The 144,179-nt window shown below is 43.4% G+C and overlaps 1 protein-coding gene across 2 annotated transcripts; it reads right to left on the bottom strand.

Annotated features, from left to right (window-relative positions):
* Positions 1 to 52,866: 52,866 nt before the first annotated feature.
* CMYA5 (cardiomyopathy associated 5) lies at positions 52,867 to 142,632 on the bottom strand. Of its 2 annotated transcripts, none has more exons than XM_044276123.1 (14): positions 142,385 to 142,632; positions 140,322 to 140,911; positions 136,423 to 138,278; positions 132,174 to 132,269; positions 115,935 to 116,168; positions 112,703 to 112,725; positions 109,450 to 109,568; positions 99,100 to 99,249; positions 93,035 to 93,181; positions 73,600 to 73,747; positions 65,182 to 65,315; positions 64,152 to 64,251; positions 61,358 to 61,534; positions 52,867 to 54,251 (listed from the first exon to the last, which is right to left on the bottom strand). In XM_044276123.1, the coding sequence occupies exons 1-14, from the start codon at positions 142,501 to 142,503 to the stop codon at positions 53,999 to 54,001; spliced, it is 4,146 nt and encodes a 1,381-aa protein (XP_044132058.1). In that variant the 5' UTR covers positions 142,504 to 142,632; the 3' UTR covers positions 52,867 to 53,998. The 2 variants fall into 2 exon arrangements, with proteins under 2 accessions (XP_044132058.1, XP_044132059.1); XM_044276124.1 differs by lacking the exon at positions 142,385 to 142,632 and adding an exon at positions 141,253 to 141,595.
* Positions 142,633 to 144,179: the final 1,547 nt, after the last annotated feature.

Here is a 144,179-nt window from a genome sequence, read left to right as displayed (position 1 = left end):
TCCCTCCTGAGAGCAGGAGCGCACGGCGTCACAGGTTGCTATGACGCCATGCGCTCCCTGCTGCCGCCGCAATACAGTAATACACTGGTATGATCTATACCAGTGTATTACTGTATTGCGGCGGCAGCAGGGAGCGCACGGCGTCATAGCAACCAGTGACGCCGTGCGCTCCTGCTCTCAGGAGGGATCCAGGCCGCGGTTCCACGGCCCGCACACGGCTGTGAAACACGGCCGTGTGCATGGGGCCTTACTGCTGACACCCTCCCCAATGTCATGGGTCCACTACTTGAATCTTGGGCCGCACACTTAACCTGACACGCTGATAAATTAGACCTGACACTAGCATTAACCTATAAGGCTGAGTTCACACTTCAGTTATTTGGTCAGTTATTTCAATCATTTATTGTAAGCCAAATTCAGGAGCTAAGTCTACTCTCAGATTAGGCATCAGGAATAGATCTACACCTGTTTTGTGTTCACAATAACTGATGAGAATAACTGACCAACTAAGTGAAGTGTGAACTAAGCCTAATACAGCCAACAGACGCATGTGTTGCACTGCCACAATATGGATTAAAAGAACTTTAAGAAAGAACTTTTCTCATCTCTACCAGGCACCATGAATCAGTTTGAATATATAAAAATACTGGAAGAGGCCATGTTGCCTTATGCTGAAGAAGAAATGCCCTTGAAATGGGTGTTTCAGCAGGACAACAACTCCAAACACACCAGCAAGCGGGCAAACATCCTGGTTTCAGACCAACAAGATTGATGTTATGAAGCGGGCAGCACAATCCCCAGACCTCAGTCCAATTGAGAATTTGTGGATTGACATAAAAAATGCTGTTCTTGATGCCAAACCCAAGAATGCAGAAGAAGTGTGGAATGTAGTCCGGTCAGCTTGGGCTGGAACATCTCCATGCCACTCAGATGTAAAGCAGCTATCAGAAATAAAGGTTATATAGCTTAATAGTAGTTCAGTGAATAACAGAAAAGCTAAATCTGTAAATAAATTTGAGTTTATAGTGGAAATATTCTGCTATTGAACAGTCTATTATTCCTTTTTCTTCGATTTCAGTTGAAGAAAATTGATATTTTGTTCATATTTTCATTAGGAATTGCATGTGCAGTGCTCGAAGTGCCTTTGTGTATATGGAAATAAATGCTTTTATGGGGAATTTGCATAACTTGTATGTTCTTTTTATACCTACAACATAGTCCATTGCACAAATGGATTTTTCTGGGACTTTAACCTAATCTGGAGGGGTCTGATCTTTTGGAACCATACCTGTTAGAATATGGGGCAATGAATAACAGTGGTGATGTAAAGGTCCTCTGCGTGTTTCCGGCACCAGAACTACTGCAAAACATCTTATTAGTGGAGGTGCCGATCCGGAAGTCTGACCGCCACCAAACTGAAATGAATCACCTATCTTGAGGATACCTCAGTTTTGGAACACCCCTTTAAAGGGCATGTTTAGATGAAGACCAAGACTATCTAATGCAGAGATGGTCAACCTGCTGCTTTCCAGCTGTTGCAAAACTACAACTGCCAGCATGCTCAGTCTGCCTACAGCTCTCAGCCCACAGCAGGACAGGGTGGGAGTTGTAGTTTGACAACAGCTGGAGAGCCGCAGGTTGGCCAGCCCTGATCTAATGTATAATAGTGACATACTGATAGGTGGACATTATACTTCTCCTCCATTTAGAAATGACAAGAGGAATATATGTTATGGCGGTTGCACTTATGATGCATACTGTAGCTTCTGTGGTGTCCGGTAACATATGGCGCATATGCCACTGCAATCCTATTAAGATCAGATTCGCTGGTTGGAATGTGCACTGTAAAATACATTCCTTCTGTAAACTTGCAAATCATTGAAATTTTACATTCTGGGATTTGCTGTTCTATCTTCAAAGGCAAAAACTCTGTCAGCTGTGGTGATCAAATAACATGAAAAACAGGAAATGAAAAAGATCTTGAATTAACCAAGACAGAGCCGTTATTTTATACAAATTTAGGATTTTTAGGACTACATTGATGCATTTCATAGAAATAGATTAAGAGGTACAAGTCAAATATATGCACTTTAGATTATATTAAGACTATTTACTATTTTACAAGGAAAAAATATCGTTGTACTGTGTTACCCGGCAGATAGAAAGATAACTATTGGGAGCCCTTGAGGGTGGCTGGTGCCTTATATTGGCTAAGTGAAAAAATGAGGACAAATAGGAAGCTTTGCAGACTATTAGGTCTCTTCATCAAACATGGTATAACACAATCGTTTGACATACAGTATTATTCTTCAGAAGCCTCCTTAGGCTACTTTCACATCTGCGGCATGGATTCCGGCAGAGAACAGCCTGGTAGAATTCTCCAGATCTGGCACTGCCGGATGCAAACGGAAAGCCTGCTGGCCCCATTAAGTGTAATGGGGTTCGGTGGAGATCAGCCCACATTCCGGCAAAAATGCCGAGAGGTGGCCAGACACAACTGCAGCACACACCGGTTTGTGTCCGGCCGATTCCTGGCATTCTCTGCTGGATTAGTTGGCCGGATCTCCATGCTGCGATGTGAAAGTAGCCTTAGTTCTATAAATGTGCAGTCTATTCTGGTATCCTTGGTTTCAGGACTATACAATGTCCTTTTGTGTAGAAATATGTGACTTTTCAGATATTTGATATTTGATTAAAGTAATATCATGGAAAAATATCCTCTCGTTGCCATGGCTGAAGTAAATATGTGTCCCTCTGTTTTGTGCATGGAAGGCACCAGGCCAGTACCCAGGTATTGAATCAGCTGGAGAAATAGAAGGACCACTCTTAAAATCCAAGATTTATAAAAAGGGAATCTGTCAGCCACTTAACATGTCTCTAACTGCTGACACCGCACTGCGGACACACATGGTGATGTGATACTGGGCTGGGTAACAGTTATACAGGGGAAGGAGTTGTCAATCAGTAATGCCAGGGGCCTGGGCACTTGCAGTCATAACCACTGCCCCTGAGCACTTGCAACCCTTGTATATACCATCAGAGTCCTTTCTTGGAGCTTTAGGCACGGGCAAGTATTCTGCGCGGATGCGATGCGTGAGTTGAACGCATTGCCCCCGCACTGAATCCCGACCCATTCATTTCTATGGGGCTGTTCACATGAGCGTTGATTTTCACGCATCACTTGTGCGTTGCATGAAAATCGCAGTAAGCTCTATTTTGTGCGTTTTTCACGCAAAGCAGGCCCCATAGAAATTAATGGGGTTGCGTGAAAATCGCAAGCATCTGCAAGCAAGTGCGGATGAGATACGATTTTCACGCACGGTTGCTAGGAGACGATCGGGATGGAGACCCGATCATTATTATTTTCCCTTAAAACATGGTTATAAGGGAAAATAATAGCATTCTGAATACAGAATGCATAGTACAATAGCGCTGGAGGGGTTAAAATAATTTTTTATTTTTATTTTTTAACTCACCTTAATTCACTTGATTGCGCAGCCCGGCATCTCTTCTGTCTGTCTGTGTGCAGGAGCAGGACCTGTGGTGACGTCACTCCGGTCATCACATGATCCATCACATGATCTTTTACCATGGTGATGGATCATGTGATGACCGGAGTGACGTAACCACAGGTCCTTTTCCTGCACACAGCAAAGAAGAAGACAGAAGAGAAGCCGGGCTGTGCGAACAAGTGGATTAAAGTGAGTTAAATTATTTTATTTATTTTTTTACCCCTCCAGCCCTATTGTACTAAGCATTCTGTATTAAGAATGCTATTATTTTCCCTTCTAACCATGTTATAAGGGAAAATAATACAATCTACAGAACACCGATCCCAAGCCCGAACTTCTGTGAAGAAGTTCGGGTTTGGGTACCAAACATCCCGATTTTTCTCATGCGAGTGCAAAATGCATTACAATGTTTTGCACTCGGGCAGAAAAATCACGCATGTTCCCGCAACGCACCCGCACCTTTTCCCACCCGCACCTTTTCCTGTCTGAAAGAGGCCTTACAGATGAAGAATAGCCTAAGAAAGGTACCATTTGTTTTATATATGTCTGTCCCACAGTGCGCTGTCAACAGTTTGAGACATGAAAAGTTGCTAACAGATTCCCTTTCATTAAGAATAAAGAATTTACATCTACATAGGAGAACACACCACTTACGCGTTTCAAATCCTGGCAGAATTCTTAAGAAATGAAATATGTAAGAGGTTTGTTCTCCTCAGTGGATGCGCATCAGTTGTTCTTGATGCATCTTTAACCCCTTCATCCACTGTGACTTACAGATGTAGCAGAGTTAACACTCAAACTCTTAACTCATCGTGTTATCTTGAAACAAAAGCCATTAAAAAGCAATTGAAAGTGTTTGCTTAACGCATTTAGTTTAGATACCACGTCTCATAAAGCATGAGTGCTAACCCTACTACATCTTGTACCTGTACATCACAGTGGCTGTGAGAATGTATGGAGCTGGCTGCTGTGCTGAGCCCGCTCCATACACGGCAAGTGCCGCAATGACTGGGATTTGGCAATGGCGCAGAAACTGGTCCTTTAACTCTGGCATCTGTGAGGTAAGACAGAGGGATGCGGCTCCCTATGCATTCCAATCGGAGCCCCCGCAGTAAAAATCGCAGGGCACCAGTCAGTTACCATGACAGCCTGGGGCCTGCTGAAAGTTCCCAGGCCTGTCATGATAATCTGCCTGCTATGTTGTGCATGGGGCACAGCCCAGCAGGCAGCGTCTCAGAATGCCATTCACCACAGTAGATCTCTAAAAAATATAAAAAGTTTAAATCAACCTCCTTTCCCAATTTTACATATAAAAATATATAAACAATAAAAAAAATAACCATAACAGGTAATGACGGGTCTGAAAATGTCTGAACTATTAAAATATTTTTCCTGCGCAGTGTACGCAGGAAGAAAAAAATAAAAACATGCGATTCAAAGTTTTTTGGACACCTTGAGTGATCAAAAAGTTGTATGTACCCCAAAAATGATACTAATAAAAAATACTGTTCGTCCCGGAAAAAAACAAGCCCTCACACAGCTCTGTGGACGGGGGAAAAAAAAGTCATGGCTGTCAGAAAATGGCGATGGAAAGAAAAAGAGTTTAAAGGGACACTGACAGGCCGAATAAGCATAATTAGCTGTACATATCCATGCACAGGTCTTCTATTGTGTATTAAAAACATATAAGTCTAACCCCTGTCCACCTTATGAAGACTGTAAAATGATGTTTTATAACCTGATGGAATTGCTTGTCTTTCTGCCCAAGGGGCGGCGTTTCAGCTTTACTTCTGCCCAGGCAGCCTCCCCCCAACCGCCGTTCTGAAGCGCCGCCCAGCTCATCAATATTCACTTCGCTGGGCGGCTTCTGCTGTCCCCGACGTTCCGAGATCCTGCGCATGTGCCCGGCACCCTCACTGGCCGGGATCACATCGTGCCTGCGTCCCCTCTGCTTCTTTGAGGCCGTTTCAGCCTCTGCGTACTGTGCCTGCGCCGGGCACTTTTCTCAGCAGCGCAGAAGCCGCCCAGCGAAGTGAATATTGATGAGCTGGGCGGCGCTTCAGAACGGTGGTTGGGGGGAGGCTGCCTGGGCAGAAGTAAAGCTGAAACGCCGCCCCTTGGGCAGAAAGACGAGCAATTCTATCAGGTTATAAAACATCATTTTACAGTCTTCATAAGGTGGACAGGGGTTAGACTTATATGTTTTTATTACACAATAGAAGACCTGTGCATGCACATATAAAGCCAATTATGCTTATTCGGCCTGTCAGTGTCCCTTTAAAAAAAAAAAGTAAAAAAACACAAATTGGTACACAAATTTGGTATCGCCATAATTATATTGAGCCGCAGAATAATGATATCATTTCATTTTTAGCACACAGTGAATGCTGTAATATCAAAACCAAAAATATCTTGTTGGAATTGTGTTTTTTAAAATTAATTTAACCCCCCAAATATTTTTTTTACCGTTTTCTAATAAAAGACAGGTAAATTAAATGGTGCCATTAAAAAATACAACTTAGGCCTCATGCACACGATCGTTTTTTTTTTGCGGTCCGCAAAAAACGGTTCTGTAGTTCCGTGATCCGTGTCCGTTTTTTCTTCCGTGGGTCTTCCTTAATTTTTGGAGGATCCACGGACATGAAGGAAAAAGTTGTTTTGGTGTCCGCCTGGCCGTGCAGAGCCAAACGGATCTATCCTGACTTACAATGCAAGTCAATGGGGACGGATCCATTTGACGTTGACACAATATGGTGCAATTGCAAACGGATCCGTCCCCCATTGACTTTCAATGTAAAGTCAGGGTATATTTTAACTTGAAGCGTCCCCATCACCATGGGAACGCCTCTATGTTAGAATATACCATCGGATTTGAGTTAGATCGTGATAACTCAGATCCGACAGTATATTCTAACACAGAGGCGTTCCCATGGTGATGGAGACGCTTCAAGTTAGAATATACTACGAACTGTGTACATGACTGCCCCCTGCTGCCTGGCAGCACCCGATCTCTTACAGGGGGCTCTGATCCGCACAATTAACCCCTCAGGTGCGGCACCATAGCCCCCTGTAAGAGATCAGGGGCTGCCAGGCAGCAGGGGAAGACTGTATTAATTTCATTGGTGGCCAGTGCGGCCCCCCTCCCTCCCTCTACTGTATTAATTTCATTGGTGGCCAGTGCGGACCCCCCCTGCCCCCCCTCCCCTGTATTAATTTCATTTGTGGCCAGTGCGGCCCCCCCGGACCCCCCTCCCCTGTATTAATTTCATTGGTGGCCAGTGCGGCCTCCCCTCTCCCCCCCATCATTGGTGGCAGCGGAGAGTTCCGATCGGAGTACCAGTTTAATCGCTGGGGCTCCGATCGGTAACCATGGCAACCAGGACGCTACTGCAGTCCTGGTTGCCATGGTTATTTAGCAATATTAGAAGCATTATACTTACCTGCTGCGCTGTCTGTGACTGGCCGGGAGCTCCTCCTACTGGTAAGTGACAGGTCTGTGCGGCGCATTGCTTAAAGCACAGACCTGTCACTTACCAGTAGGAGAAGCGCCCGGCCGGTCAGAGACATTGCAGCAGGTAAGTATAATGCTTCTAATATTGCTAAGTAACCATGGCAACTAGGACTGCAGTAGCGATCGGAGCCCCAGCGATTAAACTTGGACTCCGATCGGAACTCTCCAATGCCACCAATGATGGGGGGGAGAGGGGAGGCCGCACTGGCCACCAATGAAATTAATACAGGGGAGGGGGGCCGAGGGGGGGGGGCCGCACTGGCCACCAATGAAATTAATACAAGGGAGGGGGGTCCGCACTGGCCACCAATGAAATTAATACAGTAGAGGGAGGGAGGGGGGGCCGCACTGGCCACCAATGAAATTAAAACTGGGGAGGGAAGGGGGTCTGCCCCCTGCTGCCTGCCAGCATCTGATCTCTTACAGGGGGCTATGATACGCACAATTAACCCCTCAGGTGGCACCTGAGGGGTTTATTGTGCTGATCACAGCCCCCTGTAAGAGATCGGGTGCTGCCAGGCAGCAGGGGGCAGTCATGTACACAGTTCGTAGTATATTCTAACTTGAAGCATCAACATCACTATGGGAACGCCTCTGTGTTAGAATATACTGTCGGATCTGAGTTTTCATGAAGTGAAAACTTAGATCTGAAAAAGCTTTTATGCAGACGGATCTTCAGATCCGTCTGTATGAAAGTAGCCTACGGACATGGATCACTGACGCAGATGACAATCTTGTGTGCATCCGTGTTTTTTCACGGACCCATTGACTTGAATGGGTCCGTGAACCGTTGTCCGTCAAAAAAATAGGACAGGTCCTATTTTTTTGACGGACAGGTCATATTTTTTTGACGGACAGGAAACACGGATCACAGCCGTGGATGAACAACGGTGCATTTTCAGAGTTTTCAACTGACCCATTGAAAGTCAATGGGTCCGCAGAAAATCACAGAAAAACTGAACAACGGCCATGGATGTACACAACGGTCGTGTGCATGAGGCCTTATCCTTCAAAAAATAAGCTCTCGTATGGCTATATGAACGGAGGTTTAAAAAAGTTATGGCTATTAGAACGTGGGGAGGAAAAAATGAAAATGCAAAAATGAAAATACTTAATGAGTTAACAAATCTTGAATTTTAACAAATTTTATTTTTGCTGGATATGTCACACACTGCACCGATGGGTTAAAAAATTTCAGAATAAATACTAAATTCCAAACTGAGGGAGACTGTCCCCACTGAAGTCTTTCTTCTCTTCAAAAATGAGAAGTGGCTAGCCTCCTCTCGGCGTCACTTATCACCAACTAAAAATAAATGACCTCAGCTCCTGACAATACAGTACATGAATTAAAACAAATTTACCCATAAAACCTAGTAATATACACAATACAGTGGTCCCTCAAGTTACAATATGAATTGGTTCTGGGACGACCATTGTAACTTGAGACCATAACTCTATGGAAAACTGGTAATTGGTGCCAAAGTCTAAAAATGTCATCCCAAAATAAGATAAAATTAAGCAGTTAACTACTGCAGATAAAGCAAGTCATTACGTTCAACAGTCATAAATAGCTGCTGGAAGCTGTGAATCACTTTCTATGATGAGGACAGGAGCTTCTTCAGGTTCCAGTACAGTACACAGTGCACCAGAAAAATAACATGGAGCCGCCATCACCTGTTGTGCAAAGTAGCCTCTCCTGGTAAAGAGCAGTACAGGACATGTAGTACCAATCTGTATTGTGGAGAGGCGCTACTGGACAGCCAGTACAGGTGTTGATGATGGAAATGCCCATGTTGATTGGTTGGATCTTCCAGTCAATCACATTAATCACAGATCAGTGTCTGAAGCATTGTATGTTGAGTCTAGTTTCAAGTTAAGATATCTCAAGAAAGACCATTGTACAGGGTGGGCCATTTATATGATTACACCATAATAAAATGGGAATGGTTGGTGATATTAGCTTCCTGTTTGTGGCACATTAGTATATGTGAGGGGGGAATCTTCAAGATGGGCGGTGACCATGGCGGCCATTTTGAAATTGGCCATTTTGAATCTAACTTTTGTTTTTTCAATAGGAAGAGGGTCATGTTGAAAATATTGTATGCGATTCCTGAGGCCATTTGGAACTTGGGGGATCACTGTATTTAAAAGGCAATCCGTTTTATTTCCCCATTCAGCACTTAGATGCTAAGGAGTTCTTGTTGAATATCCACCTGCTCTTAAAGGGGTTGTCCGGGTTCAGAGCCGAATCCAAACATATCTCCTTCTTCACCCATGAGATGAGCATCAGAGCATTTCATGCTCCAATGCTCTCCCTTCCGCCTAGCAGTGTTCCCGGTGACATCACCGGCATTAGTGGGCGAGCTTTAGCGCTGCCCATTAGTGCCGGGTATGTCACTGGGAACACTGCTAAGTGGAAGCCTTCGCCTAGCAATGTAAGTTTGTAAACCAAAAAGTCTTTGCCTTGCGCGATACAGCGCAGGGCAAGAGACAGCATCAGGGCATGAGAGGCTCCAATGCTCATCTCAGAGGGGCTGCCTGGGTGAAGAAGGGGATAGGTCCCGGTTCAGCTCTGAACCCGGACAACCCCTTTAAGGTCCCTTTACACTGCCCGAACATTGGACAGATCACAGCTAAGAATTGCTCATAGGAACACTTGTTATCGATAATCTGCCAGTGTTAAGGTGCCGCTTACCCAAAACGCTCGTTCAGCAGGCAATAGGATTGATCGTGCAGACAATGATTCTGTATGGGGACGAGTGATGGCATTTGATTCTTCTTATACTGTGGAGGAGATCACTGCATGTAAATAGGTTTTCTTCACTGACAAACAGGCCATTGTCGGGAAGGAACGCTTCCCGAAAGCATCCACCTTTTGACAGTCCCGCCATTCCAGCGCCATGGCTCCCTTTACCTCTATTTCAGGTCCTTCTGGACTGGAAGTGATCACGTTCCGTATATCATCATGTGATTTCCGACAACCAATCAATAGCCTCAGTGGTGATGTAAGCAGGAACGGCAGAGCGATCACGCCCTGTCCACATTTTAGAGTGCTGAGTGCAGTGTAAACAAGCAAAAAGCCACACATTTTTGCACTAAAGGGGCTTGCCATTTTTCTACACCAGAAAACTGTACCACATGTATCAATTCGTCATACATCTAGCGAGTATGCATTGGGAAGTAGTGTTTATAACTGAACCTTTTATATTTTCAACTAAGGTGGCACTATTTTCCATTCTGCCTCAGGGAGCTGGAGGGCTAGAATTGGCCCAGGGTGAAACAAATATTGACGAAGGCAAGTTTCGTATTTGTGGCAGGGAATTTTGTCAGCCTGTTACGGCAAAGAACAGCCTACCGGATTTTTCCAGATCTGGCATCGCCAGATACTACCACCTTCCCGCTGAACCCCGTTGACTATAATGGGGTCTGCATACCTCTCAACCGCCCCAGATCTGGCAGGACAGTCACGGATTTCAGTGGCTGTCCCGCTTTCCCGGTACGGGGGAGGTACGTCTCGCTTTCTGGCAGCTGTCCCTGCGTCTATAGGAAGCAGAGACAGTTGCCATAATGAAGCAGAGAGCAGTGCCAGGCATCGGCTCCCCACTTAATTATTCCTGCTGGCTCCCAACACATCTGGTCTGTGCAGGGGCGGGGCCGGCTAGTAGTCAGCCTTGACTCTGCCTCCTTCACAGACTAGAGCAGCCGATGCCCTGCTGCTGCTGCTGCTGCTGCTGCTGCTGCTAGGAACAAGGTAAGTATGTGGTGTTTATTTTTTTTACATTCTGTGAGCGGCACAATGTGGGCATATTACTGGAGGGCACAATGTGGGCATATTACTGGAGGGCACAATGTGGGCATATTACTGGAGGTCACAATGTGGGCATATTACTGGGGGCACAATGTGGGCATATAACTGGGGGGCACAATGTGGACATATTACCAGGGGGCACAATGTGGGCATATTACTGGGGGGGCAAAGCTGGGCATATTACTGGGGGGCAAAGCTGGGCATATTACTGGGGGCACAATGTGGGAATATTACTGGGGGCACAATTCTGTGAAGGAGGCACAATGTGGGCATAAATACTGTGTGGTGGCATGAAGGGGAAATAATTACTATGTGGGGCATTAAAGGGACTGGGTGGGATTAGGTGTTAAGTTATGTTTTGGGCGGCATTAGAGGCGTGGCCTAGTGCGGAAATAATTTGCTGTGTCCCTCTTTGTTCGTTTGCAAAGTTGGGAGATATGGGGTCCGGCAGAGATCCGGCCGCTACCCGGCAAATATGCACGCGGTAGAATTTGTCCAGCCAATTCCTGGCATTGTCTGGCAGAACTGCCAGCTGCAGGTGTGAAGGAAGCCTTGGGGTCCATAGATGGGGCAATGGACAGAAGCTATGGAAATTACTTTTGGCTTGGGATGTGTTCCTAATCATTTCAAATATCAGCTGGAATGTCCTGATACTGGAAAATATGAGAATCCTTATTAGACTAGGGGTCCATCTTACACCAACAGTAGGTTTTAGTGGAAATGAAACATCAGAATAGAGTACATCATCATGCAATATCATAACTAGACTATATGTCATATACCTGCATGTTGTCTGAGATCTGTAGAAAAATTGTGGGATATGTGCCACAGACTAAATAATAAAATTACTATATTTGGTGAAAATCATGCAGAAAACCAGTTTTCTTAAATGCACTGAATAAAGCTGCTCTAGGACCCATGTCCTGCAGGCCCTGTAAAGCCTCATTCACACGTCAGTGTTTCACGGATGTGTGCTGTACATGTTCTCACGGACAGCACACGTCCCCATTCCTTCTAATGTGTGTATTCAGACATCAGTGTTTTAGCACGGTCCGTAAGTCAGTGTTTTTAGCATGGAAGCATGCTCTATAGTGTCCGTGTTCACGGATCCATCACGTCCATTAAAGTCTATGGGTCCGTGAAAACCACGGATGCAACACGGATGCTATTCGTGTTTCATGGGTCATTAAGAAGAGATGCTTTGAAAACTATTTTTCAGCTGTTCAATGTCAGTGAAACACGGATGCAACACGGACAGCAAAAAATGGACACACGGACCCAACACGGATCCTTCACGGACAGGTTCAAGATGCATCACTGACCACCTGCTCACGGATCTGAGCACGGACATGGACGTCTAAATGAGGCTTAGTAGGAGAAGATCACTACAGCACCTTTCACACATAGATTTCACAGTTTACCATTTCAAAGGCTCTGGTGGAAAGAGGGGAGATGATGAAGCGGTAACACAATCCAGCCCAAGAAACTGAGGGACCACATAGCCCCGTCAAGATATATAACATGGCAAAAATGTAATGTAGGTACAGGTTCAGGAGCACTAGGAAGTGTATATTTTTGGCTATAGGGTTGGCCCTACATGTAAGGCTATTTTTACACACACGTCAAAGAAATACAGCAGGGTGTTCTGAGACAGAACAGCCTGCTGGGGAGTTTGGTGGATCTGGCATAGTGGCATAGTGCTGTGTGTCTGCCGGACCCCATTGACTATGATGGGATGTGGTGGGGATTCGGACGCTCCCCCGGCATATATGCCGGGATTCAGCCAGATAAAATCTGTTACGTGCAGCAATTTTTGTCCGGATAATTCCTGGCTAATATGCCTGCAAGCGTCTGGATCCCTGCTGCATCCAGTTATAGTCAGTGGGGTCCGGCAGGCACACAGCACTATCCCACTATGCCAGATCCACCAAACTCCGGCAGGCTCTTCTCTGTCGGAACAGCCTGCCGTATTTCTTTGACGCGGCTGTTCCAGATCCCGGGAGGCTGTTCTCTGCCGGATTTCTTTGACACGTGTGAAAATAGGTTTACATATTACAGGGGATAATAAATCTGAGCCTGGCACCAGTGGTGCGTGGCAACTGGGTGTAATGTTTTTGAGGGGGTCTGTTTGTCCATCTCCTATTATTGCATTTCAAATTTTTTCTTGGCTGCTGCTACTTCACATATGCCCTAGTTATCTCTGATTTACTCACTTGTCTGTCATCGGCTAGTTACGGATAATAAAATATCCAAGTTTCAGAGAATTTTAGTCACATTCCAAGGTGGACACTGGACCTCTATCATATGACCATTATTTATGCAGACAAGGAGATGTGTTTTGTGTCTTGACAGTTCAGTGCTGGTGATGTGTCCTCCAAGGCTGAGGATTATTTAGTTTCATTACCGGTAATTGAATGTAACTATTTAGATGAGAAAATATTCCTCTGTATGTAGGCTGCAGCAAGACCGTGTATGAGCTGTGGAAGATGCCATGAAGGAGAGTTAAAGGCTAGAGAGGTTGTCTCACTTCAGCAAATGGCATTGTGCATGGCATGTATTGTGGTTGTCCATATTGCCCCCTTTGCTGGCTAGAGTAATTTTTCCATCTCAACATACACTGCTCATGATGGAAGTGCTAGACTGTCCGCGCTCCCACGGTCCTGGCCACCAGAGAGGCTAGAGCTTTTATTGTGCAAGCACAACCACCTCTGCTGGATTGCTAGAAGTGTATAATACAACTGAAAAATGAATCCGGCCAGAAAAGGAAGCAATAGGGACAATCACAATACATTAGTAAGGGCCTTGTATTAACTTTCTCTACATGATAAATGCCACTTGCTGAAGTGAGACAACCCCTTTAATGGACACAAATGTAGAAGGTCTACATGAAGACATAGAGGTGAACCTCTCTCCCTAGAGACCAGGGGATGACAGGGAAGATGCATACAGAGCCTTCTGGGACGACTATGGTTTTAACCCTTTCCCGACCAGGCAATGTTCTGTTTTTTGCATCTTGGTTTTACGCCCCCTGTCTTCCTGGAGCCATAACTTTTTTTTCCACTCACATCGGGGTTGCCAACGGTCCATAAAAACAGGTGACTTTTTTCCTGTGTTCATGGAAAAAAAATAGATGTGTCCGTGATTTTTTTTGAAGCTGGTTGTACTTGTCTAGATTATTTTTGTGGTAATTATCACTATTTTACAGCTCACAGTAAATGCTGGTAATGAGTTCTTATCAGTATATTGAGCTATAGACACGGATTACTTATATTCTTACTTATATTCTTTATAATTCATTATGTTTTTCCAATTTGTCCGTGAAAAGTGTTGGCTGTCCTTGATTTTAGGACAATTTGTCCAGAAAAAAGAAAATTTTAGTTGGCAACCCTGATTAGAGTGTCTATGACTTTTTCATAATTTTTTATGACATTTTGGGGGGGAGGTGAACGGTGGTGAATTGGCCATTTTGTTTTTTGTTTTTTTCATTATTATTATCATGGCTTAAATATGTTCATGTTTAAATAGTTTGTTTGTTTTGCGCCACTGCAATGCTTATGATGCTTATTTTCATTTTTATTATGGAGAAAGGATTTGAATTTTTATATATTTTTTTTGTTCCTAGGGGACTTGAACATGTGATCTTCAGATCGCTTCTCCCACAGACTGCTATGAATTGCCATTGTAGTCTATAGGAGATTCAATACATTGTTCATTCACAGGCAGGGTTCCATAAGAATGTATTTCTGTGGTAGCCTCAAACCTTCCTAAAGCTCAAAGCTACAACTGAGAATGAACAGGTGCCCTGATATTTGCACGGGGGAACCGTTCAGGCCCTGAGAGTGCAGCGCTCCTGGGAAAAGCCACCTCCGAGGCCATCGTAACAATTGACCACGGCGTTATCACTTATCGCAGACATTAGCCTCGGGGTTAACAAATATGCTTATGTTCTTGCTTAACTCATGGCTTTTTTTTTCTCTCACTTTGGATTCTCCTGACTCATTTTTACCATGTATACAAATCCCTTTGGTTTGTTTCCATCCTGTGGTTAGCACTTGCCAATCTGAGGAAAAAAGACACGGATTTCACATCTACATGCCATGCATTGATCTATTGCTTCTCAACTTAATTTACAAACATGCCAATTTAGGGTTTTAATTTATGTACCCCCAAGACAAAGGTATGCTGAAACGTGAGTTGGGACGGGCGCCATCCACGCTGCATCAAAGACTATGGATAATATACCTTGAATACTGTTGATGTATGGTCATGGTGACTTTGGCTGCAATAGTCCTTTATTTCATCTACTATTGCCCTCCGCTGAGTACAAGCACTTGAACTTTATCCACTTTCTATTACTATGTTACTGGGTGTAAAGGCTCATGTGATTATATATTAAGGGGTCATATTTACTATATGAATCCTGCTGTCCAGTGATGTCGCCCTATTCTAAAGAACCTATCATGTTTTCAAATGTTCTTGTGATTTGCGTAGTTGTTTAATAAAATATTTTGTGATAATAAATGGCTCCGGTTTTTGTAGGTATACAGATTCCAAACGCAACTGTGAACGGAGCCATAGGGAAACAATGAAGATGTGTTACAGTCATAGTAATACTGTGGAGCCCTGACCTTATTGGTAATATTTTATACCGCTGGAATATTAAGAGAATGCTGGTTGTAAATTTTGTTTTATAAAAACCCAGTGGGAAAAAAATATACACAAGGATTTGTAGCAGATTTTGACGCTTATTTCCACTGTGGATTTCACCATATGCATCACAAATCTGCAGTGGAAATCAACACCTCTGGTTAACTTTCATGTACAGGTCCTTCTAAAAAAATTAGCATATTGTGATAAAGTTCATTATTTTCTGTAATGTACTGATAAACATTAGACTTTCATATATTTTAGATTCATTACACACCAACTGAAGTAGTTCAAGCCTTTTATTGTTTTAATATTGATGATTTTGGCATACAGCTCATGAAAACCCAAATTTCCTATCTCAGAAAATTAGCATATTTCATCCGACCAATAAAAGAAAAGTGTTTTTAATACAAAAAAAGTCAACCTTCAAATAATTATGTTCAGTTATGCACTCAATACTTGGTCGGGAATCCTTTTGCAGAAATGACGGCTTCAATGTGGCGTGGCATGGAGGCAATCAGCCTGTGGCACTGCTGAGGTGTTATGGAGGCCCAGGATGCTTCGATAGCGGCCTTAAGCTCATCCAGAGTGTTGGGTCTTGCGTCTCTCAACTTTCTCTTCCCAATATCCCACAGATTCTCTATGGGGTTCAGGTCAGGAGAGTTGGCAGGCCAATTGAGCACAGTAATACCATGGTCAGTAAACCAGTTACCAGTGGTTTTGGCACTGTGAGCAGGTGCCAGGTCGTGCTGAAAAATGAAATCTTCATCTCCATAAAGCTTTTCAGCAGATGGAAGCATGAAGTGCTCCAAAATCTCCTGATAGCTAGCTGCATTGACCCTGCCCTTGATAAAACACAGTGGACCAACACCAGCAGCTGACATGGCACCCCAGACCATCACTGACTGTGGGTACTTGACACTGGACTTCAGGCATTTTGGAATTTCCCTCTCCCCAGTCTTCCTTCAGACTACTGACACCTTGATTTCCGAATGACATGCTGAGGTGCCTTGATACAGCACTCTGGGAACAGCCTATTCGTTCAGAAATTTCTTTCTGTGTCTTACCCTCTTGCTTGAGGGTGTCAATGATGGCCTTCTGGACAGCAGTCAGGTCGGCAGTCTTACCCATGATTGCGGTTTTGAGTAATGAACCAGGCTGGGAGTTTTTAAAAGCCTCAGGAATCTTTTGCAGGTGTTTAGAGTTAATTAGTTGATTCAGATGATTAGGTTAATAGCTCGTTTAGAGAACCTTTTCATGATATGCTAATTTTTTGAGATAGGAATTTTGGGTTTTCATGAGCTGTATGCCAAAATCATCAATATTAAAACAATAAAAGGCTTGAACTACTTCAGTTGGTGTATAATGAATCTAAAATATATGAAAGTCTAATGTTTATCAGTACATTACAGAAAATAATGAACTTTATCACAATATGCTAATTTTTTTAGAAGGACCTGTATATTCAGAGGGGATTTTTCTGCCGCATGTGGATGAGATTTCGGAAAATCTCATCTACTGTACTGCTAATGTAAATGCTGGTGGGGAAGGGGCCTGCTGGTGTCCGGCTCCATTTTCAACTGAATCTGTATCCTCAGGATGTGAATCCAGTTGAAAGCTATGGTGTAGCAGAGGCCCACTGCCCCATCATTTACTGTAGGAAGTCTCAGGCTGCTTTAGGCCTGTGGGCTACTAGAGCCTGGGAGCACCCTAATGATGTCACAGTCTGGGCTCGGGAGGCGCAATGCAGTGAAGTCACTGTGTCACCTGTGCAAAGACATAGATAGTCAGCTAGAAGTTCCAGCTGCAGATATAGACTTATGACTTAGATTTTGGCCTCATGCACACAACCGTTTTTTTTTAAGGTCCGCAAAAACGGGGTCCGTAGGTCCGTGATCCGTGACCGTTTTTTCTTCCGTGGGTCTTCCTTGTTTTTTGGAGGATCCACGGACATGAAAAATAAAAAAAAAATCTAAGTCAAGTTTGCCATTGAAATGAAAGGAAAAAAACGGACACGGATCACGGACATGGATCACGGACGCGGATGACAATATTATGTGCATCATTGACTTGAATGGGTCCGTGAACCGTTGGCCGTTGAAAAAAATAGGACAGGTCCTATTCTTTTCACGGCCAGGAAACACAGATAACAGATGCGGCTGCCAAACGGTGCATTTTCCGATTTTTCCACAGACCCATTGAAAGTCAATGGGTCCGCGAAAAAAAACTGAAAACGGCACAACGGCCACGGATGCACACAACGGTCGTGTGCATGAGGCCTTTCATTGGCACAAAGGTAGAAATTATAATAACATGGGGTCACAATAGGAGGGATAAAACAATGGGAGTGCACAAAGGGGGGACATTATAACAAAATGGGGCATTATAACAAAATGGGGGCACAAAAGGGGACATTATGATAATGAGGAATAACATGGGGTCACAATAGGAGAGCTATAACAATGGGAGTGCACAAAGGGGGCATTATAAAAATGTGAGGCACAAAAGGGGGGCATTATAACAGTGTGGGGGGCATAAAACAGGGCATTCTAACAATGTGGGGGCACAAAAGGGAGACATTATAACAATGTGGAAGCACCAAAGGTGTACATTATTACAAATAGTAGTGGATGCATGAGGAATAACATGGGGTCACAATAGGATATCATAACAATGTGGGTGCGCAAAACAGGGCATTCTAACAATGTGGGGGCACAAAATAGGGACATTATAACAATGTGGGAGCACCAAAGGTGTACATTATTACAAATGGGGGCAATACGGTAAGGGATACAGTATTACAACATGGGGGCACAAAAGGCGGCATTATAACAATAGGAAGGCACAAAGAGGGCAATTCTAGCAATATGGGGGCACAAAAGAGGACATTATAACAATGTAGGGGCACAAAAGGGGGGCATAATAACAAGGTGGGGCACAACAGTGGAACATTATAACAACATGGGGGTACAAAAGGGGATATTACAATGTGGGGACACAAGGCAGAATATTTTATTGTTGGAGAACATAGAGAGGCATTGCTGTTTAGTGGGCAGGTTGGGCACTATTACTGTCTGGGGAGTACTATGACTGTGTTGGGGTATGTTTATTCTGTGGGCACCACAGTGGGTTTTATTACTGGCTGGGGCACTTTAGTTAGGTTCATAATTTGCCCGTGGACCCATAGGACCATAATTACACTCCTGCTAATAAGAGCAAGTATTTGCTTTCACACAGCATGGAACTTAAGTTCAAGAATCATGATTAAAGGCAATGTCACCACCACCTCATGTACAATTTCTAGTTACGTGGAAGTTATTTTGGAGACAGACTACAACTGTTTTCCATAGAATAAATCTATTCTGCCTCATGGCGAGTCTGAGACGATAACCCTCTTACTGTTTTGCATTTACATTCATCGGAACGGAAGCTCAGGACACATCTGGGGAGCACATCCATCTGGATATAGAAGTATAGTAAATGATTGTCTCTCTCTGGAAACATGACCATTGTGGAAAAACCAAAATCACTAGCAGATAGATCCCGGCTAATGTGTCTACAGGTCCAAAAATCTACATGTGGATTTCTCTCTACAGTATCTTGGCTCCGCTTGGCTCAGGTATCCATGGATTGTATGTTTTTGTGTAACTTTAGAATCCTCCATAGTTAATTGACATCAAACGCTCACAGAAAATACTGTAAACCCCCCTGAACATTGAGGCCTGTCTCAGCTTTCATTGCCAGCATACAGTTGTTGCTGTGAACTAGTGTAAAGGTCCTATAAACATTTACTCGTCTTTCATCTGGATGATAACCTATGGCCAGTAGGGGCACAATGTGAACAGCTGAAGAAAGAAGGAGCAGACTGACACTGAGATTCCCAGATGTTTTCAAGATAAACAGGACCACATGTCCGTCATATGTGTTCAACTTTACATTCAAGAGAATTCAGCTTTGCTGCTATGTATTTTCCAGAATACCCCTTTAATTCTCCATGTCCATGGTAATCACAGCCACTGATAAGACTGTTATGAAGGCCAATGGAGAACACCTTTAAGACCAAAAATGGACACAGTCGTGTGCGTGAGGCCTTAGACTTTAAAGAGTAACTAAACCTTTATATGAAGTTTTAATATGATGTCCCTAATGCCCCAATAGAACTATTTCTAATATACTTTATTAATACATTTTTTTTATTTTTATGACACTTTTACTTCCCTAAAGCGAACTTAAAACTCATATCTCCGTACACTGCTGACAGCTCAGCGGAGTGCGGAGTACGGAGTACGGAGTACACATTTCATGAACAGGCAGCAGCAGCGCTGTGAGTACAGGCAGGAGCTCATATTGCTGCTCCTGCCCATGCTCCCTGGAGGATTACTAACTCTTGGCAAAGCACATGGGAACCCTGTACCCATGTACTATGCCAGGAATAGCTGAGCGGAGCGGGCTCTTGCCTGTGCCTGCTTCGCTAAGCTAAAAGTTCTGCATGTCAGCTCTTAGCTCAGCGGAGCAGGCAGAAGCAGGAGCCCCCTCCGCTCATCTAATCAGGGTACAGGGTACCCATGTGCTTTGCCAGGAGTTAGCAATCCTCCAGGGAGTATGGGCAGTAGCAGCAATATGAGCTCCTGCCTGTACTCACAGCGCTGCTGCTGCCCGTTCATGAAATGTGTACTCCGTACTCCGCTGAGCTCTCAGTAAGGAGATCTGAGTTTTAAGTGCTCAGGGAATGGTGAGCTTCAGGCCTCCTGCACACAAACTGTGTGCTGCCCGTTGCCATATTGCGGACTGCATTTGCGGATCCGCAATACACGGAAGCACGGAACGGAACTATACAGAAGCACTAAGGAGCCCTATTTTTTTGCGGAACGGCTGGATTGCGGACCTATTAAAATTAATGGGTCCGTGATCCGCTGCGGCTGCTCCACGGTCGGTGTTCATGCATTGAGGCCCGCAATTTGTGCGCAGCAGCACAGCCACGGGGCGCAGGAGGCCTTAGGGAAGTAAAAGTGTCCTAAAAATATAAAATTAATTAATAAAGTATATTAGAAATAGTTTTATTAGGCATTAGGGGCATCATATTAAAATGTCATATAAAGGTTTAGTTACTCTTTAACTGTAGGCTATCTTCATATTTGTGTTGGAGTATCCGTCCACATGCAGGGATATATTTAAGGAACCCCAATGGACCCCAATGTAAAGTGCTGGTGGTATCTGTTGTATGACTGATTCCACTGCCTTTCACCATGATGTGGAAATAAATGGAGTCTTTATAGGCTTTAATAATGTACATCATTCAACTAATTGTGATTGTATTAACGCGTAACTATTCATGCTTGATGACCTATATGTGTTAGTTAATGCAATCGTTGATGAAACCACAACTCTAGACATAGTTGGTGCTCCTCTGTACCATATGACTGTCCTTATAATTTCATTGCAATATCCAGAAACTCAGGGGTGCACTGCCAATGAGGCGAGGCGATTGCCATGAGTACTTCCATTGTGAAAACACTCATTTCTGCATATTCAACTGCATCGCTGTATGTCAGGACAGCAATACGGTTGAATGCTGCTGCGAGGCATGGGAACGATGCTTCCCTACCCCAACATTGCCTATAATAGGCTTTAGTCCTAGTTCCTGTACCTATCAGAGGCCGGTGTCATCATCATGGCATCATCACCGCACATGCACAGATCGGAAAAGGTCTGTGTCTTGCACCGCATTGCTGAAAGCAGAATGGAGGTAAGCATTTCAGTTTAATACTTTTATTTGGCAGCATACTGTTGGGCCACAATGGGGGAAGCACTATGGAGACATTGGGGGCTCTAAAAAGGAGCATTTTTGTACTGACACACGTTATAAGGGAGCATTTTTTTTCTATTGGCACACATGAGGTATTTTTGTACACATTATAAGGGTACATTTTTGTACTGGCACACATTGTAAGGGTGAATTATTTTACTGGCAAGCATTATAAGGGGCAATTTTTTTTGTACTGGCACACATTATATGAGGAATTATTAGTACTGAAGGCATTATTGTGGGCTTTATTATTACTGGGGGACTACAGGGAACATGATTACTAGTATTGGCACTAAGGGGGCATTATTACTTCTGGGGGCAACATGAGGGACATTATTACTATTGGGAGCACTTTTATCACTCTGGCAGATAAATATTACTATTGGTGGGACTATTGGGAGGACTGTTGCAGTGGGGGAACCCTGGCACAGTATCAGCTTAGCACAATTATTTTTGGAGGACACTATTTATGGCAATACGTGTCAGTGGCAGTATTTGCTGGGCACAGTTATTTTTTGTGTGCCAATAGAAACATAGAATGTGTTGGCAGATAAGAACCATTTGGCCCATCTAGTCTGCCCAATATACTGAATACTATGAATAGCCCTTGGCCCTATCTTATATGAAGGATGGCCTTATGCCTATCCCATGCATGCTTAAACTCCTTCACTGTATTTGCCGCTACCACTTCTGCAGGAAGGCTATTCCATGCATCCACTACTCTCTCAGTAAAGTAATACTTCCTGATATTAGTTTTAAACCTTTGCCCCTCTAATTTAGAACTATGTCCTCTTGTGGTAGTTTTTCTTCTTTTAAATATTCTCTCCTCTTTTATCTTGTTGATTCCCTTTATGTATTTAAAAGTTTCTATCATATCCCCTCTGTCTCGTCTTTCTTCCAAGCTATACATGTTAAGGTCCTTTAATCTTTCCTGGTAAGTTTTATCCTGCAATCCATGTACCAGTTTAGTAGCTCTTCTCTGAACTCTCTCCAAAGTATCAATATCCTTCTGGAGATATGGTCTCCAGTACTGAGCACAATACTCCAAATGAGGTCTCACTAGTGCTCTGTAGAGCGGCATGAGCACCTCCCTCTTTCTACTGGTAATGCCTCTCCCTATACACCCAAGCATTCTGCCAGCATTTCCTGCTGCTCTATGACATTGTCTGCCTACCTTTAAGTCTTCTGAAATAATGACCCCTAAATCCCTTTCCTCAGATACGGAGGTTAGGACTGTATCACTGATTGTATATTCTGCTCTTGGGTTTTTACGCCCCAGGTGCATTATCTTGCACTTTTCAACATTACATTTTAGTTGCCAGATTTTTGACCATTACTCTAGTTTTCCTAAATCCTTTTCCATTTGGTGTATCCCTCCAGGAACATCAACCCTGTTACAAATCTTTGTGTCATCAGCAAAAAGACACACCTTACCATCAAGGCCTTCTGCAATTTCGCTGATAAAGATATTAAACAATATGGGTCCCAGAACAGATCCCTGAGGTACCCCACTGGTAACAAGACCTTGGTCTGTATATACTCCATTGACTACAACCCTCTGTTGTCTGTCCCTCAGCCACTGCCTAATCCATTCAACAATATGGGTGTCCAAGCCCAAAGACTGCAATTTATTGATAAGCCTTCTACCCCCTAATTATTGAAGGGGCACTATCTATGAGGTACTAGCATTTTCAGGTGGACTTCTGGTGTTTCTGCAGTATAGTATTGGGGACTGGAGCACAGTGGGCGTAGTATTAGAGGTGGCAGGATGGGGTGTTTAGAAGGTGGGGAGGAAGATGGAAAAGTAGGAAACTAAGATATCTGTTTGTCAAACTCTGCAGAGACAAGAGAGGGCTGAAAAGAAATCATCATGGCGGTCTGGTCTGAATGGAGATGATGAGGAAAGAGAACATCTACATCAGACGAGACATCACTGGATGTAAGAGGTATGCGGTGCTGTATTAGTTTTGTAGCTCTGTATGTAAGGTTTTCAAGTACATCTTTAACAGTAGGGCTTAGGTAGGGAAGGGGTTAGGTTGAGATTTTGGCATTGGGAAGGGGGGGGTGCCTTTTTAGTTTTCGTCTCAGGCAGCAGAAAGGCTAGGGGCACCCCTGCAGAAACCACTACATGTGTGCTCAAGCAATAAATTGCCAAATCATACGCATTATTGCAACGTGTAAAATTGTAAATGTTCACATTACTTCTATTTCAAGCTGGGCTAACAGGGAGTATGCCTTGTTTAATAGGGTTGATCATGCTGACAAATGCTCTTAAAAAACTATTTCCCATATGTCATGTTATCATATTGGATTATTTGCCGTTATATAGTTATGTTATGTCAATACTTTTGACTCATTACTTTCCCTTGTAACGAAAATTATATTTATACCGCCACCTCCATTAAGTGTGGTGGTATCGGTTTACACCCACAATATATTGATACATTTTTGTAAACTGGATTATTTAAAACATAACCTTTACTAGGTCGCTTAAAATATATTACATACAGGGTGAGAGACAGAAATAACAACTATCATAACAACCTCCACTGTATCTCATACACCAATGAATATATGAAAAAATGGTTGGATCTCACCTCATCCGAGTCGGATCCACAATCGCAGAGGGTGGTCCTAGCAGTTGGTGGTGCCTCAGACCGGTGTGACCTGGGTGCTGCGTAAGTAATGGCAGTGTTGACCTCCTATTACACCCTATTCTGGCTTTCCTGCCTGCCTAGGGGTGGGGGGCTATTATTCACACCTGCCTAACACAATGGAGCACCCGCCCCGACAGGGGCGACCCCACACCGAACCTTACCCTCGGTATGGGTCTGGTATTCTATGTAACCCTATTACATTGCCCTACATGCCATGTTTCCATCTTCTATCACAGACATCATCAGGGGACTTCACATGTATTCAAGGGTATTCAAAGATCAGGGTGGTTTTAACCTCCAATCAACTACAAATAAAATTACAAACATACACTCAGTATGGGTCACTAATATTATTGAGCAATGCAGTCAATTCCATTCAGTGCACTTACTCAGAGATCAGGGTGGTTTTTCTCCTCCAATCAATAGGACAGTTGGTGACTCTTATCCTCACTGGAACATGGGAAGTGTCCCATGTCAGTAGCTGTCTCACCCAAACTAACGATGGTCCGGGTGAGCATTAGGTAGTGTTACCTGCCTCCTCTTATCCCCCCTCTTCCGTTCGGTATCCGCCCTCCCTGATTAATTAACTCACCTGTCCGAGTCGCATGTTGCTCCAAGTGGAACGCACGCCGCTCGCGTGCGTTCCACCGGACCGGAAGTTCAGGTCACATGGTACGGACCGGGCGGAAGTGAGGTAAGGGTCTGCGCCTGAGCGTCGCTCGTTACATAGCAACACCTATGCCCAGAGCGCACGGCCCACATACAAAGCAATTGATGACTTGCTTCTAGTTTACAAACATGCACAGTCGCATCATACGGATTTAAATTAGCAGGACCGCCCAGCTCACGCCACTATACTCTCAATATCTGACGTCTGTTGGGTCAAGGGCATTAATATATGTTAATTTTTAGTACATTTAACGATTTATGGATTCCTTATATTTTAACCTCAATGCTTCTTATAGTGAGGTTCTATATTGGATCCCGCGCACTTGTTTGTAAGGGCACCCAGGATCCGAAAGCAAACCCGCCTCATATTTTTAGATGACGGGTTTACCGTTAGTTCCTGCCTGTCCTTATATAGAGGGCATGCTGGATGCATGAGGGTGGAAGGGGATCATCCCCCATGCTAAGGTATCACCGTCTCCACCCCGTCTGTGTCCTCAGTCAGACCACATACGCTCGCATATGTCTAGGGGGGCGCAAGGAGTCCGAGGAAGGCACAGATCGGTTACAGTTCCCTATGGCAGCACCATTCATAGAAATGTTATAAAAAACAACAAAAATTTTGTTGTTCATTTAGGCCTGCCGGGTGAACTGTTTTAAGATAAAAAATCCATTTCGCTTCGCACTGTAGAATTCTCTTATCAAAATCCCCTCGTCTAATTCCTGGTTTGATTAATTCGATTCCCATAAAAGATAGGCAGTCAAGTCTGCCATTGTGTTCAGTGTTCACATGGCGTGCCACTGATGTATCTCTCGCATTTCTTACATCGCCTAAGTGCTCTCCAACTCTTCTCCTCAGTTCTCTACCTGTTTTTCCCACGTACTCTTTTCCACATTCACATGTGATTTTATATACTAGACCTGTGCTTCTACAGTTGATGATATCCTTGATGGGATATACTTTGCCAGTATTATTGCTTCTAAATGACCTTGCTTTGGTCATGAAGGGGCACGCTACGCATTTTCCGCATTTGTAATTGCCACTAATCCCCATCTCTAACCATGTTTTTTTCCCGGGTACTGGTGTATAGTGGCTATGCACCATCATGTCACGGATACTTCTTCCGCGTCTATACGTAATGCTGGGGCGCGTTTTTACCACTTTCCGAATGTCAGGATCCATTAGGAGCACATGCCAGTGTTTTGATATAATCTCTCTGATGGCCGAGGAGCAACCATTGTAAGTGCTAATGAGGCGGATCTCACTGCTTTCATTAGAGCTACCATGCGTGGGGGTGTCTGCTGGTGGGGATAAAAGAGATATTCTATCTTTATTCCGGGCCATCTGAAATGCCGGTATTAGTACACCTACTGGATATCCGCGATCCATGAAACGATTTTTTAGGTCACTCGCTTGTTTAATGAATTCTGAGTGTTTCGAGCAATTTCTCCTAAGTCGCAAGTATTGGCCTCTCGGTATTCCCTTCCTGAGGGGATATGGATGGCTACTTTCCCATCGCAGAAGGGAATTCGTTGAGGTGGGTTTGCGAAATATAGATGTTTCAAGGCAACCGTGATTGTTAATATTTACTTTGATGTCTAAAAAAGGGAGTTTAGAGACGTGGCATTCGGATGTAAAGTGGAGGCCTATCTCGTTCTGGTTCAGTTGTCGAACCCAGGACGAGAAGGTCTCCATAGTTCCTCTCCAAATAACAAAGACATCATCAATGAAGCGTGCCCATTTTTGGACGCACTGCAGCTCCAATGTAGATTCATCTCTGAACACTATGGTGTTTTCCCACCAGCCCAGGAACAGATTGGCATACGATGGGGCACAGGGGCTCCCCATCGCGGTGCCCCTGAGCTGGTGGAAAAAACGCCCATTGAACAAGAAATAATTCTTAGTCAATGAGAATTCTAGCAGTTCCAGTACAAAGGCATTGTGTCCCTGAAAATGTCTCCCCCTTGATGACAGGAAGTATGACACTGCATGTAGGCCCCACCTGTGTGGTATGGACGAGTATAGAGCTTCGACGTCTACGCTCCCCAGTATACAATCATCATCTAGTTGTATGCCATCTATCTGTCTGAGTAGGTCCCCAGTGTCCTTTACGTGGGATGACAGGGAAAGAACAAAGGGTGCCAAGATTTTATCTATATATACTCCCAGATTTTGGCTAAGACTATCAATGCCAGATACAATCGGACGCCCTTTTAAAGGTTCATAGCCTTTATGTACTTTTGGGAGGCTGTAGAAAGTGGCGATTTGAGGATGTTCTGGATACAGGAAGTCAAATTCCTCTTGGCTAATTAATTTTGCAAGTTTTGCCCTATCTAATATGCTTTTTAATTCTTTTTTGTAGGCGAGGGTCGGGTCACTTGAGAGAATTTCATAGCAGTCCCGTGGAGCTAATAAGCTCTCACACATAGCTACATAATTGCTTGTACTCAGGATGACTGTGCTTCCACCTTTGTCTGATGGCTTGATGACAATGTCTTTATTTTTAGACAAGTCATCAAGTGCACACAGTTCATCCTCAGTACAATTTTGGGGTGCCGAATACAGGTGGGTGGTTTCCAAGTCTTTACTCACTAATTTAAGAAATACATCCACACAATTTGTTTCTCCTATTGGTGGTGCTCTCTTACTCCTGTTTTTACAGGACGTAAAAGGTCCTTCGCCCAGGGATGGTTCATTCGCCGCTGTCAAGCTTTCCAACAGTTTAACATCTGATATCATATCCCTCGGGATTCCCATTTCTACGCTTTGTTTCTACAGTGCGAAGCGAAATGGATTTTTTATCTTAAAACAGTTCACCCGGCAGGCCTAAATGAACAACAAAATTTTTGTTGTTTTTTATAACATTTCTATGAATGGTGCTGCCATAGGGAACTGTAACCGATCTGTTCCTTCCTCGGACTCCTTGCGCCCCCCTAGACATATGCGAGCGTATGTGGTCTGACTGAGGACACAGACGGGGTGGAGACGGTGATACCTTAGCATGGGGGATGATCCCCTTCCACCCTCATGCATCCAGCATGCCCTCTATATAAGGACAGGCAGGAACTAACGGTAAACCCGTCATCTAAAAATATGAGGCGGGTTTGCTTTCGGATCCTGGGTGCCCTTACAAACAAGTGCGCGGGATCCAATATAGAACCTCACTATAAGAAGCATTGAGGTTAAAATATAAGGAATCCATAAATCGTTAAATGTACTAAAAATTAACATATATTAATGCCCTTGACCCAACAGACGTCAGATATTGAGAGTATAGTGGCGTGAGCTGGGCGGTCCTGCTAATTTAAATCCGTATGATGCGACTGTGCATGTTTGTAAACTAGAAGCAAGTCATCAATTGCTTTGTATGTGGGCCGTGCGCTCTGGGCATAGGTGTTGCTATGTAACGAGCGACGCTCAGGCGCAGACCCTTACCTCACTTCCGCCCGGTCCGTACCATGTGACCTGAACTTCCGGTCCGGTGGAACGCACGCGAGCGGCGTGCGTTCCACTTGGAGCAACATGCTGACTCGGACAGGTGAGTTAATTAATCAGGGAGGGCGGATACCGAACGGAAGAGGGGGGATAAGAGGAGGCAGGTAACACTACCTAATGCTCACCCGGACCATCGTTAGTTTGGGTGAGACAGCTACTGACATGGGACACTTCCCATGTTCCAGTGAGGATAAGAGTCACCAACTGTCCTATTGATTGGAGGAGAAAAACCACCCTGATCTCTGAGTAAGTGCACTGAATGGAATTGACTGCATTGCTCAATAATATTAGTGACCCATACTGAGTGTATGTTTGTAATTTTATTTGTAGTTGATTGGAGGTTAAAACCACCCTGATCTTTGAATACCCTTGAATACATGTGAAGTCCCCTGATGATGTCTGTGATAGAAGATGGAAACATGGCATGTAGGGCAATGTAATAGGGTTACATAGAATACCAGACCCATACCGAGGGTAAGGTTCGGTGTGGGGTCGCCCCTGTCGGGGCGGGTGCTCCATTGTGTTAGGCAGGTGTGAATAATAGCCCCCCACCCCTAGGCAGGCAGGAAAGCCAGAATAGGGTGTAATAGGAGGTCAACACTGCCATTACTTACGCAGCACCCCGGTCACACCGGTCTGAGGCACCACCAACTGCTAGGACCACCCTCTGCGATTGTGGATCCGACTCGGATGAGGTGAGATCCAACCATTTTTTCATATATTCATTGGTGTATGAGATACAGTGGAGGTTGTTATGATAGTCGTTATTTCTGTCTCTCACCCTGTATGTAATATATTTTAAGCGACCTAGTAAAGGTTATGTTTTAAATAATCCAGTTTACAAAAATGTATCAATATATTGTGGGTGTAAACCGATACCACCACACTTAATGGAGGTGGCGGTATAAATATAATTTTCGTTACAAGGGAAAGTAATGAGTCAAAAGTATTGACATAACATAACTATATAACGGCAAATAATCCAATATGATAACATGAAATATGGGAAATAGTTTTTTAAGAGCATTTGTCAGCATGATCAACCCTATTAAACAAGGCATACTCCCTGTTAGCCCAGCTTGAAATAGAAGTAATGTGAACATTTACAATTTTACACGTTGCAATAATGCGTATGATTTGGCAATTTATTGCTTGAGCACACATGTAGTGGTTTCTGCAGGGGTGCCCCTAGCCTTTCTGCTGCCTGAGACGAAAACTAAAAAGGCACCCCCCCCTTCCCAATGTATTTCGACTTGCCGGACGATCAAGCGGCCAACTACCAAAAAGTAAAGGGTGAGATTTTGGCAAGACTGGGGGTGAATGTGTTGGTCCAGGCCTAGCGGGAACATCAGTGGGGGTTTAAGCCTGCTGAGCCTGCGAGGACCCAGTATTATGACTTACTCCACCTCTTGCAAAAGTGGCAACAGCCTGATGTGCTGAGCCCAACAGCTATGCTGGACAGACTATTGGCTGATATGTTCTGGTGGGCTCTTCCACCGCCTCTCAGGCACTGGATCGGCCAGGTGTCTCCTGGCAACGCCCTAGAAATAAAGGGACCTAGTGGAGCGCTACGAGACTACTAAGACTGTTACAGGGGATTCTTTTGGGAGGGGGGCAGTCAAACCCTGTAAATCTCCATCCCAGACACGGCGACTTGTACCAACCAAACCCACCCAGGGTGTACCCTCTACGGACCTGGCTCCGATAGTCTGCTGGCGGTGTCAGGAGCAAGGCCATGTAAGAGCTGACTGTCCCCATCAGGTGGAACCCATGAATACTAACTATGGCTACCGTCAGTCGCTATATGCCAGGAAGATGTGTGCAGCAGGTACACCAAAATCTCTAAACCACCTGTGCCAGATGGAGGTAGTAGACACTCCAGCGGAGGCTCTGCTGGACTCAGGGAGTCTGGTGTCCTTAGTAAGGGCTCCCCTGGTATGGTCAACGGAGTATACTGGCCGGAAAGTCAGGGTCATGTGCATCCATGGAGACTTAAAAGACTATCCCACCGCCCTGATGTCTCTAACCACAGGGGCTGGCAGATGGACTCATGAAGTGGCAGTTGCCCCAAATTTACACTACGAACTTATAATAGGTAGAGACTTCCCTGGCTTCCCGGCACTGTGGCCTGCTATGAGAGTGACTGATACCCATAAGACAGGGGTAACCCTAGCAGAGTGGCCCGGCTCAGGGGGGAGACCAGAACCCTGGGAACCTGAGACTGAAGGGCCAGTGGTAGGGGGTGACTGCCACCTCGGTGGAAAAGGGGGAGACAACCCCGCTAAGTGTGATGGTAGGAGATGTGGAGGACTTGCTGCCGGGTCCTGAATTGGCAGAACTCAACGTCTCCGGGGATAATTTTGGTACCCCCCCCAACGTCTGGACCCAATCCTATCCTGCACCTGGGAAAATGTGTTAATAGTAGATGGTGAACCACAACAACCTGGGGCAGAGTCAGTGTTTCCCTGTTTTGTGGTTCATCAGGATATGTTGTATTGGGTAAACCAACTACGGGGTGAGCCTATTGAACAGTTGGTGGTCCCCAAAGCTTATCACGAGCTGTTAAATGTAGCCCACCAACACGTTCTCGGGGGTCAAGATCGTATTCTACAGTGGTTTTACTGTCCCAGCATATTCAAAGAAATGGAAGAGTTTTGTAAGTCTTGCCTGACCTGCCAGATAACTAGCCCCCAGCCACATTTCCGTAGTCCCCTAGTACCTCTCCCGATTATCGAAGTACCATTTGACCGAATAGCTATGGACATCATAGGCCCTTTACCGAAGTCCGCCAGAGGGCATCAACACATCTTAGTCATTCTAGACTACGCCACTCGGTACCCGGAGGCGGTGCCACTGCGACATAACTCTGCCAAACTCATAGCTAAGGAGTTAATGGTGATGTTTTACCGAGTAGGACTACCTAAAGAGGTTCTGACCGACCAAGGGACCCCTTTTATGTCCAAAGTGATGAGGGAACTCTGTAAGTTGCTGCACATAAAACAACTACAGACGTCCACAACCACAAACGGATGGTCTGGTAGAACGGTTTAAAATTTTGTTTTTAAATATGTTGAAAAAGGTAGTGTCTAAAGATGGGAAGGACTGGGACCCCCTTCTGCCCTATTTCATGTTCGCAGTGCGAGAGGTACCCCAGGCCCCTACTAGGTTCTCGCCCTTTGAACTGCTATATGGCAGACACCCTCGCGATCTCTTGGACGTGGCCAAAGAGGCGTGGGAACAAAAACCCACTCCACATAAAAGTGTCATTGAGTACGTTACCAAGATACAAGATTGGATGGAGACAGTGTTGCCTCTTGTTAGGGAGCATATGGAGGCAGCTCAGCAAGCCCAGAGTTGGGTCTATAATCGGCAGGCTCAGGTACGGATCTTTAACCCGGGTGATCAGGTTTTGGTTCTGGGTCGTGTATAGTACGTTCCTGGCTAGGTGGCAGGGGCCCTACGAAGTACTCAAGAAGATTGGAGATGTAAACTACAAGGTACACCAGCCAGGGAGGTGAAAGCCGGAGCAGGTTTACCATGTGAATTTACTCAAACCGTGGAAAGATAGGGAAACCTGTACAGAAGACAGCCTGTGGCCAGGTTTTCTAGGAGAAGAAGTACCGGCCCCTTTGTCTGATGCAAGAGAGGCGGGTGCCACAGTAAAAATTGCTGACAGCCTGTCCTCTAAACAGACTCAGGAGGCCAGGGAGTTCATTAGTCAGAACATGGATGTGTTCTCGGACCTCCCTGGATGCACTTCCATAATCCAGCATGACATTGTCACTTAGCCTCAGGCAAAAGTCAGATTAAAACCATACTGGGTACCCGAGGCTCAGCGACAAGCCATATCAGAGGAGGTGCAGCTAATGTTGCAGATAGGTGTCATTGAAGAGTCAAAAAGTGAGTTGGCCAGTCCTATAGTATTGATACCCAAGCGTTGCGGTTTTGTAACGACTTTCAAAAACGTAACCAGGTTTCCAAATTTGATGCGTATCCCATGCCCCAGGTGAATGAACTCATCGAGAGGTTAGGACAAGCCCGATGTGACGAGACCAATCTCGCCACATTGCATTGGAGAAGCCTGGTTGCTCGGCTGCTTCCTTTAGACTATGGCCCAATGTTGAAACGCTTGATTTTCCCCTGCAAAGACTATGTGAAGGAATTTGGCTCCATGGCAATTGAACTGTATTCGTGTAGTTTGAGTGCCATTCACCTAATAATTGAATGCGCTCAGATCCAAGCTATCTGGGGATATGTTAAATGTCTATGTTTTATGCAATAGCTGCACAGTTAGATATTCTTATGTCTTTTATTGTCTTTTGCTACCATGTGGCTAATGAAGTTTTGCCTCTGCCCTTGGAGATAAATTGGATTACTTCCCAATTGTCTCCAGGACAGAAGACATTGTGTAAAACTGTGTATTCTCCTGCCTGTGATAATTACATTGTGTAAGGTAGTTGTATCACAGGCAGAGGGGAGGATTTTGTGTGGGAGTGTCTGAGTGTATTGTACGTGTTTACTGGTTGTTTTACAAAACCCTGTGGGTGGTACTAATGTGTATATAAGAACAATAAACCCACAGCCCTGGTTGTCCACTGCTTGACCCTCAACACAGAGCCTCGTCTCATTCTTGGGGGGATTTACTGTATGCTGTTAGAGACTGATTGCTAGGAGTGTAAGCCGCTTGGGTGTGTTTCCTATTCATCTGCTAGCAGCTATTCGTGAGGTTCCGTTCGGGAGTTTAGAGTGCTATGCTGTATTCCGTTCGGGAGTTTGGAGCATTCCCTTGTATGTCGTTTGGGAGTTTGGTGTTCTGTAAGTAGCTGTGCCTGTAGCTCTGGAAGGGGAAGATCGCCTAAACGGTTTTAACCCCTTTTATGCCCGGGGTGCCGTTACACCCGGTATTTTTCTGTTTTGGACCTCACCAAAGGGAACTGGCAGGTGCCCTTAACAGAAGCTTCCAAAGAGTAAACTGCTTTTTATCACGCCTGAGGGGCTGTATCACTATAAGGTCTTACCCTTTGGTCTGCATGGCGTCCCCGCCACTTTTCAGAGACTAATGGACATTGTGCTTCATCCACATCGTCACGCTCACCCAAGCCGAAACCAGGTACAGTATAGTGGAGGGAGAGTGCCTTTTTGTCTCTGCAGAACTTTAAGTTCTAGGTAGAACACAGAGCAGGCCGGTTGCAGGGAAACGCGGATGCCCTGTCCCGGGTGCATTGTCTGGCATGTGTCCACCCCCTCAGTGTTGAACAAAGAGGGAGGTTTGTGACACAGCGAGGTGTTTTGTCTGGGAAGGCAGGTATTTTCCTCCCAGCATGTGCGGCTGTGCTGGTTTCCAGCCAGGTGAGGTCAAATACCAGACCGGAGTTTACGTGCCGGTCCAGGTTTTGGCAGCACCTGGCTGTCCTTTATAAGGCAGATATGCTCAGCAGCTGAGTCTCTGTGTTTGGGATCTGAGGCTTTGTGCCGTGCTGGAGGGCTGAGAGCCGCACGCTGGGGAAACAGGCCCCCTAAAGCCTGCTGTGGACTACTAGAGGCAGAACTGGCAGCAAGGTGACTTGTGTTATATGAACTTTCCATTGTGTGTGAATTAACACCAAGACTGCAAAGTTACGCGCTGTTTTGTGCAATTTCCTCAAGTGTGAATAAACACTGACTTTTGGGTTAACAACTTCACATCCGGGCCATTTACCCCCTTCCTGACCAGACCTAATTTTGCAAATCTGACATGTGTAATTTTATGTGGTAATACCTTTGGAACGCTTTTACTTATCCAGGCCATTCTGAGATTGTTTTCTCGTGAAAAATTGTACTTCATGACTGTGGTAATTTTGAGTCAATATATTTCACCTTCATTTATAAAATAGTCCAAAATGTACCAACATTTTAGAAAATTAACAATTTTCAAAATTTTACTTTTTCTGCTTTTAAAACAGAAAGCGATTCCTCATAAAATCTTTATTACATAACATTCCCCATATGTCTACTATATGTTGGCATCATTTTGTAAATGTCATTTTATTTTTTTAGGACGTTAGAAGGCTTAGAATTTTAGAAGCAATTCTTAAAATTTTTAAGAAAATTTCCAAGAACCACTTTATAAGGACCAGTTCAGGTCTAAAGTCACTTTGTGGGGCTTACATAGTAGAAACTACACCCCTCAAGTTACTCAAAACTGATTTTACTAACTTTGTTAACCCTTTAGGTGTTCCACAAGAATTAAAGGAAAATAAAGATGACAGATTTTCCATTTGAATGCATTTTTTCTTTAACACATCGAGGGTTAACAGCCAAAAAAACTCAATATTTATTACCCTGATTCTGCGGGGGTTTTTACCGATTGTCTTAGGTATGGTCTCATTTTTTGCAGGATGAGGTGATGATTTGATTGGTACTATTTTGGGGTGCATACACCTTTTTGATCGCTTTGTTTTGCAATTTTTGTGATGTAAGGTGACAAAAAATGTTTTTTTTGCAATGTTTTTATTTTATTTTTTCTACAGTAGTTACCTGAGGGCTTAGGTCATGTGATAGTTTTATAGAGCTGGTTGTTACAGATGCGGCGATACCTAATATGTATACTTTTTTTTAATTTATTTCACTTATAAACAATAATAGCAGTTTTGAAGCAAAAAAAAACTACATATTTTAGTGTCTCCATTGTCTGAGAGTCATATTTTTTTTTATTTTTTGACCGATTGTCTTAGGTATGGTCTCATTTTTTGCGGGATGAGGTGATGATTTGATTTGTACTATTTTGGGGGGCATACACCTTTTTGATCGCTTGGTGTTGCAATTTTTGTGATGTAAGGTGACAAAAAATGGCTTTTTTGGCACTGTTTTCATTAAAAAAATGTACGTTGTTCACCTGAGGGGTTAGGTCATGTGATATTTTTATACAGCTGGTTGTTACGGACAAGGTGATATATAATATGTATACTTTAACACAATAATAGCATTTTTGAAACAAAAAAATGATGTTTTTATGTCTCCATGTTCTGAGAGCAATTTATTATTTCTTTTTTGAGAGATTTTTTTTATGTAGGGGCTCATTTTTTGCGGGATGAGGTGACTGTTTTATTGGTACCATTTTGTGGGACATACGCCATTTTGATCACTTGGAGTTGTACATTTTGTGATGTAAGGTGACAAAAATGGCTTTTTTTACAAAGTTTTTTTTATGGTGTGGATCATGTGATATATTTATAGAGCCGGACGTTACGGACATGGCAATACCAAATATGTCTATTTTTTTTTTTTTTTCTATTTTTAGCATTTTTATTAATTTCTTAATTGGGGGATTTTTTTTTTTACACGTGAAACCTTTTTTTAAATTTATTTTCTATTTTACACTTTGCGTCCGCCATACGGGAACTGTCCCTGCCTTCTCTCTGGGGTGGCCTGCTGTAGCTGACAACGGGCCTCCCGCTCGGCAGTTGCACGATTAGCGTGCAGCTGCCATCTCTGAATGGACGTTCCAGAACATCCATTCAGAGATCCCCTGGATAGGTCATCAGTATCTGATTGGTTGGGATCCAACTTCTGGGACCCCCACCGATCAGCTGTTCTGAGAAGGCGGTTGCGCTCACAGCAGCTTCATTCACTTCAATGGTGCTGAGTAGTGATGAGCGGCAGGTGCCATATTCGATTTCGACGAAATTCGCGAATATTCGATAGAATATTCGTTTTATATTCATCGAAATCGAATATTCGTCATTATTCTTGTTATTGCGATTAATATGCGATTTAAATAATCGAATTTCGATTTTAACTTAAGGGCTACTCTCCTATTGAAATAGCAATGCGATTATTTCAAGTTATAATAATCGAATTTCGATTTTAACTTAGCACTGCTATATTCCATATTCGTTAATTCTAGCCTAATATGGAATATAGCAGTGCTAAGTTAAAATCGAAATTCGATTATTATAACTTGAATTAATCGAATTGCGATTTCAACTTGGACCTGGTTTACTATGGTTGGCTTGGTAGAATTAGCGAATATGACGAATATATTCGTTATATTCCACAAAACGAATATGGCGAATGTATTCGTTATATTCCACAAAACGAAGATAACGAATGTATTCGTCATATTCCACAAAACGAATATGGCGAATGTATTCGTTATATTCCACAAAACGAAGATAACGAAGTATTCTGCATCTTCGTTTTAGCTACCTATTCATCAACTTCGCTAATTCTAGCAATCATATAGGAAAGTTTACTATAGAGACAGCTAAGTTTAATTCGCTATGCGATTATATGACTGCATTTAAAAAAAAAAAACAAATGGAATAATTATAATACCTGATAATTATTATAATTATTCTATTTATAAAAAAAAAGCAAAGTAATATAATCGCATAGCGAATTAAACTTAGCTGTCTCTATAGTAAACTTTCCTATATGATTGCTAGAATTAGCGAAGTTGATGAATAGGTAGCTAAAACGAAGATGCAGAATACTTCGTTATCTTCGTTTTGTGGAATATAACGAATACATTCGCCATATTCGTTTTGTGGAATATGACGAATACATTCGTTATCTTTGTTTTGTGGAATATAACGAATATATTCGTCATATTCGCTAATTCTACCAAGCCATTGAAGCCAACCATAGTAAACCAGGTCCAAGTTGAAATCGCCATGCGATTAATATAACTCGAAGTAATCGCATGGCGATTTCAACTAGGTAATTACATTCCTCCGCTCTCAAACTCCTTCATCCAGCATACGGCTGCTTCCCCAGGCTGTCAATCCAAGCAGGGCCGGACTGGGACAAAAAATAGGCCCGGGCATTTTTGACTGAGCAGCCCAATCACATGACCCACAACAGGCCCCACCCCCTTGTAGTCTAGGGGCGGGGCCAAAACCGGAAGCACAATTGAGAGGCAGGGCCAGCCACCAGTAAGATAGGAAGGCTTCAGCCAACACACAAGGTTCTTTGGGGGTCCCCAGGTGACATTAGGGGTCTTAGTACGATCCGGCCACCTAATCCGGCAGAAAATGAAAGGAATCGACTGGACACAACGCACAGCATGCAGCGGTTTATGTCCCGCTGATTCTCAGCATTTTTCCCAGATTGTGGCCTGATTTCTGCCGTACCCCATTATAGTTATAGGGACTGGCGGGCATTCCGTCAGCATCCAGCAGTGCCGGATCCAGTGAATTCTCAGCTGGAACAGCCGCCAGGATCACTAACGCAGATGTGACAGTAGCCTCATACAGCACCCCATACCTCTTATATCCAGTGGCGTCTCCTCTGATGTAGATGTTCTCTTTCTTCATCTTCTCCATTCAGACCAGACCACTGTGATAATTTCTTTCAGCCATCTCACGTCTCTGCAGAGTTTGACAGACATCTTAGTTTCCTACTTTTCCATCATCCTCCAATTAACATCCCATCATGCACCCCCAATACTGAGAAGCTGTGCTCCCCAAAACTATACTGCAAAAAGAACTGTGCTAAACTGATGCTGTGCCGGGGTGCCCCCAAAGTCAGTAATGTGTCCCACAAGTAATAATGCTCCCATAGTCCCCCAGTTGTAATAAAGCCCACCATAATGCCCCGATAGTAATAATTATCTTTATAATGTGTGACAGTAGAAACCCCCCCCCCCCCCTTATAATGTGCACCAGTACAAAAAATGCTCAGTCGTGTGGCAGTAAAAAAAGAAACACCTCCTCTTAGTGCCCCCAGTATAGCCAATGCCCCCAGAGTGCCCTCATGTGTTCTAATGACCTGCACTGTGTGCCACTACAAAAAACACTTAGTGCCCAGTTGAGCTTAGGTGCCCATAGTGACCTTATAATTTGTGCCTGTATAAAATACTCCTATATAGTCCCCCCAGAAGATGCCCACATAGTGCTCCTTCCCCGTCTCCATAGTGCCCTCCATAATGTGGCACTATAAAATGCCCCACATAGATACCCCCATAATGCTCCTTTCCTCCCTTCCCCATAGTGGCATCAAAATGGGTGCCAGTATTAAACGCCCCTATATAATGCCCTCATAGTGCTCTTGTCCCCCACTTCTCCATAGTGCCCACCTATAATGCGTGCCAGTATATAGGGCCCCCAGTAGATGCCCCCATAGTGCAGTCATACACGCACTCTCCACATACATGGAAGCAGTCATACACACACTCTCCACATACATGGACGCAGTCATACATGCACTCTCCACATACATGGACGCAGTCATACACGCACTCTCCACATACATGGACGCAGTCATACACACACTCTCCACATACATGGACGCAGTCATACACGCACTCTCCACATACATGGACGCAGTCATACACACACTCTCCACATACATGGACGCAGTCATACACACACTCTCCACATACATGGACGCAGTCATACACACTGGACGCACACATACACGCACTCTCCACATACATGGACGCACTCATACACGCACTCTCCACATACATGGACGCAGTCTCCACATACAAGGACGCAGTCATACACGCACTCTCCACATACATGGAAGCGCTCTCCACATACATGGACGCACTCATACACGCACTCTCCACATACATGGACGCACTCATACACGCACTCTCCACATACATGGACGCACTCACCACATACATGGACGCAGTCATACACGCACTCTCCACATACATGGACGCAGTCATACACGCACTCTCCACATACATGGATGCAGTCAGACACGCACTCTCCACATACATGGACGCAGTCATACACACTGGACGCACACATACACGCACTCTCCACATACATGGAAGCGTTCTCCACATACATGGACGCACTCACCACATACATGGACGCACTCACCACATACATGGACGCAGTCATACACGCACTCACCACATACATGGACGCAGTCATACACGCACTCTCCACATACATGGACGCACTCATACACGCACTCTCCACATACATGGACGCAGTCTCCACATACAAGGACGCAGTCATACACGCACTCTCCACATACATGGAAGCGCTCTCCACATACATGGACGCACTCTCCACATACATGGACGCACTCTCCACATACATGGACGCAGTCATACACGCACTCTCCACATACATGGACGCAGTCATACACGCACTCTCCACATACATGGACGCACTCATACACGCACTCTCCACATACATGGACGCAGTCATACACGCACTCTCCACACACATGGACGCACACATACACGCACTCTCCACATACATGGACGCGCACACACTCTCCACATACATGGACGCACACATATACAATACACATATATAGACAGACACCCAGCTTTCCTGCTGTGCCTCTCCCCCATACTCTAATGCCTCTGCACTTGTGCCATGCAGGATAGCAGGGAAGCTGGATGACATTTCATGATATAATTCACCCAGCTTTCCTACTGTACTGCAGGTCACATGTGCACAGTCTGGGAAAGCTGAATATAACCCCAGTTCCCCTGACACTCACATCACTGGGGCAGTTAACTGGTGACAATCCAACTGATGTTCAGCATGCTGCTGGGCAGGAAAGGTAACTTCAGGCTGCAGGAATCGCTTCGCGGGTAGAAAAGGGGCGGGGCTATGATAGCTCCGCCCACATCAGGCCGAACTGAGGAGTTGGAGAGGTAGAGCAAAGAGTGCAAGTGCAGGAGAAGTCAGCTGCTCTGACGGGCCCGGGGTGACGAAGTACAGCGACTGCTCTCGGGCCCCGAAGCAGCTGCTTCCCTGATAGGTATGCGGCGGCCACTGGGAAGCGCTCATCTCCACTCCTGCCCGGCTGCTGCCTGCCACATTAATGAAAAAAAAACAAAAAACGGCTGATTGTGTTCGGCCCGGCCCACCGGGCAAATGCCCGGTCTGCCCTATGGCCAGTCCGGCCCTGCTGAGGTCCTTCTCCTTCATTTTCCTTTGTAAAAACTGAACAGAAGTATTTATTGAGGCAGTCAGCTAGTTCTTTATCTTCTTCCATATACCTTCCTTCTTTAGTTTTTAATTTGGTAATTCCTTGTTTTAGTTTCCTTTTTTCATTTATGTATCTGAAGAATGTCTTATCGCCTTTTTTTTCCCTTACTGAGCTAATTTCTCTTCTGCCTGTGCTTTAGAAGCTCTTATAATTTGTTTGGCCTCTCTCTGCCTAATCTTGTAAATTAGCCTGTCATCCTCATTTTTTTTTTTTTTATAATTCCTAAATGCTATCTTTTTGTTTTTAATGATTGTGGCCACTTCTGCTGAGTACCACAGTGGTCTCTTCCTTTTTTTTGCTTTTACTGACAAGCCTAATGCAATTTTCTGTTGCCTTCAATAGTGCCACTTTTAAGTAGTCCCATTCCTCCTGGACTCCAATGAAACTGTTCCAGTCTGATAGGGACTCGTGTACCACTAATCTAATTTTAGAAAAGTCAGTTTTTCTAAAATCTAAAACTTTTGTTTTTGTGTGGTGTGACTCAGTCACTGTACTTATAGTAAACCACACTGACTGGTGATCACTAGATCCCAAGCTTTCCCCTACAGTAATATCAGATACCAAATTCCCATTGAATACTAAATCTAAAATGGCCTCCTTCCGGGTTGGCTCCTCCACTACTTGCTGTAGAGATAATCCCAATAGGGAATTTAGAATATCTGTACTCCTGGCAGCAGTGGCGACTCTAGGAACAATATATAGGGGGGGCACAAAGATACCACAGTCAAAAATGGGGGGGCACAAACAAAATAAGTATATATCAATAAGATTACAAAATACGAGTGAATTGCGATATGCAGGGATACAGTTATAATAAAGCAATTTACTTACAAAAGAAGCTACTCAGTCGTCTGCTGTGCCGTCCTCTGCTTGCATCCACGTATTCTTTCCCCTTCTTTCTGTCTCTCGTCAGTGCACAGGCACACTGTTATGGTGGATCTGTGGAAGACACACTGTTATGGGGGCATCTGTGGATGACACATTATGCCTCTCATTAGCCCTCATTATGCCTCTCATATCAGCCCCCATATCAGCCCTTATGCCTCATTAGCTCCCATATCAGCCCTTATGCCTCATTAGCCCCCATATCAGCCCTTATGCCTCATTAGCCCCCATATCAGCCCTTATGCCTCATTAGCCCCCATTATGCCTCTTATTAGCCCCATTATGCCTCTTATTAGCCCCCATATGCCTCCAATTAGCCCCCATATGCCTCCTATTAGCCCCCATATGCCTCCTATTAGCCCCCATATGCCTCCAATTAGCCCCCATATGCCTATTAGCCCCCATATGCCTCCTATTAGCCCCCATATGCCCCCATATGCCTCCAATTAGCCCCCATATGCCTCCAATTAGCCCCCATATGCCTCCTATTAGCCCCCATATGCCTCCTATTAGCCCCCATATGCCTCCTATTAGCCCCTATATGCCTCCTATTAGCCCCCATATGCCTCCTATTAGCCCCCATATGCCTCCTATTAGCCCCATATGCCCCCATATGCCTCCAATTAGCCCCCATATGCCTCCAATTAGCCCCCATATGCCTCCTATTAGCCCCCATATGCCTCCTATTAGCCCCTATATGCCTCCTATTAGCCCCCATATGCCTCCTATTAGCCCCCATATGCCTCCTATTAGCCCCATATGCCCCCATATGCCTCCAATTAGCCCCGATATGCCTCCAATTAGCCCCCATATGCCTCCTATTAGCCCCCATATGCCTCCTATTAGCCCCCATATGCCTCCTATTAGCCCCCATATGCCTCCTATTACCCCATATGCCTCCTATTAGCCCCATATGCCCCCATTTGCCTCCAATTAGCCCCCATATGCCTCCAATTAGCCCCCATATGCCTCCAATTAGCCCCCATATGCCTCCTATTAGCCCCCATATGCCTCCTATCAGCCCCCATATGCCTCCTATTACCCCATATGCCCCATATGCCCCCATTTGCCTCCAATTAGCCCCCATATGCCTCCAATTAGCCCCCATATGCCTCCTATTAGCCCCCATATGCCTCCTATTAGCCCCCATATGCCCCCATATGCCTCCAATTAGCCCCCATATGCCTCCAATTAGCCCCATATGCCTCCAATTAGCCCCATATGCCTCCAATTAGCCCCCATATGCCTCCTATTAGCCCCATAGGCCCCCATATGCCTCCAATTAGCCCCCATATGCCTCCTATCAGCCCCATATGCCTCCTATTAGCCCCAAATATGCCTCCAATTAGCCCCAAATATGCCTCCAATTAGCCCCAAATATGCCTCCAATTAGCCCCCAAATAGCCCCCATATGCCTCCTATTAGCCCCCAAATATGCCTCCAAATGCCCCATATGGCTCCAATTAGCCCTTATATGCCTCCTATTAGCCCCCATAATGCCCCCAGCAGCCACATTTTTTATAAAATAAAAAATAAAAACACTTACCTCTCCTGTTCCTGGACGGACGCCGCCTGCCATTTTCTCCTCAGTCGACTGTGCTCTAAACTGGCGCGCACAGCGTGAGGTCACAGAGCGCCCTCACGCTGTGCGCAGCCCTGCACAGCCGACAGCCGAGGACCAGGAAGTGGTGAGTACAGAGCGTTCACCACTTCCTGGTCCTTCGGTACTAATGAGCGCTTCCATAATGGAAGCGCTCATTAGTATTCACTCTGGGGAATCAGCGGGGGGGCACCCGGGGGGGCAAGGGACAACATAGGGGGGGCAATTGCCCCCCCTCGCCCCCCTCTAGCGACGCCACTACCTGGCAGTACTAGCTATTTTGGTTTTCCAGTTTACATCTGGAAGATTGAAGTCTCCCATAATGATAACTTCCCCCTTCAATGTCATTTTAGCTATTTCCTCAACTAGTAGATCATCTAATATAGGGAGGGATCATCTTATAGGGAGGGCTGGGGGATCTGTGAATGTCACTGTTATAGGGAGGGCTAGGGGATCTGTGGATGGCACTGTTATGGGGGGGATCTGTGGATGGAACTGTTATGGATGATCTGTGGGGTTGCCCAGACGGCTAGGCCCTTCACTGTAGTTATTAACCCCCATTCAGCAGTCCCCCATTCACTTAAGGGGGGACTGCTGAAAGGGGTTAATAACTACTGTGAAGGCCCCCCTTTTTTTGGTGGCGATGAGGGCGTGGCTTCATGGGATGTGGCTTTATGGGATGGGGGCGTGGCTTCATGGGATGGGGCGTGGTTTCACGTGGGCTCGTGCCCCGGATGTGTTCAGACCCTAGCAACGCCCCTGCTGTTAACCCTTGCTTTGTAACTGGAAAAAAATTATTAAAATGGAAAATCCGCCAAATCTGCCAAAATCTTTCCATTTATTCTTGTGCAACACCTAAAGAGTTAACAAAGTTTGTAAAACCCGTTTCTACTCTACGGGTGCATTAGGGGGGCTTCAAATGGGACATGGTGTAAATAAACCAGTCCAGCAAAATCTTCCTTCCAAAAACCACACGGCGCACCTTTCCGTCTACTCCCTACCGTGTGCACGTACAGTAGTTTAAGGCCACATATGTGGTGTTTCTGTAAACTACAGAATCAGGACAATAAATATAGAGTTTTGTTTGGCTGTTAACCCTTGCTTTGTTACTGGAAAACATTTATTAAAATGGAAAATTTGCCAAAAAACTGTTGTGGAACACCTAAAGGGTTAACAAAGTTTGTAAAACCAGTTTTGAATACCTTGAGGGGTGTAGTTTCTAGAATGGGGTCATTTTTGGGTGGTTTCTATTATGTAAGCCTCACAAAGTGACTTCAGACCTGAACTGGTCCTTAAAAAGTGGGTTTTTAAAAATTTCTGAAAAATTTCAAGATTTGCTTCTAAACTTCTAAGCCTTGGAACGTCCCCAAAAAATAAAATGTCATTCCCAAAATTATCCAAACATAAAGTAGCCATATGGGGAATGTAAAGTAATAACTATTTTTGGCGGTATTACTGTGTATTATAAAAGTAGAGAAATTGAAACTTGGAAATTTGCAAATTTTTCAAAATTTTTGGTAAATTTGGTATTTTTTTATAAATAAAAATGTGTTTTATTACTCCATTTTACCAGTGTCATGAAGTACAATATGTGACGAAAAAAACAATCTCAGAATGGCCTGGATAAGTAAAAGCGTTTTAAAGTTATTCACACATAAAGTGACACTGTTCAGATTTGCAAAAAATGGCCTGGTCCTCAAAGAAAGTGACCCAGCATTTTGCTGAGAGAATCAGTCACTTATTTATGTTGCCCTTAGTTAGGACACCATAAAACTGGTAACAGGTTCCCTTTAAGGTGAATATGAGCCCGGTCCTTAAGGGGTTAAAAGGAATGCTATATAATATCCCATTGAGTTATAATGTGTTCTGTCAGCTTCCCGGTAAGAACTGTGGACTGTGCTGTTCTTTCTATCTAAAATACTTGGAACGCCTGGAAGAAAATCAATAATAATTATGTGACGATTTTTAGCACAGATTGAATCTACCGTTAATAACAAGTGCACAGAAACTGGTGTCATATAAAGGCCAATTAATTAATGGCTTTGCCAGCTTTAGACCAGATTACTATTATAATAATGTTACACTGACATCTAGTGGTAGAAGTATAAACTACAAGAATCAATTCAGAATTAAAATGCAAATTAACTTATTTTTTTTCCCATGTTCGTATAATTTTTTTGGCCGCCCTTTGCTGAACCATTCACTTCAATGGGGCCGCAAAATAACACATAAATGGCTCCGTGTGCATTCCGTCTCCATATGTCCACATGGCCATGCCGCAAAAAAATAGAACGTGTCCTATAACCGTCCACTAGGGATGAGTGAATCGACTTCGGATGAAAAAACAGGTAAGGGCTTAATTAATTTTTTTTTTTTTTTTGCGAGGTCAGGTGTGGTTTTCATTTTAGAGGTACAAATTACTTTTTGGGTAATTTTTTATTCTGGGATTGGAATTTAGTTTTACATTATTCACCACGTAACACGATATTTTTATATAGTATTGTGCAAAACTTTTAGACAGGTGTGGGACAAATGCTGCAAAGTAGGAACGCTTTAGAAAAAAAGAAGTGTTAATAGTCTATTTTTATCAATTAACAAAATGCAAAGTGAATGAACAAGAGAGAAATCTAAATCAAGTTTATATTTGGGGTGACATCCCTCTGCCTTCTAGTTCTTCTACTAACATCTACACACACTTTTTGAAGGAACTCGGCAGGCAGGTTGTTCCAAACATCTTGGAGAACTAACCACATATCTTCTGTGGATGTAGGCTTGCTCAAATCCTTCTGTCTCTTCATGTAATCCCAGACAGACATGATAATGTTGAGATCAGGAATCATCATTTCCAGGACTGCTTGTTCTTCTTTACACTGAAGATAGTTCTTAATGCCATTGGCTGTATGTTTTAAAACAATTTTTAAAAGCATTTTTAGGCTACTTTCACATTTCTGTTGAAAATATCCGGAAGGCTGTTCCAACATTGCCAGATTCTACAGTAAACCGCCAGATTGCCATTTTTTATAATGGGATCCGGAAGTGGGATTTCCTTCATAAATTCCACCTTTCAGACATTTTCAGACATGGCAAATACAAATTTTTATATGAAACTTTAAAAACATATTTTTTTGTGTTTTATTTATATATATATACTGTGTGTATGTATATATATATATATTTTAAACTTTACTTCTGTATTGCAGTGTATAGTGATTTTACCAACATCCTGTTACAGCCAGAGTTGTATCAACTAACGAACTAGAAATACCCTGATTACATAGACTAGCCACATATAAATCTGCATTCTCAGAACTACTACATAGGACGGAGCAGAAGTGGAATTCAGCTGTAAGTAGGTATACCAGCCGGCCAGTATCTCTACTGCAAGACCGGCATTTTAGTGGCCCTGCCATTTTTACTACTGGCAATATTAATTGTCGGTAATTTTTCTACAAGGCCTGTTACTAATGAGCACTTCCATTGCGGAGCGTTTATTACCCTTATGTAAAAAAAAAAAAAAAAGCACTCACCTTCTCCATTTGCTCGTGCTGCGGGGAACACTCACTGCTGACTGGAGGACAGGACCTGTGAGATGTCATCACGCTGGAGCGCAGGTCCTGTCCGAAGCTTCCATTCAGCAGTGAGTGTTCCCCGCAGTGCAAGCAAATGGAGGAGGTGAGTGTTTTTTTTTTTTTTTTGCAGAAGCAGAGCAAGGGGCACTAAAGGGGACATTATTCTTACTAGGGGCACCAATGGGGGGCATTACTCCTACTGGGGGGCACTAATGGAGGCAATACTCTTACTGGGGGGCACTAATGGAGGGCATTACTCCTAATGGGGAGCATTATTCTTACTGGGGGGGACTAATGGGGGCGTTATTAATTTTATGGGGCACTAATGGGGGCATTACTGTTACTGGGGGCACTAATGGGGGCATTTTTCTTAATGTTCGGCACTAATGGGGGCATTATTCTTGTTGGGGGGCACTAATGAGCGCATTATTCTTATTAGGGGCACAAATGGGGACATTATTCTTATTGAGGGGCACTAATGGGGGGCATTATTAATTCTGGAGCGCACTAATGGGGGCATTATTCATTCTGGGGTGCACTAATGGGGCCATTACTCTTTCTGGGGGGCACTAATGGGGGGAATTAATCCTATGGTGCACTAATGGGGGAATTACTATTACTGGGGGCACTAATAGGGGCATTACTATTACCGGGGGGCATTAATATTACTGGGGGGCACTAATGGGGGCAGTATTCATTCTGGTGGGCACTAATGGGGGAATTTATATAATTGGGGGCTCTAATAGGAACAGTATTATTTCTGGGGGGAACTAATGGGGGCAATATTAATTATGGGGGGTGCTAATGGGGGCAATATTAATGCTGGGGGGGGGCACTAATGAAGGCATTAATATTAATGGGAGCCACAGTATGACAGCAACTTAACCCTGTGTTAAGCCGCACCCCACACCACACCCCTTTGATTGTGGCTTAACTTGACCGGTATTTTTTTGTTGGGAAAGGTGGCAACCCTAGCTGTAAGGCAACTGGTATCACAGGACACAAATAGCACCCACAGACGGTTACTCAGGAAGACACGGCTGTAGGACCCTGCACAGGGCTGTATTGAAGGCTTCTCTATGGGCACAGCTCTGTGAGGCTGGCTTTACTGTCAGTCTAAAGTTCTCTGTGGTTTTAGAATGGTATGGCTGTTAATGTCAAACATCTGAATAAATGAAAAAAACAGAACATTTCACGTTCACTTATAATATAATTTATTTACCCATACATCCAAATGTTACTCTGCTGTCCTGGCAGTGGATCGGATGTACAGAATAAGACTTTGTTCACACGTTTCAGTTCACTCTGCCGTTAAAGCTAAGGTTACACGGCCACTTTCAAGTCAAGTTAAAATCATAACAATACCACGATGCAATCTATGAGATAGAAGGCGGCGAGTGGCTGTTCAGGTCATGCTTTTTCTGTTGGTCACAATCAACCATGACCTTGTTTTATACAGGAAAACTGGAAAAATGACTATGGTTACATATGTAGGGGGTTAAATGGAATCTGTCACCAGCGACCTCCCTAGCAAACTGTTTGCATAGACACATACTGTAGTTGTGGTTCACGTGATTAAAATTTTTTTTTTTTCTTTTGCTGATCTGAGGCTCCATTCCTGAGTTATGATACTTTTTCTTAATATACAAATTAGGCCTTTGGTGCAATGAGGGCGTCACCATTGCCCTTGTTGCCCACAAGCTCTGCTCTGCTTTGCCACTCCCTAGCCCTGTCAATCAAAGCAGACAGGAAGGGAGTGGCCACAGAAAGGAGTGGCGCTTTAGTGAAAAAACAGCTATCAAGAAGTATCATAATTTGGTAACGGAGCCTTGGATCAACAAAAGAAAAACAGCGTTTTAATCGGGTGAACCACAGATATGTGCCAATGCAAAAGATGGATAGGGAGGTGCAGTACCCCAGTGCAGTGAGCATCTGCAAATGTAATACTATGTAGTGTGATGTACACCCAGCATTGTGTGTGGTTGGCAGAGACAGGGTTAACCACCCTGTCCCTAGCCTCTTGGCAGGAGTGGGCTGGTCAACTTCCTAGTCTAGAGACGGAGGAAGCAAGACCATGTGCTCTTTCTCCTTAGACCTCAGTATCCAGGATGCTTTTTCATCAGCCAGAAAGAGAGAAAGAAGAAAGAAACAAGAACTCAGATTCGGCATGGCTAAAGCATAGGAGTCAGCAAGGTAACCTGCGGCTACAGCTAACCAGACTTTGCTGCATCTGAGGGATTACATTTAAGACACCCATCACACTAAACCACTTCTTGGCCAAGCGTGCGTCTAAAACCTGTATCCTGCAGTGGACATTACAGCCATAATTGCCAGATTAGTTACCAGCCATAGAGAGAAAATTTAGTAAAATAGCATACCAACAGTGCTATAATTGCACCTTTGCCAGCCTCCATACTTCACCATCTGGGAAAAGGATTTGCACTGTGTACAGATTAATGTTGAATGTACTACAACTCGTATTTTGCACTCAAGTAAAAAGAGACATTTAGAATACGACACTGGTCGCACAACATATATATCGCGTTCAGGATAGCAGAGTAGTGGTGATCCCATAGAAATGAATGGGATTACTGTGGGTGTTTCCGGTTTCCCGGTTTCCCGACTCCTACCACCTCATACACAGACCATTGCACTACTATACCTCCTGCCAGGCACCCCAAACTACCATCAGGCAGGAGCCCCAACTACAGGGAGTTTTCAATTATTTTAAACCTTTGACCTCACAGTACACGTCAACGTTTTAGTATTTTAAATTACTAACTGGTGGTCACTAAGGAAGGACCTATTGACGTTTTTGGATCATGTACTGTTTCTTAAATTAAAACTTCACTTTTATTTTGTTATTTAATATAAATTGTCCTATGTTTTCACTTATATCAACTATTATACTATAGACTTTAAAACTATCAGTGATAAGGGACTGCTCAATCTTAGTATTTATATTATTCTCTATTTGCTGTATATTGCGTATACCAGTTATAGCTGGCTTGTTATTATATAGGATTTGCTACTTCCATCTCTTATATTATTTGTATTTTTTCTATGAAGGAAAGAAGGGGGAGTGTATTTTTCTCAGGGAGCGTGTCCTTTCTGCTGCAGCTGTTGGCAGATGAAGGATAGAACTGAGCATGTGCTCCCATCTCAGTGAGCAGGACAGAAAAATTAGAAAAAGAGAAAACAGCAGGTGGCGCTATACAGCTAGATTTCAGTGAATAACTCAGTGTCTCTGCTAAATTGTTAATTATATGCATTTACAAAAGTATTCAGATCCTGGTGCTGGTTTTAAAAATATAGAATATTTTTGATGTGACAACCCCTTTAATGTTAAAATGACTTTTATATAAAGCTATTTGCGTAAAGCCAGTCCCCCTTTTTATTCAAGATGGCTGCAATTACTATAGGTTTCTACGTAATACTGGTGCAATATTTTTTTAATAAACTTTTTCTGAAAATATTTTAAATATATTTTCCTCTTTATGTGATTCTTTAAAAAATTATACATGTATTTCCTTTATACTGTTTCTCTCCACTGCTAAGAAATTGCCATCAAAAAATTGTTTCTCTTGTAAATCTTGCACAACATATAAAAATATCAGGTTTGGCTTACGAATGCAAAATAATATACATTAAACTTTTTTTTAAAATATTTTATCATGATTATTGAAGCTCTGGATTATATTTGCAGCCCCCACAATTTAATACTATACATTCACAAAACAATGCAATCCCGTCAGTCTCCGCTAATGAATGCTCATCCTTGAACACCATTTTATTTTTCAATCTAAATAGGTCTAAAATGCTGTAACGATTCATTCCTTAATATATCTTTATAGTGGCTTTATACTGTGGTTCTTGCGTAGTCAAGAAGCAAAAAGATAAGATTCTGACTTCCTGCAGCCACCTCTAGAGGGAGCTTCGGAGCTTACTGCATACTAATAATATGTCCTGAACCTGTCCATAACAAACCCATCCATCTCTTCAGAAGAAAGCAAATAAAATTCAAACTTACCAAAATTAGAGTCGTGGACATCAGGCACATGTGTACTTCACCATTAAAACCAAAGACGGTACACCTTGCTTCACTGTGCATGCCCTCAATGTGCAGCGCATGCACAGTAAAGTGAAATGTAACTAAGTTGGCTTTGTTGGTACACTACGTATACATCCGGTGCCATTGGAGAAGAGTCCTGGACTCTTCTAATGGTAAAGTTGAAGTTCATTTACTTTCTTTTTCGGGCATGGATGGGTTTGTTAAGCACAGGTGTGGGACCCTGAACCCCAGCTGCATAACGACATTCTGGTGGTTTAGTGGCCTCAACAAGGTGACAGGCTCCCTTTAAAGGAGATGTTCAGCATTGCCTTTATTTTTAAAATACCAGCCCGTCCCCTCAAGACTTGTAAAGAGAGGCCTGATCCCCACTGCTGGTTCCAGCTCCATTGATACCTGGCTGTCTTCACTACACTTTTATCCCTGCATGTGACCTTCTGGGACAGACAGGTGTCACGTGTCCTGCTACTACCAATGACTGACCTCAGCAGAGACTTGGGGACACTTCACCTGTGAGGCCAGTTATTGGCTGCAGCAGTGCGTGTAACCCCCATCTGTGCTGGAAGTTTACATGCACGGATCAAACCACATTGAAGACAGCAAGAGACCGAGCAGCGGGGAGCAGGTCAGTATTTTTCCCTTCAGAGGTTTGGCGGGAAGACAGTGGTATTTTTAAAAAAGCAATCCTGTATATCCCCTTATGTTTGCTGTATGCTCTCATGTAGTGGTTGGATTCAGGTAGACAGAATAAAAAAATAACTAGCGGTCAAATGACCAAAAAATCCCTAGGGGTCCTTAGGGGTCATAACTTATAGGTATATATAAAACTACATCTTTTATTGTGTTCTATTTAAAACAAGTAACATAGAATAGAGAAAATATGTGTGATTAAAACTCAGGAAATCGCCGGGAACATTTATTGTTTCACTAATAATGGCAGCAATCGGGTCAGTGCTTTATATTGCATCTCTGTGTTATTATTATATTATATCATCGTCTTCATATATCAATCCCGTTTTGTAATATATTAACTATTAAACACTAATTGGTCCTACAGTGTGTAATGTATATTTTTTTTTCTGCAGCAGCAAAATATTCTGGAGGCGAGAGCAGATAGTATAAGGCTCCATTCACACGTCCGCAACGTGTTTTGCGGATCCACTGAGCCGCGGATCTGCAAAACACGGAAAGCGGCAATGTGCTTTCCACATTTTCGGACCGCACATTGCCGGCACTAATAGATTAGCAATTGTGGACAAGAATAGGACATGTTCTATTTTTTTGCGGAACGGAAGTGCGGACCCGGAAGTGCGGATCCTCAATTCTGTGTCCGGGCAGCACATCGTGCTGCCCCATAGGAATGAGTGGGACCGTAATTCCGTTCCGCAAAATGCGGAATGAAATTGCGGACGTGTGAATGGAGCCTAAATCTACTGCAGTTGTCACTACTTTGTATACTAGCACATACACACTACACATCTTGATAAACTGTAGCAATTAATGAATCAATTTACACAGCTTGTCACACACAATTTTCTGCACATGTATCGTACTGTTCCTATAAACTCTCTCTGCCAATTATTATTTGCCCTCCGCTATTCCCTGCCTAAAACACAGCAACAAACATTACCCATCCTGACATGTTTTGCCACATGTGCGGCTTCGTCAGGGGAGTTTGGGTAACATGCTATTAACGGCGAAACATGTCGGGATGGGTAATGCTTATTGCTGTGTTTTAGGCAGGGAATAGCAGAGGGCAAATAATAATTGGCAGGGAGAGTTTCTAGGGACAGTGCGATACATGTGCAGCGAATTGCGTCTGTGACAAGCTGTGTGAATCGATACATTAATTGCTACAGTGTATCAAGATGTGTAGAGTGTAGTGTGTATGTGCTAGTATACAAAGTAGTGACAACTGCAGTCAGGACTGGTGCAAGGATTTTTGCCACCCTAGGCAAAAGCTAATTTTGCCGCCCCCATTGACTCCACCTATTGACCATGCCCCTTGACCGCCCTTTTTGTCGCCCACCTATTTATACAGACTGCACCCTTCATTGTGGTAAGGCTACGTTTTCTCCCTCCAGCTACATACCATGTCATCCACAGATCGCCACAAGTGTCATCCACAGATCGCCACAAGTGTCATCCACAGATCGCCACAAGTGTCACCCACAGATCGCCACAAGTGTCATCCACAGATCGCCACAAGTGTCATCCACAGATCGCCACAAGTGTCATCCACAGATCGCCACAAGTGTCATCCACAGATCGCCACAAGTGTCACCCACAGATCGCCACAAGTGTCATCCACAGATCGCCACAAGTGTCATCCACAGATCGCCACAAGTGTCATCCACAGATCGCCACAAGTGTCATCCACAGATCGCCACAAGTGTCATCCACAGATCGCCACAAGTGTCATCCACAGATCGCCACAAGTGTCATCCACAGATCGACACAAGTGTCATCCACAGATCCCCACAAGTGTCATCCACAGATCCCCCACAGTGTCATCAACAGATCCCTTCCCCACCCAGCGCCGCCTCCTTGCTAATTTATTCACTTCACTTGCCTCTGTGTGATCTCGCACAGGTGCACTGGCAGAGGCATCGTCGAGCAAAGTGTGCTGGAAGACGGCGCATGCGCATGCGCACTTCGCTTGACGATACCTCTGCCAGTGCGCCTGTGCAAGATTACACAGAGGCAAGTGAAGTGAATAAATTAGCTAGGAGGTGGTGCCGTGGGCCGGCGCCTCCAGCAAGAGGCCGCTCTACGCGGTGGCGTACCTTACTTATGGGTGGCGTCGGCCCTGACTGCAGTAGATTTATACTATCTGCTCTCGCTTCCAGAATATTTTGCTGCTGCCAGCAGCAAAAAAATATACATTACACACTGTAGGACCAGTGTGTAATAGTTAATATATTACAAAATGGGATTGATATATGAAGACGATGATATAATATAACACATAACTCATTTAAAAAAACGTTTATTAACAACACAGAGCTGCAATATAAAGCACTGACCCGATTGCTGCCATTACAATAAATGTCCCCGGCTATTTCCCGATCGTTTTAATCACACACATTTTTTCTATATTCTATGTTACATGTTTAAATAGAACCCAATAAAAGATGTAGTTTTATATATACATATAGATTAGGACCCCTAAAGGGATTTTTTGGTCATTTGACCGCTAGTTATTTTGTTAGTATTCATCCCGGGGGTCGCAGCGAGTGCCCATCTGTGTGTTTAGGTAGACAGAATGGTATAATTTCCATCGATATCTATGCAGAAATTTTGAGGGATTTGGAGCTGTATAAGAAAAATGAAGCAATATTGTGTTAAAAGATGGATATTCCCTTTAAGCTTACCTCATTATTCAGAAAATATCTCTTTTCTCATAAAGTTTGTTTATCAGTTTGAGTTCCTTCAGAATTTCCTCCTAGTTCAGTTTAACCTTGCTAAGTGTTAATGATCTTCTCCTCAGGATAACTTCAAAGAGTTTTGCTAAGGCTTTATTGATTTTGGACTACTCGCAATTCTCTATAGAATCCTACCCACTAGTCTCCCTGATCCTACCACCATCACTGATAATGTCTGGCTTGTCCTACATAAAACTGAAAAAAATAACAATCCAAAATACAAACAACCCCCTGAGAAATCATGATTGCATAAAAACCAGAATTGTAAAACTCAGAATATTAACAGTATTTGTACTACTCCCAAACATCCCCGCACACAGTCACTCTGCTATCAAGCAGGGGCTAGTAAACACGATGTATGGCTTTGCAGAATTCGGAACACCTCTGGGGGTTGGGTGCTAGCTCTGTTTGGTAAAATGAGGCAGTTCAATTCCAGTATGAAGGTGAATCTCTCCTGGGGCCTCCAAGGCAAATGTGGGGTGAGCCGCCTCTGTAAACCTGTGCCTAAAGGTGAACAGCAACTGTCCCTTCTGGACATTGTAGAAAGACAGTTTCCCCTTCCTGTAGTCTAGGAGAACCCCCACCCGCACTGGAGGCTCCGTTAAATGAACTTCACTCCATATTTCATTGTGGAGGAATCTGTAAGAAAAGCTGGAAAAAGAAAATGTTATAGACGATACTGGGTTACTTTCAAAGCATTGTACCAAACATGTAGTATATACTTAAAATGGAGAGGAAAAAAAGGAAGAGAAAAAGTGGCTATTACAAAAAGAGGCACTCCACCTCTATATTATTATAATGCCAAAGACAATCTCCATTAATAGCAAAGACCTCAACGTTAAAAACATTTAAAAACATCCATGACAATAATAGGAATCCTACCCACAGGTAATCCAATATTATATTTGTAACACCCCCAGAGTGGTGTTACCACTTCTGCACCATGCTACTGTCTTTATTGGTCTAACCTCATGTCATCTTGTCTATTTATTCCAGGTCCTCCACAATGTGCATTCATTCCTATTTTGTTATGCAACTGTTATGTTCACATGTAATGTGCCTGGTTTACCAGCAGGTGGCAGCAAACATGGCAGAGCTATATTTAGATAGAATGGAAGTGGGCGAGTCCTACTTGCTGCAGGAAGGGTGAGGCAGAAGTTCTAGTCAGTCTAGCTTACCCCTAGCTAGGGAAAGGGTGTGCAGGGGTATGTCTCTGCTGGACGTGCCCACGTCAGCCAGAGCACCCTAAGCTCTGCTGGCCATGGAGGCCAAAGCTTGAAGCCTCAGGAGCCAGGAGGAAAATTCACTGGCATAACCTAGAGTCAGACTACAAAGTGAAGTGCAGCGTACAGAAGAAACTGAGTTATACAGCCAGTCTGTCAGTACAGCAGTGTCAGAGAGAAACAGATATGGCAGAGTGCAGTTTACCTGCCAGTTTAATGCTAAAGCCTTCTGGAACCAAGACAAAGCCTGCAAACCGTTTTGGAGAATGTTTATGCAAAGTAAAGCTGTCACTGAACTTCATCTCAAGGTCTGGACTCCAGTTATTCTTTTATCCCTCAATTATTCCCCCTATTTATTGGTTCGGAGCCTGGTGTCCAGCCGTATCCAGGTAGGAGCACCGTGACACATAAAGAGACATTTTAGGCCGCACTATACCACTTGGTGTTACTACACCTGGGTCGCATTATAGAGGGCCGTAGGGGGAGGTGCCTGTTGCATATTTATATTTTATACTGCAAATACAATGCAAAAAGGAAATATCGATTGAGTAAGGTGAAGAAAGTAAAATGTGTAGTGCGAATTGGTTTAGTTTTATTTTACATGGCCCAAACGAAGGCTCCTTTCACACTTGCGTTGTTAATTCCGGTACTGAGATCTGGCAGAGGATCCATTTTGATTTTGCACATCAGGATGCGTCTGTTCCTGTTAGGATGCAGTTGTGTGAAATCAAAACAGAAAAAAATTGATCCGTCACTAAATACATTCAAAGTCGATGGGTGATGGATCCGTTTTTCAGTGCCGGAAACATTTTCTTCAGTTTTTCTGACCGGACACAAAACTGCAGCTTGCAGCGGTTTTGCGTCCGGTTACAAAACAGAATCCTGCTGGAATGGAAGACATTCCGATGTATCCTGTACGGATATCTTTCCATTCAGAATGCATGGGACCAAACAGATTAATTTTTTTTCTGGTATTAAAATCCTCTGCCGGATCTCAATACCGGAAAACAACAACACAAGTGTGAAAGTGGCCTAAGACTAATAGTTGGCCGACTTTTTCTTGCAATGCTAAAAGAATATAATCTCTCAATCTCTGAGGGTTTAATTATTTATATGGCCTATGGGACACTGTTTTCAGTTTCAGGTGGAGATCCACTTACCGTAAATCATATAGAATCTATGCATTCAATTTATACATTTAAAAGTATTCTCTGGTACCCCTAAGCATTTTTGTCTAACTGGCCCACCCGGTCCAGAATCTGATGTAGGTTTTACACAAATATTTTTTTTATGTTCTTGCATTCTTCTACCAGGTCACTGATGTCACTGCCTAGGGTCCCTTTGTTCACAATCTGAATATTCTATTTCAGCTGTTTGCTCTAGAACATGCCCATTGGTTCTTCTTGACACAGCAATGAATATTACACCAATGATGATGCTCATACATTGCTGGAAGAGATGCCCAAGAAAGATGTACACATCAGCGGCAGAAGAAAAATCTTGAGTTAGGGGTGTGAGGATAAAAACTAAAATTGGTGGCACCTTAGGACAGTAAGTATATCACAAAGGGTCTTCTATCTAAATCTTCTGCAGCCATGGTTTATTTCTAGGACAGTCTCTGAAAATCTTTTTAAAGGGGTCCTCTGGTTTCGTAATTTTTTTTTGTCTGCGCAGAGTACCCCAAACACTGCATATTTGTGTCCCATATACCTGTTTTTCATGTCAGACCTTTGCTTGCCCTTCTCTTAGCTTCACTGTATTCTAGCAAGATATTTACATGCAGAACTTCCTGTTTTCATTGGCTTCCTGCTAGGTTTTGTAATGTTGCACAGGGCTTGCTCCTCTACACTAACATGGGGAGGGAAGGTATAGGTGGCCTAACTGCTGCAGAGGGAACAGTGCAGCAGGCAGAGCAAGCCCTGAGAAACATTACAGAACAAAGCATGCTGGGTTTGGTTAGAAAACCCGACAAAAAACTGTTTTTTCATGTAAACATTGATCCTAAAAACAAGGGAAGGAATTTGCTGACAGGAAAAACAGGTATGTGGAGAAAAAATATGCAGTTTTGGGGGTGTACTCTGGACATACAAAATAATGTTATTATGAAACTGGAGAAGAGCCTCTGTCAGCATGATCAACCCTCTTTAACCAGGCATATTGCTGGTTGGGTTTATCATACTGAGTAAAATGATAGCTTTCTTTTCTGAAAGTTAATAATTGCGGAGATATATACATTTTTATATTTATATAAATTACTTAGTTAGAGCACCAGGGGGAAGGCCTTAGCACTAGGAGCACTGCTAGTGCAACCCCTTCCCCCTTGCTCTCTGTACTGCCTCCTTCCTCTTGATTGAGGGCTAGACATCTGATCTATCCCTGTGCTGAAGCACCTGTGCAGTGGATCTGATGAGCGTGGAAGGTGGTACTCAGAGTAACTGAGTGTCAGCGCTGCAGCAAGAACACAGGGCTAGAAAAGATGCTTAGCTCTATCACTCAAAAGGTAAAGAGAAGTACAGAGAACACAGGGCATCGTTAGATGCTTTTCATATATTGTATTATATATTTCTTGCATGTTTACTTGTATCCTTGGGAAGATATTTACATAGTATTTATCCATATATAATATTGTATTATCACTGGGGAGGAACACACCCAATGTCATGAATGCGTTAGATGGTTTGCATTTTGTGGTCTTTATTACCAATAAGGATTGTTTTTCACATTATCATGATGTAGAAGTTGAGTGTCTTTTTTGTAGTATCCACATGTTCCCTTCTTTTAAATAAAAAGATTATTACAATATATATTGGGCATTGTAATTGTGTATCGTACCCGACATAATGTTGCTCTCGTGGATTGGTGATCACAACTTTTAGGTTTACAGAAATGTAAATATAATTCTTGTGATGTAGCATTATCCTTTGGTTTTCTCACTGTGCATGTATCTACACTCACCTAATGAATTATTAGGGACACCATACTAATACGGTGTTGGACCCCCTTTTGCCTTCAGAACTGCCTTAATTCTACGTGGCATTGATTCAACAAGGTGCTGATAGCATTCTTTAGAAATGTTGGCCCATATTGATAGGATAGCATCTTGCAGTTGATGGAGATTTGAGGGATGCACATCCAGGGCACGAAGCTCCCGTTCCACCACATCCCAAAGATGCTCTATTGGGTTGAGATCTGGTGACTGTGGGGGCTATTTTAGTACAGTGAACTCAATGTCATGTTCAAGAAACCAATTTGAAATGATTCGAGCTTTGTGACATGGTGCATTATCCTGCTGGAAGTAGCCATCAGAGGATGGGTACATGGTGGTCATGAAGGGATGGACATGGTCAGAAACAATGCTCAGGTAGCCTGTGGCATTTAAACGATGGCCAATTGGCACTAAGGGGCCTAAAGTGTTCCCAGAAAACATCCCCCACACCATTACACCACCACCACCAGCCTGCACAGTGGTAACAAGGCATGATGGATACATGTTCTCATTCTGTTTACGGCAAATTCGGATTCTACCATTTGAATGTCTCATCAGAAATCGAGACTCATCAGACCAGGCAACATTTTTCCAGTCTTCAACAGTCCAATTTTGGTGAGCTCGTGAAAATTGTAGCCTCTTTTTCCTATTTGTAGTGGAGATGAGTGGTACCCGGTGGGGTCTTCTGCTGTTGTAGCCCACCTTTCTTTCCCATTCTGACATTCAGTTTGGAGTTCAGGAGATTGTCTTGACCAGGACCACAACCCTACATGCATTGAAGCAACTGCCATGTGATTGGTTGACTAGATAATCGCATTAATGAGAAATAGAACAGGTGTTCCTAATAATTCTTTAGGTGAGTGTATATGCTGAGCACAAGGGCGATGATGGATGATGTAGACACACACTATAAATATGTAATGTGACATCATAAGGATGACCTTTACCCATGGCTGTATTTCTGGACACCATGTTACTATACGCATCAAATGAGCTTGGGACATTTTAAAGCAATAATCCAGGAAAGCACTGGGTGCACTGCATTTTTTCACAGCCCTGTGCATTTGCAGTTGTCACTGAATCCCCCCCAACTGTTTCCTGACTTTTGTCAACCAGTCAAAACCCCTCCCATTGTGGTGGGCTATACTTTGCACACTGCCTGTGACCACTGTTCCCTTTAAGCTGCTGGAGAAAAGTCCCAAAAATAAACTACAGATCCACCAGGTATTGTCCTACTGTAGACTATCAGGATTTTAAAGCTAACCCCTTCTCTGTATACAAACCAACAGAAAAAATGGCGTGGTGTTAAACAGGCAGGAAGTGCTCAAGCCCATATGCGGTTGTGCATGGGTATACAGCGGAGCAAATCCTGCACTTTAAGCCAGTTGCTAATGGCGATCCCCAGCAAAAATGCATACAGTGAAGGATGCCCGCAGCGGACCACAAGTACCACAATAGACATCCTACACAAGATAGCAATTATGTGGATGTAGGTATAAAAATTGAATAGGGGGTCACTCAATATTAGGCAAACACACAGTAATCAGTATCCATATAAATTTTATAGGCTAAAAAATATGCCACATTACAATATTACATATAAAACATTTCATAAAAAACTAATTAAAATGCAATTAAAATACTGCACTAAAGGACATTAGCTCTATGGTTCAGTGGTACTGAAAGTCTCTGAGGAGCTATTTTCCAATGACACTGATATATGTCCAGGGGCTGTTGTTATTATCAGGTAGCTGCAAGTTCTATAATCCAGAGGCAGTAATAATATTAAATCTCGCTGTTATGTTGTATACAGTACTTTACCGCTCTTGCAGTAGATCCGCTTATACGCCAAGTTTTCAAACAGAATGCGCTGTTGTAAGCTGTAACGACCTGTAGATGAACTCTGTATATGAAGTTCCCCACGCCGTTGAGTAGCGGTGCCGCTTGGTGTTACCGCTCTGACCTTCCAGGACCTATGTGGTGTCCCACGTGGTTTGCTGGGGGGTCACGTGATCTATACTTCCAGGCGGGGTTTTCAAACTTCTTTAACGTAGATATGTTATTCCATATTCATGAAGATATGCGATTATAGAGTCTTCTTCTTAGTAGTCCCTCACTGTCATTCACCAGATGCGTTTCGGGGTAAAGGGACCCCTTCCTCAGTGGCTGGAAGGGGTCCCTTTACCCCGAAACGCGTCTCAAGCCACTGAGGAAGGGGTCCCTTTACCCCGAAACGCATCTGGTGAATGACAGTGAGGGACTACTAAGAAGAAGACTCTATAATCGCATATCTTCATGAATATGGAATAACATATCTACGTTAAAGAAGTTTGAAAACCCCGCCTGGAAGTATAGATCACGTGACCACCCAGCAAACCACGTGGGACGCCACATAGGTCCTGGAAGGTCAGAGCGGTAACACCAAGCGGCACCGCTACTCAACGGCGTGGGGAACTTCATATACAGAGTTCATCTTCAGGTCGTTACAGCTTACAACAGCGCATTCTGTTTGAAAACTTGGCGTATAAGCGGATCTACTGCAGGAGCGGTAAAGTACTGTATACAACATAACTGTGAGATTTATTACTGTCTCTGGATTATAGAACTTGCAGCTACCTGATAATAACAACAGCCCCTGGACATATATCAGTGTCATTGGAAAATAGCTCCTCAGAGACTTTCAGTACCACTGAACCATAGAGCTAATGTCCTTTAGTGCGGTATTTTAATTGCATTTTAATTTGTTTTTTATGAAATGTTTTATATGTAATATTGTAATGTGGCATATTTTTTAGCCTATAAAATTTATATGGATACTGATTACCGTGTGTTTGCCTAATATTGAGTGACCCCCTATTCAATTTTTATACCTACTTCTCTATACCAGCATTTGGAAGTGCTGTGGGGTAGTGCACCATTCCAGAAGTGGAACAGTGAGAGAGCCACCATTTCTTTTCTAATTATGTGGATGTGATGACCAATATAACAATATAATAACATTTGCAAAGACAGGTGCACTCTGCGGTCTCACTAAACCCTCATACTGATGTTAAAATTGAGAGATTAGCCAACATATCCTACTGTGGAGGACATGTCTGAGCCCGAGCACCGCGCCAAGGTTTCTCAAGTAGCTTGGGTCCTAACACTCACCTACCTGTGCCATATGGGCAATACCAGGAGCCAGTCGGCGGGCCGCAATACGGCCACGGGCGGGCCTCATGCCTCAGAAGGGTCGTTGCTTATGACATGTATGCTGCTGGACAGTGCGTAGCCTCCCCTGTACCTCTACTGCCTGCTGCAGATTCTTTTTAAACAAAGTATATTTTAGGAAAATGTTTTAGAAAGATGAAATATACATTTTAAATTTTAACTCTCGAAACTTTAAAGAATTTTCTGAAAAAAGCTGATAGTTTACAATGTGTTTTGTTAATTCAGTGCCTTTAATTTGGGTCCATAATATGGCTGCACATGTTTGCAAGGAAAGTCAAAGGAATTTGCTGTGTGCAATGTATCTCTGTATCTTCTGCCACCAAGTAGAAGAAAATTACCTTGTATATGAACTGGAGCACTGCATACACCATGAGGTACTATCCTGTGTTGTGGCAGATTCTTCTGGAGAAGGATGAAATGTTGCGCCAACACTATATGAACTGCATTCTGCAACCATCATCTCCCAGTAATGCTGTCCTTTAGCCGGCAGCAGCTCCCCAAGAACTAAAGGAATACTACAAAAAAAAAAGCCAACAGACATTGTAAAATAAGGGGGCAGTTGCTATAGGGGATGCAGACTTAGCAGTCATACCTGGCCCAAAACTCCTTCTACCTAATAAGAAGACAGCTGTTTCATAAATGGCACATAGTAGGCGGGAGCCCTCTTATAGATTTTGTACCGGGGTCCAGGAGCTTCAAGATACAGTGGATCTAAAAAGTATACACACCCCTGTTAAAATGTCAGGGTTCTGTGCTGTAAAAAAACTAAAATAATGTGGTTGCATAAGTATGCACACCCTCTTATAACTGGGGATGTAGCTGTGTTCAGAATTAAGCAATCACATTCAAAATCATGTTAAATAGGAGTCAGCATACACCTGCCATCATTTAAAGTGCCTCTGATTAACCCCAAATAAAGTTCAGCTGCTCTAGTTGGTCTTTCCTGAAATTTTCTTAGTCGCATCCGACAGAAAAAGCCATGGTCCACAGAGAGCGTCCAAAGCATCAGAGAGATCTCATTGTTAAAAGGTATCAATCAGGAGAAGGGTACAAAATAATTTCCAAGGCATTAGATATACCATGGGACACAGTGAAGACAGTCATCATCAAGTGGAGAAAATATGGCACAACAGTGACATTACCAAGAACTGGACATCCCTCCAAAATTGATGAAAAGACGAGAAGAAAACTGGTCTGGGAGGCTACCAAGAGGCCTACAGCAACATTAAAGGAGCTGCAGGAATATATGGCAAGTACTGGCTGTGTGGTACATGTGACAACAATCTCACGTATTCTTCATATGTCTGGGCTATGGGGTAGAGTGGCAAGACGAAAGCCTTTTCTTAAGAAGAAAAACATCCAAGCCAGGCTACATTTTGCAAAAACACATCTGAAGTCTCCCAAAAGCATGTGGGAAAAGGTGTTATAGTCTGATGAAACCAAGGTTGAACTTTTTGGCCATTAATCCAAAAGATATGTTTGGCGCAAAAACAACACTGCACATCACCAAAAGAACACCATACCCACAGTGAAGCATGGTGGTGGCAGCATCATGCCAAGGGGCTGTTTTTCTTCAGCTGGATCTGGGGCCTTAGTTAAGCTAGAGGGAATTATGAACAGTTCCAAATACCAGTCAATATTGGCACAAAAGCATACATCCAAATCAACAAAGGAATGGCTTCACCAGAAGAAGATTAAAGTTTTGGAATAGCCCAGACCTGAATTTGAAAATCTCTGGGGTGATCTGAAGAGGGCTGTGCACAGGAGATGCCCTCGCAATCTGACAGATTTGGAGTGTTTTTGCAAAGAAGAGTGGGCAAATCTTGCCAAGTCAAAATGTGCCATGCTGATAGACTCATACCCAAAAAGACTGAGTGCTGTAATCAAATCAAAAGGTGCTTCAACAAAGTATTAGTTTAAGGGTGTGCACAATTATGCAACCATATTACTTTATTTTTATATTTTTTCTTCCCTCCACCTAAAAGATTTCAGTTTGTTTTTCAATTGAGTGGTACAGTTTATAGGTCACATTAAGGGTGGAAAAAGTTCTGAAATGATTTATCTTTGTCTAATTTTTTTATATCACAGAAACCTGACATTTTAACAGGGGTGTAAAGACTTTTTATATCCACTGTACATCACTGATGATATGTATAATTATTACTAGCGAAGAACGCATTTCTTGAAATTTGTCTTCAAAATTTTTATTTGGGTCCGAATCAATTCTACGTGAATCAAAATTGCTCCATTTGGTCTGAGAATTGGTATATGACACTCTGAGGTATCCTAGGTTCTCTCTCGTCTTTCTCTCTTTTTTCCCTTTCTCATCCCCCCCCCTCCCCCCCCTCCTTTTAGGCAACAGTTAACAATGTTAGAGTGACACTGACATATATAGCTATGGGTAAACACATGGTTGACTGTGTTAACAAATGGCCTGTTCGCAATTGGATTTTTTTATGCTTTTTAAAATTAAAAAGTTTCCAAAACTGTTCCTTATTTATGGAGTTTAAACACACATGGTGTTATTGGAAATAAAAAGTGTCTTGTTCTGAAGAAGTGGTCCAAAAATGATGCCTTAATGGGGGTATGTACACAAGCACAGGTGTGTATCTCATCATAAATTAGGTACATCTACACTCTACACACTGTGTGCCTGGCGTGAAAACTACTTCAGCTGCTGGCTGGAGTAGTTTTTTTAGCTGACATTTATGCCTGATTCCAGCCCAACAGTTGAACATAGTGTAAAACTGGCCATGTGACTAAATATTGCACACTGCTGGTCAAAAAAGGGGTTTGTGACTTTTTTTATGACTAGAAAAGTCCCTTGATAAATAACCTCCATTGATTTTAATGGTGAAGAAACTACATTTATTCTCACCACTCATTGTGGGTTCTATCTGCTAGACTCCCAATAACATCTAATGGCACGTTACATAATAGGACCTATCAGGGCTTTGGTCCCAGCCATCGGACACATGAAAACACATAAAACAGTATAACATATAATAAATATGGGAAGGAAGGGGATGAATAAAATGATCTAGACTTATGATCGACCAAAAATACTAAGAGACACACAATAATAATCATTCAGCACATTCAGCAATATGAAATTTGTAAGTAGATACCCACCCCACAATCTCCCGCTGCTCGACGATACTAATCACAGTCCCATCTAGTGACAAGTCCAGGGCTGGATGAGCGGTATCTCTTAGTAAGTGAAATCTGGTACCTGCAAAAATTTATGATAGTTTTGACTTTTTTATTGTCTTTCTGAAGCTGATTTTCAATGATTAATGAAACTACCACTGAGGTCACACATATGTATGAATCAGTACATTATTTCATATTAAAATATTGAAAGGGATTGTCCAGAATATATATATTTTTTGTCACAGATTCATATGAAATGCATGAGAAGAAATTGCCTCAACTTTTCAATGCCCGCTGTAATATGAAGATTTTCTTTCGTGGAAGCAGTTCTCAGTTAGGCTCCATGCAGTGGCACATGTGCCTACAGGTGGGCTATAGACTATGGGGGAGATTTATCAAAGCTGGTGTAAAGTAGAACTGGGTTAGTTGCCCAGATCAACCAATTAGATTCAACCTTACATTTTCCAGCAGAGCTCTGAAAAATGAAAGGCGGAATCTGATTGGTTGCTATTGGCAAGCTTAGGAAGTTTTCCTTCACACCAGTTTTAAAATACTCCCCCCTATATGTCCTACTATAAGGGCTCCATGCACACAGCTTTGCCATCTGCATGAGCCCTTATGCTGTGACCTGTCATATAGCCTTTGACCTGGAGGGGCTGTAAGTGGCAGCAGCAGATTGTCTGTCGTTAATCACATCTTCTTGTCATCGTATAAACAGCCATCTCCCTGTCATTTATAATGCAATCTGCATGAGAGGAGCAGGAAAGACAAGAGAGGTCCCTAACAAATAGGTAAACGACAAAGCAGTAGATTTTTTCAAAACTGATGTGAAAGAAAACTGGCTTAGTTGCTGACAGCAACCAATCAGATTCCACCTTTCATTTTTCAGAGCCCCTCTGGAAAATGAAAGGTGGAATCTGATTGGTTGCTTTGGGCAACTAAACCAGTTTTCCTTACACTAGCTTCATAATTCTCCCCCAAAATTCCTCCCAGTTCAGGAAGTTCTTACCTTTAGTAGATATGAGAGCAGCTTCACTTTGCTCACTTGACCCAAATGTGTTAGCAGCTTTTACGTAGAAGAAGTAGTTCTCTCCTGGTTGTAGGGAGACCCTCAGCTGTTGATCTTTGATTCCAGCAACAGACCTGAAAGCAGCCATATTATTTGTCATCAGGGGAGTACATAGAAATCATAGGACCCCATAGCAAAACTCAGAATTGCCCCCCCCCCCCCAATAAAAAGTACAAATATTACAGCTGATTAGTGAGGCTACGACCTAAGTAAGTTGAACCATCTACTTAAGACTTCGGTAGATCGTTGTGTCAGGGACACAGAAAAGGCTCAGGGAGCCAAGGTGATTAAAAGGGACTCAGGGAGTTCATATCACCGCAGATAGATATAAAGTTCACTTAAAAGAAATACTGTTGAGGAAACAGAAGGTTACAAGCTTGGATTAACTCTTATATATATATATATATATATAGTATAAGTATCTTAGAAGTGATAAGATTATCTGTTTGTGTGAGATACTGACCGGGTGGTAAGTGTACGCTCACATCCCACTGTTATTGTCAAATTGGTGTATTTTGGGATCAACTACTGGCTGGCAACAGGGATGAAAATCTGTAAGAATCTGTGAAGTTAGAGCTTACAGACTGTGGACATCAGAACTCCTGTGATGTTGAGGGGGGGTTCAAATGAGTGAGAAAACAGAGCAGTGTCAGGATGTAAGTTGATGACACTAGCAAGAAAGTAAGTGCCCCAATGTCTGCAATCAGAAAGGCGCTTGTGTTAAATGTTCAGAAATAAACTGGTTAAGGTTTGTTACCCTAATGATATGTGTGTGTCTAAATAAGGAAATAGGGAAGACCCATAGTCTGGTCAGTTAATGTAATTGTATCTAGTGCGAGAAAACATAGTATTGTCTGGTGCAGTATCTGTAAAAGTTTGAGGAATATTTAGGATGGTTAAACATCCTGTGATTGCTTTATTTCCCCTACTTTAACATTCCTAAGAGAAGAGCAGGAAAAAGGGGGGAGGGAATCATGCAGAGTAAAGGATGTTATATGTGTAACAATCCAGCTTTTAACAAAAATTATTATATACAGGTCCTTCTAAAAAAATAAGCATATTGTGATAAAGTTCATTATTTTCTGTAATGTACTGATAAACATTAGACTTTCATATATTTTAGATTCATTACACACCAACTGAAGTAGTTCAAGCCTTTTATTGTTTTAATATTGATGATTTTGGCATACAGCTCATGAAAACCCAAAATTCCTATCTCAAAAAATTAGCATATCATGAAAAGGTTCTCTAAACGAGCTATTAACCTAATCATCTGAATCAACTAATTAACTCTAAACACCTGCAAAAGATTCCTGAGGCTTTTAAAAACTCCCAGCCTGGTTCATTACTCAAAACCGCAATCAGGGGTAAGACTGCCGACCTGACTGCTGTCCAGAAGGCCATCATTGACACCCTCAAGCAAGAGGGTAAGACACAGAAAGAAATCTCTGAACGAATAGGCTGTTCCCAGAGTGCTGTATCAAGGCACCTCAGTGGGAAGTCTGTGGGAAGGAAAAAGTGTGGCAGAAAACGCTGCACAATGAGAAGAGGTGACCGGACCCTGAGGAAGATTGTGGAGAAGGACTGATTCCAGACCTTGGGGGACCTGCGGAAGCAGTGGACTGAGTGTGGAGTAGAAACATCCAGAGCCACCGTGTACAGGCGTGTGCAGGAAATGGGCTACAGGTGCCGCATTCCCCAGAAACAGCGGCAGAAGCGCCTGACCTGGGCTACAGAGAAGCAGCACTGGACTGTTGCTCAGTGGTCCAAAGTACTTTTTTCGGATGTAAGCAAATTTTGCATGTCATTCGGAAATCAAGGTGCCAGAGTCTGGAGGAAGACTGGGCAGAGGGAAATGCCAAAATGCCTAAAGTCCAGTGTCAAGTACCCACAGTCAGTGATGGTCTGGGGTGCCATGTCAGCTGCTGGTGTTGGTCCACTGTGTTTTATCAAGGGCAGGGTCAATGCAGCTAGCTATTAGGAGATTTTGGAGCACTTAATGCTTCCATCTGCTGAAAAGCTTTATGGAGATGAAGATTTCATTTTTCAGCACGACCTGGCACCTGCTCACAGTGCCAAAACCACTGGTAAATGGTTTACTGACCATGGTATTACTGTGCTCAATTGGCCTGCCAACTCTCCTGACCTGAACCCCATAGAGAATCTGTGGGATATTGGGAAGAGAAAGTTGAGAGACTCAAGACCCAACACTCTGGATGAGCTTAAGGCCGCTATCGAAGCATCCTGGGCCTCCATAACACCTCAGCAGTGCCACAGGCTGATTGCCTCCATGCCACGCCGCATTGAAGCAGTCATTTCTGCAAAAGGATTCCCAACCAAGTATTGAGTGCATAACTGAACATAATTATTTGAAGGTTGACTTTTTTTGTATTAAAAACACTTTTCTTTTATCGGTCGGATGAAATATGCTAATTTTTTTAGATAGGAAATTTGGGTTTTCATGAGCTGTATGCCAAAATCATCAATATTAAAACAATAAAAGGCTTGAACTACTTCAGTTGTGTGTAATGAATCTAAAATATATGAAAGTCTAATGTTTATCAGTACATTACAGAAAATAATGAACTTTATCACAATATGCTAATTTTTTTAGAAGGACCTGTATGTGCAAACACTAACTAAGACCACCTGGCATATACGATGTATATTGTCTTCTTATAAGAGTTGATTAATCACAGAGTGAAGACCAGAAGACATTGGAAAACACAGCTCAAAAGTGATATTGACCATTAGCAATTCTTGGTGTGGTGTGGTTATCTGTTTCCAGGAAAGCTGTGTTTGTCTGTGCTGCAAGTTTTGGAATGAAACAAAGAAACTGTGTGACTGGGTTGAAAGATACATGATTCAGTGGAATGTGAATGGGTGTGGCTTTGAGTTGTAGTAGAAGTTGAAAATGTGTGAAGACTGAGTGATGTTTTTAGCAGAACTGTGTATGCAATTCAGTTTTTATGTATGAATGGGGGCGAGGTTATGAGCTGTTTATGAAAATGAATACATGAAAATGTGAATGTGTATGGAGTACGATATTTGTTTTCATATAATATGCACATTGAGAATTTTATTTTTCTTGGAAGTTTTTGGTTTTTATTGGTGCCAACAGCATTGATCAAGCTGTACATTTTTTTTTATTGAAATCAATGAAAAGTTTTATGGGCCCTTTGTGTGTTCATGTCTGTATTGTCAGATCTGTTTGTTTCAATGTTTGAAGTTACGTGTTACATGTTAAGTGTTGTGCTTAACATCAGAGCTCTGTTCTCACGGGCAGCTGGGACACTAATGACGGACAGAAGGAGGACCACAGCGTCCGACTAAAAGGGGTGGACTTAGATGACTGAGAGTGTGAGGAAGGAGAGTCTGAGCCTTCTATGTGAATTAATGGGGTTTTGACAAAACCTTTCAAAACTGACTCACTACCACTCGAGACCATGGACAGGGAATACATCACAGATCATGTATTTAGCATTATACTAGATTGCCCAGTCAGCCTGTTAGGGAGAGATTTGTTCATTAAGCTTGACTTTCAAGTATCAGCAAAGAATCAGGGCATAAGAGTACACTCAGATCTCATTCCAATCTCTACACCAGTGCCACTGATTCTTGCAAACATACAGGACCACCCAGAACTTAATAACATTAACCCTGCATTATGGTCTTCAAATGAATATGACACAGGATTCATAGATTGCACACCTTACAAAGCTACTGTGAAACCAGGTGTCATCTCAGAAACAATACCCGCTGTCAAAAGAGAAACTTGATGGACTTAGGCCAATGATAGAAGAATTCCTACAAAAGGGAATCCTGAAAGAGGTGATTTCACCCTACTGCACGCCCATGAATCCAGTGACAAAGGCAGATGGTACTACCTGCTTTGTACAGGATTTAAGTGCCATCAGCAACATCATTGTGCCTATAGCCCCTGTTGTACCTGATGTCACTCAATTATTATCTGCCATTCCAGCAGACGCTGTTTTGTTCAGTGTGATAGATCTGGAAAATGCATTCTTTTCTATCCCAGTTGATAAGATAACCAGACTACTTTTTGCTTTTTACTTTGGGGGACGTCAACTGACCTGGTGCAGAATGCCCCAGGGATATGCTGATTCACCTGTGGTGTACAGCACAGTACTCCAAGCCACGTTAGAACCATGGTACCCCCCCCCCCCCCAAGGTTCTGTGCTTTTGCAATATGTCGATGTTTTGTTACTGTGTAGCATGTCAGCGGAGGCCAGCATTCAGGATGGTTTATCACTGTTACAATGGTCAGAATGTGGTCACAAAGTGGCACTTATAAAAATGCAATGGTATAAAATGCAGGTTGAATACTTGGGCTTTGTCGTCACAAAAGGTGAAAGGTGAATCAGCACAGAAAGAGTCCAGTCTATTGCGGGTCTGGTCACCCCGCACACCAAGAAAGAAAAGTTATCTTTTCTTGGTATGATAAATTACTGTAGACAATGGATTCTTGATTGCTCCTATTATGACAATGTTTTGAGGCAAGCCACTCTGGACGAAAATCCAGATTTGATTAAATGGTCTTCTGAAATGTACAATGCATTTGATTATCTAAAATGTTCACTCATGTCAAGTCCAGGGCTGGGCCTCCCTGACTATAATATGCCCTTCCACATGTTTGCACGCCAAAATTGTAAAACCATGGCGGGGGTACTGACACAAGAACACGGAGGCAAGTTGCGTCCTTGTGCGTTTTTTTCTCAAAGGTAATGCCCACCCCTGTTCAAGGGATGCCGGCATGTCTGTGTTCTCTTGCAGCCTGTGCTATGATGGTAGAGTTGGCAACTCCTTTCACAATGTGACATTACACCATTTTTGCACACTACTCATGATGTTGTAGGCCTACTCAAGGGCCTCCACACTCAACACAGCAGGCAGCTGAGCTCATTGCACTCACTAGAGCATGTATTCTACATGCTGATAGACCTGTCACCATTTATACTGAGAGTAGGTACGCACATGGGGTAGTGTGGGACCATGGTATGATTTTGCAGAGGAGAGGATTCACGGCAGCAGGGATTCATGTCTCACAGGGCAATGCGCTGGCAGATAAGGTGGTGAAATGAGTGGCCAAATGCAACCCCACAGGTTTGTGTAACCATTGGGAGATGCCATGTCTGGCACCTCCAACCCCTGAGATGTCGCAAATTCTTACTGATCTTCAAAGGTATGCCACTGAATAGGAACAGTAAGACTGGTGTTATCCAGTATTGCAGAAAAATCCTAAGACAGGATTAGTCTGCAAAGAGGGGTAGGTAGCCATGCATTCCCCAACACAGTGTTTCCATCTTAATAGCACATTTCCACGTACTAGGACATAACAGCATTGAGATACTCATGGGGAGGCCTTTCCCCACCCCCTGGGCCTCGTTTAGTGAAGTGCGCATGCGCCGGCCGGCGCACTTCGCTCGAACCTCCACTGACTGCCCTATTACAGCCTGTAATAGGGCAGTCAGTGGAGGTTTGAGCGAAGTGCGCCGGCCGGCGCATGCGCACTTCGCTAAACGAGGCCGCTGCCAGTAGTCCGCACGGGCGCATCAGGTTATACCTAGTGCGCACGCGCGGGATCTGGCTGAATCGAGCGGATGTATGAGAGGCGGCATTGGACTGAGGTAGGCGGATAGAAAGAAAGGGAGGGCGGCGATTTCAGCATTGAAGGCGGCTGGGTACCTAAACGAGATGGATGCAGCTGGGCACCTTTCAACATGAGACGTCCCCTTAGACACATTTCGAAGTGATTGACAGGTGATATAAACCTTTTTTTTATGAATATAGAGCCACAGGGGCATTTGATAAACTCACTTTAGGATTCAGTGTTTTACAAGGGACATCCCTTATGTTTAGCTTATAGGACCAATTTCTCATGACAGAATCCCTTTAAGGACTTAGGGCTCATGCACATGACTTTTGGATGTTTTGCGGTCTGCAAATTGCATTCAAGTGAATGGTTCCGCATACGGGCCGCAAAAAAATGGAACGGACAGGGAAAACAAATATGCTCGTGTGCTTGAGCCCTTAGGCCTCTTTCACACGTTTATGTTCATGATCATATCTGTGACGAGGGTCAGTGATTCATCCGTGACGGATCGGTGTTTGTTCTGTGAGTCAGTTTTTTGCCCAGAGCATATTCCAGAGCATATTCTATCAACGATCAGTGAAAACCATGGAGCAAACTATAATAGACTATAATGTGCTTGAGGGATCAGTAATGAAGGACAAAAATAGAACACACTTCTGTGGTGTCACCATGGTCTGTGGAAAACTACAGAATACACACATAAAAGTCAAAGGATACAGGACGTTCCATGGAGACCACACACAGCACACGGCCCAATTCACTTTGTGCTACTATGTACACTGAGCACAAAGATCTGCACAAATTTCCATGCAGATTTATGTTCGTTTCAGCACCATATCCGCACCAAAATCCTTAGGATTTGATGTGGTTTTGCCGTAGATCTCAGCCTTCCATTGACTCTATACTGACTGGGAGTGTTCCACAGGATTGGTGCATAGCAAATGTGGTGCCAATATTCAAAAAGGGTCAAAAAAATAGAGCCCGGAAACTATAGGCCGGTAAGTTTAACATCTTTCGTGGGTAAACTGTTTGAAGGTTTTCTAAGAGATGCTATCTTGGAGTACCTCAATGAAAATAAGCAAATAACGCCATATCAGCATGGCTTCATGAGGGATCGGTCATGCCAAACTAATTTAATCAGTTTCTATGAGGAGTAAAGTTCTAGACTTGACAGCGGCGAATCAATGGATGTCGTATATCTGGACTTCTCCAAAGCATTTGACACTGTACCACATAAAAGGTTAGTTTATAAAATGAGAATGCTTGGTCTGGGAGAAAACGTCTGTATGTGGGTAAGTAACTGGCTCAGTGATAGAAAACAGGGTTTTTATTAACGGTACACACTCAGATTGGGTCACTGTCACTAGTGGGGTACCTCAGGGGTCAGTATTGGGCCCTATTCTCTTCAATATATTTATTATTGCTCTTGTAGAAGGCTTGCACAGTAAAATATACATTTTTGCAGATGACACTAAACTGTGTAAAGTAATTGACATGGAAGAGGACAGTATACTACTACAGAGCGATCTGGATAGACTGGAGGCTTGGGCAGATAAGTGGAAGATGAGGTTTAACACTGACAAATATAAGGTTATGCACATGGGAAGGAATAATGCAAGTCACCCGTACATACTAAATGGTAAAACACTGGGTAGCACTGACATGGAAAAGGATCTAGGAATTTTAGTGAACAGCAAACTAAGCTGTAGAAACCAGTGTCAGGCAGCTGCTGCCAAGGCCAATAAGATAATGGGTTGCATCAAAAGGGGCATAGATGCCCGTGATGAGAACATAGTCCTACCACTTTACAATGAAAGGCATGATGAAGCGCTCTTAGCGTGAAACAGCTGTAGCCGTACCTCCATTTGACTTATGTGCACAGACCTGCCTGTACCCTATTTTATAGAAGCCTAATAAACTGGACGTTTTATCTTGGAATTGGTGAGTGCCGCTGTCTCCTTCTCCTCTCTCTCCTGAACCTACCACTTTACAAATCGCTAGTCAGACCACACATGGAGTACTGTGTACAGTTCTGGGCTCCTGTAAACAAGGCAGACATAGCAGAACTGGAGAGGGTTCAGAAGAGGGCAACTAAAGTAATAACTGGTATGGGGCAACTACAGTACCCTGAAAGATTATCAAAATTAGGGTTATTCACTTTAGAAAAAAGACAACTGAGGGGAGATCTAATTAATATGTATAAATATATCAGGGGTCAGTACAGAGATCTCTCCCATCATCTATTTATCCCCAGGACTGTTGCGAGGGGACATCCTCTGCGTCCGGAGGAAAGAAGGTTTGTGCACAAACACAGAAGAGGATTCTTTACGGTAAGAGCAGTGAGACTATGGAACTCTCTGCCTGAGGAGGTGGTGATGGTGAGTACAATAAAGGAATTCAAGAGGGGCCTGGACGTATTTCTGGAGTGTAATAATATTACAGGCTATAGCTACTAGAGGTCGTTGATCTAGGGAGTTATTCTGATTGCCTGATTGGAGTCGGGAAGGAAATTTTTTTCCCCTTAAGTGGGGAAAATTGTCTTGTACCTCACAGTTTTTTTTTTGCCTTCCTCTGGATCAACTTGCAGGATAACAGGCCGAACTGGATGGACAAATGTCTTTTTTTCGGCCTTATAAACTATGTTACTATGTTACGTATTCTGCAATGTGTGCAGATGGCCTAAGGGTTACAAAGCGCAAATAACAGCAAACCTAATGATCTTCCCATGGAAGATGTACATTTACCTGAGCCCTTCTCCCTCTGATGAGTACTGCTTGCACCATTCCAGTGTAAAGGACTCGGTGGACTCTAGATGTGATGTGCTCCATCTGATGATGGCCGTGTCCCAGCAGACTGTACACTCCTCTGCTTTAATCACTGGGGTAGAAGGAGCTGGACAAGAAGAAAAGTGGATCAAACAAATAATATCAGCATGGCAATAATGTATTAATAGATAAGGAGCTACATAATCCTCAGTAAATTAACCCTTAGCCTGCATGTACACAATGCAGCACCATAGCGGAATCCAAATGATGCTCACCGCTAATGTTCAGGCCGCACCTGACCTTGCCGTGCCGCGCATGTACAAGCCATTTGAAACAAATAGCATGTACAGTTGCTAGCTGGCAAATACAGGTGCACTCCGACAATTAGTGATGCCCCCAACTCCGGTCCCGTCCCACCCAACTGTCGAAAACTTTTCGACACGGGCCTTTTACTTAAAGGGATTCTGAAACCGACTGCAGGGGGTTATTTACCGGAAACTATTAGACATAAAAATTTCGCATGTCCTCTTTTTGACCGGCCGCGCGACAATATTAAAGGGATTCTGTCATCAGATTTTACCCCTATAACCTAAAGATATCCTCATGTCCGGACTAAGAAGAAGAATCCTAAGCTGGCCTTATTAAACCTCACTGAGGCTCTATTTGTCCAAAAAACTGTTTTTTATAACCTGCCAATCACTTACTTAAGGTGCCCAAGGGGAGGTCCGTTAATACAGGGTGCCCGTCCGCACCCCTCGCCGCCCGGTGCCCAGCGCCGCCTTCCGTCTTTATCGCCGCCTTCCCTGTCTTCAGCGCCGCCTTCTACAGCTCAGCACCGCATCCGCAATCCTCCCCGTCCCTCTGCCAGATCCCGCGCCTGCGCACTAAGCTCAGGCAATCTGCAGGTCATATTAGGGTTGAGCAAAGTGCGCATCACGCCGGCGCATGCGCACTTCGCTCAGTGAAGCCGCTGCCAGGAGTCCGCACGGGCGCATCAGGCCGAGCCTAGTGCGCAGGCGCGGGATCTGGCAAAGGGACGGGAGGATTGCAGAGGCGGCACTGAGCTGTAGAAGGCGGCGCTGAAGACAGGGAAGGCGGCGATGAAGACGGAAGGCGGCGCTGGGCACCGGACGGCGAGGGGTGCGGACGGGCACCCTGTATTAACGGACCTCCCCTTGGGCACCTTAAGTAAGTGATTGGCAGGTTATAAAAACCAGTTTTTTGGACAAATAGAGCCTCAGTGAGGTTTAATAAGGCCAGCTTAGGATTCTTCTTCTTAGTCCGGACATGAGGATATCTTTAGGTTATAGGGGTAAAATCTGATGACAGAATCCCTTTAATATTGTCGCGCGGCCGGTCAAAAAGAGGACTTGCAAAATTTTTATGTCTAATAGTTTCCGGTAAATAACCCCCTGCAGTCGGTTTCAGAATCCCTTTAAGTAAAAGGCCCGTGTCTAAAAGTTTTCGACAGTTGGGTGGGACGGGACCGGAGTTGGGGGCATCACTAATTGTCGGAGTGCACCTGTATTTGCCAGCTAGCAACTGTACATGCTATTTGTTTCTAGTAAATAACCCCCTGCAGTCGGTTTCTGCAACATAATATCAGATTTTATGCTGCATTTTTTTCCAGCAAAGGAAAAGTAAAAGCAAATCACACCAAGCAAAATTCAAAACTGAATTACATTAATGTCATTTAAATCTGCTGTGTGTCTTCTCATGTCGGAAGGAAAAGCAGCATAAACACAGACGAGACATGCTGTTGCAAAAACTCCAAAAGGTTTTTTTATGTTTTTTGTTTTTGTTTTTTTTGCCGCATCCAAAACGCATTAGTGCCGAAACGTGTGGAAGCACCCTTGTAGAATCTTGTAGATTATTTGCAATCCCTTAGGGCACTACTAGACATAAAAAACATTTGCCGCTTTTGAAACAATATATCTGCCTTTATGCTGCGTTTTCTTCTAGCAAAGGGAAAACACACAGCAAAACTGAATTAGGTAGAGTGCACATCACCGTTATTTTTGCGTTCTTCTGATCCGCCAGAACAGAAAAAAAAAGGATCCTGTAGAAAAAAAAAAGGATCCTGTATATCAGTTAGGCCTCCTGCACACGAACGTGTGCGCCCCGTGGTCGTGCTGCGGCCCGCAATGCACGAACACCGTCCGTGGGGCAGCCGCAGCAGATCGCGGACCCATTCACTTTAATGGGTCAGCAATCTGGCCGTTACGCAAAAAGATAGGACATGTTCTATCTTTTTGCGGAACGTAAGTACGGGACAAAACCCCATGGAAGCACTCCGTAGTGCTCCCGTACGGTTCCGTTCTGTGGTTCCGTTCCGCACCATTCCGCATCTCCGGAATTGAGGACCCATTGAAGTGAATAGGTCCGCATCCGTGATGCGGAATGCACACGGAATGGAATGGTGCCCGTGTATTGCAGATCCGCAAATGCGGTCCACAATACGGCCACGGAGCGCACACGTTCCTGTGCAATAGGCCTTATGCGCATTTGGCATCCATGTGAGCCATTTCTGTCTGAGATACGTTTTTTCGCTCAAATGGATGCCAAATGTGCATAACGGACACACAGGATCCGTTGTTTTTTTTTTTTTCTGTTCTTCTGGCGGATCAGAACGGAAAAATAACGGTGATGTGAACTCTTATTGTACAAAACTGTATTACATTAATGTAATTCAAGTCAGCTGCGTGTTTTCCCTTTGCTGAAAGGAAACCCACGCAGCATAAGCGCAGGTATGTTGTTGCAAAAACCGCATGTGTTTTTTATGTTTTTATTTTTTTTATTTTGTGCATTCATAATGCTGCACCAGCGAGATGTGTGGCAGCACCCATATTATTTCCATTCATTCTGTATACTGAGATTATATAATTTTTGTAATAGTGATATCTTTGACATTGCATGCTCTTTGACAACCTACATTTTCTCACAAGCCCTTTTTTACCCTTTTACGTCATGCTCACCACTTTTGCAAGGAGTGGACAGGATGTGGGCAGGAGGGGAAACAGCCTATGGCCTGTGCGCCATATTTCTAGAGCAAGTCACAACTGAAATCTATGGCAGCTGTTAGTATAAATTTTAGATTCACCGCAACCTACTGTAGATCAAGGCTCCAATAAATGCTAGTTTGGATAAATTCCCCATGTCTTTAAAGGCTACTAGGGATGAGCGAATTTCATATTTTGAAATTCATTTTCGGTTTGGGTTGTGGTATAATGAGAATTGCGTTATGGATTCCGTTACCACGGACCATAATGCAATTCCATAACGGAATGCCTTTAGAGGCATTTCGTTATTCATTCCTTCATAATAGAAGCCTATGGGCTGCATAACGGATCCGTCCGGTTTCCGTTATGCTGGAGTTCTCTCCTGCATAATGTAAATGGGACGGATCCGTTATGCAGGCCATAGGCTTCTATTATGACAGAATGAATAACGGAATGCCTCTAAAGGCATTCCGTTATGGAATTGCATTATGGTCCGTGGTAACGGAATCCATAACGCAATTCTCATTATACCACAACCCAAACCGAAAATGAATTTCAAAATATGAAATTCGCTCATCCCTAACGGCTACCTCCACCTTCACAACAATTTTACATGTTCCAATAAACCTAACCGAAGATGGGAACCCTTTGTAAATAGTCTTAATAAAAAAGAACCACCAAATATATGTAAGTGGGAAGCAGAAGAGAGAAGGAAAGGAGTATATATGCAGGGACAGACTACACAGTTTGTTTGTAGTCTGTAACCATGGAAACATCTCCATATAGGCTGTAAACACTAAACCATTTTAATTAAAGGGAAATTATCATTCTAGGTTATGCTATCATGTTATCAGGGGCATAGCTAAAGGCTCATGGGCCCTGGTGCAAGAGTTCAGCTTGGGCCCCCTTAGCACTTTGTGGTCAGGGGCAGGGAAGCACATAGCTTTTGTATTGCCTCAGGCGAAAAATTAAATGGCACCACCCCCCATGCCAAATTCTCAACCTAACCTCTTCCATCCAGTCAGAAGTGTAACCTGATCTGCATGCCCTTTCTAAAATACCAGTGTCTTCTTATGCGGCACAAGGGTCTTTGGGCTACCTCAGGCTCCTGGGCCCGGTAGCGACCTCTACCTCTGCACCTCCTATAGCTATGAAAATTCGCAAGTCCCTTTTATAACCGGCCATGTGACAATATTCAGTTGCACACAGCCGATTTAGCGTGTGTTCAGCAGTTGAGTGGGACCAAAAACCAGCCTGTGGCTACGACACATGACCCTAAGCTTAGAGTTTGTGAAACCATATTTTGAGAACATACAAGCTCCATTAAAATGTTTTCTGAGAATTTTGCTATATCTACAAATTTACAAGAATCATCAAGGAGCCACGGATAATAGAAGAAGAGGAATACTCAGTCTGCTGTCCTGTACTCTACTATATGTCAGTGTAGATGCTCCGAGGAATGTTCATCGTTTGGCCAAGCGGATGTGCTAAGCCCTGACACCACAACCACAGTATCTGATAAACAACAGTATCAGATGTGCTGAGGGACTCAACAACAAGGGACATTTGGCTCTTATGTGCGGCTATGAAGCTGAATAAATTGAAATACAATGACATCTCACAGAATCGAGTACAGCTCCATTGTAGAGGACGCTATGGGTTCTTAGTTTTTATCATAGAACAGATGTTGGTGAGAGATAAAGGGGGTTTCCATATACAACAAAAATATTCTCTAGATACAACTGTGTTCACAGTGCAAGATTATGTATCAGGGCAACACTGACAAACAAGTCTGAGGATATAGTGTGGGGTTTCGCTCTGGCAGACAGGATTAGCGAACGCAGTATAGAGGCAACAACAAGTTCTTTGGATCAAACAGTTCAGTGTTTTATTCACACTTTAGGTAAGTGACAAAACAAGCTGTCATATTCAAACAAAAAGTCACCTTGCGGTGTTGGTTGTAATTCACACCATGCAGCAATTCTGCCTCAAAGAGTCCTTGACGATAGCAGCACCAACCTGTTATCACACCAAACAGGTAACAAGCCGTCATCCAGACACAAGGCTCCCAGATCCCAACACAGAAACCTGGCTTCTGAGCCCAGCTGCCTATTTAAGGACAGCAAGGTGATGCCAAAACCCAGACCGGCACTTAAAATCCGGTCCAGTATTTGACCTCATCTGGCTGGAAATCAGCCCAGCAAAACATGCTTGGAGGAAAATACCTGTTTTCCCAGACAAAACCTCTCACTGTGTCACAAAAGTTATGTCTATACAGACAGAGGAGTTCCAGATGTAGCAATACACTGCGCAAGAAATGAAGTAAAAGTAACAGGTTACTGATAAATCCTATAAGTCTGGGTGCACAGAGTGACTTGGGCCCACCCTTGGTGCACTTAACTGCTCACCCACCATAGATTTATGCGTTTTGTTTTTTCTTTGCAAAAAGTAAAAAATTGGTATTTTGGTCATAGAAAGTTATTGCTTATCCACAGGGTATGGGGGACCGATTCTTGTGATTGGTGGAGGTCCCAGAGGTAGGACCTCTGCCAATCTGATAGTTATCCCCTATCCACAGGATAAGTTTCTATAACTAGAACACCCCTTACATTTTTTCCTTACAGCTCCATATTGTGATCCCCACAACTTTTTTATTTTTATGTCTATGGAGTTGGGTAGGGGCTAATTTTTCTGTCGTTTTTATTGATACCACTTTTTATTTAAGTTTTTTTGGGGGGGGGGGGTGAAGCAAATAAAAAGCGTCAGTTTGGCCTGGATAAATACTCTTATATTTTAATAGTTCAGGAATTTTAGAACATGCCAATGCTAATGATATTTATTTTTTTATTGTTTATTTTTTATTATCATTTTTTTAATGATTTAACATTGCAGCCTATAGGAGATTCAGTATGGTAGGGCGTAAACTGTTGTAAATGATGATAAATCTGGCACACTATGGCAATTTTTTGCCAGAATGTGAGAGTGCCGCTCCAACCAGCCCCAACTTTTTTTTAAAGAAGTGCGGGCGTCGTAGAAATACCATCTGCTCACAAATTTTTTCACAAATAGCCAGGTAAATTCCCAACACCGCCTATAATATATCTTGTTAGCTACATACATAAAGGGGGGCTTTGTCAAGCCCTGCAAGCTAGAATCTTGGCTTAAAAAAATCCCAAGTAGGGTTTTTTTGCTACTTTTTTTTAGGTCAAATTTGTGACTTTCTGAGCACTGCGCTTTTCAGTGACACATACATATTTAGAGTGAAAACTTTAATGCCAGGCATCCCCTAGCGTACTTTTACTGAACTAGACACAACCACGTTGCACTTGCGGCAAATTTATTATCACTGTGTGCCATTTTCATGAATTTGGCGCAGGGGTGTAAAGCAACTCCAGTCTAAAAGCTAATCTCAAATACACCTACAATGATAAATTCCACCCAAAAGTTTTACTTTCTTCCTTTTGTTCTTATCACATTTCTCAGTATTGGGAGCTTTCAGCTATGGAACATGAGAAAGTTATATTCTAATCCAAGGAAATCTGTTTTAGCTCCTAGGGTTTATGTGAAAATCCTTCATCTTTAATTGCTGCCATTCCCTGGACAAATAGATGGTGTCCACAATATTTCTACCAAAACAGTTGGTTTCCAGTCACAGAACGACACATGAAACGGGCAACAGTTAAACCCTGAATGTCTGACTTCACTGTCTTCCAAGGTGATTTTCATGTACTTGAGATGTCCAGAACTATGCCAGAATGTGGGGTGCTAAAATGTTGTTCTAAAAGAGGACACATGAAGGACAATCAAGAAACCATCTAAGATATTCAATCTCTGATAAACAGTAAAATAAGAAACCACAGACATACAACTATCTACATGAGGCATAAAACCAATGAGAAAATACTGATATACTGGCCCTGTTAGATACATAAATGGCCACATATAAGAAGTAGTGCAGAAGACAAACTGTAAATCCACCCAGATATGCCTGGTCATACTCATAGTCAAGATCGTCAATCCATATAAAAGACAGGTCAATCTGGATTAAGTTCTCCAAGATATCTTTCAGCTTTTTGAATAATTTTTCCAAAATAAAGTGTACTCCTCCAATTGTAACATCTCAATAGTAGCTCTTATGAGACCTGAGAAGGCCTAATGTCCCATTGGCTTCCCGCACCTCTTTCTGATGACCATGGAGAATGCTGTACATTATTTGTGACAGCTATCATGTGGTTAGATGCAAAGGACCAACCTCCCCTCTTTGGCATGGTCCTTGGAACAGAATATCAAACATATCCTATACATCTTTCCTATTAGCACAGTCCAAATTTTCACCACTGGTGCTTACTAGGAGACCAAAGACAGTTTACTGGTATAAAAGTAATTTCATAAGGATGTTTGTGTAGAATTTGCATCCAAATAATAATGAAATCCACTAACATTCCACCTCAAAAACACGTGAATGAGGGTTTTGTAACCCAGTTCACATATTCCAGAAAGTTATGGAAAGAATTTTGTCTGGACTATGTAAAAAAAAGTCACCTGTAAGAAGAATCAGCATGTTCATGGTTCTTGCAGATTCCTCACAGAAAACCATGTGCCAATCTGTGGCACATCAATTGCACGTTGGATCCTGCTGTTAATCTGTAACTTTAGTGACACCATCAGACTTCACCAATGAGTAGAGAGGGGGTATGTCTCAGACTAATTGTGACTAGGCTCCGTAGCTAAACTGTAGTCACAAATCACAGCTCGCCTAATGCAGCAAAGCTAAAAAGCAACCAAGGGGCAAGATCTGAGGAAAAGAAATACCTTAGGTACTGACTTACATATACTTTTTCCAGGTTGGAGGGGTGCTTCAAAGAGGTTTTCCAGGCTCCTGATATTGATGACCTATACTCAGGAAAAGGATTGATCATTAATATCCAATCGGTGAGGGTCTGACACCCCACAACCCCACAATCAGCCTCCGGCACCTGAACTAGATCTTGAATGGAGCAGGACGCACAGCGCTGCTCAAAGTGTTGTGGCCATGCTGATTACTGCAGCTCGGCTCCTATTATTATTATTATTATTTATTATTTAAGCGCCATTCATTCCATAGCGCTGTACATATGATAAGCGGTGCACATACATAACACATATTCACTTTAATGTGAGATGAGCTGCAGTAATTCATTATGACCACTACACTTTGAACAAAGTTGTGCATCCCGTTTCATTCAAGAGCTAGTTCTGGTGCCGGAGGCTGCAGGGAACAGCTGATCATAGGGATGCGGGTGTCGGACCCTCACCAATTGGATATTAATGACCTATCCGCTGAGGACAGGTCATCAACATCAGGAGCCTGGAAAACCCCTTAAACTCTGCTTCTTATAGGTGACTCAGAGGAGCGTTTCTAGATCCTATGCCCCCTTCACGGGTGCGTACCTAAGCTATTGTCATGCCGCCCGCTTAGCTGGTGAATGCACCATCTTCAGCAATCCATTGGTCTGTGTTGCTTTTCCAAGTGGTGCATTCTCAATGATTTATTCCCTAATTATTTTTTTGCCCCCCAGCATGTTATACTGTATAGCATTACATGCATTAGGCTTCTCTTCACCCAAGAAACACATTAACTAGCTGGAAATAAAAGTATATAATGTAAATATCCAAAAGAAAAATGTAGTTCTAAGCTACACACCTGTACACCCTGTAGATTGGGTTTTGCAGGAGTAGTGCCATCATCAAATTGTGAAGTAAAATCTATGACTTTAGATCACTAGACAAAATACACTGTGTCTGCCGCATATATTCTCACTTAGCACCTGACTAGGAATAGCTCTACGGTCACATAACCAGACTATTTGAGCCCTTCTGCCTTGAATTACTCACAGTATATTCACCTTAAGCTGGTTGCATGTTCTAGTAAGTCTTAGCAGACAGTATAACCAAATCTTACAGTTCACTTACAGTATATAGGTTTGATGGGACGTAGGACAGCTGCCACCATGTGGACTCTTGTAGGTCACAGGCAAATATTTTGTAGTAAAGAAATAAGTAATGGTCAGGAAATTGTTCATGAGGCAATATGGGAGGGAATATGACACACAGAAGCATTCCATAAATTCATGTTAGTGCGGTTTTAATAGTCTGTGACTTACCACTAGACCCTACTTTGATCACACTGAGTTTGAGAGTACTATAAGGCCTATTCATTCTGGGGGTCAGTGGTGATCTGAGATCATAGCTTTCACGTATGTGATCCTCTCACAAGTATGTATGTCATATCAGAGGATCATTTTGACTAATTTCCTCCTCAATGGGAATATGTCACCAAGATGGAGTCCTTTAAAGGGGTATTCCCATCTTGACATGTATGGCATATCCACTGGAAATGCAGGAGTGTAGCGAAGGAGGGGGGGCAGCTGGGGCGTGTGCCCTGGGTGCAGAGGCTGGGGGGGATACCGCTGGGCAGTTCATTTACATAGTGAAGCACGGAGCCGTCCGCTCCCTTCTTCACCTTTTAGCTGATCACCAGTGCTCCTCAGCAGGCCCCATATTGCGCTGCTGGCTGTGGGAGAAGCAGTAAAAGCCCGGAAATCATCCTCCTGCACAGCCAGCCGCGCAATGTGTGTGTGTGAGCACGTCATGCTGCTGCTGGGAAGGCAGAATGTGCAGATCATCATGGAAACAGATAAGTATTTTTTTTATGGAGAGGGCACAAGGAGAACATAACCACAGCAAAAGGGCACAAAAGTTGGCATAACTACTGTGAAGGGGCACAAAGGTGGTCATAACTACTGTGAAGGGGCCACAAGGAGGACATAAGTACTGTAAAAGGGGCACAATGTGGGCTAACTACCATGAAGGGGCACAAAGGTGGGCATAACTACTGTGAAGGGGCACAACGGTGGGCATAAATATGGTGAGGGGACATAATGTGGGCAAAACTGCAGTGAAGGGGCACAATGTGAACAATTCTGATGTAAACAAGGCACAATATGATCATTAGTACTGTGCAGGGCACTAAGGGAAAATGCCTTAAATTACCCTGTTATACTGTACATTGGGGTAGCTCGGACTCACAGGGCAGCACAGCGCCCCCTGCTGATGAGTTATCATGGGCAGTCACCATCCCTTCCTTATGTGATTATTCTTTTTCCTCACCACAGGGACCTTGTTCCGGTTCCAGCGGACACCACGCTAACACGCCAGTGACACCCTGGATGAGGTAGGACCAGTTGGTTCTTTCATTTATTGCAAGGTGTATTGTTACTGCCATGTACCCTATGATAGATTTTATTAAGTAAGTGGGACTGGGTGAGTATAGTTATGTACTGGGTGGAGTTAGAAGACTGTAGAGCCTAGCTACACCTCTGGGAAATGCCATAAATATCGGATAGGTGTGGGTCACTCTGGGGCAGCAGAACGGGAACCCCCAGACCCTGTCTAACAGCTGTTGTGAATAGAGAGGTGGCCGAGCATGAATGTTTTTTTCCATCGACTTACATGGGAGTTCCAAAAATAACCTTGTCATGATTGAATGTTTGAAACCACTCCACTGAAGTGAATGGAGCCGCGCTTGTGCTGTCTACCTCTCAATTCACAGCAGCTGTGAGAAAGAGGGTAGACCATTTATGCCATGTGGATGTCTAGATAGGTATAACCCTTTAAGTAAGAGAATCTATTAAAGATGCATTAGTGCCATGGTACTTTAATGGTGGAAAGAGTCGAAGCTATGCCTCTGCTAGGGTGTAATGGTCCAGAACTTAGAGCATAGACTCAGCAACATCACTGAAGTTCTCTGAGCTCCGGAAAGAAGTGTGAAATCTATCTAACTGCACACATTTTGACTTGCATAACAGTTTCGAGAACTGGGGTAGGAAACCATTTTTGTATGGTGTGCCAAAAAAAAATAAAAAAATGAAAGCTGAAGTTTTCAGTGGGCCATGCAATACAGGAAAGTCATATAACAAACTGTTTGTAACATAAACCAGGTATTTACTAGCTACATCCCAAGGTTTTTAACAATGCTGCCTGATTTGCACCATTTAAAGAGGTTTCCAACTTTTTGGAAAGGTTGCCTTCCAGCAAATATATAGATAATAAAGCATGTCACTGCTCCTCCAAATATGCCTAAGGGATCAATATATGGAGACCAGTATATGCCCTTGACTAACCATACACTTACTAACAGTGGGGGGCACAGCAGTCCTCATTCATTTTAACTGCCTGAGGGCTGCTCTCCTCCATCTACAGTTGCAAGAAAAAGTATGTGAACCCTTTGGAATGATATGGATTTCTGCACAAATTGGTCATAAAATGTGATCTGATCTTCATCTAAGTCACAACAATAGACAATTCCAGTCTGCTTTAACTAATAACACACAAAGAATTAAATGTTACCATGTTTTTATTGAACAAACCATGTAAACATTCACAGTGCAGGTGGAAAAAGTATGTGAACCCCTAGACTAATGACATCTCCAAGAGCTATTTGGAGTGAGGTGTCAGCCAACTGGAGTCCAATCAATGAGATGAGATTGGAGGTGTTGGTTACAGCTGCCCTGCCCTATAAAAAACACACACCAGTTCTGGGTTTGCTTTTCACCAGAAGCATTGCCTGATGTGAATGATGCCTCACACGAAAGAGCTCTCAGAAGACCTACGAATAAGAATTGTTGACTTCCATAAAGCTGGAAAGGGTTATAAAAGTATCTCTAAAAGCCTTGCTGTTCATCAGTCCACGGTAAGACAAATTGTCTATAAATGGAGAAAGTTCAGCACTGCTGCTACTCTCCCTAGGAGTGGCCGTCCTGTAAAGATGACTGCAAGAGCACAGTGCAGACTGCTCAATGAGGTGAAGAAGAACCCTAGAGTGTCAGCTAAAGACTTACAAAAGTCTCTGGCATATGCTAACATCCCTGTTAGCGATTCTACGATACGTAAAACACTAAACAAGAATGGATCTCATGGGAGGATACCACAGAGGAAGCCACTGCGGTCCAAAAAAAATATTGCTGCACGTTTACAGTTTGCACAAGAGCACCTGGATGTTCCTCAGCAGTACAGGCAAAATATTCTGTGGACAGATGAAACCAAAGTTGAGTTGTTTGGAAGAAACACACAACAACTATGTGTGGAGAAAAAGAGGCACAGCACACCAACATTAAAACCTCATCCCAACTGTGACGTATGGTGGTGGGGGCATCATGGTTTGGGGCTGCTTTGCTGCGTCAGGGCCTGGACAGATTGCTATCATCGAAGGAAAAATGAATTCCCAAGCTTATCAAGACATTTTACAGGAGAACTTAAGGGCATCTGTCCACCAGCTCAACAGAAGATGGGTGTTGCAACAGGACAACGACCCAAAGCATAGAAGTAAATCAACAACAGAATGGCTTAAACAGAATAAAATACGCCTTCTGGAGTGGCTGTCATGCCCTGCTCAGGTTATGTGCGGAGGTCTGCCAGGCTAGCAGCACATGTGTAGTTTGTTTTGGGTTTGGATTTGAGCTGTATCCGCCTCCTTCCAGGTGCACTGGGTGGGGTCATTTGTTTGAGTTTAAATTACTCCCTTTCCCAGTGTCCTGTGCGGGTTTTAGCTTCTATCTTGTTCTGAGAAAGGAAGGAAGGAAGGAATTGCTGTTTCTGCTCTGCTACAGATAAGTTGGTTTTGTTTCTCTCTTGTGTTCTGTCTAGGCTGTTAGTGAGACACCTGCTCCCTCCTTGCTTGAGGAAGCAGGCTTTCTCCTTTTCCCTTTTCCACTATCTTAGGGATCTTAGGGTTTCTTCAGTCTTAGGCATGGGGGCACGTTTATTCCCACCTTCAGAGTCTGAATGTGGGCACAGAAGTCCAGAGAGAGTTGCTAGGGATTTGCTAGGAGGTGACCTTTATCCACAGCTTCTGGCCTAGACACTTGTTTAATGGTTTTCTGTGTTTCTATTGTATCTTGTATCCTACCCAGCGTGACAGTATAACCCGCCAATACTTAGACTGCCATTTCTCAGCTGCTTTGAGATGGAGTCAATGGATGAGCTAGTGGATCGCATGCAGGGATTATCCCTAGAGGTTGCTGATCTGCGTAATTCGGTCACACGGTGTCAGAATGCTCTGGCATCAGGTGCAATAAAAGGAAGTCACATTTTTCGGGAGCCTAGAGTCGCTCTCCCTGATAGATTTGCAGGGGGTGTGGATGACTTTATCCGCTTTAGAGAGTCATGCAAGCTGTATTTTCGGCTGCGTCCATCTTCATCTGGTGATGAGAGTCAGAAGGTAGGGATAATCATATCCCTGCTTAAAGGGGATGCGCAATCCTGGGTCTTTTCTCTTGTGTCCGTTTCTCTGGCCGTCCGGTCGGTGGAAGAATTTTTTAAAGCCTTGGGATTAATTTATGATGACCCTAATCGGGTCTCGATGGTGGAATCTAAATTGCGTAATTTATTACAAGGTGAACATACTGCAGAGGCTTACTACGTTGAATTTAGGAGATGGGCTACTGAGTCAGAGTGGAATGACCCCGCGCTACGTAGTCAGTTTTGTCAGGGGTTGTCTGAGAGATTAAAAGATGCCCTTGCTTTTCATGAGTACCCGGATACATTGGAGAATGCTATGTCTTTGGCAGTACGGTTAGATAGACGTATTAGAGAGAGGTCTAAGGTTCCCTCTGCGCGAGGGATCCCTTCTGTGAGTGGTTTCGTCTCACCTGTTCCCCAGAGTGATATGACATGTAACTCTGGGGTAGGGGAGGAACCCATGCAGCTGGGTCAGGTGTCTTTCCGTTCTGGTAATAGGAACTTTAGGAGGTTGCATAAGCTATGTTATTACTGTGGAGAAAGTGGTCATTTTATTTTTGCTTGTCCTTTAGTTAAACCGCATGTCGATGATAAAGAATCACAATGTGAGGTTTACATAAAGAAAAAAAAAAACATTCCTGACTCTTGGTAGTGTGAATGGGGTGGCGGAGAAAGCAGGTATGCAAGCTCCCTGTAATACTCATTTTCTCCTTCCAGCTATGGTGGCGCTAGACTCAAGAAAAGTTAATGTTGAAGTATTCCTTGACTGTGGTGCTGGGGTAAACCTTATTGATTTTCTTTTTCTTCAAAATCTGGACCTAAGTACTTGCACTTTAGAAAGAGAGATTCCGGTTTTCGCAATTGACTCTTACCCTCTTTCTCAAAGGAGTCTCACTCATATTGCTCATGGTATTCAGTTAAGGGTGGGTGATTCACATGTTGAGATCATGTCTTGTTTTGTCATGAAGGACTTGCCCCCTCTTATAGTCTTAGGGTTACCGTGGTTGACAAAACATAACCCAATTGTAGATTGGCAGGCAAGACAGATCACTGGTTGGAGTGAATTTTGTTCGGACAATTGTCTTGGCACATCTATCTCTGGTGTGTCTACTATGGTTTTACCTCAGTATCTCTAAGATTTTGCGGCTGTCTTTTCGGAGGGTGGGGCTCAGGAATTGCCTCCTCATCGTGACTATGATTGTTCAGTTAATCTCATCCCAGGGGCTAGGTTGCCAAAGTCTCGGCTGTACAATCTTTCTCAACCTGAAAGAGAGGTCATGCGGAAGTATATTGCCGAGAGTTTGGCAAAAGGTCATATTAGACCATCTAAGTCTCCGGTTGCAGTTGGTTTATTCTTTGTAAAGAAAAAGGATGGATCGCTTAGATCTTGTTTGGATTTCCGGGAATTGAACTGTATTACGGTCCGTGATCCGTATCCCCTTACTTTGATCTCTGACCTTTTTGATCAAATTGTTGGAGCCAAGGTGTTCTCCAAGTTAGATTTACGAGGGGCCTATAATTTGATCAGAATCAAGGAAGGGGATGAGTGGAAAACGGCCTTCAACACGCACGAGGGTCATTTGAGAATCTGGTTATGCCTTTTGGGTTAACTAACGCGCCAGCAGTGTTTCAGCGATTTGTCAATGACATTTTCCATCATTTTGTGGGAAGGTTTGTGGTAATTTACTTGGATGACATTCTAATTAACTCTCCTGATCTGAAGACCCATCAGGATCACGTGAGACAGGTTTTGTCGATCCTTCGGGAGAATACATTATATGCCAAATTGGAGAAACGTGTGTTTTCTGTGTAGGAGCTTCAGTTTCTGGGATATCTGCTTTCTGACTCTGGTTTTCGTATGGACCCCGAAAAGGTCCGGGCGGTTCTGGAATGGGACCAACCGGAGAATCAGAAAGCTTTGATGCGGTTTTTGGGGTTTACCAATTGTTATAGAAAATTTATCTTGAACTATTCTACCATTGTAAAACCTCTGACCGATATGACTAAGATGGGCGTCAACTTCTCTGTCTGGTCGGAGGAGGCCTTGCAGGCCTTTTCGGCTATTAAGGAGTGTTTTGCGTCTGCTCCCATTTTGATGCAGCCCGATGTGTCATTTTTGGTGGAGGTGGATGCATCAGAGGTGGGGGTTGGAGCAGTGTTGTCACAGGGTTCATCTCCTGGCAAATGGGTTCCGTGTGCTCTTTTTTTTCAAGAAGCTCTCGGTCGCTGAGAGGAATTGTGATGTAGGAGATAGGGAATTGCTGGCCATCATATTGGCCTTTGAGGAATGGCGTCACTGGTTGGAGGGGGCGTCTCATCCCGTTACGGTATATACTGATCATAAGAATTTGGCTTACCTGCAATCTGCCAAGTGTCTGAATCCTAGACAGGCTAGATGGTCACTGTTCTTTACTAGGTTCAATTTTGTGGTTACTTTTCACCGGGGGTTAAAAACGTGAAGGCAGATGCATTGTCTCGTAGTTTTCCTGGGGGAGGTGATTCAGAGGATCCTGCTCCGATTTTGGCTGATGAGGTGGTGGTCTCCGCTCTGTACCCCGAATTGGAGATGGAGGTGTTGAGAGTCCAAGAGGGGGCCCCTGATTCTTGTCCCCCAGGGAGGTTGTTTGTTCCTGATGGACTGCGATACAAGGTATTCAAGGAACATCACGATACTGTCCTTGCTGGACATCCTAGTGGCAAGTCCACCTTTGATCTTATTTCCCGAATGTTCTGGTGGCCCGGGTTACGTAAGAGTGTTGAGGATTACGTAGCAGCTTGTGAGACCTGTGCACGGTCAAAGGTTGCTCACACTCGACCTTCTGGTTCACTTATTCCTTTGCCTATTCCATCTCGTCCTTGGACGTACTTTTCTATGGACTTTATTACAGATCTGCCGAGTTCCTCCGGGAAAACTGTGATTCTGGTGGTTGTTGACCGTTTTAGTAAAATGGCTCACTTTGTATCGTTAGCTAGTTTGCCTAATGCCAAGACTCTTGCTCAGGTTTTTGTTGATAACATTGTGAAATTACATGGCATTCCCTCGGATGTGGTTTCTGATAGGGGCACGCAGTTTGTTTCCAGGTTTTGGAGGGCGTTCTGCTCTCGGCTTGGCATTCAACTTTCGCTCTCTTCGGCTTTTCATCCACAGTCGAATGGGCAGACAGAGCGTACTAATCAAAACCTGGAGACCTACTTGAGGTGCTTTGTGGCTGAGAATCAGGAGGACTGGTCCTCATTCTTATCCCTAGCAGAGATTGCTTTGAATAACCGTACGCAGGAGTCCACGGGTAAGTCGCCATTTTTTGGCGTATACGGTTTTCATCCTCAGTTTGGTACCTTTTCTGGGACTAGTTCCTCTGGGATTCCAGAGGAGGAGAGATTTTCTTCTGCCTTGTCTTCTATCTGGTGGAGGGTCCAAGTGAATTTGGAGAAGATGGGTGAGAGGTATAAGCGAATGGCTGACAAGAGATGTTGACTGGTCCGGACCTGTGTGTGGGTGATCTGGTGTGGTTATCTACTAAAAATATTAAACTGAGAGTGCCATCTTGGAAACTGGGTCCAAGATTTATTGGACCTTACAAAATATCTGCGGTTGTCAATCCAGTGGCGTTTCGTCTGGATCTTCTGCAGATCTGGAGGATCCACGATGTGTTCCACAGGTCTTTACTGAAGAAATATGTGAAACTGGTGGAACGATCGTCATTGCCCCCTCCCCCTGTTCTGGTTGATGGAAATTTAGAGTTCGAGATCTCTAGGGTTCTCGACTCACGTGTTATTCGGGGTTCCCTTCAGTACCTGGTGCACTGGAAGGGATACGGCCCCTAAGAGAGGATGTGGGTTCCAGCTGTGGATGTTAGTGCCAGCCGACTGGTGAGGGCCTTTCACAGGGCCTACCCGGATAAAGTTGGGCCGTGGTGTCCGGAGGTCACCCGTAGAAGAGGGGTACTGTCATGCCCTGCTCAGGTTATGTGCGGAGGTCTGCCAGGCTAGCAGCGCATGTGTAGTTTGTTTTGTTTTGGGTTTGGATTTGAGCTGTATCTGCCTCCTTCCAGGTGCACTGGGTGGGGTCGTTTGTTTGAGTTTAAATTACTCCCTTTCCCAGTGTCCTGTGCGGGTTATAGCTTCTATCTTGTTCTGAGGAAGGAAGGAAGGAATTGCTGTTTCTGCTCTTCTACATATAAGTTGGTTTTGTTTCTCTCTTGTGTTCTGTCTAGACTGTTAGGGAGACACCTCCTCCCTCCTTGCTTGAGGAAGCAGGCTGTCTCTTTTCCCCTTTTCCACTATCTTAGGGATCTTAGGGTTTCTTCAGTCTTAGGCACGGGGGCACGTTTATTCCCACCTTCAGGGTCTGAACGTGGGCACAGAAGTCCAGGGAGAGTTGCTAGGGATTTGCTAGGAGGTGACCTTTATCCACAGCTTCTGGCCTAGACACTTGTTTCATGGTTTTCTGTGCTTCTATCGTATCTTGTATCTTGTATCCTACCCAGTGTGACAGTGGCTCAGTCAGAGTCTTGACCTCAACCCGATTGAGCTGCTGTGGCATGACCTCAAGAAAGCGATTCACACCAGACATCCCAAGAATATTTCAGAACTGAAACAGTTCTGTAAAGAGGAATGGTCAAGAATTACTCCTGACCATTGTGCACGTCTGATCTGATACTACAGGAAACGTTTGGTTGAAGTTATTGCTGCCAAAGAAGGTTCAACCAGTTATTAAATCCAAGGGTTCACATACTTTTTCCACCTGCACTGTGAATGTTTACATGATGTGTTCAATAAAAACATGGTAACATTTAATTCTTTGTGTGTTATTAGTTTAAGCAGACTGTGATTGTCTATTGTTTGATAGATCACATTTTATGACCAATTTGTGCAGAAATCCAAATCATTCCAAAGGTTTCACATACTTTTTCTTGCAACTGTATGTCCTCCATATACTGGTCCCCATCTGGTGCCCAATACATTGGTCACCCCCAACAGTGGTAACAATTAGAGCTCACCCCTGATCCACCTCCGGATCTTTCCCCACACCTCCACCACCACACACAGACACACAGTAATCACTTTCAGGCATCCCCACCCCCCAAAATAGTAAGAAAGCGTGTTCCCCATCGTATACTACTCCCTATCCCCCAGCAATCACTTTAAGGCTCGCCACTCAACCCCAATTCCCCCAAAGTAGTCATAAAACTGCCTGGTTCCCCAACTTAACCTACCCCCAGCATCATGCTCAGGCTCACCATCCTCCAGTCACCCTCCAAAGTAGTTAGAAAGCTTGATACCATCATCCCCCACCTCTCCAGCAATAACATGCAGGCTCACCATTCTTCCCCATCCCCATATAAGTCACAGTGCATGTTCCCCAACCCCCCAAGCTAACCATTCTCATTCCAACTTCTCAAGTTCACCATCTTCCTTCTGACACCCCTTCCCTAGGCATTACATACTTTTTATTAATCTCTGGCAGTCCTGAGGATGATGAGAAGCAGTGCTGCCTGTGGTGTAGACCAATTCTCTGCTATCGCTCCTCTTTGGCAGCAGATGCTCCTTGAATGGTGGGTCTGAAGGTTGTTTAATCAAATGTGCAGTACAGCAGTGTGGCGACTAACGTATGGCAACCAGACTAAAAAGTCTTGCCACTATATGCAGCAGCTGGCAAACCAGTAGAACATGACCTATGTGTCATCTCTGGCAAGCATGCCACAGGTTGCCAACCTCCATTCTCAAACATAGTGTCTTGATGTACTACTGGATTAAAAGAACACTCCGAGATAAACAGATACATAGCATTATACCTAGTGCAAAGCCACTAGGTCTCTATGGTATGCTGTCAATCCCTATGGCATGTGCTGCCCCCTCAGGCTTTGCACTAGGCATAAAACAAAGTGCTCCTTTAATACCAGTCTAGTAACCTAAATTTAATAACCTAGGAGTCAAATTATTAACATTTTCCAATAGATACTGATACAGACCGTCCTATCATGCAATATTGCAATTAACGCATTTTCAGATCAAGCACTATAAAAAACAGCAAGAAACATTAAATCTGCTAATTTGATAAAATTATCCTGACTAATTGGTATTCCAGCCCCTTGAGCAATGTTTCTAAGTGTTGACAAGATCAGTTTTGCACATACCAGTCCTGAATATTGACTTGTCGCTGGGTAGGCTGCAGCCGGTGTAATTTACAGCCATCACCCAGACACTGTAACATTTATCTGCCTCAAGGTCCTCCAAGATGCAGAAACTTTCCTTCACTGTGACTCTGTATTCCTCCAGCAGACCTAAAGCAATGAAGTCATTCAAGAGAGAACTATAAATCTTACTGCCATTAATACAAAATCACAGCACATGACAATGGATTGTGTTTCACAGGATACTAGGCAAACACTACATATACATACCTCCTCATACCTCCTAACTTTTTGGACGGTCAAAGAGGGACAATTTTTTATTATGTGAAAGGTCCACTTTTCCTGCATATTTATATACTTCAATAGCTTTTTTTATTTTATTTTTACCCAATAGTGCAAAAATTATCTGAATATAAAGATTTCTAAAAATCAAAATTACATCAAATAAGGAAATAATATGCAAAGACGGGCTTTAATATATAGATAGGAACCAGGGAAACACATTCTGGGTCAATATTGTAAATGTAATAACGCAAAATTATACCTCATATCAAAAAGAGGGACATTAAAAGAGCAAAGAGGGACAGAGGGACTTGGGTCAAAAAGAGGGACTGTCCCTCCAAAAGAAGAACACTTGGGAGGTATGCATATATACACTATAGTCGGCCATATTTTTATATTTTTCTCTATGTGAAGATGCGAGCTGGAATTCTGGAAGGAGTATTATAAAGTAACATGTTCTGCTGCTCCACCAGTACTTTATTGTTATGTGGGAGCAAACCTATGACGGTGAAGTTTGGGTTCGCCGGGTTCGGCCAAACTTCAGGTCAAAGTTTGAGTTCGGGACCCGAACTTGACCCGAACAACGAACCCGGACCCCATTAAAGTCAATGGGGACCCGAACTTCACTTTATTACTTTCTGTTATAAAATGGTTATAACGGAAAATAATAGCATTCATAAGATAGAGTGCTAAATTAAATGGCCATTGAATAAAAACACACCTCATCCACTTGATCGTGCAGCTGGTATCCTCTTAGTTCTTTAGGACCTGCGGTTACATTACCGCGCTCACCACGTAGTGAGTGCGGTGATGTCATCGCAGGTTCTGCTGAATGAAGATAGAAGATCCTTCTATCTTCTGTGACACAGTAAGGGGTTGTGTCTGGCAAGCAGGTATTTTCCTCCCAGCATGTGCAGCTGGGCTGATTTCCAGCCAGGTGAGGACAAATGCTGGAGGGCTGAGAGCAGCCTGGAGGAAACAGGCCCCCTAAAGCCTGCTGTGGACTACTGGAGGCAAAACTGCCAGCAAGGTGACTTGTGTTATATGAACTTTCCATTGTGTGTGAATTAACACCAAGACTGCAAAGTCGTTTTGAGTTAACAACTTGCATTTTGCCTCTGTTCTGCGCCCGCTTACCCTATCTACCAGAGCGAAACCCCACAATTGGTGGGGGATGCGGGCGAAAGCAGTGAGGCTGGTGTGAACGCCGATATTTTAGCTTTCTGCATTTTTCAGGCACGGTTGTATGTCGTACATTAAACTAGCTGTATTAAAACCCGTGCCCCACAACAAAATGGAGGCTGTTGTGAAGGCCCTCATGGAGGCTAATCTGCAGCAGCGAGAGACAAACGTGCAGCAAAGCAAGAATAATAAGCAGCAGCAGGAGACTAACCAGTTGCTGCTACAACACGTAATGGCTTTGCAGGCAGCAGGAGCAACCCTGAGCGTCCACGATGCCCGAAAAGCAGTCCGTGCCGCGATTCCTAAGATGACCCCCGCAGACGACATCGAAACCTACCTGGCGATGTACGAGAAAGTGGCCATCATGGAAAAGCTAACCCGTGCCCGTGACCAGTGGGCTGAGGTCATCGCTCCATTCCTGGCATCCGATTCCCAGCGGGTGTATTTCGGCTTGCCGGACGATCAAGCAGCAAAAAGTAAAGGGTGAGATTTTAGCAAGACTGGGGCAGAATGTGTTGGTCCGAGCCCAGCAGGTACATCAGTGGGGGTTTAAGTCGGCTGAGCCTGTGAGGACCCAGTGTTATGACTTACTCCACCTCTAGCAAAAGTGGCAACAGCCTGATGTGCTAAGTCCCCCAGATATGCTGGATAGACTATTGGCTGATACGTTCTGGAGGGCTCTGCCACTCCCTCTCCAGCACTGGATTGGCCAGGTGTCTCCTGGCAATGCCCTAGAAATGGTGGACTACAAGGTACACCAGCCAGGGTGGCGAAAGCCGTAGCAGGTTTACCATGTGAATTTACTCAAACCGTGGAAAGATAGGGAAACCTGTACAGAAGACAGCCCGCGGCCGGGTTTTCTAGAAGAAGAGGTACTAGCCCCTCTGTCTGATGCAAGAGAGGCGGCTGCCACAGTAAACATTGCTGACAGCCTCTCCTCTAAACAGACTCAGGAGGCCAGGGAGTTTGTTAGTCGGAACACGGATGTGTTCTCGGACCTCCCTGGATGCACTTCCATAATCCAGCATGACATTGTCACTGAGCCTCAGGCAAACATCTGATTAAAACCATACCGGGTACCCGAGGCTCGGCGACAGGCCATATTGGAGGAGGTGCAGCTAATGTTGCAGCTAGACGTCATTGAGGAGTCAAAAAGTGAGTGGGCCAGTCCTATAGTATTGATACACAAGCTGGACGGGACGTTGCGGTTTTGTAACGACTTTCGAAAACTTAATAAGGTTTCCAAATTCGATACATATCCCATGCCCCGGGTGGATGAGCTAATTGAGAGGTTAGGACAAGCCTGGTATTTTTCTGTTTTGGACCTCACGAAAAGAATACTGGCAGGTGCCTTAACGGAGGCTGCCAAAGAAAAAAATGCCTTCATCACGCCTGAGGGGCTGCATCAATATAAGGTCTTACCCTTTGGTCTGCATGGTGCCCCTGCCACTTTTCAGCAACTAATGGACATTGTGCTTCGTCCACATCGTCGGTATGCTTCGTCTTAACTGGACGATATTGTCATCCACAGTACCGACTGGGAAAGTCACCTATCCAAAGTGCAGGCTGTAGTGTACTCCCTTCAGAAAGTTGGCCTAACTGCTAGCCCAAAAAAATGTGCGATAGGGTTAGAAGAGACTAAGTACCTGGGCGTGGAGTCATTAAACCCCAAGTGAACAAAATAGAGGCAATACGGAATTGGCCTCGACCTGTCACCACTAGGCAAATAAAGTCATTCCTGGGGATTCTTCCCTACTTTGCTACTCTAGCCGCGCCCTTGACAGAGCTCTTGAAGGGACGAAAATCAGTGATGATTCACTAGCATGATCGGGCGGAAGAGGCTTTTGCCGCTTTGAAGTCGGCCCTGTGTGGGTCACCGGTTTTGGTGACGCCCGACTTCAAGAGGGAGTTCGTGGTACAAACAGATGCCTCTGAAGTAGGCCTCGGTGCTGTACTGTCTCAGGAAGTCAACAGGGAGGAGCATCCCGTTGTCTTCCTAAGCCGCAAGCTCACCCCAGCCGAAACCAGGTACAGTATAGTGGAGAGAGAGTGCCTGGCTATCAAGTGGGCACTCAAGTCTCTTTGCTACTATTTGTTGGGGAGAAAGTTCTTCCTGGTGACCGACCACTCCCCTCTCAAGTGGATGAGCCAGGCCAAAGACAGAAATGCCCGAGTCACCAGATGTTTTCTGTCTCTGCAGTACTTTAAGTTCTCGGTAGAACACAGACGGAAACCTGGATGCCCTGTCCTGGGTGCATTGTCTGGCGTGTGTCCATCCCTTGAGGGTTGAACAAAGGGGGGGTATGTGACACAGTGAGGGGTTGTGTCTGGGAAGACAGGTCAAATACTGGACTGGAGTTTAAGTGCCGGTCCGGGTTTTGGCATCACCTGGCTGTCCATAAAAAGGCAGCTCAGCTCAGCAGAGATGGCTCTGTTTTTGGGATCTGAGGTTTTGTGCCATGAAGGAGGGCTGAGAGCCCCACGCTGGGGAAACAGGCCCCCTAAAGCCTGCTGTGGACTACTGGAGGCAGAACTGCCAGCAAGGTGACTCGTGTTATATGAACTTTTCATTGCTTTTCAAGACTGCAAAGTTACGTGCTATTTTGTGCAATTGCCTCAAGTATGAATAAACACTGACGTTTTGAGTTAAGACCTTGTATTTTGCCTCTGTACTGCGCCAGCTTACCCTATCTACCAGAGCGAAAGCCCAAACTTCATTCAGCAGGGCCTACGATGACGTCACCACGCTTACCACATGGTGAGCACGGTGACGTCATCGCAGGTCCTTTTGCAGGTCCTGAAGAAAGAAGCACCGCTGCACGATCAAGTGGATGAGTTTTTTTTAATTATTGTTAACCCCTCAATGGCCATTTTATTTAGCATTCTATCTTAAGAATGCTATTATTTTCAGTTATAACCATGTTATAATGGAAAATAATAAAATCACCCGAACACCGAACGCTCAACCCTACCTATGACCACAAGAGGTTACCAAATCATATGACTATAAAATACAAGAGCGATGGGGGCAACCAATCAATTTAATCGATTCAAGTACTTAGATTAAAACTTCAGTTTCAAATTGCTAATTAAATCTGAAATATGGATCTGATAGATCAGTTTACTTATCCCTGATAGTTCTAGCCATTGCCACATTGCTGCCTAGTACAGTGCACTGCAATGTAAACTTGGGTTGGACTGATCATATACAGTATGTACTGGTAAATTAAGATGAAATTGATAGTATATTAGATAATTAAATAAAATGAAGGGGTGCATTGTTAGGGCTGCATGGCGTGACCCTAAAGGCACAGACAGAATATAAATAAATAGACGGATGAATAGATGGATAGATAGACAGTCACATTATTATGACCACTTCTTACTTTCGACGTTGGCACCGTGTAGCTCATGAAGGAAGTCTCGTGTTGTGAACTGGCTGTCTGTACACATATCCCACGTTACTGTCATGGGTAAAGAGTTGCAAAATGGATGATTGTTGGCTTTCGGGGCTAAGGTGGCAGTATTTCTGAACTGTGCAGTTTGTGATCTGTTCTTGTGCTGCTTTGGTCAAAGTGTATCAAGGGTGGACAAATGGCACCATTGTGAATAATTGATGTGGAAATTACGGAGCACCACTTTCCACTGATGTGAGAGGTGAATGACAGCTATGAAGATGCATTAGGACGGACAGACACACTACAGTGGAGCAGTTCACTGCCAAAATGAACTAGGGGGCTTCCAGATGTGTGTCTAAAACAACAGTTCCTACTGTGTATGGGGCTCTGAAGCAGATGGATGGTCACTACGTCTCTGCTAATGAAGTTGCATCGGCAGAAAAGGCTTTAATTTTCATGGCAGTACTCGAATTGGACATCCGAAGGTTGCTTTCTCTGATAAGGCATGCTTTCTGATCCATTGGCGTGCCAGGCAAGAAACCTCAGAGAACAAACACCCTACAACCAATACTAGAAGAATACAAGCTGGTGGTGGCAGCGTTATGGCCTGGGGAATGTTTTTGCTTTATTCTCTGGGCTCTCTTATCCATGTGGGACTCTCAACTGATTTGTGTATGAATCCATCCTTGCAGATCATGTACACGCATACATGCCGATTGTCTTCCCTGGGGCAGATGGGATCTTCCAACAAGACAATGCGACATGTCACATGGCTAGAAATGTCCGACATTTGTTGGAAGTGCATGACCAAGATGTCCAAGTACTACCCTGGCCTCCTAATTCTCCAGAATTGAACCCAAGTGTGCATCTGTGGGACCATGTTGGTTCGTGTGTTACCTCTATGGATCCCCCTCCATGCACCCTCCAGCAGCTGTGGGATGCACTGCAGTCAGCATGGCTCCAGACACCTGTGACCACCTACCACAACCTTATTAAATCACTCCCAGTCCATCTAGCTGCTGTGCATCCTGCACATGGTGGCTACTGTGAATATTAGCTGGTGGTCATAATAATGTGACTCAACTGTGTAGATAGATATGAAATAGATCCATATGATACTTTTGTAACATAAAAATCAGCACTTCTTGTGCAAGTTACCACTTAGTAACATCAACAACCATCAGCCGCCCATGTTCTCAAGCTTACCATTCTCATCCCCTTTCCCTTGAGGCTCCTCCATGCAATACACCTGAAAACAGTCAATAACGTCTTCCTCGCTCATTGTCCAATACACAGTAATGGAAGTGCTGGTTGCAGTGTTATGCTCTTGAGGCTTTAACTTTGGTGTCTGAGGGACTGCGGAAAAATAGGACAATTATATTAAACTGTAAAATAGTATTCTCAGCAGGCCCTGGCATCTAATCGAAAGACACATTAATACCCACATATGTTTTAAAGTATCCTAGGGCACATGCAACTATTCCCATCATCTCAAACCCAATGGATACAGAGAGTGAGTAGTTACATTGTAACTCAAATGTTCACTAACTTTTCACATCACTTTGCATTAATCAATAGCACAAGTGGCAATAGGAAACTTAGTAATATTTCTTACCCAGAGAGAAATGTCTAGTTGTTAAGGGGAATATTAATTATTGATATTTTGGGTAATCTCAGTGATTAATATTCATAATATTGAATATTAATAACTGAGTGATGACTCCGCCTATTTATACCTAAAATAGAAATACACTGATTACCTTACTCTATACTAAACTACCTGCGGCTATTGCTGCGGTGCCTACTACAACAAAAAGACTACACGCTGTGCTTAAATAAAAAGTATTTATTAAAGCATTACAATTCTACAGTCTAATTATTGCTTATAACTATTTATATCTATATCAATGGAATAAAATGAGAGTTGGGCAGCACTGTCAGTGGCTGAGGAGACGATCCTGCTCCAAATGAATAAATAGAAGAAATTCCACGGCACATCCAAGGAGTAAAATAAATGAAGTGACTTTATTCACCAGGCATGCAAAGTTTCGATCCGCATCCTGGGATCGCAATTGCTTGAGAAAGATCCCAGGAAGCGGATCGAAACGTTGCATGCCTGGTGAATAAAGTCACTTCATTTATTTTACTCCTTGGATGTGCCGTGGAATTTCTTCTATTTATATCAATGGAATATATCTATATATATTTATAGCAGCACACAGCAATATAATATAATCATACTGCAACAACACACTAATACAGTCCTAACTACTCTAACACAATCCCAAGTCCTCCCCAGAATCTAACTACAATTACACTCATATAACAGCAGCCCACCCGACCTGGCAATATACTATCCCTATCCGGTACAAGGGGTTAAAAACACAATAATACAGGGTAGGGGAACAGAAAGGCGTTGGTGGTATTGGGAAATACAGGGGTAATGCGTTGGTGGTATAGGGATGCTGATACAGGGGAATGCAGAGGTTAATGCGTTGGTGGTATAGGGATGACAGGGGAATGCAGGGGTTGATGCGTTGGTGGTATAGGGATTATTATACAGGGGAATGCAGGGGTTAATGCGTTGGTGGTATAGGGCTGATACAGGGGAATGCAGGGGTTAATGCGTTGGTGGTATAGTGATTGGTGATACAGGGGAATGCAGGGGTTAATGCAGGTATAGTGAAGGGGTTAAATGCAGGGGAATTGTTGGTGGTATAGGGTGGTAATATGGGGACCAAAGGGTTAATCGTTGGTGGTATAGGGTTATAAGATACTTAGGCCAATCTGCTCGTTGTCCAGGGGTTGATTCTCTTGCTCGGTGTCTAGGGGATGATCCTCTCTAGTACCGGGCTGCTGGCTCCAAACTGAAGAGCGTAGTGCTGCCGGACTATTAAGTCCAGCCACGCTCCCGAGCAGCCCACGCGTACACGCGCCGCAGGCAAGGACAGGTGGGCCGGCGCGGTGATGTGACGTCACCGCGCAAGCCTGCGCGTCCCTGCACACGCCTCTCTGGAGCTGGAGATAGTTAACCAAACGGCATCGGATCTTTATTGTTCCTATGCCTTTTGAAGTCACCAGGAGCTGGACTTAATTGTCCAGCCATCTGGTGACATCTTCACCTCCTGCTGGAATGCAGAAAGAGGCTTGGGGGGGGGGGGGGCACCCAGACAGGGGGACAGATTTTGGCCACATTTTTATAGGATATATGTGTATAGATGCTAGGGGCACATCCATACACACATATTATATATATATATATATATACAGACGTGGACAAAATTGTTGGTACCCTTTGGTCAATGAAAGAAAAAGTCACAATGGTCACAGAAATAACTTTAATCTGACAAAAGTAATAATAAATTAAAATTCTATAAATGTTAACCAATGAAAGTCAGACATTGTTTTTCAACCATGCTTCAACAGAATTATGTAAAAAAATAAACTCATGAAACAGGCATGGACAAAAATGATGGTACCCCTAGAAAACACAGAACATAATGTGACCAAAGGGACATGTTAATTCAAGGTGTGTCCACTAATTAGCATCACAGGTGTCTACAACCTTGTAATCAGCCATTGGGCCTATATATATGGCTCCAGGTAATCACTGTGTTGTTTGGTGATATGGTGTGTACCACACTCGACATGGACCAGAGGAAGCAAAGGAAAGAGCTGTCTCAAGAGATCAGAAAGAAAATTATAGACAAGCATGTTAAAGGTAAAGGCTATAAGACCATCTCCAAGCAACTAGATGTTCCTGTGAGTACAGTTGCACATATTATTCATAAGTTTAAGATCCATGGGACTGTAGCCAACCTCCCTGGACGTGGCCGCAGGAGGAAAATTGATGACAAATCTAAGAGACGGATAATCCGAATGGTAACAAAAGAGCCTAGAAAGACTTCTAAAGAGATTCAAGGTGAACTTCATGCTCAAGGAACATCAGTGTCAGATCGCACCATCTGTCGTTGTTTGAGCCAAAGTGGACTACATGGGAGACGACCAAGGAGGACACCATTGTTGAAAACGAATCATAAAAAAGCAAGACTGGAATATGCCAAACTACATGTTGACAAGCCACAAAGCTTCTGGGAGAATGTCCTGTGGACAGATGAGACAAAAATCGAAGTTTTTGCCAAGGCACATCAGCTGTATGTTCACAGACGAAAAAATGAAGCATATCAAGAAAAGAACACTGTCCCTACTGTGAAACATGGAGGAGGCTCTGTTATGTTCTGGGGCTGCTTTGCTGCGTCTGGCACAGGGTGTCTTGAATCTGTGCAGGGTACAATGAAATCTCAAGACTATCAAGGAATTCTAGAGAGAAATGTACTAGCCAGTGTCAGAAAGCTTGGTCTCAGTCGCAGGTCATGGGTCTTGCAACAGGACAATGACCCAAAACACACCGCTAAAAACACCCAAGAATGGCTAAGAGGAAAAAATTGGACTATTCTAAAGTGGCCTTCTATGAGCCCTGACCTCAATCCTATTGAGCATCTTTGGAAGGAGCTGAAACATGCAGTCTGGAAAAGGCACCCTTCAAACCGGACACAACTGGAGCAGTTTGCTCATGAGGAGTGGGCCAAAATACCTGCTGAGAGGTGCAGATGTCTCATTGACAGTTACAGGAAGCGTTTGATTGCAGTGATTGCCTCAAAAGGTTGCGCAACAAAATATTAAGTTAGGGGTACCATCATTTTTGTCCATGCCTGTTTCATGAGTTTATTTTTTTACATAATTCTGTTGAAGCATGGTTGAAAAACAATGTCTGACTTTCATTGGTTAACATTTATAGAATTTTAATTTATTATTACTTTTGTCAGATTAAAGTTATTTCTGTGACCATTGTGACTTTTTCTTTCATTGACCAAAGGGTACCAACAATTTTGTCCACGTCTGTATATATATATATATACAGTACAGACCAAAATTTTGGACACACCTTCTCATTCAAAGAGTTTTCTTTATTTTCATGACTATGAAAATTGTAGATTCACACTGAAGGCATCAAAACTATGAATTAACACATGTGGAATTATATACTTATCAAAAAAGTATGAAACAACTGAAAATATGTCATATTCTAGGTTCTTCAAAGTAGCCACCTTTTGCTTTGATTACTGCTTTGCACACTCTTGGCATTCTCTTGATGAGCTTCAAGAGGTAGTCACCTGAAATGGTCTTCCAACAGTCTTGAAGGAGTTCCCAGAGATGCTTAGCACTTGTTGGCCCTTTTGCCTTCACTCTGCGGTCCAGCTCACCCCAAACCATCTTGATTGGGTTCAGGTCCGGTGACTGTGGAGGCCAGGTCATCTGGCGCAGCACCCCATCACTCTCCTTCATGGTCAAATAGCCCTTACACAGCCTGGAGGTGTGTTTGGGGTCATTGTCCTGTTGAAAAATTAATAATAGTCCAACTAAACGCAAACCGGATGGAATAGCATGCCGCTGCAAGATGCTGTGGTAGCCATGCTGGTTCAGTATGCCTTCAATTTTGAATAAATCCCCAACAGTGTCACCAGCAAAGCACCCCCACACTATCACATCTCCTCCTCCATGCTTCACGGTGGGAACCAGGCATGTAGAGTCCATCCGTTCACCTTTTCTGCGTCGCACAAAGACACGGTGGTTGGAACCAAAGATCTCAAATTTGGACTCATCAGACCAAAGCACAGATTTCCACTAGTCTAATGTCCATTCCTTGTGTTCTTTAGCCCAAACAAGTCTCTTCTGCTTGTTGCCTGTCCTTAGCAGTGGTTTCCTAGCAGATATTCTACCATGAAGACCTGATTCACACAGTCTCCTACAGTTGTTCTAGAGATGTGTCTGCTGCTAGAACTCTGTGTGGCATTGACCTGGTCTCTAATCTGAGCTGCTGTTGACCTGCGATTTCTGAGGCTGGTGACTCGGATAAACTTATCCTCCGCAGCAGAGGTGACTCTTGGTCTTTCTTTCCTGGGGCGGTCCGCATGTGAGCCAGTTTCTTTGTAGCGCTTGATGTTTTTTGTGACTGCACTTGGGGACACTTTCAAAGTTTTCCCAATTTTTCGGATTGACTGACCTTCATTTCTTAAAGTAATGATGGCCACTCGTTTTTCTTTACTTAGCTGCTTTTTTCTTGCCATAATACAAATTCTAGTCTATTCATTAGGACTATCAGCTGTGTATCCACCTCACTTCTCCACAACGCAACTGATAGTCCCAACCCCATTTATAAGACAAGAAATCCCACTTATTAAACCTGACAGGGCACACCTGTGAAGTGAAAACCATTTCAGGTGACTACCTCTTGAAGCTCATCAAGAGAATGCCAAGAGTGTGCAAAGCAGTAATCAAAGCAAAAGGTGGCTACTTTGAAAAACCTAGAATATGACATATTTTCAGTTGTTTCATACTTTTTTGATAAGTATATAATTCCACATGTGTTAATTCATAGTTTTGATGCCTTCAGTGTGAATCTACAATTTTCATAGTCATGAAAATAAAGAAAACTCTTTGAATGAGAAGGTGTGTCCAAACTTTTGGTCTGTACTGTATATATATATAATATGTGTGTATGGATGTGCCCCTAGCATCTATAAAAAACAAATATATACCCATTTCAATTATTTATTTTTACCAGTGAAACCAATATAACATCTCAACATTCACAAATATACATTTCTGACATTCAAAAACAAAACAAAAACAAATCAGTGACCAATATAGCCACCTTTCTTTGCAAGGACACTCAAAAGCCTGCCATCCATGGATTCTGTCAGTGTTTTGATCTGTTCACCATCAACATTGCGTGCAGCAGCAACCACAGCCTCCCAGACACTGTTCAGAGAGGTGTACTGTTTTCCCTCCTTGTAAATCTCACATTTGATGATGGACCACAGGTTCTCAATGGGGTTCAGATCAGGTGAACAAGGAGGCCATGCCATTAGATTTTCTTCTTTTATACCCTTTCTTGCCAGCCACGCTGTGGAGTACTTGGACGCGTGTGATGGAGCATTGTCCTGCATGAAAATCATGTTTTTCTTGAAGGATGCAGACTTCTTCCTGTACCACTGCTTGAAGAAGGTGTCTTCCAGAAACTGGCAGTAGGACTGGGAGTTGAGCTTGACTCCATCCTCAACCCGAAAAGGCCCCACAAGCTCATCTTTGATGATACCAGCCCAAACCAGTACTCCACCTCCACCTTGCTGGCGTCTGAGTCGGACTGGAACTCTCTGCCCTTTACCAATCCAGCCACGGGCCCATTCATCTGGCCCATCAAGACTCACTCTCATTTCATCAGTCCATAAAACCTTCGAAAAATCAGTCTTGAGATATTTCTTGGCCCAGTCTTGATGTTTCAGCTTGTGTGTCTTCAGTGGTGGTCGTCTTTCAGCCTTTCTTACCTTGGCCATGTCTCTGAGTATTGTACACCTTGTGCTTTTGGGCACTCCAGTGATGTTGCAGCTCTGAAATATGGCCAAACTGGTGGCAAGTGGCATCTTGGCAGCTGCACGCTTGACTTTTCTCAGTTCATGGGCAGTTATTTTGCGCCTTGGTTTTTCCACACGCTTCTTGCGACCCTGTTGACTATTTTGAATGAAACGCTTGATTGTTCGATGATCACGCTTCAGAAGCTTTGCAATTTTAAGAGTGCTGCATCCCTCTGCAAGATATCTCACTATTTTTGACTTTTCTGAGCCTGTCAAGTCCTTCTTTTGACCCATTTTGCCAAAGGAAAGGAAGTTGCCTAATAATTATGCACACCTGATATAGGGTGTTGATGTCATTAGACCACACCACTTCTCATTACAGAGATGCACATCACCTAATATGCTTAATTGGTAGTAGGCTTTCGAGCCTATACAGCTTGGAGTAAGACAACATGCATAAAGAGGATGATGTGGTCAAAATACTCATTTGCCTAATAATTCTGCACTCCCTGTATATATATATATATATATATATATATATATATATATAAAAAGATGAAACACGGACAGCACTCCAGATAAAAGATAATGGTGTTTATTCACCCATGTAGATGGCAACGTTTCGGCTCATGCACGAGCCTTTTTCATGCATGAGCCGAAACGTTGCCATCTACATGGGTGAATAAACACCATTATCTTTTATCTGGAGTGCTGTCCGTGTTTCATCTTTATTTGACGGGGTAAGCTGCTACATCCCTGGACCTAGCACCCTTCCTGTTTTTTTCTGGTGCCGCCATCATTTTTCCTTTTCTCTCTCTCTCTCTCTCTCTATATATATATATATAGACATTATTATGCATGTCTTCTGGGGAACATAAATGGGCAGCAATGAGCCCATATATACATATATATACATACACATACCATAGTTCACATATATAAAGGCCACTATACATGTATATATATATATATGCATATATATTTTAATTCAACTCTTCCCTCAACACTAGTTCTCCTGTTATCAGCTGGCATGTGTCAGTTTATGCATATGCCATTGCTGGTCCCCATACGGAATCACGTGATTACACTGCACAATCTGCAGCTGGCAAACAATAATTTTTAAAACTGCTAAAAGATTCCAATTACCCGATGAACAAGCATTTGCTCGTTCATCAGGTATTTGCCAGATCATTGCTAACGAGCGTTCCTGCAAAAGCTCATTAGCGAGCTTCAGTATTATCTGCAGGTGTAATAAAAGCTTTACAGGACAATATCTTGTATTTCAGTTACAATGGTAAAGTACTGCCGAAATGAAAAAGAAAAACTGCAAAAAATTCTTAGTAATTGTATTCTATGGATATAAAATTAAAAAAAATCCCCCTTTCTGACAGGTGTCCCTTTAAAGAGCCCCTGTACTTTCGCACAATTTTATTTAATTTAATATAAAAAATTTGCCTGCATCCACCTGAAAAATAGCTGTAAAGTCACAGTCACTAGGGGTCTCACTTCCACTTAAGTTGCAGTCCACTGCCTGTTGTCAGGCAAGAGCTGTCCCTGGTAACAGAGACTCAAAAGACAGCAGAGAAGAAATGGGGGAATTTCAGAGTAAGCTGAAATCCTGAGCCTGATAAAACAACTGCTTCTGAAGATAACCTCTGAAGAGCCTCCTGTTATCTTCCAGCAGTGCAGTGCTTGCAGAAGGGAGAAGCCCCCTGCTTCTGATAGAAATGCATCTAGCTGTGCAGCTGAAACAGGGAATAACATGGCTGAAAAGAAACATTTGGGAATGCCAAAATTGCTAAAAAATATCTATTCTTTCACAGTTATAATTGTACAAAGAAGAACTGCCATTATGCAAACTTTTTAAATCTCGGGTATGCTTAAGTTTATATGTATTAAAACGATGTGTCCTCTATAAAACCTCTGTTCATTACATATTAGCTCAAATTCAGATAAAAGCCAGGTTAGATATTTGTTATTCTAAAAATATAAGCCATATTCTGCTTATCACGAGATTTGAACTGGGCACAGGGGTCCCTTTAGCCCAAAAATCTGAGTAATTAGGGAAGATGAAGCTTTATCGCTGTCTAGTAATGATGAAAGGACATGGGTTGAATTGATCATGCCGGTGCTTCAGCATTTTAAGAAAGAGCAGTAAAATTCAAATATGATTATTTAACGGATGTCAGATCACAACAGGGATTTATAAAAGAGTCCTGGCCACGGATATTTTAATATTCTAATAGCCTGGGGACCTATGATACATGGACTGCAGCTGAAAAACTCCAGCTGTCAGCATTACAGAGCCACGATGTACAAGTAATATGGATAATATCTATTACACTCGCGGGTAACTGCTGGGTAAACAGGTAAAACGAACAGCAAAATATGAGCAGTGATGCTGAGACCTCGGCTAATGAGACCACACAAGCTATAACCCAGGAATACAAGCTGGACGCACTCAAGGGCCCTTATAAAACAGCAAAGAAACTGCAGAATATCCAGGCTCTCGAGAAGCTACAGAATCTCATTGCAAGGATCTTTCATGTTATGGGGTCACCTTAAGTCGAAATATAGTTAGCAACTCTGCAGAACTCTCAGTAATAAGGGAACATAAAGGATTCTATATTAATACATAATGTATTTGAAGGATTGTAATTATTTGGCATTGTAGTGTATTTCGGGGGTAAAAATAATTTTCTGTGATGCTCAATGCAAAGTAGGGAACCTGTTGTAAAAAAATGTAAACTGACTTCTGGCCTTATCTAAGTTTACACTGTCTATTGGACAGCAGTAGTAAATCTTAGGCCTCGTGCACATGACCGTGTTCCAGCCGTGCCCGTATTGCGGCCCGCAAACAGCAGGTCCACATTACGGAGTGCTTCTGTGGCATTTTGGTCCATTTTGGTCTGCACTGCAAAAAAAAAATAGAACATGCCCTATTTTTCAATTTTTTTGCAGGGCAGACAGATCGTGGACCCATTCAATTTGAATGGGTCTGTATCTGTCAGCAACGTCCACAGGGACAGTGCACGTGCATTTGGAACTGCAATTTGCATTTGGGTTAAAGGGGAATTAAGAAAATTAAAATACGCAAATATTACTTTATTGTAAATATATTCACAAACACCTTTCATTAGTTATAATGGCTCATTTTGTCTGTGGAGCAATCATTAGGAGAAACAAAATGGCCGCAGTCCTCTTAGTACACACAAAACCTGTCCTAATCACACAGGAGGACAAGTTACTTCACAACACTGTGAGAAAGAGCTCTCTGCTTGTCAGAGATGATGATCCTGAATACAGTTTAATATGATATTTAGCTGAATCCTTTTGGAAATGGATCTCAACAGAAAACATGAAGTACAAAAAAGACAGAGAGGACAGAGTCTGATAATGGCGACTGCATACAAGAGCTGCTGCTCATCAGCCACATCTGCTCCTGAACTCCATTCCAACAGAGATTCAGCTAAAGATCTTATCATCTGTGTTCGGGATCATAATTCCTGGGAAGTAGAGAGGAGGATGAGGCAGCTCTTTACATCAGTGTTGTGAAATAACTTGTCCTGCTGTGTGATTAGGACAGGTTTTGTGTGTACTAACAGGACGGCGGCCACTTTGTTTCTCCGAATGATTGCTCCCAGACAAAACAAGCCATTATAAATAATGAAAGGTATTTGGGAATATATTTATAACAACGTAATATTTAAGTATTTTCATTTTCTTAATTCCTGGAGAACCTAGTAATAGCTACAGTCACCTTCTATACCAAGAAAAGGGAGATTAGGGAGAAACTGGTGAGAATAGAAAAAATGTTAACAAATTTTCCCCACTGAGCAAATCTTCAGCAAGTGAAACACACTGGACAAAATGTGCTTGATATATGTGTTTCAGCTGCAGCGGCCAATATCTTGTGACTCCAGACAGGTTCTCTTACACATCAGTCTTCTAGAATTAGCATGTGCTGTCTTCTTAGAAGATCATGGTTTCAAAATGACAAGTCATCCTGGAGATGTGTCACAACTGACAGATGTCCTCTCTTATGCACTTCATAGTTGTAAGCATACACTCTCCTGCACTCCATAGGATGTTTACCCCCTTTACATTCACTATATGTCAGTGAGGCAAGTAATGTTCATACCTGGCAAATGTTTGACTGTTTTCTGGTCGTCCTTAGACTTTGCAGCAATATGATCGAAGAGAGAGAAAGCGCTGGGTATCTTGTCCAGTGATACTGTGTTCTCGATTGCTTTAAGTACCCTATAGGATTAAACACAGATATCTCTATTTACAATTACAAGTAGATACACAATGGCCTAGATTCCCTATTCATTTATAATATACATAGATTAAAGTAGTGTAAAATATCAGGCACCAAAACATGGATGATGATGATTAGGGCCCATTCATTTCAACGGGTCCACAAAAAATGTGGACAACATTCTGTGTGCTGTCTGTATCCGTATGGCCGTTCTGTAGTCCTGCAAAAAACATAGAACACATCCTATTCTAGTCCGTTATGTGGACAATAATAGGCATTGTTACAATGGATCCGCAAAAAAACCAGATGCAACACAGGCGTCATCCGTATTTTTTGCGGCTACACATTTGGAGGACCGCAAAATACACACGGTCGTGTGAATGCACCCTTATTCTATAGAGAGAACAAGACCAACACAGTAAAATTCCTTTGATCTGGTTTACTATAGTCTAGAAATTCAATATTCTTTTCCAAAGCAAAACTAGATGGAAATAATCACCTTGGAAATTTTTCTTATCGAAAGGGATAGTAGCAAATTGAAAGGGGTTGTACCAAGTATGAAAGCTATCCCCTATCCAGAGGATAAGGGAACCGATTGATTGCTGGGTGTCCAACCGCTAGCACCCCCCACAGAACCAAAGAATGGGGATCCCATGTTCATGTCCTAATGGAGTGGCCAAGCATGCTCCCTGCCACCTCAATCATTCTCTTCGGGACTGCAGGAAATACTGTAGCTCTGCACTGTACTCGGGTATCTGCGGCAGTTTTATGGAGTATGAGTGGAGCAGCAGGACAGATGCTGAGCCTGCTGCTCCATCAGGATGGGAACAAGGGATCCCCGTTCTTGACCCTCACCTGTCAGTTAATTAAGATAGGGGATGACTTTCAGTTGGCATAACCCCTTGAATTTTAACATTTTACTTTGGCCCATCTTTTTCTAGATCCCTTACTTTTACAAGTAAAGTATGTAATGTGTAATTATAATATAATTTCTATGATGATCTGATAATATAGAATATTTGACTATATGATACCTTTGAAAACTTGTTACTACCAGATTAAAGAAATGTAATCAAATCCACACAAAAAAAAAAAACTAAAATACTAATACATTTTCTATGAATGACACATGCACAGAAATCTGCTCATTGGTGACTATTAAATAGATGTTACTGGAAATGTTATTTTGTGCAAGGTCTTTTGGTTTGGCCGTCCATTTTAAAACATCAAAAAACATGCAGACACCTCAAAAATTGGAGCACCAGTCTAATTTATGTATGTGACCTCATTTTTTTTAATCTGGCTTACCTAATATCCTGATTTTAATGGGATTCCTCCAGTTAGATAGAGAAATGGGCAGAGCAGACAATGAGATGTCCAGTTCCTGACAGCTGACCTGTTGCATTTTATTTGGCTAATGTTGACAGACCAATTTTTAGATTGCAGGGGCTGAGGTGACAACAGTGGGTCACTGTCCAAAACTTCTCGAGTCCCAACAGTTATACTTCTAGGGGAGACTATATCTATGAGTAATACCTCTGTACATATGGTCCTATTCGTAGAGGATCCAACATAAAAAATCCTCTTCTTGTCTCCATAAAAAAATCAGAGGCAGCATAGAGTAGAGGGTTGACAACCCTATTATGGTTCTGTACCAATGTAATACAGCAGTGTGCCTGGTCAGAATTGTTGTACCCTCCCCCTTGTATATACTGCAGCACAGGTTACTCACATAGTGTGTCCACCCCTGGCTAGTGGGACAATTTTTCTTCTTAACCCACATTTCCAAAAACACAATAGAAATACATTGGGAGGAACTTATTGATGGCATTGGTCTCCTGGCAAAATTTTGAAGCACGCCATATCAAACTTTGCGACTTCTCCCTTTCTTGTCACTTTTCACAAGTGGGCAGGGTTGAGTGGGAGCGGGCATGGCCAAAAACATTCAGATAAATTTAGTAATTCTCAAGGCATAAAAAGTAGCACAAAAAACTTCATTTTTTGTCTTTAGGACAGCCTAAAAGTTAGCAGAATTTATTGCTCCATTTAAAAGGGTTCTCCAGGACTAGAAAAAGATGGCTGCTTTCACCCCAAAACAACTTATAATAACATCCACAGGTTTGTGTGTGGTATTGCAGCCCAGCCCCATTCACTTCGATGGAGCTGAGCTGCATATTACCAGATAACCCATGGACAGATGTTTTGGGAATAAAACAGCCATGTTTTTCCAATTCTGGGCAACCCCTCTAAGTGATCTGACACAATTTACTTTAACAGACTTTTATTTAAGACTGGTGCAGGAAACACTTGTCTTGATGCAGCTGCCTCATTGTACTTTACAGTTGGCAAATAACAGTTAATTGGTGCAATTCTGTGATTGCATTGTCAACAATCAAGTAGTTATGGCAGTGCTACTCTATATGGAGTGAAAATACTATAGAACGTTTTACAGTCTCCAATGAGCAAACTCCTTCCAGGGCAGGTTCACACGTGACAGATTTGTTCAGACAATTTTTTGCTTAGGTGTAAATATGGTAATATCTACAGTATACACATGGATTGCTACAAAGCCTATTAAGGCTACTTTCACATTAGCCTCTTTTGCGGATCCGTCATGGATCTGCAAAAACACTTACAATAATAAAACCACATGCATCCGTCATAAACGGATCCGGTTGTATTATGTCTTCTATAGCCATGACGGATCCGTCTTGAACACCATTGAAAGTCAATGGGGGACGGACCCGTTTTCTATTGTGTCAGAGAAAACGGATCCGTCCCCATTGACTTACATTGTGTGTCAGGACGGATCCGTCTTGCTCCACATGGCGGACAGAAAAACGCTGCTTGAAGCGTTTTCCTGTCCGCGAAAGGGACGCAACCAAACGGAACGGAATGCATTTTGGTCCCCATTGACAATAAATGGGGACCCCATTGACAATAAATGGGGACAAAACTGAAGCGTTTTCTTCCGCTATTGAGATCCTATGACGGATCAAAATAGCATATTTGAAAACGCAGATGTGAAAGTAGTCTAAATTGTATAAAATAGTTGCACAAATCTACCAGGTGTGAATATGCCCGGTTGTGATAACAGACACTCTGCACTAAGCACAAGCCAGAAGAACTGTACCTGCTATTGATATCATTATGAGCCTAGAAAGATAAAAGTGCAAGAGATTTACAAGCCAAACACAATTGTACACATCACAGACTCATGCCTTATGAAGGGTGGAAATGGGGGGCATTTTGTTTAAATGTGAATTATAATGGATACTAACCACTGGTAACATCCAAAGTATCGTCATCTTCTGGATTCAGTGCATACTTACTATAAAACACTTGGCTGGACAACATGAACTGTATTAGGCAGAGTTGGGCCTCCAAGGTTATAGACTACAACAAACCCAGTACATTCAGATCATACAGTGATTTGTTCCCACTTTCTATCTGCCCCCTATTTCTTTTTAAAGGGAACCTGAAAGCAGTTTTTATTATTAAATCAGTCATAGCTTAATAAGGTTAGGCAGTGCTACAATATTGACCTATCTGCAGGACCGGTGGGGACCCAACTCCCGGCACCCTTGCCGATCAGCTGTTTGAGAAGGCACTGGAGCTCCGATGAGTGCCACAGCCTTCTCCCGTGCTTACCAAGCACAGAACCATACATTGTATAGCAGCTGTGCTTGGTATCACACTCAGCCTCATTCACTTAATCAAAATCCTGGAAAACCCCTTTAAGTTATGTTATTAGATTAGATTTATAAATTGCAACTTTTTAGAAAGTTTCTAAAAAGCCTCAATTTCACTATTATTAGGGAGTGAATTAAGAAAACAGACAGAAGTAACATGTTTAAAATTTCTCAATCAAGTTGTGACATTTGACGAATTGGATGCAAATTATGCCAATGCAGACTTTTAAAATTCCCTACATGATCAATTCCCCCCAATGTCCTTACTGTTAGTGTACCCACTCTGCCCTAATTGATGTCCCACTACTTTACCCACCAAGCGGGACACCAATCATAAGTGAGAATACTGTGACTAGTCATCGCTGCAGCATGTCCAGATGACGTGTACACGCTACTAGTTAAAAAAGGGATTTCAACAATAGCATATTTAGTGACTCGCACTATAGGATCATGTCAAAGGTTTAATAACCTTCAGAATTGTCTATATTTCTGCATAAATCTTTTTCACACAAGTCCTAAAAGTAGATAAAGATCACCAAAGCAAACAAATGAGTCAAAAATATTAGACATCTGTGAATGTTACTGGAAAAACCTGTTTTATTTAAAGAAAAGGGATTTATCCTATTAAAGTCTGATCTTCGCAAGATGTTTGTGGAAGTGCATCATGGCCCAAACAAAGGAGATTTCTGAGGACCTCAGAAGAATTGTTAATGCTCATCAGGTTGGAAAAGGTTACAAAACCACCTCTAAAGAGTTTTGATTCCACCAATCCACAGTCAGACAGATTGTGTACAAATGGAAAAAAATTCAAGACCATTATTACACTCTCTAGGAGCGGTCGACCAATGAAAATCATACCAAGAGCAAGGTGTATAATAGTTTGCAAGGTCACAAAGGAACCCAAGGTAACCTCTGAGAAACTAAAGGCTTTTTTCCACATTAGGGATTGTGCAGGCAGTATATTTTGGTGACCTATGATTAGGATCCTCTTCAAACAGCTGATCGACCGGTGTCCAACACCTGGCACCCCCCACCTTTCACTACTTCCTGTTCTTTACACTGCCTGTCATTTTTGAAGTCTCAGCATGCAGTGTAATTACAAGTGCTTGTCCCATACACTGGTATGGAGAGACTACTTGTAACTACACTGCACTGCTGCCGCTGCAAGCAAGACAACGCTGAGTGTAATGAAAAGCAGCTCCTCCCCTTCAAACAGCTGATAATATCCTGAGGCTAGGTCATCAATATATACTGCCTGCAAGACTACTTTAATGTTCATGAGTCCACCAACAGGAGGACACTGGACAACAATGCTGTGCATGGCAAGGATTGTAAGGAGATATTCACTGCTCTCCTAAAAAAACATTGCTGCCCATCTAGTTTGCTAAATATCACCTGGACAAGCCAGAAGTCTATTGGACCAATGTTCTATAGATGGATGAGACCAAAATAGAACTTTCTGGTTTAAATGAGAAGCGTTTGGTTTGGAGAAAGGAAAACACTGCATTCCAGCATAAAAACCTTATTTAGTGTGTAAAACACGCTGGTGGTTCTGTCATGGTTTGGGCCTGTTTTGCTGCCTCTGGAACAGGATGGCTTGCCATCATTGATGGAATAATGAATTATGGATCATGCAAAAAGACAACTACCCTACGCACACAGGTCATTCTACCAAAGAATGGTTAAAAGAGTAATAAAGTCAAAGTCCTGACTTTAATCCAATAGAAATATTGTGGAAGGGCCTGAGACGAGCAGTTCATGGGTGGAAAATCACCAACATAACAGAGATGAAGCTGTTTTGGATGTAAGAATGAGCTAAAATTCCTCTAATCCAATGTGCAGAACTAATCAATTACTGGAAACATTTAGTTGCATTAATTGCTGCAAAAAAAAGTTACCAAGTCTAATTTTTGACTCATTTGTTTGATTTGGTTATCTTTATTTACTTTTCGGAAAATCTGATGTAGTTTTAGGTGAAGTGTATGCAGAAATCAATTCTAAAGGGTTCACAAACTTCCAAGCACCCCTCTAGTTTTTCTTACCCTTCACTAATTAAAAAAAAAAAAAAACTTTGAACCTTTCTATTTCCATTCACAGAGCTGTGAGAGCTTGTTTTTTGTGAGGCCAACTGTAGTTTTTATTGGTACCATTTTTGGGGTATATATGACTTTTTGTTCACTTTTTATTTAGTTTTTTTTTCAAGGCAAGAGGGACACATTTTTTTTTTCCATTACGTGTTTACTCTGCAGGATAAATACTTTTTATATTTTAATAATTTGGACATTTTCAAATGCAGAGATACCAATTGTGCTTATTTTTTTATTTTCTATGTAAAATTGTTATACTTTAGAGGTTTTTATATATTATAAAAAAAATTCTGTACTTTGATTTTTAGTTCCCTTTAGTAGGGGTTATAGCTATGATGAATGCATTATGTCTATTCCAAAGTCCTAATGTTAACTTTGTTAACGGCGTTGGATATAAATAAAGATTGGGTCCAAACGATATCTATGTAACAGGAATAAGCCATTGAGACATGGAGTGTAAATTCTACACGTGATTTCTTCTGTAATACCTCTGTGATTTGAGGATTATGTTTATATACAACTGTATAATTGCACAATGGCAAACATCTTACATGTAATGTATTCGGCCTGGATGTGCTGGACTTACATTCAAAAACATGACAGGATCCAACTCTTCAATCTCTTTAGCGGCTTTCTCCAGAATTTCCTTTGCTGAATCAACACTCTGCTGGAAACTGACCATCTGATCATACAAGTAATCCATCTTCATCTTCTTCACTTCCTCAAAACATTCTCTCTTCTGTTTGTGCTGGTCAATCACTTTTTGGACCAGTTTTTCATTGTCATCTACCAAAGATTTCTCAGCTTCTGAACAGTTTTTCTGTATCGATAATATGGATTGTGTCAATCGCAGTAGAATTTTGTTCAAAGAACATAAATAAAAAAATATAGATTAAAAAAATAAAAGAAAGAGAACATGTAATAATCAGCATGCACATTGCAAAATTTGGCAAATCAGGTGATAATAATGTCCATCCTGGACAGAAAAACCTGACATTTGTCCCCAACCCCCCCCCCCCCATGCAAATTTCATGATTCCTTGGACAATTCCCCATTTATTTAGGAGGTATAATAGTGTAAGAAACCACAAAAAAACAATAAAAACCTGAAAGTACTGAGGCCAACTTGAGCCGAGTGATGGCATTTGCAAACAGAGAAATCCAATTAACCCCCTTAGGGACACATCCTTATTTCACCTTAAGGACCAGGCCATTTTTTGCAAATCTGACCAGTGTCACTTTAAGTGCTGATAACTTTAAAACGCTTTGACTTATCCAGGCCATTCTGAGATTGTTCTTTCGTCACATATTGTACTTCATGACACTGGTAAAATGAAGTCAAAAAAATTATTTTTTTTGCACAAAAAATACCTGATTGACCCAAATTTTTGAAAAATTTGCAAATTTCAAAGTTTCAGTTTCTCTACTTCTGTAATACTTAGTAATACCCCCAAAAATTGTGATGACTTTACATTCCTCATATGTCTACTTCATGTTTGAATTATTTTGGGAATGATATTTTATTTTTTGGGGATGTTACAAGGCTTAGAAGTTTAGAAGCAAATCTTGAAATTTTTCTGAAATTTACAAAAAATCTATTTTTAGGGACCAGTTCAGGTCTGAAGTCACTTTGCGAGGCTTACATAATAGAAACTGTGATGACCACCCGCCAATCCCGTCGTACTATGCCACAGTTGCCATACAGGTCTCCACTAGAGACTCCTGAAGGCGAATCCACTGTGAGCACAGAAGACGTGTAAGATTGGTTGGTGGGCCCAGACAGGATGCAATCACGATTGTATGTACAATCGGTAAAAATAAAATTACTGATTTCACGCTGGAAATCAAATTAATTTGCTGCCACCACTCTTCGTATTGAATCGGGGCGAAGAGACCCCGGCTAGCTAATCCTAAAGGGACTAAATGGTTATTTGCAACCTAGCTAGTACATTAACAATTTATAAAAATAACACAATTTGGTAGTATGTCTTCTGAGGACAGCGTTCTTAGCATAGATCAGGTCATCAAGTAACAAGGGCAAAACTGGAACGATGAAATCGTTAGTTTTTTATTCTAAAACTACACACAAAAATATATATATTAAAGCTGACAGATAAATCTACCGGCCAGTTGAACAGATTGGTTTGGATAGAAATAGGTAAGAGGTGGAAGGTAATAGAATGTCTGTAAGTTCAGAACTACCGTGGTAATGTCCAGTAATAGGCAAAGTCTTTGTAGAATAATCCAAGATGGTGGGGTGCCCGTGTCCCTGCGGGCGGTCGAGGTGTTAGACGACGTCAGATGGTAGGTGAAGGACGCAGGACCTGAGTGTGTCACTGTTTTTACCCCCTCTGAAGCGGGGAGTGGTTATGACACGTTCAGGTCCAGCCTTGGGTAATTGGAACAGGGGCAGTCCTTTGCCCCATAGGGAGAAAACCTGGCAGCATCTTTGCTTTGCCCATTTCTCCATATCCCGTAAGTCCAATCAAGAAATATAGTAGATATTGATAATCAGTACAATTTTACGCATCATCTGATAACAAATACGACTAGAAGATAATACAGGGTGCCTGAGAACCTTTATATCTCAGAGCGGGAATCTCTGATTTGTCCGCAGGTTTCCTAGAAGGTGGGTTAGGAGAACCAAAACCATCTCTGAAAAGATGGTTCCTTTCCCATTTCCATAACCCATGAAATATTAGGAAAATATGGGAAGAATATGAAGTTTATGGATTGGAGGTGACTTTCAGGTCATCTTTCCTCCTGTACCAACCAGCTGTGTGATAAGGATCTGTCCTTTTCTTCTGAAGCTCGCTGCCCAGGCTAAAGGTGTGAGACCCCTGCTGGTATTGGAGACACTATGGCTGCAGAGAGACCAGGTTTATGAGGTTCTGTCAAGAGAATACCAGATTGATGGGTACTTAAACCTGGCATGGGGCAGGAAGATTCTTTGGCAAGAAGGTGCTAATTGTACCTCTGATCTGTGAGTTACTCCTTTAGTGAAAGAGAAGATTCTTAGTGAAGGCTCTTTTGTCTTTGTGATTGAGAAATATGGCGCATTTGTGATTTCCTAGTATCGCTGTGGATCGCAAAGCGTCACACCTCCCCCCTTTGGAAGATTGGGGAAGGAGTGGTCAGCAAGACTGGGACTGAAGCAATCCCAACTCCCTATTTGAGCTAGTTACAGCGGGAAAGTCCGTCAGCATTCTGATGGCGACTTCCCGGTTTGTGCTGAATCGTGAAATCGTACTGTTGGAGCGCTAAGCTCCAGCGGAGAAGTTTTCCGTTGGTACCAGAAGTACGTTTCAGCCAGCTGAGAGGGTTGTGATCTGTGATGACCATGAAGGATCGTCCGTATAGGTACGATTGTAGTTTCTGTAGGGCCCATACGATCGCTAGGCACTCTTTCTCAGTGGTGCAGTATGCGGTTTCCCGCGGGAGTAGTTTTCGGCTCAGGTAGAGGACAGGGTGCTCATTCCCGGTTGCGTCCACCTGACTAAGGACGGCTCCCAGACCGTGGTCTGAGGCGTCAGTTTGTACTAGGAACTGACGGGAGAAGTCGGGAGCTTGAAGGACAGGAGCGCTAGCTAGCGCTTCCTTCAGGGCCTGAAATGCCTGTTCTAGTTCCGAGTTCCATGTGACCGTGTTGGGTTGTTTTTTGCCCGTTGCATCGGTCAGCGGTTTAGCCAGAGTACTATAGGATGGAACAAACTTCCTATAGTACCCTGCCGTTCCCAGAAATGCCTGTATTTGTTTTTTGGTGTTAGGCCGTGGCCATGCTACAATGGCATCGACCTTCCCTATCTGAGGTTTCAGGGTCTGGCTGCCTACTCTGTGTCCTAAGTACTGAACCTCTGTCATGGCAATCTGACATTTGTTGGGCTTAATGGTCAGATTGGCAGCGGACAGTCTTCCCAATACCTGTGACAGATGATCAAGGTGATCTTCCCAGGTTGGACTATATATGGCTATATCGTCCAGATAGGCTAGGGCATAACCTTGCATTCCTTCCAACAGTTCATTCATGGCCCGCTGAAAGGTGGCGGGCGCATTCTTCATCCCAAAGGGCATACGAGTAAACTCATAGAGGCCAAAAGGGGTGATGAATGCGGATTTCGCTCTCGCCTCTGGCGCAAGCGGAATCTGCCAGTATCCACGGCTCAAGTCCATGATTGTTAGATAGCTGGCGGACGCCAGCTGATCCAGCAATTCATCAATTCGAGGCATGGGATACGCATCGGTTATGGTGATGTCATTCAGTCTCCGATAGTCGACACAGAACCGGGTTGTCTTGTCCTTTTTGGGGACTAAAACAACCGGGGCGGCCCATGGACTAGAGGATTTCTGGATGACCATTAACTGTAGCATCTCATCAATCTCTCGTTTGATCTCAGCCTGCACTTCGGGTGAGGTGCGATAGGGGCCCTGCCGTAAGGGCTTGTGGTTCCCTGTGTCAACTCGGTGAGCTGCTAGGTTGGTTTGGCCAGGGATGCCTGAGAATGTGGCGCTGTGCGCACTCAGGAGAGTGGTGAGCTGAAGCTTCTGTGGGTACGAGAGGTGGGGGTTGATGTTCCAATCATCTGCCACGTCTCGTAGCTCTGCTAGCAAGTCTATCAGTGGATCTGGTTCTTCGGGTTCTAGCTGGCTACACACTGCTAATACATACTGCTCCCTTTCCTCGTGTGCTTTTAACATGTTCACGTGGAACAGTTTCTGTCGCTTACCCCCGAGACTCACTAGGTAAGTGACTGGGTTCACCTGTTTCAGAATGGTGTATGGCCCTTCCCAGGCAGCCTGCAATTTGTTCTGCCTGACAGGGAGTAGGGCGTATACCTTCTGACCTGCTGCGTATGACCGCTCTCTGGCATGCTGATCATACCAAGCCTTCTGTTTGGCCTGTGCCTTTGCAAGGTTTCCCGTCACTATGGTCATGAGGGACTCCATCTTGTCCCGAAATTTTAGGACATATTCAACCACAGAGACTTCTGAGGGGTCACCTTTTCCCTCCCAGGTCTCCCGAATCAGTTTTAAGGGCCCTCGGACGTCTCGTCCATATAGGAGTTCAAAGGGCGAGAACCCAGTGGACTCCTGTGGCACTTCTCTGTAAGCGAACAGCAAATGAGGCAGGTGCCGCTCCCAGTCCTTCCCCTGCGATTCCACGAACGTGGCCAGCATTTGCTTTAACGTTCCGTTGAAACGTTCGCAAAGGCCGTTGGTTTGCGGGTGATACGCACTGGAAGTGGTGTGCTTGATTTGCATCCTCTCACAGAGGGCTTCCATTAGCTCAGACATGAAGCAGGAGCCCTGATCAGAGATCATCTCGGCGGGGAAACCTACACGCGAGAAAATCCCGATCAAGGCGTCTGCCACCGTGGCCGACCTAAGGGAAGACAGTGCTACCGCCTCTGGGTAACGGGTGGCATAGTCCACGACCGTTAAGATGTAGCGCTTGCCAGAACTGCTAGGAATGGGAAGGGGACCAATTATATCCACTGCCACTCTCTGGAAGGGCTCTGTGATCACGGGCAGTGGCTGCAAAGGGGCTTTGCGGGGTCCTCCAGCCTTCTTAACCCTCTGGCAAGTGGTACACGATCGGCAGTACTTCGTTATGTCCGTTCCCATCGTGGGCCAGTAAAAATGGTTCTGAACACGTTTGTGGGTCTTTCTGATACCCAAATGTCCTGCAAGTGGAATGTCGTGGGCTGCTTTGAGCACCTGTGCCCGAAATTCCCTAGGGAGTACCAGCTGTCTCGTGTTCTCACCTGCGCCACCTTTTGTAGGCTGTACAGCTTCACAGTACAGTCGGTCGTTCTCCCAATAGATTTTATATGGAGTGCCCTCCCCTGGAGGCTGGCCAGCTCGGGCCCTAAGTGCCTCCAGACTAGGGTCACCCTTTAAGGCCTGCACGAATGCAGCGCCACCGGTCTCCTCCAGCTGACCAGTGACGTATGAGGTCAGCTGTGGAGAGTTACCTTCAATGCTGGGGTCAGAGGTGGGTGGAGGGACGGCTGGTTCTGTCCCCGCAGCCCCATCTGAGCCCAGGTTACTGGCGACACTGGAAGCGTCTACCAGCGCAGTGACACAATCATCATCATCATCACATGAAAAGGTCTTTCTCGCATTGTTATCCACCTGAGGGTCAGAATCGCCCGAGGGGGTCCCTTCGGTCGGTTCTGAGTTCAGGCGGCTGGCCATAGAACGTGTAATGGCCAGAACAGGTACAGCATCATTTATATCACCATTGCTAACACTAACACACGCATTCGGATCAGCAATGACAGGTGCAGAAGTAGGCAAATGACATTCGGTTGCTTGTACATTTAAATCTGATACCTCCCTAGGTGCGTTAGGGACAGTAGAAATAGCAGGCAAAGTGTCCCCGTCTCCCTGTTTCCCCAAAGGGCTGTACAGTACCTGGTTTTGGTCAGGGAGTCCTGCTTGGGCCTCCTGCGCGCTTGCAGGGTATTCGTAATGGGAAACAAGGGTGCCCAAATCAGTGCCAAGCACTGTGGCAACGGGAATATCATCCAGGACCCCAACAACTCGCTTTTGCCGTCCCATTCCCCAATCAATGGTGACTTGGGCTTGGGCCACATGAGTGCGAGTGCCCCCAACTCCGGTCAGAGCGAGGTACTTTCCTGGAAGGATATCCTTCTCCGTAACAAGATGTGAACGGACCAAGGTTACATCTGCACCGGTATCACGGAATCCGATGACAGTCTGGCCGTTCACAGTGACAGGCTGGTGATTCTGGGATCCGCGGTGCACCTCGGGTCCTCCGACCAGCAATACAGCAGATGAGGTAGGTGTGGAAACGTTGGCCCCCTTAGGGCTTGGCGTCGTCGCGGTGCTAGGAGGTTGGGCCGGCTTCCCTGCGTAACAGGTTTGCTTGGTGTGACCGGGCCTGCGACACAGCTCACACCAGGGCCTGGTTGTCTCACGGTTCCCAGGGCCAGCGGGCCTGCCTTCTCTCCAGTTCTGGGACATGGCTCTGTCCTGGTTGGGTACTGGAGTTTTGCGGCTGTCAGGTACCAGGGGTTTGCGGATGTCTGATACCACCGGCCTGCGGGTGTCCGTCATCACAGGTTTGCGAATGTCCGGTACCCGGGTTGCGACAAACATGTCTGCCAGCTCAGCAGCTTCTTTCACAGACTGGGGATTGCGCTCCAGCACAAACTGTCTCACATCTGTAGGGCATATCGCAAGGAGTTGGTCATGGATCATCAAATCCTCAAGGGTAGCATAAGTCTTTTCTTTAAGAATTCTAGTCCATTGGCGGAATGTGGTGCATAAGCGGCTAGCCACATCCGCGTAAGAGTCCGTGGATCCTTTCAGGATGGCACGGAACTTTCTCCGGTAAACCTCAGGGGTTAACTGGAACTTAGCAATTATGGCATCCTTGATAGTCTGATAATCGCAATCTTGGGCTGTGGGTAGTTCCGCAAAAGCATCCAGCGCTTTACCAGTCAGCTGAGGCGTCAGGTGTAGAGCCCACTGATCCTCAGGGATGCAGAACTGGCGGCACGCTCTCTCAAACGAGCGTAAATATAAATCAATGTCCCCGTTTTTCTCCATAACTGGAAACCTTGCTTTGGGGACCCCGGGTAGAGGAATGCCTCCTGCAGCAGGAGTGTTAGGAGAGGAAGACCGCTCGGCCTGTCTCACTTGGGCCAGTTCTAGTGCACGCTGGTGCTGCAGCGCTTCTCTCTGAAGCTGGAACTGCTGCTGTCGCCCCTCTCTTTCGAGCTGCATCTCCAGGTAAAAACGTAAATCCGCGCCAGTCAGGCCTGGTAACAACTGCTGGCTCATAGGGCCCAAGGCAGTGAAGTTCAGTCCAGAGCTGCTTGTTCCTTGCTGAGGGTTAGCAGGGGCTGTGGACATGCTGTTATCCAGGGTACCTGCATCACCCGGAGCTGAAGTAGCAACATCAGCACTCCCATAGCTGGCGGTGCTGGGTGACGTTGAACGAAGGGGCAGCGAAGCCTCCCGCACGGGATTGGAATCCTCCATCGCTTGGCCGTCTCTCTCCGTCAGAGCTTTGATCAGCTGTGATCGATTTTTGTTCAGAATGGCAATGCCTTGCGACTCACACACGGCTTGTAAGTCGGCGACAGACCAACTTTGGTAATTTGGAACTGAATCAGACATTCAGAAAAGAAGAGGAAAAGAATAGGATATAGCAAAGAAAAGGTGGGAAAATGTAAACCAATCTATTCCTATCAATGTGTACCGTTTTGCACCCGGAACACAGGTTCCACAGGACAGGATACTAAGTAACCGCTGTCCTATTGTTATGATTGCACAAAAAGCTGCACTTGTCAGTTCTTTGTGCTCTGATCTCCCAAAAGCTGACTTCTGCCTGGTTTTGGGTTCTGCTATCCCACTAGCTGCCACCAATGTGACGACCACCCGCCAATCCCGTCGTACTATGCCACAGTTGCCATACAGGTCTCCACTAGAGACTCCTGAAGGCGAATCCACTGTGAGCACAGAAGACGTGTAAGATTGGTTGGTGGGCCCAGACAGGATGCAATCACGATTGTATGTACAATCGGTAAAAATAAAATTACTGATTTCACGCTGGAAATCAAATTAATTTGCTGCCACCACTCTTCGTATTGAATCGGGGCGAAGAGACCCCGGCTAGCTAATCCTAAAGGGACTAAATGGTTATTTGCAACCTAGCTAGTACATTAACAATTTATAAAAATAACACAATTTGGTAGTATGTCTTCTGAGGACAGCGTTCTTAGCATAGATCAGGTCATCAAGTAACAAGGGCAAAACTGGAACGATGAAATCGTTAGTTTTTATTCTAAAACTACACACAAAAATATATATATTAAAGCTGACAGATAAATCTACCGGCCAGTTGAACAGATTGGTTTGGATAGAAATAGGTAAGAGGTGGAAGGTAATAGAATGTCTGTAAGTTCAGAACTACCGTGGTAATGTCCAGTAATAGGCAAAGTCTTTGTAGAATAATCCAAGATGGTGGGGTGCCCGTGTCCCTGCGGGCGGTCGAGGTGTTAGACGACGTCAGATGGTAGGTGAAGGACGCAGGACCTGAGTGTGTCACTGTTTTTACCCCCTCTGAAGCGGGGAGTGGTTATGACACGTTCAGGTCCAGCCTTGGGTAATTGGAACAGGGGCAGTCCTTTGCCCCATAGGGAGAAAACCTGGCAGCATCTTTGCTTTGCCCATTTCTCCATATCCCGTAAGTCCAATCAAGAAATATAGTAGATATTGATAATCAGTACAATTTTACGCATCATCTGATAACAAATACGACTAGAAGATAATACAGGGTGCCTGAGAACCTTTATATCTCAGAGCGGGAATCTCTGATTTGTCCGCAGGTTTCCTAGAAGGTGGGTTAGGAGAACCAAAACCATCTCTGAAAAGATGGTTCCTTTCCCATTTCCATAACCCATGAAATATTAGGAAAATATGGGAAGAATATGAAGTTTATGGATTGGAGGTGACTTTCAGGTCATCTTTCCTCCTGTACCAACCAGCTGTGTGATAAGGATCTGTCCTTTTCTTCTGAAGCTCGCTGCCCAGGCTAAAGGTGTGAGACCCCTGCTGGTATTGGAGACACTATGGCTGCAGAGAGACCAGGTTTATGAGGTTCTGTCAAGAGAATACCAGATTGATGGGTACTTAAACCTGGCATGGGGCAGGAAGATTCTTTGGCAAGAAGGTGCTAATTGTACCTCTGATCTGTGAGTTACTCCTTTAGTGAAAGAGAAGATTCTTAGTGAAGGCTCTTTTGTCTTTGTGATTGAGAAATATGGCGCATTTGTGATTTCCTAGTATCGCTGTGGATCGCAAAGCGTCACAGAAACCACCCAAAAATTACCCCATCTAAGAAACTATACCCCTCAAGGTATTCAAAACTGATTTTACATACTTTGTTAACCCTTTAGGTGTTGCACAAGAGTTATTGGCAAATGGGGATGAAATTTGAGAATTTCATTTTTTTTGTCTAATTTTCCATTTTAACCCATTTTCTCCACTATCTTTATTGCCCTGTCAACTTTATTGACCGTTTACAGAAACACCTAATATGTGGCCGTAAACTACTGTACGGCCACACAGCGGGGCGTAGAGTGAAAGGTGCGCCGTTTGGTTTTTGGAAGGCTGATTTTTATGGACCGGTTTATTTACACCATGTCCCATTTGAAGCCCCCCTGATGCACCTCTAGAGTAGAAACTCCCTAAAAGTGACCTCATCTAAGAAACTACACCCCTCAAGGTATTCAAAACTGATTTTACATACATCGTTAACCCTTTAGGTCAAGGCTGGCCAACCTGCGGCTCTCCAGCTGTTGTAAAACTACAACTCCCACCATACCCTGCTGTAGGCTGATACCTGTAGGCAGACTGGGCATGCTGGGAGTTTTAGTTTTACAACAACTGGAGAGCAGCAGGTTGGCCAGCCCTGCTTTAGGTGTTGCACAAGAGTTATTTGCAAATGGGGATGAAATTAGAAAATTAATTTTTTTCACTAACAAAGCAAGGGTTAACAGCCAAACAAGACTGTATCTTTATTGCCCTGACTCTGCTGTTTACAGAAACACCCAATATGTGGCACACAGCGTGGCATAGAGTGAAAGGTGCGCCGTTTGGTTTTTGGAGGGCTGATTTTTATGGACCAGTTTATTTACACCGTGTCCTGTTTCAACCCCCCTGATGCACCCCTGGAGTAGAAACTCTCTAAAAGTGACCCCATTTTGGAAACTATGGGATAAGATGGCATTTTTTGGGGGACTATTTTTAGGGTAAATATGATTTTTGGTTGCTCTATATTACATTTTTGTGAGGCAAGGTTACCAAAAATTGAAATTCTGAAATTTCATCTCCATTTGCCATTAACTGTTAAGGAACACCTAAAGGGTTAATAAAGTTTGTATAATCAGTTTTGAATACCTTGAAGGGTGTAGTTTCTTAGATGGGGTCACTTTTAGGGAGTTTTTACTCTAGGGGGGCATCAGGGGGGCTTCAAAAGGGACATGGTGTCAATAAAAAGGGGCATCAAAATCGTCCTTCCAGAAACCATGTCAGTCCTTTCCTTCCCTTTTACTGATAGAGCAGTTTACGACCACAAATGTATCAGGGTAATAAATTTTAACTTTTGTTTGGTTGTTAACCCTTGTTTTGTTACCGGAAAAAAACGGATTGAAATGGAAAAGTGCCAAAAATAGCGGTTTTGGCACCTTACGGACGCGGCGATACCTAATAAGTCTACTTTTTTTTACAATTATTTAGGTTTTTGACTATATTATCCTTTTTGATACAAAAAAAATTGTGTCCTTTTTTTATTTATTTTTTTCCGATTTTCTTATGTGGGGGCTCATTTTTTTGCGGGATGAGCGGACGGTTTTATTGGCACTATTTTGGGGGCTATATGACTTTTTTATCGCTTGCTATTAAACTTTTTGTTATGTAAGGTGACAAAAAAATTCTTTTTTTGCACCTATTTTTTTTTACCGTGTTAATCTGGGGGGTTGGGTCATGGGGTATTTTTATAGAGGAGATTCTTACGGACTTGGCGATACCTAATAAGTCTACTTTTTTACAATTATTTAGGTTTTTGACTATATTATCCTTTTTGATAAAAAAATATATTTTTTGTATCTCTAAAGTCTAAGTGTCATTTTTTATTTTTTTATCCGATTATCTTATGTGGGGGCTCATTTTTTGCGGGATGAGCGGACGGTTTTATTGGCACTATTTTGGGGGCTATATGACTTTTTGATCGCTTGCTATTAAACTTAGGGGGGGTTAGGTCATGGGGTAGTTTTATAGTCTACATGTCTACTTTTAATAAATTATTTTCGTTTTTTTGGGTGTCTCAAGTCTGAGAAACAGTTTTTTTTATCCGATGTCAGTGCTAAATTGGGATATAAATGTAGTACTCCATGGAAGTGTGATACTCCCTGAAGCAACCGTCAATGCAGAGGCCCGGATGATCGAGGCACGTGTCGCACTGAGTAGTGGTGTCCTTTTGTATCCCCCTCCTGCAACACACTCTGCACTTTTTTTGGGTTCGTCCCTTCTTTCCAGTATGGGGGACCACACCTGGAAAGTGTTGGCCAGGGACGATCCGGGCGCCTACAGTTCCTGAGGTACTCCGGCCTGCTCTTTCCCAGTCCGAAAAGATCAGGGCCTTGAGGACTGCCTCATAGAACTGGAGGAATGTCCATGTGCTGCCAGCGCTCCGGGACAGCACAAAAGAGTTGTACATGGCAACCTGTACCAAGTAGACCGCAACTTTTTTGTACCATGCCCGGGTTTTGAGCATGGCGTTATATGGCTTGAGGACTTGATCCGAGAGATCAACTCCTCCCATATACTGATTGTAGTCGACGATACAATCGGGCTTAAGGACCGTTGCCGCGGTACCTCGCACAGGGACAGGGGTGATGCCGTTACCATGAATTGTGGACAGCATAAGGACATCCCTTTTGTCCTTATACCTGACCAGCAACAGGTTTCCAGTGGTAAGGGCACGGGTCTCACCCCTGGGGATAGGTACCTGGAGGGGGTGGGCAGGGAGGCCGCGTTGATTTTTCCGCACGGTCCCACAAGCGGACGTGGATCTGGCGGCAAGGGACTGGAACAAGGGGATACTGGTATAAAAGTTATCCACGTAATGGTGGTAACCCTTATCCAGCAGTGGGTACATAAGGTCCCAAACAAGTTTCCCGGTAACACCCAGAGTGGGGGGACATTCTGGGGGTTGAATCCGGGAATCTCGCCCCTCGTATACACGAAATTTGTAAGTGTACCCTGAGGTACTCTCACAAATTTTGTATAGCTTCATGCCATACCTCGCCTCCTTGGAGGGCACATACTGGCGGAAAATGAGTCTCTCCGCAATGAGAGACTCATCAACCGCGACCTCCCTTCCAGGTACATAGGCCTCCATGAATTTGGCCCCAAAGTGATCGATGACCGGCCGTATCTTATACACACAGTCATAGGCAGGATCACCTCGGGGGGGGGAACATGCTGCATTATCGGAATAATGCAGACATTTCCGGATGGCCTCAAACCGGGAGCGTGTCATGGCCTACTGTAAAGTGGGGTCTGATATAGGAAGTCCCCACTCTAGTACAGCCTGACACTGGGTTTCTTGATCAGGCCCATATGCAGCACGAGGCCCCAAAATGTCCTCATTTTGGCTGCACTGACCGGCGTCCAGCCACCGGGCCTGGCCAAAAAGGAGCCCGGGTGTTGAGCAACGAACTGTTGGGCGTACAGGTTCGTCTGCTCCACCATCAGATTTACCAGTGGGTCACTGAAAAAATGACAAAAAAGTCATATTCAGTGTAGCCCACTGTGGAAATCCGGATTCCTGATTGGCCTACAAAATCAGGAATCACGGGCTCGTATCGCTCTGGGCTACACCAGACAAGTTCACCGGCAGGGTGCTCGGGTGGATTTAACTGGTGGGCCAGGAAACCAGTACGAGCCCCAGAGCGGCTCGTACTAGTGTGGGCCACAGGGTCCCTAACATGGCGGTCCCCTTGCTCCGCCTGGCGGCGTCTCCGCCGCCTTGGGGGCTCATCATCATCGCTAGATGATGAGGAGGACGCGGATGACAACAGGAATGTGGGGTCATCCTCATCCTCACTGGGACTCTTGGAGTCGGAGGCAAGCTGGGCGTATGCCTCCTCAGCCGAGAACGTCCGGCGGGCCATAGGGGAGTGTGTGTCTGCGTGTATATGTGCGTGTGTGTAAATCTTTATTTGGTGTGCGTGTGTGTGTGTGGGGGAACGGGTGTTCACAAACTCACCCTAAAGCTAACAGAACAAGAAAATAAAAAATAACAAAAAAAAAGGGAAAAAAATGTGGAAAAAAAAATTCAAAACCCCTGATCAACTGTTCGAAGTTGATCAGCGGTGGGGTGTGCGATGCGCTAACAGTGGCCGGACGCTAAGAGTGCCGGCCACAGTCAGCGTACACAAAAAAAAACTGCACCCCAAAAAAGTGTGGGGGGGGGGGCAAGCGGCAGCACCCCTGGGGGGTCTAGGGTCACACAGCTGTGCTGTAGACCCCAGACACCCTAACTTAGGGTGATGCAATAAAAGTTCACAAACTAACTTTCCCTTTTTTTTCCCTGCCTAACCCAAACTTTCCCTATGTACCTGATGGGGGGTGCTGGGGCACAGATTGGGTCCTGGGGGCACAGATGGGGTGATGCTGGCACAGACTGACGACGTGCAGGCAGCTCCTCTCTCCTCCGGCTCCGGAACACAAAAGGAGGAGGAGAGGAGCGCCTGAATCTTTTAAATCTGCCGCCAGCCCGCCCACAGACCAATCAGAAGCGATCCTGAGTGGTGATGTCACCATCACCACTCAGGATCGCTGGATGGTGATTGGTGGGGTGAAATCACACCACCATCACCATCCTGTTCCGGGTTATCGGGTCTTCAGAGACCCGAATAACCCGGAAACGCAGAAAACCGCAGGTCAATTCAGACCTGCGGTTTTCTGCGATCGCATACATGGGGGGGGGGTCACAGGACCCCCCGGCGCATTTGCCCTAAGTGCCTGCTCAATGATTTGAGCAGGCACGGGGTTCCGATCGCCGCCCGCCGCGCGGCGGTGATCGAAAATACACAGGGCGTACATGTACGCCCTGTGTCCTTAAGTACCAGGACATAAGAGCGTACCTGTACACCCTATGTCCTTAAGAGGTTAAAAACAGTAAGCTCAGGCAGCATGTTATAGAGCAGGAGGAGATGAGCAGATTGATATGTAGTTTTATGGGAAAAGATGTAGAATAACATATAATTCATCCATTTAAATCTCTGCTCATTCTGGGCTTTGAAGTCAAGGAGGCGGTCCTATCAGTGATTGACAGGAATCTCTGTATATACAGTCATAGATGGAAGGCTGTCAATCACTGATAGAACCGACTCCTTCACTTCAATGTCCAGAATGAGCAGGAATTTAAAGGGCATCTGTCAGCAGATTTGTACCTATGACACTGGCTGACCTGTTACATGTGCGTTTGGCAGCTGAAGGCATCTGTGTTAGTTCCATGTTCCTATGTGCCTGCATTCCTGAGAAAAATGATGTTTTAATATATGCAAATGAGCCTCTAGGAGCAACGGGGCGTTGTCGTTACACTTAGACGCTCTGGTCTCTCTGCAACTGCAGCACCCTGTGCACTTTGATTAACTTGATGAGAAATCAGCACCAGGTGCGATGATGTTTTTCACTGCCTGGCCCTGTATAAAGGGTGCAGCAGTTGCAGAGAGAGCTGAGCCTCTAGGTGTAACGGTAACACCCCCATTGCTTCTAGAGGCTCATTTGCATATATCAAAACATCATATTTTCCAGCAATGTTGGAACATACTAACATGGGACCAACACAGATGCCTTCAGCTGCCAATTGCACATGCAACAGGTCAGCCAGTTTCATAGGTACAAATCTGCTGACAGATGCCCTTTAAAGGGGTTGTCTCACTTCAGTAAGTGGCATTTATCATGTAGATATAGTTAATACAAGGCACTTACTAATGTATTGTTATTATCCATATTACTTCCTTTGCTGGCTGGATTCATTTTTCCATTACATTATACACTGCTCGTTTCCATTGTTACGACCACCCTGCAATCCATCAGCGGTGGTCGTGCTTGCACAATATAGGAAAAAGCACCAGCCTATGTGCACTCCCATGGTCCTGGGGCTGACGCTTTCTCCTGCAGGGTGGTCTGTAACCATGGAAACGAGCAGTGTATAATGTGATGAAAAATGAATCCAGCCAGCAAAGGAAGCAATATGGATAATAACAACATATTAGTAAGTGCCTTGTATTAACTTTCTCTACATGATAAATGCCACTTGCTGAAGTGAGACAACCCATTTAATGGAAAAATAAATTGGAAAAAGTACAGGAGATATTCTTAATGAAAACCTGATCCAGAGTGTTGTGGACCTCAGACTGGGCTGAAGGTTTACCTTCCAACAAGACAATGACCCTAAGCATACAGCTAAAACAGCACAGGAGTGACCTTAGGGACAACTCTATGAATGTCCTTGAGTGTACCAGCCACAGCCCTGACTTCTCTAGAAAGACCTGAAAATAGCTGTCTACTGATGGACCCCATCTAGAGATGAGTGAATAGACTTCGGATGAAACATCCAAAGTCTATTCGCATAAAACTTTGTTAGAATACTGTACGGAGCAAATGCTCCGTACAGTATTATAATGTATTAACTCCTATGAGCCGAAGTTATTACTTTGAGAAGTTTTGCGGGACTTTGGGTAATAATTTCAAAAATGTATTTCTACTGTAAAAAAACTTTTACCGAATTAGGGTTCGGTTCCAAGGTACCACTCATAGGAGCCAATACATTCTAATACTGTACAGTACAGTACAGTATTCTAACAAACTTTTAATGCGAATCAACTTCGGATGTTTCATCCGAGGTCTATTCGCTCATCCCTAACCCCATCCAATCTGACAAAGCTGGAGAGTATCCGTAGCAAAAAAATTACTGGAAATCCCCAAATTCTGGTGTGAAAATCTTATGGCACCATACCCAGGAACACTGAAGCTTTATTCACTGTCAAATATGCTTCAACTAAATACTAAGTAAAGGGTCTGAATACTTATATCAATGCAATATTTTAGTTTTTCCTTTTTGATAAATTAGCAAAGATTTTGAACATTCTGTTTTCACTTTATCATTATGGGGTATTTAGTGCTGGATGATGGGAAAAATTTTTACTTTTTTATTTTATTTTAGCACAAGGTCACAACATAACAAAATGGAAGGCACTATAATGATAAATGATACTTACTTCAACATCATTAAACAATTTCTCTACTCTGGTAACACAATCTTCTGTTTTCAATGAACTTTCCTGCAATTTCTCCAGAAGATTCTCCAGGTTACTCTGTGAATAAAGTGATAATGTATTGAAAATGCAGGGTTTTATATCAAGTATTCTGCTCATACATGCTTAATGTCTTTTCCAGGAGAATACTTTTTTTTTTTTTTAAATGGGCAGAATCGGTAACAAATAAAAAAGAATCATTACTCACCTCACTGATTACCAGTCACTGCTGTTCTCCACTTCCTGGTCAATGCAAAGAGAATGGCTTAGACTGTCTGCTCAGTCAATCAGTGGCTGTGTGGACAGTGCAAGCTATTTCCTTTGTGTCAAGCCAGAACCAGGAAGGGCAGAGCAGCAAGTACTGGTGCAGCATTCGAACAGCGACAGTGGTGGCTCGGTGAGGTGAGTAATGATTCTTTTTTAATTTTAATCTATTCTACCTTTTTTATAAGAAAATTCCAATGGAAAACCTCTTTAACTGCCACTACATTATACTTGGTAAGACAAAGTATTAAAAGATGTAAGAAAAACTTAATAAAGATAAAATAATGGGCAATTTTATAAACGTGGAGCGTGGCGCCACAGTAAAGGAGGACATCCCTGCATCCTGGCCCTGCGCTGGAGGACAGAGGACAGGGAGCGAAGAAACCGGGCTTTTTAGCCTAAAGCCAGATGTCTGGCCACTCTAGCTCCATATGCTGAATGATTGTTGAACATTCTTCTGCCTGCACTGATCTCACACAGATTGGACAGGCAGGGAGAGAAAGAAGTGTGCAGGCGCACACCTCTCTCATTGATCCAGCAGAGCATTGTTTGAGCTCTCTAACGGATCATTAAAGGCTATGTACACCTTCAGGGGCAATGTATTTTTTATGATTGCATCTTACTCATTTTGGGCTAAAAATCTTTTTTTTCAATTGGTCTTTATTAAAAGTATTGAGCAAAGGGTTACCTATTACAAAGGGTTAACTAAGGGTTTGTCTAGCTGTTGTAAGCTTACTTTTTACTATCACTTTGTTCTGGTCATCTAATAACCCTTATCTCTAAATTACTAGAAGGTCATAAAAAGTTATTTATCAGTAAGAGAAGGGTTGAGCTATAATGAGTGTTTATAAGGTCAGAATTAAGGAGTCCCTCAGCTGAGCTACCTGACAGAACAGAGGGGAAATACAGATCCTGCTTCTAGAACATCTCACCCCTGTACAGGAAAAAAGGGCTACACATTTTTAAAAGCCTGAAGAGGTTGGTTTGTGGAACTACAAGAAGATTGACCTTCACCGGCCAAGCAGCGGATATATTGGTGGAAAAGAAGATATCGAACCTAGATGAATTTAGCTGCAACATACAGGTGAAACTCGAAAAATTTGAATATCGTGCAAAGTTCATTTATTTCAGTAATGCAACTTAAAAGGTGAAACTAACATATGAGAGACTCATTACATGCAAAGCGAGATATTTCAAGCCTTTATTTGGTATAATCTGGATGATTATGGCTTACAGCTTATGAAACCCCAAAGTCACAATTTTGAGGTCCCCTTTGCTCAGGGGGTATAGATTAATTAGCTGACTAGAGTGTGACACTTTGAGCCTAGAATATTGAACCTTTTCACAAAATTCTAAATTTAAGCTGCATTAATGCAATTCCTTTTCATTTGCATTACCGAAATAAATTGACTTTTTCACGATATTCAAATTTTTCAAGTTTCACCTGTATATATGAACCAGCGGCTTACCGGGCAACAGTTGAAAGAAGACAGAAAGGACTAACATAGCTGTGGGGAGAAATAGTTCCACTGACTAAGGGCTCATCCACACGAATGTTAGGGCTCTGTGCCCATGTTGCGGACCACAAATAGCAGTCCGCAATGCACGGGCGCTGGCCGTGGGCAGTCCGTGCTGTGGATGCAGACCCAAGTTTTCAATTTACATGAACAATAAGAGCACTGTCCTGGATATCATTTTTTCCCCAAAACTTCCAGGATTTGTGTACTTGCTCCTAACAAGAGCAGCGTTCACAAACTTTAAGCACCCAAACTCTAAAAACATACTGATAGGATTTAATTTCTACTGAATTGCTTTATTGTACGCCTGAGACTGGGAACTTAGATTGTGAGTCCATTGGAGACAGGAATGATTTGAAAGGAGACAACCTCTGTACAGTGCTCCAGAATACGTTGGTGTCATGTAAGTATCTGGAAATAAATATAGCAAAATGACTCTAATGGCTATTGTATAATGAAAAGTGGAACATGTTTCTATTATACAGTCTTGCTTAACCCTTAGGTTAAGGGAAGTTTTTTAGTTTACATTTTTCTTCCCTATCTTTCTTGAGCCGTAACTTTTTTATTTTTCCAGTCAGATAGCCTTATGGGGCTTATTTTTGGTGGGACAATCTTTAGTTTTTAATTGATACCATTTTGGAGTGTGTATGACTTTTTGGTCACATTTCATTACAAGGGAAGTGATGAAAAAATGGCAAATTGACCATTTTGACCCTTTTTTCCGTTATGCCATTCACAGTATTGTAAAAATAGATTTGAATAGTACGGGTGTTTTCAGTCTCGGTGATACCCATGATTTAAACTTTTATATTTTTTTAACAGTGTTTTTTAACTTTTTTATGATTTTGAAGCTTGTATTTGAGCCTACAAAATCCATATTTTTTTAATTCTGAACAATCATAGATTTTTTACACACATTAATTGTTCAGAATTGCTCATTTCTTATGTTGAATGCAATAAAGAATTGCACCTTAAATGCCCTGGGTCTCTTCAGCGAGACCCACTGCATTCAAATCAATTACCGGCATCCTCACTGGCCACAGAGGATTACAGTAAGAAGCCCGAAAGTGTGAGCTTCTGGGTTTTTCACCCTTCAGGTGCCGTGATCTCACTCGATCATGGCATCTAAAGGCTTTAATGACAGCGATCAGCATTATTACCGGTCGTGGTCATTAGCCGCAGGTCTCTGCTGTTTGAAACAGCGGCAACGCACTGGGAATGATGCCCGCTGCAAGCGCGAGTGGGAGCCATATTTGTATTTCGCTGGTAGAGAAGGGTTAAGGATCTTAAGATCTGCTTGCAGTCATTCAGTAAGAAGCTTTATGGTTTAGTTCCAGTGAATAAAAAGTTGCCCAGGTCTCGTGACACCTTGTTACAATCAAAATACAGAGTTATGCATCTGTGTGTTTATCAAATGACCAGGACAGATTTGTGTCCACTGGATGTATAGTGGACGGTGGTTCCTACTGAGTGACAGCAAGCAGAGATCTTAAAAAACCCTAAATAATCAGTACAGAAACTATATTGGTGAATCGTAACTTTTCTTACATACACGAAAAATGTATTTGATGAAACTAAAATACCTCTTTATAGTTTAACTTTACTCATAACCTGAATTAATCCCAGATGGGATTCATAGGATTGCAAGTAGACCTAGCAGCTCACAGACTCATAGACTTTCTATAGTCCACTACAGATCACAGGCCCTTCATTTCAGCGATTAGTGGGGTCTATAATATGACAAGCACCTACACAATTTACTAACTCTTGCTGATCACTCCACATACATTGCCATATTTTTAAATATAAATATAAAACAATGATGGGTGTCAGAATATAGCAATACAAAAGTAATTTTTTAAAGTAGTAAATGTAGCAAGAAGTATATACATTTTTGATGAATATAGTTATCAGGGGGCCAGCGTTACCCTTCTATCCTACTACTGTTCTCTTGCTTTGATCTGTAATCTGCTCTTACATCTTTCACTTTTCAGAGCTCCTTTGGAAATAAAAAGTGGAACCTGATTGGTTGCTATAGACAACTAAGCCAGCTTTCCTTTGAACCACCTTTGATAAATCTCCCCCATTGTTGGTTTAAAGGGGTTATCGAGGAAAATATATTTATGAATTATCCTTTGGATAGGTCATCAGAATGAGATCTGCAGGGGTGCGACACCCGGGATTTTCTGTTGGAAGAGGTCTTGAGTGATGCAGCCTCTCCCTGGAACAGTGATGTCATTGTACATCGGTAACATGGCCTATTTGCAACTCAGCCCCATTCAAGTCTAATAAATGTGATGCAAGGCATGTGCACCAGTTTTTTTTTCACATGAATGGAGTACAAAATTATTAGTAAATCTCCCTCATTGCATCCACCGAATTGCAAAGTATATTAGATTTATGATACCTATATAAATAGATGAAAAACTTACCGTCATTTCATTCACTGTGGTGTCTAATGCAGTGACATCATGGTTCTTGTGATCACCAAAGATCTTATCAATAGCAACAATTGGAATTTTACATGTGTTGCAATATGTATCAATCTGAGCCTTTCTGTCCTCAGATAGTGGGGGTTCTAATATGTCTTCTGATTTTTTTTCATGTTCCACCATCTCAAAACCAGATTCTTCATGTTCAGGTGTGACTTGTACAGCATCCAGAAACATATCACTCTCATGTTCCAAAGATTCTTGATCTTCAAACATTATTTCCTTTAAGGAAACATCATCTTCATCAAGGTCATCTGGAGACACAATGACATAATCGAAGTCCTCTGTATTTTCTTCATCTCCTAGATTTTTCCATTCTGTAGTCACTGTTACTGGGACATTATCTGTTGGTTGTTCTTTACAGGCATCATTCAGCAAATGAGCTTCATCATCCAGCTGGACCTTGCCTTTGTGCAAAGTTTTAATCTCTCTCTTTTGCACATGATCTACATCATCATAAAGTGAAGGTGATTTATTGTCTTCAAGAAATATTTCTTTCTGGTTTGTATCTTTATCAACAAGTGACCCTTGTGACAAAGCTTCATAACTTAAATACTGTTCCTCATCGCTGCCTTCGTCACTATAAAATTCATCTTCATCTGATTTCTCACCTCCCGGTGGAATCTCATCCTTAAGATTAAATTTTTCAAAATATATTCCTGTGCCATCATCATCTGAAATTCTGCTATGGAAAGTCTTGTCAGAACTAGTACTTTCTGCATCTGATGGGTCATGTTCCTCTTTGGCTTTACATCCTCTGGCTTGCTCATAAAGATCTGCATAAAGAAAAGCCAAGGCAGGTGGTTCTTCTAGGAGTTCGTGGTTCACTGGGTAAGAAGTTGGAAAAAATAATGACTTGGTCAGTACTCCTTCTTCGGAACTAAATAAGGTTACTCCATTTGTCTTCTTTACGTCCTTGTCTTTCTTTTCTGTATCTTCTTTCGTGATTGATTTTTCTGGATTATGAGCCTCTGGTTGTAAGACGGTGGTATCACTATCCAAAGATACACCGTAAAATGATTCATCTAAACTTTGTAGTAGGTAATAGTCATCATCTGAGGATGATTCACTTTTGGAAGGACCAAGGTGTTCTTCTTTAACTGCTTCCTGTTCTTGATTTAACCTTTTATAAAGTGGCTCTATCGGTACATTGCTGTCAACTAAAGTAAATTTCTCAAAGTAATCTATATCATTAATAGTTTTATCTGTTTGTCTATTTTCAGGAATTATACTCTCTTCTTCTACTGTGTCATTAACTTGTTGGACAGATTCCTCATAGGTAATAGGTGATGATTCATCCTCAGTACAGACCAGTTTGGGCACAAGTAAGGGGTTTTCCTCCAAGTACTCTAGTTTATCTTCCAATTCTTTGCTTGCCTCCTGGTCTACAGAAGATATAAGATCCGGGGCCAAGATGTTTAATATTTCCGACCCATCTGAAACAATACTGAACACGTTTGATTGCGTGTTAGGAGGGTCATTTGTGTTTTTTTGTGAATCATCTTTTAGGGGATTACATAATTTATTTATGGTTTCTAAAACAGTGCTTAAATCTTCAAGGACATATGGTGGGTAGCTGTCGATATCATGCTTACTTGATATCATTTCAGTGCTACTTTTAGCTAATGATTGATGGACACATCCCTTTGGTTTTGTGGTACTTATGGTATTTTTCTGGGGAAGTTGCTTCACTGTCTCTGTCACCGTTTGCTTTTCTGGCACACTCTTTGTTGGGCACATGGCTGAACCTTTACAGTCATTGTTTAATCCAGATGGTGTGGGGGTCTTATCAGGCTCTGAAAGATAGATCAGTAATGAAGAACTCATAAGATAAATGCAAATGAAACCATTCTTGAGCAAATTTTTTACTTATATTGGATTCCATAAAAGTACAGGGTTGCTTATGGCCCAGGTTAGTAGTGATGGCTAACCTCCGGCACTCCAACTGTAGTGAAACTATGACTCCCAGCATGCTCCATTTCTATGGAGTTCTGAGAACAGCCAAGCAAGTGTACATCTTGGGAGTCATAGTTTTACCACAGATGGAGTGCTGGAGGTTAGCTAACACAGGGTTAGGGTATCTGCAGAAAATGTTTGTCAATTGTTAATACTCCTATGGCGAGCCACACATAATGGGTTCCCAAACCACATGTGGTTCCCAGGCTACTGGTTGGGGACAACTGCTCTGGGTCTTTCTCCACAGAGAAACTAAACCAATAAAAGAACATGAAACCAGGACAAGTGACATGGAGTCATTCAGAAATCATAGAAGAGATTTGATATGTACTGTAATTCTCTTGAATACAGACTACTGCAGTTCATCTGGACAAAACAGAGCTTAGGTATAAAATAGCTAAAAGTTAGGGCAAATAGCGGTGATATATGTGTATGTAGAAGTATGTAATGGATCAGATGTATCATCCAGATCAAAGTGATGTTTTTACCTGGGATCTTATAGTAATGATAGTAAGGAATCATCCATATATTTTAACAGATATACGGTACCTTATGGAAGAACAGCCTTATAAAACAGCTATTACGGGACATAATTTCTGATTTCTGTCAGAAAAAGATCTGCAACCAATCCGCAGCAAAATCCACAAGTTACATGTGGATGTGGTTGCGGATTTTGCTTCAGATATAAGGCAGATTTTAGTCTGTGCATTGCAAAGAGTAAAAAATTACAACTTAGGCTACTTTCACACTAGCGTTCGGGTGTCCGCTCGTGAGCTCCGTTTGAAGGGGCTCACGAGCGGACCCGAACGCAGCCGTCCAGCCCTGATGCAGTCTGAATGGATGCGGATCCGCTCAGACTGCATCAGTCTGGCGGCGTTCAGCCTCCGCTCCGCTCGCCTCCGCACGGACAGGCGGACAGCTGAACGCTGCTTGCAGCGGATCCGTCCAGACTTACAATGTAAGTCAATGGGGACGGATCCGTTTGAAGATGCCACAATATGGCTCAATCTTCAGGCGGATCCGTCCCCCATTGACTTTACATTGAAAGTCTGGACGGATCCGTACGAGGCTATTTTCACACTTAGCTGTTATATGCTAAAATAATGCAGACGGATCCGTTCTGAACGGAGCTTCCGTCTGCATTATTATGATCGGATCCGTTCGAACGCTAGTGTGAAAGTAGCCTTAATATTACATGCTGCATGTCCATTTCCATGCAGATTTTGTATACAGCATGCGGAGGAGACTTCATAAAATTTCATTCACTTGCTGCTACTATAAATGCCGCAGATTTTCCTCCCACAATTCTGCCGTGGAAAATCCGTAATATATTCACTATGTATGACCATAACCTTGGAGTGCAGGAATATTGTGAATTAAAGAGGATAATCAACTTACAAAGTATAATCAGCATAAATGACAGCTCTTTGAATGTATGTACATGTGCCGATTTATGAAATAAAATTAGGTTTAGGAATCCTTGTACCTCCAGAACTTTAGAATGTAATAACTGATATAACGGCATTATTTGCTGTTGTGTCTTGGTCTATGATAGCATAATAGGCAATTTATCTGGCATTACATGAGATGTCAGGCGCATATGGAATGGACAGGCTATTAGTCTGATGTTTCAAGAAAATATGAAAGATGAAGCCTTACTTGGTGTGACACCCAATTTGCAGTCTTTGACAAAAAAATCTGAACTGTTTACTTCTCCACTTGATTAATGAGATAAGACAAGGTAGTGGCGCACGGCTTTGACAGGTCATTTACCATGTTATTTAAAGGAGACATTATGTTCACCCCATCTGTCTAAAACAGATATTAATAGATGATATTGGAAAATCAGTTTTTGAAGACAAGCAGTGCTGGCCTTTACTTACCTGCAACAGCACATGTTGGTTCTTCTGCTACCTTGTCTGGTAAGATGATGGAGGGCTCAGCTGCAGAAGTCCTCTCATCTGGTGGTTTATTTTCTGAACTTGAGTCCTTTCCTGGTACATTAGGATTTTCTCCCGTATGGTTTTCAGTATCCTTTGCAGAACAATCAGCACTGCCAGCTTCTTCTGTGTGGGTGGACAGATGAAGTTTGGCTTTTTCCAGGGCTTGCTTAAAAGATTCCCCCATGTTATCTGCAGATGCTTTGTGATTTTCAGCACTCTTTTTATGATGGGATGACTGGCGAGCAAACTTTGCTGATGTTGAAGGTCTGACTCTCTTTCTCCGTAGCTTGTCCTCATCCATAATAAAGATAACCTTGCCAGGAGGGGTTCCAGCAGATGAACTTTCCATGCTGTAGACATCTGAGGTTGTGCTGGCTTCTGAGGCCCATGGTGTAGAACATCGGCTTGAGGTGGTCTCCCAGTGTATTCCGCTGTCTTCACACTGAACTGTGACCATAGAGAAGGCTGGATTTGACATAAGACATTGGAGCTTTGGTTTCACCTCCCCAGTATTTACAGCTTCCTGAAAACTGGAACAAAGACAATGTGAAACTTTAGGATAGTGATGATAAGAGGAACCATTAACGGTCTTTCTAGTTAACTGAGAATCGCCAAAATATATTATCATTCTATATATTAATAAAATGATATACTGAGAGGAGTAGTGGCGTACATGGATAGTCATTAATACCATATTTCAGATACCGATTTCTAGGGGGTAAAGCAACATGGATAATGACCTAATCATGTATATATTAATGCAATGGAGTAAGATGCGTCACATTTTTTAAAAGGAATCTGTCACCTAATTTTACTATATTTAGTCAATGGCAATCCAATGTAGTGCTGCCTGACATAATTAATACCATACCTTTGTTAGCTTTATACTTATTTCTGAACTCCATAAAATGAACTTTGATTGGTATGCTAATGAGGTCCAAAATGTCCAGCGGGGCATCAAAATCTGTTGAAAGAGCCCAAGACTGCCTCCTCCAAGATCCAAAGACTGTCCCCACCAAGAGTCCAAGACCGCCTCTCTGAAGTGCCCATGATGCATGTGCTCTACCTCCTGAGAGTCCTATGCCCGCTACAGCGAAGGCAGTGCGCAAGCACAGGAAGATTTCTGGTCTGCATCTGTATGAACTTTCAATGAGAAACACACTGACGCTTGGACTCACAGTAGGTAGAGCGCATGCGTCATGGGCAGAATTGAATGATAACAGCGATGTTGCAGAAGAGGGGTGGACTGGAAGGCGCAAAGGGGATGAACTGTGAAAAACTGAAGAGACGGTCTTTGGCTCTTGAAGGAGGTCGTCTTGGGCACTTGGAGGAGGCAGTCTTTGGATCTTGGGCTAATTTGGACAGTTCTTGATGCCCCGCTGGGCACTTTGGACCTAATTTGCATACCAATGAAAGCTCATTTTCTGGAGTTCAGAAATTAGGATAATGCTAACAAAGGTATGGTTTTAATGATAGATAGATAGGTAGATATGAGATAGATAGATAGATAGATAGATAGATAGATATGAGATAGATAGATATGAGATAGATAGATATGAGATAGATAGATAGATAGATATGAGATACATAGATATGAGAGATAGATAGATAATAGATAATTTAGATAGATTATGCAGAAGCTATAGGGTCAATGACATCACTATGGCACAATGCCAGATGTGTGCATAACGTAATTGATGTCACCAAACTCTCAGCTGCAGGCATTGCACAACTGGCACATCACACATGACAGCATGGGATCATAATGTGAGCAGCTTCCAGAATGGCTGGGAGGGGCAGCCAAGTTTTCCCCAGCTGTCACTTCTGATGCATCTTTAAATAGAAAAAAAACCTTTGCACAGACAGAACAAGCTGTGAAGTAAGAGGGTTCACATTCAGGCGATTGTATGCTAAGGGATCTGTAAGATTCAGTGCTGCCAATCTTAACAGGTGCAGTGCTCCCCACATCTAAGTGTCCTTTTGTGGGGTCTACGTCAGCGTACCTCTGTGTGAGATCTTCAGCTTCTTCACTGTTGAGGACAGTTTCAGGAAAGACATCCTCGTCTATACAGAAGGAGACGTCAGAAGCCCTATCGGACTCAGCAGGGCACAAACTTTCCATTCTTCTGTGACCACTTCTTTAGTGGGGTGCAGATGTGTTCCCCAAGATCAATGCTCTCCCGATCTCCCTGGAGAGACTGGTGTCATTGCAGCAACGGGAGTAGCCAGTGGCTTCTATTCTCCTGACTAAGGGGAGTCTTAAAATAGACAGGGAGAAAACAGACTCAAACACACATGCTTTTAGCACCAAGTACTGATTGACCGGCCCCTCGTGTCTCTGTGCTGGGTCCTAGGGCTAGAGGTGTTTTATGATACAAAACCATACTTCAGATTTTATTTTATAGAAAAATATTAAAGGGGTTGTGCAGCTTAGAAGCTGACAATCCGAACAGATGGAACCGGTGCCCAGTTGAAAAAATAAAATAAATAAATAAAAAGAATTATTATTAAATAGAAATAAACCAATCTCCTGTCTGGAGAGCCACAGTTCCTTGCTTGCCCTCCGGACTGGAAGTGGCTTGGTCCCATCACTGCTGCAACCAATCACTGGCCTCAGTGTTCACATGTGCTAGAACACATGTTCTAGAACATGTGACCACTGAGGCCAGTTATTGGTTGCAGCAGTCATCTGCCCAAGCCACTTTCAGTCTGGCGGGGATTGGAAGCAACCCATAACTAGGCCAGCAGTGCAAGAATGGAGGGACTGCTCAAAGGTGTGTGTGTGTGTGTTTTTTTTTTATGTCCAGCAGTTTTGTCCATTAGGGCTGTCAGCTCATATGCTGGACATCCCCTTTAAAGTGGTTCTCTGCTTATCCTATATTGATGAACTAGCCTCAGAATAGGTAATCAATATCAGATCGTCGGGGGCCCGACTGCCAGTTGAATGAAGCTGTATTAAGAGAATGCAGCACTCTGTGTCCTCTTCTCTGTTTATCTGCTCGCTGTCGACATTGCAGAGGAGGAGCAGTATAATTCCAGCTACTCCACCCCATTCACTTAAATGGCGAGGAGCTGACTGTGTGTAACAGCACCTTCTCATATAATATAAGTGAATTGGACAGAGGAGCTGCATTTACGTTGTGCCGCCACTGCGATGTTAACGTATGAGCACTGTGTTTTCTTCAAAGAGCTGTTCAGTGGAGGTGCCGGGTGTTGAACCCCTGCTGATCTGATAGTGATGACTGATCCTGAGGATAAGTCATCAATATAGGAAACTGGTCAACCCCTTTAAAAGAATGCTGTCCGTTTGCATGCAGATTGCCTGATCCGGCAGGCAGTTCCGGCGATGGAACTGCTTGCCAGATCACTCTGCCACAAGTGTGAAAGTACCCTAACAGCTGTAATTGCAGCGAAAGTTGGCCCTACAATGTAGGGGGAGCTGAATACAAATGCACACCACACTTTCCAGATTTTTATTAAAAAAATTGAAAACCATGTATCATTTTCTTTTCACTTCACACATACTTGCTACTGTACTTTGTGTTGGTCTATCACATAAAATCCCAATAAAATACATTTCAGTTTGTGGGTGTATCGTGAAAAAATTTGGAAAAGTTCAAGGCACTGTATATACGGCATATGTTGGGAAACTGCTGAAGGTTTCTTCCAAGCATCTACCACTCTTCGTAAAATAGCATTTATGCTACTGACATTGCATCTTCTACATGCACAATATGGATACTGAACAAAATGTGACCATCTGCCATATGAAGAATAGCACTGCTCCGACTTGGGATG

The sequence above is a fragment of the Bufo gargarizans genome, chromosome 1 (assembly GCF_014858855.1).
Source record: "Bufo gargarizans isolate SCDJY-AF-19 chromosome 1, ASM1485885v1, whole genome shotgun sequence".
Classification (NCBI taxonomy): domain Eukaryota; kingdom Metazoa; phylum Chordata; class Amphibia; order Anura; family Bufonidae; genus Bufo; species Bufo gargarizans.
Note: the sequence above shows the minus strand (reverse complement) of the source record. Positions and strands in the feature narration are given on the sequence as shown.

What these genes read in the sequence shown, in the direction of transcription:
- CMYA5 (XM_044276123.1), bottom strand. Translation starts at nt 142,503, where the DNA reads ATGGAAAGTTTGTGCCCTGCTGAGTCCGATAGGGCTTCTGACGTCTCC. An exon ending in AACAGTCAAACATTTGCCAG is followed by an intron (nt 99,250 to 109,449) that starts GTATGAACATTA and finishes ATTTTTCCGCAG; the next exon opens with TCCCTCAGACACCAAAGTTA. An exon ending in CAAGTCAATATTCAGGACTG is followed by an intron (nt 73,748 to 93,034) that starts GTATGTGCAAAA and finishes CTTCTTGTCCAG; the next exon opens with CTCCTTCTACCCCAGTGATT.